This window comes from Molothrus aeneus, chromosome 3 (genome assembly GCF_037042795.1).
Source record: "Molothrus aeneus isolate 106 chromosome 3, BPBGC_Maene_1.0, whole genome shotgun sequence".
Lineage (NCBI taxonomy): Eukaryota > Metazoa > Chordata > Aves > Passeriformes > Icteridae > Molothrus > Molothrus aeneus.
This window is the reverse complement of record NC_089648.1, coordinates 92,728,147-92,872,325: the sequence shown is the minus strand read 5'-3', so window position 1 is coordinate 92,872,325 and position 144,179 is coordinate 92,728,147.

Below are 144,179 nucleotides of genomic sequence, written 5' to 3'. Positions count from 1 at the left end.
TGGCAGACAAGACTGCTCATGGCAGTAAGACAGACAACCATAATTTAAAAAAGCCTTTAGAAACATCTGTCATATAGGCATGTATATATATCTATAAGTCTATAAATAACCATGACACCAGTAGTATTTTCACATTCATTCCTTAAGGATTGTAGCTGCTGACTGCTGATGCAGAATTCTTGTTTCTATTCTGTATAAAATTAATTAGTGTTTTTAGATATCTATTTTCTCAGGGTAATTATCACATCCTACTGCTGCATATATACTTTGCACCACATGCTTCAGTTGGAGACATATGCAAAAAACAATATGGATAAATACAAAGATAATCTTTTCTTTGGCATGTGTTTCCAAATGGATATAAGCAGGGGTTTTGACATAGTATCCCCTGTAGCACTATACATTTTTGTTTTACTTCAGTTTTTCTGGAGTTCTGTCTAATTTAATGATTGTGTTCTGGAAGCTACAAAACTTTTCTGGCATGAATAACAGTGGCATTAGGTTTACACAGATGTCTCACAATGTCAGACTAAATCTTTCAATACAAATAATTATACCACTTTTGTACTGCACTTCACTTGCATCAGCTTCTCTGTTAATCTTTGCACCCTTTTTTGTTCTGGCACCATCTTTACATATTGTTCTTTCCCTCTAAAAATGTTCGTCCGAAATCAGGTGCAGCTCCTCACAACTGTAACTGATGGGCATGTTCAAATACTAGGGGTCACCTGCATCTTATAGCTGTCTTTGTTTATTGCTTCCTTGACCCTGCTGTCCTTTGTAGTGGGGCATGCTCAGCACTGTTGAACTGAACGTGAATGCTCTATATGGTATATTTCATGTTGAAAAGAGAGCCTAAAACACATTTCCAAATTTCACAATGTCAAAAAAAAACCAAACCAAACCCCACCCAATGACATTTAGAATTATGAAAATATTTTATTTTGACAAAAGTGCTCTGATTTTTGACAATTTTAAATGTTATGTTACACTATTCCATGCAAAATAAAACAAATTTTAAAAATCACTTTATAAGAAAATGCCAAAATATTTTGACAGTGTCTGAACATTTTCCCATCTTCTCTCCACAACAAAATTACCACAGAATCTACAAGATCTCCTTATTTTATGCAATTCTATTTCTCAGTGAAAAATATGCCAGCTAAACTTATTTCCAGCTGACTTCTGCCCAAAGTGAAAACTGTGAAAAGCCAAGCTCTATCAGTAAAAAACATGAAAAATTAATTTATTATATAACTTGCAAATAAGCAAGAGGAACTGCCAAAGACATCTGAAATTATTTCATACTCAAGATCTGTGTCAGAAGTCCAGGAAGAAAAAGTTGCCTTGCTACCTTGCTACCTAGGCAGAAACCCATCCTGATGCTGTCATAGAAGACATCTCTTCACATGCATATTAAACACTTTGGAGAGCATTTGCAGTCAATGTACTTCATTATGAGTTATTCACTGGACATATTGAAGCACAGATTACCACAGTGCAGGTCTTGGGACACTTGAAATTTTATCTTAGTGTTCTTTCTTCTACATTTTAGAGTCTTGGCCCAGATGTAGTGGAAATTGCATGAGGTTTTTTGCCCTGCACTGCATGGTTTCTGGTCAGCAGGGAATGAATTGGCACAACAGCAGCCAATGGACTCAGATATCAAAGTAAAAGAAGGAGTCCAGTGAATTTTGGCAGACTGTATGGCAGCTGTCCTAGCATGTGGCATCTGTACTGTTATGTGAAGCTTTCAGTTCCAGGTTTACAATCTCACATGGCTGTGCTAGAGAGCAGCAGAGACTGTGCAGATCAGGGAGCCACAAATGAGGCCAGATTCCATTGCAAAGATGTTGTACTGCAGAGGAAGTGTACAAAGACATGGAGGTCTTCTGGGAGTGCAGCCACAGCTGTTTTGCCTGTTTCTACAGCTAAGTGTGTGAAATCTCAAGCTGTTCCTCTCTTAAATCCATCACTGTTGAGTCAAGCAAGGAAGATTGAGGGGCACAATCCAGGAGTCACCAACAGGGGGTTTGCAACCACTATTTCTTCAGTGTTGTGCCATGAATATTAGTCACACCAATATTATCTTTAGTGAAATTCCACTTTCTCTTTGCAGTAATTTGAAATATCACATAGTTGTAATTTATTCACATTTTCTGGGAATTTTTAACCTCCCGTAAGGCGAGGTGTTGTCACAGGGCACTGGATCTAGAAAATTATGCTTAAGAGTGGTCTTTCTCATATCCAGGAAAGGGTCTAACTTCCCTTGGGATTCTTTACAATGGTGTAGGGCTAGGAGTGGCCTAGGTCATTGCTCCTTTCCTCATGAGGCTGAACTTTCAGCTTGTCTATGATGGTCACTTACTGCCTAACTGACTGTATTCACAAGTTTACTTTGACGAGTTAGATGGCCAGGGAAAAATAATTATTATTTTACACAAATTTATATTTTTCAAGTGTTCTCCCCTGAAGGACTTTTGGGTGCTAGTAAGCTTCATGCAGCCTGGAGTACTGAGTGCTCAGTGTAAACCCAAACCAGCTTGTTGTTTGGTCCTAGTCTGTCCTCGTTTTCAAGAGGGTGAGATTCAAACAGCCATCCAACAAACACCTTCTTTAGTGCATGCTGAGCACTTTTCAGGCTCATTAACTGCACTGAGTGGCAATCCATTCAGACTAATAAGTGCTTAGACAACTAGTGCATATATAGAAAACTAATTTCAGATGCCCTCATGCCAAACTGGATCTCACCCAGAGTTTTTCTGTAGCACACCTTCACATCTTTCAGCTTCCTGCCTTGCCTTGCTAATGCTGTGGTTCTTCATGTTTGTTGGAACAGAGCAGTCATTAAAAGACTGGTGACCTATGGTCCCAACATGTACAAAATGATTACAGCTCTTGACACTTTCTGGTTTTGATCTGTGAATAACTACAGTGAGCCTTGCTGCTGCTATAAACATCCTTACCTTATATAACAACAACAACAAAAAAGGTTTCTGCACTAGCAGACAGCTGATAGTGATCAGATGGACAAAACAGCAGCTGATATTTACCAAAATAGAATTTTTCTCCATGTGCTTTATATTTGTGTAATTATGTATTGTGTAATTAATTGTGTAATTAATATATTTCCTTGTGTTTGAAAGAAGATAGTGGATAGAACCAAAAGGCCAATAAGGTTTACATTAATTTGGATGAAGTTGAGTCAAGCAAAAGGGAGAGATGAAGACTGAGTGAAACTATCCATCAATTTCTCCATTAAACTAATGGGTGTGAAATATTTATCTATGCTTACATATACACCTTAGGTTTTGAAGTATTAGGTTTGAAAAAAGTATAATGGACAGAAGTTGGTAACTTGAGGGACCCTTCTCTGGCAGCAATTAACATCACACCAAATGGTCTCACCTCTTAAAACAGATCTATGAATAATTTAAGGATGTTTCATAATGATAGCACTTCAGAAACCAAGGAAATGAATATGCATCTCACTAAGTGTTCAGTTAAGGCTGTATTACCTCTATGTCAGTGGCCCAACTCATTCTAATAACTCAAGGAGTCGCTTACATTAGGGGTTTCCTGTAGTTATCTGGGGTAAAATTACATGATATAAGGATACAGTGACACTGACAAAATCTCCAGGTGACAAAGTAGTCTGTCCTCAATATTTGGAGAAAACAGCAATTTTTATGTGGAAGAACCCCATGGAAAGAATTACAGTATAAACTCAGCTGACCTGTGATTATTGAAGTCACAGGTAATTCAAAGATAAAGATCTTTATGGAGATATTTTATATACAATCTTCTTTTTAATTTATTAGCTGAGATATAACTGGAAGAATTAACAGAGACGCAGAATGGATGAGGTAGGAAAATATCTCTCAAGATTATCTAGTTCAGTTCTCCTCTTCAAAGCATAGTGAGCTAGTGCAGGTAATTCAAGACCATGTTCAGCTGAGGTTTGAATATCTTCATGGAGGTTCCACAGCCTCTCCAAGCAACATGTTCCAGGTGTTTGATGACCTGCACAGTAAAACAAAACAAAACAAAACCAACCAAACAAAAACACATAACAAAGTTTTTTCTTATGTTTAAGTAAGAATATTATTTTCTGCTTCCTGTAAATATTGTCCCTTGCCCCTGCCTCTGAGAAGTGCCTGGCTCCCTCTTCTTTACTATTTCCTATCAGGAACTTATATTTGTTGGTAAGATTCTCCTGAGCCTTTTCTTGTCCAGGCTAATCAGTATCAGTTCTCTCAGCCTCTCCTCATGTGTCAGATGTTCTTGTCCCTGAATGGACTGTGATGGATACCTCTGATGGACTCAGTGTGGTATGTCCATGTCTTTCTTGCACTGGAGAGCTCACTCAGAATGGCATCCAGAACTCCAGATGTGTTTCATCAGTGATAAATAGAGGATAGGAGTCACCTCCTTGACAATGTTTTCCATCATACAGTCCAGGATGCTGTAAATCCTTCTATGATAAAAAATGCATCTTTCTGGCTCATGGTTAATTCTTGTCCACTAGGACTCCTGGGATATTTTCTGTCAATCTACTTTCCATACAGTTGGCTCCAGCATATATGCTGCATGAGTTTCTTACTCCCTGGATGCGGGATTTTGCACTTCGCTTGTTGAACTACATCAACAAGAGATCAAAAATGAATTTCATGTCAATTTCTCCAGACTGTTGGGTTCTTCTGAATGGCAGCACAACCCTCTGATGTATCAGCTACTTCTTGTTTTTCTATCGTGCTTGTAAAGGGTGGACTCGTTCTCATCATCCAGGTCATTAATGAAGCTGTTGAACAGTATTGGCTCTAGTATTGACCCCTCACCACTAGTGACTGGCTTTGGATGGACTTTGTGCTGCTGATCACAGCTTTTTAAGAAAAGCTACATTTCAGACCATTTTCGGTCTGTCTTACTATCCATGTATCTAGTTTGTATTTCATAATTTTGTCAGTGGGGATGTTATGGGGACAGTGACAAAGGTCTCCCTAAAATCAGGGTAAACAGCTCCTACTAATTGCTCTTACCTCATCTATTGAACTCATCATGTCATTGTACAATAATATAAATTTGTTCATATGTAATTTACCCCTTCATAAATCCATGCTGAATATTCTAAATTACTTTATTGCCTTAAAAATATTTGGAAATATTTACAGGATTATTTGCTTTGTCACCTTTCCAGTGATTGAGGTGAATTTTACTACACTCTAGTTCCCTGGATTCTCCTTCCTACCCTTCTTGAATGTTGGAGTGATCGCTTTCTTCCAGTCCTTAGGAATTTCTCCAAATTACTATGATCTCTTGAAGATAATTGAGAGTGGCATTGCTTCCTCAGACAGATTTCTCAGCATTTGCAGGTCTATCTCATCAGGTCCCATCAATTTGTGTGCAGTTTATTGAAATGTTCATTCACCTGACTCTCCTCCACCTTGTTGTGAACTTTCCTACTGTTCTCAAGGACCTGGGATCCCTGAAGGCTGGTGTTATCTTCTGTCTGTAACTGGGGCATGGAAGCCATTTAGCACCTCAGTCTCCTATTCCTCTTCAGCATCAGTCCACATTTCCCCTAGTTTTCCTTTAGCTGTTAATGTACCTGCAGAAGCCCCTCTCTCCAGATTTTAGTCTAGGTGGGCTTTGGCTTTCCTACTTATGCATGCAGAGAATATGTCTGTATTCCTCCAGAGTCATCTCTCCCCTCTTCTACCTCTATTGCAAGGAGCTCCTCATTCATACCTGCAGCTTCCTGCTATCTTTGATTGATTTCCTGTTCATCAGGATGTGTCACTCTTGAACTTGGAGAAAATGATCCTTAATAATCCTTCCTCTACCTCTCTTGTCTCTGGGATCATAACCCATGGGATTCTTCCAAGTATGTTCCTGAATTGAGCAGGAGCATTGCCATACATATGAGACATGAATCTGAGTCCGACACAAAATGCCTTGCACAGTATTCAGAAAGTAGCAGACCATGTAGGATTTCTTTAAAAGCTAGCAACTTGAAAAGGAAGTTATTGTGAATATTCAAATACTCAAGAGAAAATATGGTATTTAAAATTATCAGAAGAATCTTAATACTTCCTCTTAAAAAAACATGTTTTCTGGTAAATATTTATACTGTAAATAGGGAATCTCAAAGGAGTCAGTTCCATGTCTTAAGTATCCTAAAATTGTGCAGCTTGGCATGTCACTTTAATGTAAATTTTATTGAAGTCAACAGTGTGAAATTTATGGAGTAAGTTTCCTATAAATTATCCCACAGATACTTTAAAAGAATGTGGGGAGGAAAAATGAATCTAATTATACTGGAGATGTTAAAATGATGCAGAAAAACTAAGAAAGGCACTGAAACGTCAACAAAGTTCCATGGGCTTAGAACCAGTTCTATAGAGGAAAATCTCAGCCTAGTTGGGAGTCCTTGGCTTGGAAGAGAATGACTAAAGATGTGACAGCAGACCATAAAATCATGAAACATATGGAAGTACTGTGTCTAGAATGCTGATTCTGCTTATTGCAATCCAAAACTTTGGGAGTACCCACTGAGATTGTTCAGGTAAAGGATGCATATTGCAAGCAATGCATAGTGAAACTGATTGGTAATGTTTTGGGCCACTGGACATTAGGACCCTCAAATAAAAGTGAAAAAGAATAGGCCTATCAATTAGTCTCCAAACATACTGGTTTGTCTCAGGGAGGCCATGGACTTCCTCATACAAGGGAAAAGACTACTTAATATTTCTCCCAGTTCTTACACCCTCCTGCAAACTTCTGCTCTTGGCCACAATGATAGGTATGAAACTAGGCCACCTCTGGCCTTTCTTTGGTCCACCATTGCATTTTTGATCTGCCATTGCACCACATTACAACTTTTATCCACAGAAATATACTTTAAATTCAGTCTGAGTTGGTAACTGCTGTTTAGGTTGTGTGAGAGCAACATTTCACATTCTATTTTGTTGTGTCTCTCTGGGACAGAGTTAACTTCCCCAAAGCAGTTCTCCAAGTGCTGCTCTTTGTATTTTATGTAGAAGGCTTGTTGATAACACACCAGTGTTTTGGCCTTGCTGAGCAGTGCTAGTGGAGCATCAGTCTCTCCCACAAAGGCCAGGGGGCTGGGAGTGGGCCAGAGGTTTGGAGGGGACATGGGACAGAAGACCCAAACTGTGTAAAGCCATATCCCATTGCATGCATGATCTTGTCTTGAGCAATTAAAGCTAAAAGAAAGGAGAAGAAGGGGGACATTTATAATTAAAATTCACTATTCAGATGTTTCTCTTCCAAACCAACTGCTATGCAAACTGGAGCTCTGCTTCTGAGGAGGTGACTAGACATCACTGCTGGTGGGAAGTAGAGAATAAATTTTTTTTCTTTGGCTATGCTTCCATGTGCCTTAGCTTTTCTTCATTAAATTATCTTTATCATGGACCACAAGTTTTTAGTCTTATTTTCTCCCCCTAAACTGCTGAGGAGGGGAACTAAGAGGGCAGCTTGGTAGGAACGTGTCTGGCAGCCAAGGTCAACCTAGGAGCTTAAGAGCAGGGCTCTAGAATTCAAGATAATGACAGTAATTGCAAGATATAAAAGGTAAAACATGGACTTGACGTTGCAAGATGGTGGAATAATTGTGGGGAATTTTGGTTGTAATTGTGATGGAGGGATGAGCGGTCAAGAGTGTGTAAATTGTCTTTCAGAACTTCTAAGGAAGACAGTAATCTTCAAGGTATGTACTGGAGAACAGGTTCTTAAATAAATATAAGGACAGCTTTTGCCTTGATAGAACAGGTGGTAAGTCTGTTGACCAAAAGAAACCTTTTTGGTCTAAGGAAGTAATGCCCCTTTAGACTTGTCTTTGGTCAGTAGTTAAGACATTTGAGAAAATTTATGTTCTAGGAAAATAAAATGAGTTAAATCTAATTTGCTTCAGCCTCAGTAAAATGCTTGATTTGATTGGTGTAAGAAAAATGATCAGGCTTCTTAAGAAAGAGAAGCTGGAAGTTAGCAGAATAACTGAAGACTCAGGCTTTCACAAAGAATATCAGATAAGCCCATACCAGTTACTGATTTCACAAGCTTAAAAAAGTGCTGTCACTTCAAATGGGAACTTGGTTAGCATTCAGGAGGAAATGGGTGACCCTGAAGAGTGAGGAAATTAAGCAGTACAGCACACAGTAGTGCAAACCAAGATTTTTTGAAGGAAACCTGAATCCCTAAATATGAAACTTGATTTGTTTAGGGAGTTATTTATTTGGTGTGCAGTCTACAAAACTTGCAATAAATCTGAGGCCTGCTCTGGTGCTCCTGAACAGCACCTTTCCCTTTTTATAGTCTTTGTTTAATCAGCACAGTCCCAAGCATGGGGAAGTGAAGCTGCTATTTGTGCTGGAGAGGCTCACACTGTGTTTTAGTGAGGGTGTCACTTCTGTGGGTCCCTGTGAAAGATCTGTGAGCTGACACTTAAGGTAGCAGACACAGAAAAATAGGTAATACCAACCACCCTTGGCTGAGTAAAGGTTAAATATTTAGTCTAAGCTAAAAATTTAGACTTTGGACAATTTAGCTATTGCATGTTTGTTCACAGTCCATAGGGAAGTGAAAATTTGCTGTTAACACCTCTACATGTCTGCTTTGCACACTGCAAATTGCACACTATTTGCCTCTTCATATACAAGATCTGTTCATTCAGCTTCTTCTGCTGTCTTCCTCCTGCATATGTGGAGGACTCATCCCTGCTCCTTTTATAACCAGAAGAGGATTTATTGCTTTGCATGCATTGTTCAACAGAACAATGCATATATTTGTTTTATTCCACTGCAAAAGTCATTCAAGAACAGGGATGAATTCATCTTTAGTCAGGCAGAGCTCAAAATCATAGCAGTGGATTTCTTATCCATTTCAGAAAGTAAGGGCTGAGGAAAAACATCAGGTCTGAATTATGGATCATGTTTCCAAGACTGAAATGATATTCCTGAGAGTAAGGTGCTGTGGGTTAACACACTTTTGGTGATGCTGCAGTCACACCTTCTCAATTTATACTGGAGTTTCTGATCTTAATACTCTTCTTAGATGTATTTTACCATTCAGCAGAGTGACCAGGTCCTAGGGATGATGGAACAAATCAGAATAAGAGAAAGACATGAGAGCTCTGTCTTTTAACACAACAGAAGCCAGTGCAGGTCTAAGGTATGCTGTTAACTCACCTTCATTTTACCCTCTTTTTGTAATTTAATTTTGTGGAAAAAGACATCAGGATCTGTGATAATATCCAACTTTCCAAGGACAAGCTGAATTCAATGAATTTGTATTGCAAACAAGGAAACCCATTGCCCCTTCTGTCCTCATTCTGGAACTCAGAGGCTGGGGCAAAATAAAAAGACCTAAAGGATTAGAGGGCCACCCTGCTGTGGGAGTGGGAGGCTCTCTGCCATGCCTCAAACGGATTTAATTCATACATTTTGGAACTTAATCAGAGCAGGATTTCCTGAACTGGTTCACTGCACTGGGCCAAACAAAGACCTTTTTCTCATACTTGTTTCTTTAAATGCAATATTATTAGTGAGAAAATATTTATTTTAGTGTTTTATCTCTGAGCCTCTTCATATGCTCCTCTTTGTCTTGATGCAGCATCTTTGGCATCACTTGCCTATTGTGCTGATAAAAATGTCACACCAACCTTCAGAAATGTACCTGCTGTCTGGAGACTGTGCCCTAAGAGTAGTTCTGATGCCACTGCACATTTTGGGTTGTTTATTAAGCCCTTAACTCACAGAACCTGATATTGTGTCAGATCATCTGCAGCTAATTGAACACACCACCTGACAAGAAGATTAAAGGAAACTTCCCGTTCTTACTGATGTTTGCTGGATGTTTTGTATCTTCACAACACTTCATGGGTAGCTCACAGGATAGTTTCTGCTGTGCATAACATCAAAGAAATTATATCCTTTTGTCGATTTCTTTGCTTTTGCTAAACTTTGAATGTTTCCCTGTCTCCGTTTCTTCCTGGAGTGTCAAAAAGACCAAGACTTTTTTGATTCTTTATGGCCTGAACTAAAATCACAAAGATCCAATTAATTACAAATTTTATAGAAAGGTATTTTGCACTAAAGCACTGTTCACAAGGAGAAGGTTTAGGAGCTCCAGAAATAGCAATTAATGCTTTTACTTCATAAGAGCTCCCTCAATTCATAGATAATTGTTCTGCAGAGAACTGGAGAAAGAATTTCTCCTTCTCTGGGGATGAAAGAAAAATAGGATTTCATATAAGCTGAGGTTTTTGTTTGTTTAGTTTTTTTTTTTTTTTTTTAACTTTTCCAGGCTGGGGGATATTTGTTTGTTTGGGTTTTTCAATCACTGCAAAAAGCAGGCATAGCCTGGCTATTGTTTGTTTATTGCATTTTCAGGTTGATGGACATTATGTACCTGCCCATCCTATCCTTCCAACCCTTGAAAATAAGGAACTGAATTTAAAATAGGCTAGCAAACAGTGGCATACCTGATTTTCAGTTTTTAGGTCTTCAAACACTTTTCTTTATGCATGCAGACTCTAGGATGGACAGTCCCATAGGTGACCACCAAAGTCAAAATCAGTACACAGCTTCCTCCTGTTGTATATATTGAAGGAGATTAACCTCTGAGATGGGTTTCATAAAGCAAGTTCAGAATATTACATGAAAGCATGAATGCTCTTAAATCACCGTTTCCTGAACTCATGCCTTCTGAATCCTGAAACTACGAGAAAATTACAGAAAAGGACAGGTAGTAAAAAACTTCTCCCTCAAAATCCAGGTCAGGGCCTTATGTTAATTCGTTATTCACCATCTTGTTTTTCTAACAATGTTCACAAAAATGGAGAAGGAGAGTGGGGAGGAGTGATTAAATAACACATCTGGCCCTGAAACATTATTTCTTAATGTTATAACTTGAAAGGGGACTACTGCAAATAGAAATTGTGGTATAGTTACTATGCAATAAATTCTACTCTTATGTCAGCACCCGCTGAGCAGGGAAGAGGGGAGGAGACTGAATTGAGCCTTCATCTCATACATACAACTTGATTATACATGAGCTTTAAATCCAGCTCTCATTCCACTTTATATTTTCATCTCCATTCAGTTTCCAGTGAAGTGTTCCTGTGTTCTTGAGAAAAAAGGAGGATGTGATTAGGTAAGAGAGTAAAGCATGCATTCAATTACAGAAAGCATTATCATCTCTTCCTTAAACTGATTAGTTATTGTTCTCTTAAGTAGCACTAACTATGCTCATGTGCTCTGCAATCCAAGCCATAAGGCATAGGCACTGGCCAAATGCCAGTGCAGCACCCGCTGACGCATTCATAGAAGACAGAGCCTGAAAAGACTCCAGTGGAGATCTTCTGAGGAGCCTAAAACTTTGATCCATGTTTTACAGGAAGCTTCTTTCTGAGGAGGTTTCTTAGTGGCCCTCATCCCTGCCAGGTCATGCTCATTCACCAGTCATTGCCACATAGGGAAGGAGCCTGTGGTGTCCTGATTAATTCATTTGATCAGCCTGAGTTTATACAGTAGAGGAGTGCAAGCACAGCTGTGATTAGGTTTATCTTGAGCTGATTTTACACGAGTTTCTGTATGCTCAATTATTTTTTTTTTCTGGACAGGTTGCTTATGACATAGCAGACACCTTTGGGATTTTGATTCAGCACTGCTGTACCGGAATGTTTCATATTTTGCATGTTTTACTGTGGTAATCAACCTTAGTAACATAAAATTGAGAGGACAAGGATAAAAAGAGCAAAGGATAATATCTAGGGGCAACCTCCTCCTGTATGTCAGTTTGGAGAGAGAGCCTTTAAACAAAGGCAGTCAGCTCTACAGGAAACCTCTTCCCCTGAAAAGAAAAAGCAGCAGTCTCAAACTTTTGGGCTTCTCAACCAGTTGCCTTTTGAGAGCCTTAGTGGATTAAAAGAATGTAAAGCAGCTGCAGCTGGGGGAGAGTGAAAGGGCACCACACTGTAGGAGTTATGGGCTGGCTGCAGTCACCTAAGGTTTCCCTCTCTCCTCAAGGAACCACCAGGAGCCCTACCAAAGCACCTTCTCTCTTCCCAGGGAGACCTGAGAGCAATATTGGGCATGGCAGGGGCAGACATTTACTGCCTTTTGAGTGTCACCATATATTTTGGCCTCAGCAGATAAGGAAGGATCTATGAACAGAGACAGGGGATTCTTCTAGTGTGTACTAGTATATAAAAATTTAGAAATGGGAAAAAAAAGAGACATAAAAGATATTAGATTAATTTCTTCCTCTGTCTGCTGTTGTGTTACTGTTTACATAATTAAATCATTGGAGTGTGCCCAATCTTGCATTCTTCAAACATATCTGATGCAAACTGGAAGCTGCCTAATATTAATTATTAGTGTTATTCATTAATTATTATTAATTATTTATTAGTAGTATTATTAACCAGTAACTGGCTAAAACAAATGGTGACACTTGGTTGAACTTATTTTAAAAACTCAAAAGTAGAATGCAATCACATGTGGGGTTTTTTTTGTATAAAAGTTTGCAGTGCTCAGAAATTTCATTGTGTGTAATTTGGAGGCATGAAATTGCCTGACAAACTAATATATACCCAGAGGTTATTTTACTGTGCAGCAAGTCCTAAAGAAGGTTAATCATGAGCAGATAGATTGTATTTTGAAATTTTGATCCAGGGCCTTTAAAAGTGAATGTTTAGCAAACACCAACACTTTCTACTTTTACAAACTTCAAAACAAATATTTTTTGTATTATTTGCACAACCATGAGGCTCATGTATCCTAAATAAAAAGATCAGTAATATTATTATTATTAAATAATACAGTCATCAAATCAGTTGATGATCTAGAAAATATCCTGTGAATATATCAACAAGATATTGAGAAAATTCATAAAAATCCAGCCTTTACTTGTCCCAATTTAATCAGTATTTATTTAGTAAGGTAATAGTGCCAGAGATATTACCTTACTAAAGAATGAACAAAGTTAGGAGAAGTGAGGGTTACACAGACAAGACTCTCTGGTTATTTATGTGAGACAGAAGCATGTAATGAGAGTTCTTTTCTGAAGTAAGCTGCCACTGAGCAGTAATGTGTCACAACATACCACAGATTAATTTCAGTTCAGTCAACCTCAGATACAATGATTAGTACAGATGATATTTAACGCTGCAATTTGCATACTGTGGATTAATGCTCAACCTGGGTGGTTACCATAAGTAAGACATTCATCTCTCTCCTACATTCCTTCATCTGCAGATATTCAGGCACAACTTAGTTCCCAGTGAGCAATACTGACTACCATGATGAGCAATAGGAAATGAAAAGTTAAATCCAAAAGCAAAGAATCATCACTAGGTTTATAAATTTAGCATTCAGATCAAGTAACTTATACAACTCTGGACTGAAAACACTGTAATTATTTCTATGTCTATGGGAAACTTATTGCTTTCATAAAACATCTAAATATATTGACAACCAGTAAATATTCATAATTTGAAAACTACTATCCAGCTTCAAGTTTTGCAGTAATTAATTTAGTTCTGACAGGGTGAGCAATATTCTTAAGTTTCTTTAAGACTTATAAAAAGGTCAGATTTGAGTCTCATATTTTTCTTGTGAAAAAACTGTGGAAATATATATTCCAAGAGAACCAAACAGATTTGTAGGCAGCATCAGGAAATGTAATGATGGCATACCAGACATATATTTGATTGAAAAATATGTTTTTCAAGCTTTTTACTTACTGGTTGCAGTGGTGGGTGTTAACTGCTAAGCATGAAAAATCTAACAGATTCTTGAACTTTGAAGATCTCAGCCTGAAGATATTTAGTATTTTAAATAGTTGTCTTAATATATTTCTTGAAGTTTGGAGAAGCTAAGGCTTTTCTGGTAACATATGTAATTCCGTGGTTTGGGGATGCAGGCATATTTTGTAGTTATGATCAGCTATTAGGGTCTATAATGTCTATCATCCTAGAAATTTTATCTTTATTTCAAAAGTGTATGTCTTTAGATACCAGGAAAACTCTGGGTCCAGATATATGGCTATCAATATTCAGAAAATCCTAAAGCCCTTTCTGTGCTGTGATGTGCTGTTATCTTTAAGAATGTCTTCTTGTTGATACTGAACACTATTACTTTTACTATTACCTCCAAAATGCTGTAGTAGCATATTTTCAGGGGTATCATACATTTCAGAAAGGTATCCTTCTAATATCATAATTTCTTTCTACAACATCTTGCTCTGGTGCAGGGAATTTCACAAGGAAAGAAAGCAGCAAACTGCTGATCTTTTGCATTCAGCTAACCTTGGATCACAATATATGATCTATTTTAGGCATTTCAGTCTACATCCAAGTTCTAAAAGGAGTCAGAGGAAACATCTTCTCTTGTGACTTTGACTCCAATGAAAGCAGTGTTTAAAATTACCTTTTTATATGTATATATATATGTGGAAGAAATCTTGATGAAGATCTGACACAATAATTTTGTGTTTATCTGACAGACCATGGACCATACTTGCTCAGTGACACCCCTGCCAGAATAGTTCCTTGAATCACCTGAATGTTTTTACTTTAGAAATAATGTGATCAAGATACACAATATGACACATGGCTCTTCTCACTGCCACTTTGCAGCATGTAACTTCATGCTTCAGTCTTCTCACTTATTGTGAAAATTCAGTGTATGCCAGCAAAACAACAGATAGGGGAAAAAAATATAGGAGCTTCTCCCTGTACAATACTATGAATGAGAAAAGCAGCAGTGAAATTTCCTGTTTATAAACCCCTTGGTGGCAGAGACTCTTCCACATTTCTTTGTATCCACTCTAATGAAGTTCTTAATACATAGAGACAGTAAGTTTAAAAGAAAAAACTCTCCATTGCCTTAAATACAGTTTTCCTTGTGAAGGATTACAGGTATTTTTTTTCAAATCCATAGCTTCTAACCATAGTTATAGGAAAAGAAAATTAATTTCAAAAGGTATAACTTTTTCATTTGATGTAGGTGCAGTAATTGTCCTTTTGCAACGACAAAAATTTGTCTTTCTACTTTCAAGATGTTGTTTCCCTTTCTCTCAAAGAGTAGAGCCCCCCTCTCATAGCAGTTGCTGTTTCAGAACATCCAATGATTACACGAAGATATGCTGTTTAAATTTGTACTCAGTGTGAACTGCAATAGCCACTACCAAGTAGATATGGATTTAAGTGAGATGTTTGGAGGACTTTATTCTGTTCACTAATGTAGTGTGGAGTAGTCACCCTCAGTCTGGGAAATAACTTGCTATTGTCACAATGTTTGCAGCTGGAATAGAGTTGACTCAACCTGTAAAAAACAAAATTGAGTTTGGAATATGCTACAGAGGTATGCTGCTGACAGTAAAGTCATGTCCGTCCCTTCCTTCCTTCCTTCCTTCCTTCCTTCCTTCCTTCCTTCCTTCCTTCCTTCCTTCCTTCCTTCCTTCCTTCCTTCCTTCCTTCCTTCCTTCCTTCCTTCCTTCCTTCCTTCCTTCCTTCCTTCCTTCCTTCCTTCCTTCCTTCCTTCCTTCCTTTTCTTCCTCCCTCCCTCCCCTGTTCTTTTGTCCCTTCTTATCCTTTCTCGCTGTGATAAGAGAATCTTAGCAGGTTTCCTAACTAGCATTTGCTTCCCAAAATATCTTCTGCTGTTCCGAAGATTGTAACCTCTCCTCCAACCCATAGATTTATTATGCTTAGGAAAAGCAGAATGCTTAGGAAAATTTGAGAGCTATTTATTTATTTGCTTCCTTATTTATTTTTGGTGCTTACATAATTACACCTGCCATGATTAGTTTTAATATCATGAATTGCAAAGATAAAAGTGTAGCATGCTTTGTGCGTATTCATTTCAATTGCAAATGCAGCATAGATCTTCCTTATGGCCTGTGCAATTTCACCAATAGAACAGCCTTTAGAGAATGCTGAAATCAGTCATCTGAAGCTTGTAGAAATGTGATTGAGTCTGGTATGAACCCTACAGGTTTTTCTTTCCTTGTTTACTTTGTTTCTGAAACCAGAGCCTCAACTACAGCAGATGGTTCCTTTGCCCTAGCATGCCCATGGTTCAGTTCTCATTTACAACATCAGGAGATAACAAAAGAGGTCTGCTATTCTGTTTGTTTGATTGTTTGTTTAATATATATCTGTTTGTTTAATATATATCTGTGCACATACTCATCTGTAGAACATTGTCTTGGTTGTATCTCAGCAGTTGTGTCCTGTCTTCCAGTGACCCTTACACTTTTGTTCAAAAGCAACCCAAATGAAACAAAATTATAATTTTAAAACCTCAGTAAACTTCTGAACTTCTCCCAAACAGCTTGGAGATCAGTTCCTAAACTTATCTTCACTAAAGATCACTCAGGAGAGAAGCTGGATGTAATCTCCCCAATTACAGAAGGCAGAGATATTTTCTGTGACATCATCACTGCATGTGACATCAATGCTTTCTCTTCTGAAAGGCTGTGATATCTATAGATCATAAATTCAGATTAACTGAGATGTTTCTTTTATGAATGGAAGTAGATAACAAAGCCCTTTGGTGCTATAGACGGATCAGAGCAATAGTTTATAAGAATAATATGTGCAAGCAGTTAAAGAATGCTTCCTTTATTTTTTCTTCTTTCCTCTATGGTTTGTTGAGTGTCCTCTGTGGAAGGTTGGTGATGAAGGCAAAGATTATTCCTTCATGTTTGTTTTCAGGTATCCTCAGGTCAAACATGGTAAAACCTTCATTGAAAAGAAAAACATACTCATAACAGCAATGTGGTTTTGAAGTTGTTTATAAAAATCAACATACATAAAACCTTAATTTCTTGCTAATGTATTTTCATGTGTTATATAAGTTAAGCAAATAAACACCACTAGAATGTTATCAGTTTTGAATAAAAGCTATTAAACATTACAATACCATAAACTAGAGTGCATTCCCCTGGACCTGTAGGTTACAGCATACTCTCAATCTCTGAGAATGATTTGTTCTTTTTTCCTTAGTATTAAGCAGGGGCTGAAAGCTGCTACAAACCCTGAAATGATAATTACCTGTTTCCTCTAAAATCAAAATTAAAACAAAGGTTTGATGTATATCTAGCTAAGAAGCTCCTACCTGAACAAGACCTAACAGCTTGCAAGGAACCCAAGAAAACAGCAGTACTCAACAGTGTTTGGCAATTACTTGAGAAATATTTTTCTCCAAAAACTTTCCTTTGCTCAGAGACATCTCATAGCTAAAAAGAAGCCAGGTGACTTTCATTCCTTATTTTGAGAGCAACTTCTGATATCTGCCTTGCTATCTAAACTTTTAACTAATTACAGAATTAGATCCATTTATTCAGCCTTAAATATGAGATTTAATATAGTGGGCATAACTTGGTTTGCTGAAACAATATCTGTTTAGTATAGCAGCTCTGTGGAATACACAACAAAACCTCTGTTGCTCACAGAGTTCAAGGAGATAATTTCTTCAGCCGGTGAGTTTTGAATCTTTAACCAGCTCTTGCCTTCATTATAGCTAGCAGAACTACCTGAGTAGTGAAAGGAAGCATAAATAATCAGCCACAAGTGACAGCAGCAGTGAAGTTCTTTACCATGGGACATGCAGCACCGAGCATTAAGTCAGGATCCCTGCTTTTGACATACAACCAGTAGCCCTAACTCTAACCTTAATTATAGCCCAGGGTTCCATCTCCTCAGAAAATATGTACATAAGATATGGGACTTAAGAAATACCTTACCTCTTCCTACTCTCAGGCCCATTATCGTTCAGCAAAGAGTGTATTTTATATTTTATATTACTTTGTTCTAAATCTTAGTGCAATTAAGTACAGGGGAGCTACCCCAGCAATGAAAAATTCATCTCATACTGCCTAGAGTTGACACAAAATTTTTTGCCTAACTCTACAGACCTACAATTTTGTCCCTTTGGATTAGCAAATCCTGACACTATTCCTAACTTTAACCTTTCCATTCTAGTCAAGAGAATCCATCTTTTCTGAAACAGTTAATACTGAAAGTGGCACCTGCCTTCTTGCCATCAGTCAGAGCCATTTAGCAGACAGCAAAAAAAGGAACTCTTCAGTTTTTAGATTTAAAAATCCAAGCCCTAACTCTTACTTTCAAGTTCATTCTATCACAAGGATCCATTGTGAGTAGTAAACCCATTAAAATACTGCTCATCATAGGCATCTACTTACATTTGAACTCTGAAATGCCATTCAGCCAAAATCTTAAATTGTTAGATCCCAAATGCTAACACTAACTGTCAGCTTGAATTTATTTAGAGGAACCCCCTCTTCTGGAAAAGTGGATATGCAATACTGTATGAAAGGGCCTTTGTATTCCTCAAAAATTCTTAGAGCCATTCAAAACACAAAAACTCTTTAGACTCCTGTGGTCTAACTCTAACCTTCTTCTCTCTAGCAAAGAAACCTAACCAGATGGTGGAAGGGAGGTAATTTACTGGCCATGACCAGCTCTTGTCCGCAGTGGTGGAGATGGTGCAATATCCAATCTTACAATGAGATCTTCTTTCTCCAGAGACCAAAATCCTGTCATCTTCACCTTCATTCCAGCCAGCCAAGCCATCTGAATAATAAAAGAAAGCATAAAGATTTACCACAAATTTTTGCCAATAGATGACCATTTCAATTTCAGTCTGTGTGGGCTCCAGAGCAGAAAAATTATTGTCAGGCTTTAGATTCCCCAACTCCTAAAATTCAAGAGCAGGAAGAACTAGGCTGACCCTATTTTCTTTTGTTGGGGACAGGCATGTCACATATACTAATTGAAGAGCTGCTAGGTTTCTCTTTTATCTCTAGACATACTGACTCTATAAAGTTATTTAAAAAATATTTTAAAGCCACCCACCCATCATTTACAGGCACATTCTGGGTTGTGGTGCCTACCCACTGGGCATTACATGCATGCTGTACTTGCGTAGTGTAGAGAGCCAGAATGTGGGTTTTGTACAAGTCCTTTGGCAAAATTCTTGATGAAAGAGGCCACTGTTGTTCTGGCATTTGCCATTGCAGAGACTTTCTTGCAGTGAGATAAGATTGCTTAGACGTTGCTATATGGTTCTGGTGTTCAATAATAGCTAAATTCATCGCTTCCCAAGATCTTCATTCTTTATCCCAATGTCTCTGATCACTCCTCTTAGGTAACAATCTATGTGAGAGAACATGAAAAAGACAGATTGAAAATCTGAATGTTAATGAGGAAGTTAGTGCAGAGGTAGCAAGAAGGACTTCTAAAATACAGCCTAGCAATCACCAGGAAGCAATTTTACTTCTTCTAATATATATTTTGCCTTCCACATGGTACTGTTGAGGGTAAAGTGATTGATGTTTCAAGTGCTTTCCATTTCTTTGATGCAAGTTGCTATGGAAACTGAAAGCATACTTATCAGATATTTGCAGTCACTTTTTGTTCAATCTAACTTTCTAGGTTCACTTTTTCTTGGAATCTTGCTGCACTTTTCAGCATCTGATGTTGTTAGCAGACCTACAACAGATCTCCTATGCTGCACTATGTACTTTCCTTTCTGTATATTTTAGCTGGATTTCTTAACTGCAGAGCTATAAACTCAACTGCTTTCAGCACTGGAGAAACTTCTGCCCATCATTGGAAGGATTTTCATGATAATGCATTAAGCAGTTCAAAGGTTGGAAAGAGACTCTGTTGTTCCTTTAAATATTTATAATATCCATTGCAGTATGTAAATGCAGTTAAACTATTAGCCTTTTGTAACAACTCTCATTGGATGTGCCATGTCAAGGCATTTGGGGCACTGCAGCCCTGTGCATACAAATATACATATTATATGGTTTTAGCCCTTCAGGACTTGGCTGCTGCTACTACCTCAGGACAATTTTTCCCTTTCCACAAATGTGACAGCTGTAATCAACAGAAGAGAGGAAGGAATCTGTTTTGCTTTCTGGTTGATTTTACTTACATTTGGGTACTTTCCTTGTTACAACTCTAGTTACAAGTTTTGAATTTTTTACTGATTCTGTTCTGTACCTGAGACAAGAAAGCATGATTTAATCACAAAGATGAAAGGGCTTGTTTATGTTGGGGCTTTTTATAATATTTGTGTGTTGTCAAGGGAGAAAATTTTCCATGCCACAAAGAAAAGCAAAATAGTAGGATTAAAAAAAAATCTAGCTTTTTAATAGGGTCTGACTTACCCCTCTGAGGCACAAACGCAGATACTTTCTTGGCATACCTATGCACATGCACGGACAATAGACCTCCAGGAGCACATGAAAAAAGAAGTGAAACTTCACTGGGAAAACACTTGTCAAATAAAAAAAAAAAGAGTGCCCATGTTAAGCATGCACGCCTATTGTTCTGGAAGAGAGAGGTGTTGGCTTTAATAGCAAAAGGTGCAGTTGCGTCTGATTTGCATTCAGGCTTTCTGGGGGGAGTGTGGATGGCTCCAGAGCAAAGACAAGTAGGAGGTTCCTTTTCCCAGTCAGGGCACTTTTCTTATATGCAATCATTCTTGTCTCTCAGTTCTTGGTTGCTTTCCTTTCATGTGAGTCCTTAAATTAGAGGATAAGTGAAGGTTGTGTTTTGGTATCTCTTCCTAAATCTATCCTGTGATGAATCAAGAGCCCCCTTCACTTTCTTGCCCATCTGTTAAAAATCTTACAGTATAGTAAGGGAAACACAAGTGTTTTACTATCTCTGTTGCTGAGACTGTCAGTTTCTTAGCAGTAAAAGCAGAAAGAAATAAACCTATTGACAATGAGGGAAGATGTAATAAAAAGTGACCTTCATCTATATTTCATTTTTTTTAAAGCTTCAAGAGAAGAGTAAAAGGCTTGCAGCTGAGTTGCCACAAACAGCCTGTAGAACTACCGAAAGAAACTTGCTTTCAGGGTGTATTTCTACTTCCAAGTTCCTAAATGATTTTATGATTTAAAAGGCATTCTTCTTTCTTATGGATTTGCATGGAGACTGCTAGAGATGGACTACACTTCTCCATCCATACCAAAAAAAAAACAAAAGAAAAAAAACCCAGGTTGCCTAATTTTTCTAAGGACTGAAGAGTAATGCCAAAATAATTTCCAGAGCAGAAAACAAGCTATCCTCTTATTTTTTACTATAAATATTGTAACATTAAAAGAGTCATTTTGGAAGAGGCAAAGCCATTAACAGAAGGAAAAACAAACCAAACCTTTTAAAATTCAATACTATTTCCATTAATTTGTGAAATATGTAAGTGCATTGTGTATTCTGCAGGACTGATGGTGAACTGTAGCCAAAGGTCATCAGGGCACTTCAGGTGAAAGGCAGCAGTGGAGAAGAAGGGCTGCAGAAAGGCTGCACTAAGCTGACTCAGTGCTTGATTTGCCATGTGCTGAGCAGCTATGAGATAATTCTTCTCCACATCTCAAAGGTCTCCCTTTTGTCCTTTACAATGGATGAAAGAATAAAAGGACTGAAGAAGTTATACTCAGTACTTGGCAACCTCACTAATTCAATCTGCATCTCAGTTCCTGCTGCTCCTTTTATCCTATTTTTTTGGGTGACTGGGTGGGTGGAGAGATCGCTCCTCCTTCAAATCTTTTTACACACAGTTACATTTCCTCTTTTGTAACACCTCCAGTAAAATAGAAGAGCAGAGACTCTGATTCTCCTATTCTCTCATAATCTTTTCTTGGGCCCTATCAACTTCCTCAAAATGGAAATGCACCACTCTTACTTACTGTACCTTCCACCCTAACAAAAATGTGGAGATGGAGACTTACGCTGTCCCGTCCTTCATGCTGGGGCAGGGATTCCCTTGCTACCTTGTTGATATTTAATGTCTGCCTTGCTGCTGCTCCAGTTATTTCTGGCTTGTTCCTAGTAGGTGTTTATTGGATAAGGCCGACAGCTGGGGTGCTGCATACAGGGAAGACATCTTGAGAGGTTCTTTGCTTGCTTTGAGAGAAGAAACATTTCACACAGTGAACAGTCATGGCCTATGTGAGCCTTAAGTATGGGAAGGGACAATTTAAAACAGAATAAATTCTAAATTTGAGTGATTTCACCCTAATTATTTTAAGGGATATACAAACCAGTAACTCTGTAAATTTTGGGTTTGTTGTTGGTTAAAAAAAAAAGGTAAAGAAAAAACCTCTTTTTCTCTGACATCATCAAGAAAACAAACAAATTTTCACAGCAAGTGATGTTAATAAGGAGGCAAGATAATTTAATTAGAAGTAACAAATCTGTGCTGAAATATCCATTTCAGTACCAAAGGATTATTAAAAGTCACCCAGATTTATTTCACCAGTCTCATTTCAGCATCAGAATATGCTGACAAAACTTTGGAAATTTAAGCATTGGCTGCTTTTCCAGATATAGCTAATTCATAAAAGATGATGGGAAGGTATATGACATTTATATGCTGAGGGTCAGTACATCACAATATTGTACTGCTGATTTTCAATGTCACTTGATTTACTCCATCATTTTTCTGTAACTTCTTTTATGTTTTGAACTCTAGAGGCAAATACTTCAAGCAAATGACCATAATTTCTTCTGTGAATTTGGTGAAGTCTAACAAACAACTTGCTTTAGGGTATATCCTCACATCAATAAAATACGTGAGCTAGCAATTTAAAAAGTGAATGTATGGGGAGCACCCTAAAAGGTGAAATAAAAAATTTAAGTATTAGTATTTTTTATTCTTTTCATGAGGCATGATAGTAAGTTTTTTTAACTAAAATTAGGTCTTTCAGGAGCAATAAAGAAATCTGAAGAGTCTACTGTCAGTAGAGGAGATACTAATGTCAGAGAGAAGTGCTAGATGAAGCTCTGCTGCTGCCAATACCTGCATAGATGTATGCCTTTTTTTGCCTCAGTCCCTTCCCAGTAGAAATGGGAAAGTTCTTTAGTGACTATCATCAAGTAGATCAATGAATAGTTTATGTAACTGTACTATAGCAAGAAGTTAACACTGATGAAGTTGAAAACCAATAGCTGAGTAACTGACAAAATATTTTAGACCAGAAAACTCCTTGGTTGATGGAACTTACTAAACAAATAAACCCACACTACAATGTGCTGTAGCTGCATTTAGCTTCAGAGGGGGATACTTGAGCCAGGAATTTGTCTTTGTTAGCTAGCAATAGGTACAAACTACTTGTCAAAGTTCAATAAAGTAATGAGTCCTTTCCCATAGCAGTAGCATTTCCCTCAAAACAGATATTATTTTTTGCTTCACCTCATAGATTTTTTACCATCCAGTGAATGGGTATATTGTTATGTTTGGTTCTGTTCTTGTCAATAGAGATGGTACTTTGGGCCAAAACAGCAATAAAGGATTCTGGTAGCTGGTATACTGGACAAATTTAGGATTGCTGTTGACAATTGAACTGAGATAGTGCAGCGAGTAAAAGCCTTTCAGGTGTCATTTTGGCAAAAAGGACTGTGGATGTGCTACTCCTTTCTATTATTTGTGGAAGTAAGTATACCCTTAAACAGTGATGAAAAGAGTTGAGGACTAGACTAAATAATTCAGAAATCTCTTAGTGCAAATGTAGCTTTTTTTCTGCATGTGCCAAAAAATATCTCATCCTAAAATGAGAAATTCTTGGAATCCATTTAAACATCTGCATTGATACAGAAAAATACTGTCTTCATTTCCATCTTCCTCAGTAGTTGTTTCTTCATGGTGTCCACAGACAAATACAGAGGTACTTTATCTTTCAAGTAGTATGTGCAGGAATTGGAGACCTATAAAATCATGGTCCTTTCATCTCTGCCTTGGTAAGAAATATTTTTGTGCCACCCCTACTGAAGGCAGTGTTTATCAAGTTTACAAAAGCTCTAGATCAGACAAATGACTAACACAGTTCTTAAATCTAACATACATTTCCACAAAGTTTGTCCCTGTCTGTAAGGGAAAGATGTAAAGCTTGCCCAGCCATGCACTCTGATGCAATCATCTAGCCTTAAATGTTATCAAGACACTATTGTGAGTAGATAGTTGTGAGTAAGTAGAGATCCACCTATTTCTGAATTATTACTGAAAATCTGATAGGGACAGAGAAAAGACTTTTCCAGAGGCCTTCAATATTATCCACTGGGCAAAATCTCATTCTTAGCACTTGTCTAAAGCAGGTACACTGGGCTCCACGCCATCTGACCATGCATTCAGGTATGGTGTGCTCTTCCAAGGACAAACGAGTTATATTGTTATACTCAGAGATTCAAGCAGCACTGCACCTCATGCAGTATTTTCTTTTGTTTTTCTAAAATATTTCCTCCAAAACATCACCTGTACGATATATAGCTGTGCTTTCACAATATATCTCCTCTTTCTGTACTGTGCTTTACTCAGGTCTGAGATAAATCTTCTGTAATTTCACAGAGAAAAATAAATAACTGAAAAATTTCTTCTCATTATATCACAGCAAATTCAGGTTTTACTTGGATGCAAAACATGTTTTCCAACTGCACTGTTGTATTCCTCATTTTTTCTTTGAAGGTACCGAATGTGGTTGGAAAAAACAGTGCCCAATCTATCAGTGTGGTGTACAGGCAGTAGCTAGACAAATAAATGTAGCTCTTTTTGAACATATATTCCATATCACTTGCTTTGCTTCTACAAAAGTAAGAAAAAATGAGGTTTTTTTCTTTCTTCTCTTTTCCCCCCCTTTAATTTGCCTAATGTATTTGGAGGGAATTAAAAATAGTTCATTGTGCAAGGAACTTAGTGTAACAATGTAAGTCCTGATTTTTGCAATGAGGTCTGATGAGACTGTGTACATACCAGCCAGTATCAGACTACTAATAGTCTTAGACTGTGAGCTATTAGTTATTGAAGAACAATGTCTATAATCAAGGAAAAAAAATCCATTTTAAGTGATAACAGCAATTCCTAACAGGATGTTGTGGCAAACATAGATTAGAGGTGTATTTTAGGACTACTGACTGAAATTCAGGTATTCGAAGATGAGTATTTACCTTTTTAACTGCTGCTTTAAATATACACATTCACTTGTGAAAAGCAAGAAATCCTCCCTGCCTCTAAGTGGGGATGGTCCAGCTTGTGAGTATCAAGTGGAAGACAAATGTACTGTTCATGTACTGTTGAATGTCCTTCAACATGTGACACCATTAAAACAAGATTAAAACATGGCAGTTTTATTAAGCAACATTAAACCACTGTGTAATATGTGGGTTATACTCTGCTACACCAACACATTGCTGAAGTAGATGTCCCTGCCTTTAAACATCTCAGACACTAGTCTGTGCTGACAGGTCCTTAAACTGCCTCAATCAAGTTGCATTTACTTTCTTGCTCTAGATTTAGTAGACAATGCTAAAGTGTCCTTGGAGGAGAAACTAATCAGGTAAAAAGCTTATTACAGTTTACATGAGAGCTTTGAGTTACTCACTTTGCCAAAATCAAATTTTTTTCTCATTTGTTGTTGTTGCTAATAAAACAAAAGGAAAATCTGAACAAAAATAGCAATTCATGTACCTGTCATTCTGCATCCCCACATCCATTATCCTGTAGTTCATTTCCCTGTTACTCTTTGCCTTCTGAAGAACACAGTAAAATACAGCTTGTTCTTCATTTTTCCTTCTGATGAGGTAGAACAAATTAAAAAATGAATAAAGAATTGTTGCAGATTTGACTGCAACACTAATAAAAGCCAGCTGCTCCTGCCTTTCATTAGTTATTTTTTGTGTATTTATTAACACCCGCCTGTTTCAGAGGTCAAATGTAATTTTACTCTGAGAATTTCAGTGCTGTGGTCTCTAATCTAATATACTCTGATAATCTTCATTTTCATGACCTTTAACAATTAGCTAGCTTTATCTATGGATTCTGAATGTATTTTACATAAAAAAAATATCGTACCACCCCCTCCATTATTTAATTATTCATAAACCGACCTCGGTACATATATGTGATTAGAAATTTTTATTGAAACCAAGGATTAGCAAAGGAAAATGTGTTCTGGACAGCAATAATGTAACTCTTGAAGTTTGTTTAAAGATATTTTTGATTGTCAATTAATTAACAATATTTTATAGACTAAAACTGCAAAATACTTGGAGGAGAAGAACAAAAACCCCATACTCCATTGAGCTTTTGACAACATGTTAAGATTCATCCAGTAAAAAAATCTTTTCTGGCATTACAAAAAAATTCTACTTTTTAGTTATTCTAAATTTTATTTATTTCTAACATTTCAAATTTTTTCACCTTTATTTTAATTGAAATCATATAATTGTGAACACAATGATTCCAGAAGATTTTTTTTCTTGTTTGAGACTATTAGGGATTTCAGATGTGGGTATAAATTCTTTCTTTTGACAGGTTCTGCCATATCAAAACATTGAACATAATAAGACAGATGGAATATAGGTGTGTCCCCATCATGCTTTTAAAATAAGTATTCACATAACACTGTTATGACAGAGCCGTTTCATTTACCCCTGCTCTAAGTTTCAGTGGTAAGTATTTGGGAATACTTGAATAGAGAGAACAACACCTAAATGTGCAATAATCTATACTGTAATGGTAATGCAAACAAGTCTGTTGGTTCTGTTTAAATTAGCATAAAATTTCTATGTTTATTCCTAGATTTGGAGTATTTGTCTTCCAAATGAAAAGCACTCCAATAGATGAAGAAGATCCTTAAAACAAAATTTCCAGTCAATTTTTCCCTATGCAGAATGGAAGAATGAGTGAAGCAGGTGTTTTGTCGAGAGAAGATGATTTGTAAATAAGTTATGTTGATGGTAAAACCCAAAAATTCCATAGTGCTAGGTACTTGTATAATCCCTCTTGCTGCAGGATTTCAAGACTAAGTTTGTAGAATAGCTGTGAAGATGTGGATTGAGGTTGGTCTAGAGGACTTCTGGAGATGCTTTCTGGCCCTGTAACTCTGCAACCCAGCTGCCCTAGGAATTTGCCAGCAACCCACTAGTGCACAGCCAAGTCCTGACTGCTCAGCTCTGTGATGCACATCCAGCAGTCCATGGGCTCTCCAACACCAAAATCCTTGCTACTGTCACCACAGTATCTGTCCCACAAAATAACCAGTGAGAAGAGAAAACCCATTTTGAACGGTGACTCTATCTCAGTGACAAAAGTAGCAGCACAGAATTTGGAAGGCATGGTGGTAATTGACAGATAGAGGCAGCTGCTGGAAGCAATCCACTAAAGTTAGTATAAAGGCAAAAGACTGAACACTGTGTTGCCAGGAGTTAGAGCATGATTTGATTAGATGTGTTTTTCCAATAATTACACCTTGTCTGTACACCTCTATGGATCACAAGAACTGTAGGACAAACTGCCTTGTTTTTCCTATTGTTTGCTAAGCTTCAATTAGTCTCCTGGCTCCTAGCATAGTAGAATTTGAATCAGAATTTCTTCTTTATATCCATCCCTGTTAATATAGGATTAGTATGATGACTATGAGTATAAATTAAGAAGAAAAATAAAAAAAAGACATTGCTGGAATGTATAGGCATTTCTCTCAATTTACTTTAATTAAATAATCATTGGAATAAAGTGTTGCCATAAATTATCAGAAATTCAGGTACCTAGAATCCATGCTGTTTCTTCTGAAAGGAATTCTGTTTATATATATAAATTTTTTTGAATTTTTTTTTGTGAAAAGATATTATCAACTTTCTTCTGCATTGTTTTTCCCCCTGTTATGTGTTGCTCCTTTCCCATCAGGTTTGGCTACATAAAAGATATCCCCATGCATATAAGCATTAGATTTGGTTCTTTACAGGCAAATGCCTAGAAGCATACAGTTAGGGATTTGTTTATTGACTCATTTTTAGAGAAGAGAAAAAAACATTAATTAATTTTTCTAAATTTAAGCCAGATTAAAATATGAGAAGGGAGGCAGATTTTAATGCAAGTCTGTTTTTGCAGCAGTGAATTATCTTTGTTCCCTAACTTGGGTTGACCAATTCCAGACAAATGTGTCAGGTATGATAAAAGCTTAATAAAGGTGAGAAATGAAGGGTCTCCACATTCTGGTTTCAAGCAATATTGACCATGTCACAAACAACTGATACTCCTTTTTTTCCCAAGCATAGGAGTAGTGCAGCAATCATGCTTTCCTTACCTGATGGAAATCTTGGCTGAGACATTGCAGGAGCAAGTCACAGCACTTTGGACAGGGACTGGTTAAAAAGAAGTTGACAGAAAATTGGTCATTCCTTTTGCACAGAAATTATTAATTCCACTGTACCAGTCCTTGAGTCCACTCCCAAGTCCTTTCAAATAATTCCTGTGTCCCTTGCCACCTAGCTAAGTGGGGAAAAAACAACATTTAATTAAAGCCAGTATTAAAAACAAGAAATGAGACTGCTGTTGTAAATTTTTCCCTAGGGCCCAGTAGTATGTGTTTGTGTGAAGAAAAAAGAGTAGAAATTAAGCTAATAATAATAAAACTTAGCCTTTGCCTCTCTCTAAAGTGCTATTAAGTCTGAGAAATCTTCATGCTGCTGCTGTGAGTTACAAAAGCAATAGATAGCACAGTGTTGAGAAAGGGTTAGTTTTCTCTCCATGCTGACAAAAAACTGTGAGGAGTACATCTGCACCTCTGTCCCCTGTGTTGCTTTGCTTCTAGTGTGCTGGAAAAAGCTGCTGAGAAGAGAACTTGCAAGAACTTATTTCTTCTGCTTTTTATGGCAGCATTCAGCACTAAAAGGATAAATATGCTTAACTGATATATAAGTTCAAAAGCAGTATTGAAAAATTCAGAAACCCCCTGCGAACAATACCTTTTAATTTTTTATCTAGCACTAGGAATATTTATATGAAAAGACTAAAATATTTCTGCTTCTTAAGCATTTATCTAATCCTGCTGTGCTGTCCTCATCTGTTACAGTTTTCAGCTGTTCATTTGAGATCAATGTTTCCCTTTTCCTTTTGGTGAAAGGCAGTGGCAGGACTGGAGTGAGAAAAGCTGGAACTTTGTACTTTAGGCTGTGTGAAGAGGTTTTGAGTGTTGCAGAATGAGTGGAAACAGTTAGTATTAGTTTTAATGAGTTTATTCTATTTATTCTGGAAGAGCTATAGGAGCACAGCACAGCTCTGGTGATTAGCAGCAAACTTCACAGCTAATGGTGTTGGAGGTCAGCCTTCCCAGGTCTCTGCTTTTCTCTGCAAATTCAAGAAGTCTGCATGATACCAACTGGTACTGGACATCAACACTGTCACTCCTTAAAGAAGGGGAGCCCCTGTCACTTGAGTTTGGTGTCTGCTATGCAGGATGTACAGATGAAGTAAAATCCACTTAAGTGAGTGTTTTTCCTTCATTTAACTCATTGAACTCATGTCTCATGTTTTGTTTCTGGAGCCATGCTAAATACAGACACTCAAGAATGACTTCAGCAGAATGCTTTTGGTTGGATAACTTGGAGATTTCGGACTAATGCTTTTGAGAGATAATCAGGTCTGCCTTTCATGTATAGTCCTGTATTTAACTGATGACCAAATTTAACTTGAGAAGAAATATTATCTTGATAAGGTTAGCAGAGATGCTTTTAAGGGAGGATGTTTGTTTTATAGTAGTTTTCTATAGTACAACAAATTACAGTCTATCTGAAAATGATTTCTGATGCATTTCCAGATTGCATGCCCAAAAACGCTGCTGATCATGCTCTACTATCACATTGTCCTCGTGGCTGCTGCTATTGTGCTTTACTGTTGGCTTTATATTTGCTCTAAGCTGTTCTCAGATACAGTGTGGATATTTGCTGAATGTTTTGGAGCTACCTACACCTTTTTCCCCCACTTTTCTGTGAAGTACAACTCTATACTTAAAAATACATGTACCAAACATAAAACTTGGACATCTTGAAGTTGTTTGTAATGCATTTCTGTCTTCCAAATCTCCAAGTAGATTTAAATATTCCAGTGTTTTAATTCTATGCCTTTCTGTTACTTACATTTTGTTTTCCACTTTCTTCAGACTTCTTTTTGTATATGATCACTGTGTCTCCCAGTGTGGTGTCTATGGCATTAGTAAGAACATAAGAACTGCAGGGAGAAGGATTTCAATGTGTGGGATGAAAGTTACAGCACAAAATGCTTTTAGTCAACATGCCAATTTTGGCATTTTATTGTGGTTCATGGGGTTTGTCCACACACTGCAACAAGCAAGTCTTTTTTCCCCCTTTGTCTTGATTTTCCTTTGAGTGTGTAGAGCATGGTAATAATTCATTGATGTAAAATAAAGAGGTTTCTATCTCATACATCAAGAAGTATTTTGCTAAACTTTAGCAGATGTTGCAGCTGAAACATGTTTGTGTATATGGACTGGCTTTAAACAAACTGACTGGTACTGAGGATGACAACCTGTGACATCCTGGATGCAGACATCTAAAAAGAGAGATGGGCTCAAAGACAACATGATGTCTGTGAGGAAAAGTGAAATTAATGTATAGAAACCTCACATTTTCACATTGGATGACTGCCCTGTGAAATTGGCTCTGCACACAAGTTTAGATGGATTTCAGATTGCACTGAACTACACAGCTGTTCTGTTATGGACAAAAGAGCAAATCAATTTAAGGCTATTCAAGTCTACAAAAGTGATATATGTACCTTCTGTGTTGTATTGTGGATATTATGACTGTTGGTCACGGGTGTATTTTTGCTTTTTTAGAAAATACATGCCCACAGTGGGAAAACAAACAGTACAATGCCTGGAGAACAGCAAATCAAGGTTGGATGGACAATGTTAAGGGAATGACCAAAAAGATATTGTTTGGTTGGAGGAAGAAGATGACTTTTCAGGCTAGAAACTTCATCAGGTGTTGAAGTCTGTGACTGAGAAACAACTCCTGAGAGATTTCCCAGTGGCAGAATTACACAGAAGACCAGGTAGGACTTAATTTTAATTCTTTTTTTAAATCATTAGAATTAAAATCATTAGATTCCTCTGGTGTTTTGATTTGAAGTGTCAAGGCATATAGACAGTGATTCAAATATAACTACGAATAAATTTTCTTCAGAAGTTTGGCATACAGAAATGAGTCAAATGGCAAGATACTTTTTATAACTAACTGACTATAAAGCTGTGTGTGGATTTTAACCACAAAACACAGAGGTCAGAGGTTCTATATCTCATTCTGTTCTGCCCCCACAGTTACACACCTTGTAGTTTTTTTACATTTTTTTTACTTGATTTGACCTCTTGTACCTCTTGATGGTGACTGAGTTTTTCCTCTTTAGTATTTAATTAAAAAGTTCATAAATGAATGAAGACTTCTAAACCTGTAGTAGCTGCCTGTGCAGCACCAGAGCATGGAACATGGAGGCAATATTTCCTTTTGACTTACTATGAAATGGAGGATATGAAAACAGCACCCAGAGTGATGAAGGGGGACAAACATCCGCTTGCTGGAGGCTACCCAGTGGTAGGTAAGACCCAGCTTGGTGTGTTCCTTAAGCAAATAACCTGTGCTGTGTGGGGTGGGGTGTACCAGCTTGGTTGGCACGTCACATTACAGCAGCTGGTCTGCTCCCACTTTCTCTGGCACCGATCTCGTGCTGCTGCAATGAACTCTGGAAGTACACAGAGCATTGAGTTTCATCTCAAATTGCCTGATGTCTCCAGAAAAACATTTCAAGTGTCTTATTATGTTTCAATATGATTATTTCAAGTGGATTTACATGGTGACTTCCCCACAGAACTGCTGTGGTACCAAACCTGGCAGTGTTAAGGGCTCCATTTACGGTAGAAATACTAGAGTTGTACATAGGTGGGATCTTTAGAAAATGTCCTGGTTCAAGCCAGGGTTAATTTTTGCTGTAGACAGGAGGGGGCATGGCCAGGACACAGTTATGCTATTCCACCTCACATGATTGCTGGGGGCAGGGGAAAGTGGCTCTTTTCCAGGGAAAAAGTGTTCAGTAGGTGGAGGGAGACATCCGGTATTGTCTGTTATAATCTGTGTTTTTCTGCATCAATAATTATACTTTTCTTATACTCTCTGTCATTGCTATTTTTGCCAATTAGGGTTTGTTTGTGTTCTCATTCATATTTCCAGCAAATTTTTCTTATCTCTATCATGATCTTTGCCTTTTGCTCTTCCAATAGGAGGGGTGGGGGAGCGGCATGTGGTTTTAGTGGGAGTACTAAATTGAGGAAGACCATTCCTAAACCATGAAAAGCATAATAAAATTATATGCTGTGCTTCAATATTACATGAAGCTACACGACTTCTAGTTGTGTTTCTTGCATGCAACAAAGTTGCAGGTCTACTTTTAAGTTTCATTCATAAACCCCTGTGGTGTCTGCAGCATGATCATTTCAAAACAGCTGGTGGCATCCATCTACTCAAGAATCTGTTGTTGCATATGGTGGATTTGTGGATAGGAAGTTTCTGAAGATGTTAGATCTGACAAGTCTGGAAAACACAGGGTGAGATTTCCCTGTGGCGATTCCCAATCATTCTTCCCGTCACTCTTTCACTTATTTCTTGGTTCAGCATAACTTTCCCCAAACAAACAACAGACCCTATCAAAAGTTTCTAACTACTCTTTTCATGAACAGGCAGTAATTGCTCTTAAACCTGCAAATGTGGTTGGTGGCATTAGAAGAAAAGATTTACAGTATTAATTTTGAACACAGGAGTAATTTCTCCATTGACATTCCTACTTTCTTTTGGTTATGGTAAAACATTTAATGTAGCAGATGTCTTACCTCTTCGGGGCTTTTGGGAGCCATGCCCCATTTTTGGCAGGTGTAATACTCCCTCCTGGTGGTCTGTCACTGTCTCTGGGTGTGGCATAGATTACAGATAAGAATGGCAGGGCTTTGCACTGAGGAAAGCAATATAAAAGGCAGCTGGGTGAAGTTGTGAGGGAAGTGAGAATGTCTTTGCTCCTGCGGAGATGGCAGCCATGGTGTGACAGATCCGTGTTTACTTTTCACCAGTGAACAATGAATGAAAATGCTATGGCTTTCCTCACTTTGTCTGTCAACTACTACCTTTTTGTGAAAATACCAAAAATTTTCTATTTTCATTTCATGTTTTATCAAAAGAAATTATATCAGATTTAAAAAATAAAATTAAATTTAAAAAACTGAAATACCAGAAAACCAAGAGAATTTGCAAATGGAAACTGGGGAACTGCAAGAATTCTCTCAAATTCTGGATATTTGTGCCCTTATTTCAGTAACCATGCAAGCTTTCTGAGAAAATGGATAAGAAAGGGTGTCAGGGTGCTGCGTGGGGTAGCTCCCCCAGAGGAGCTGGGAAGCTGGGGCTGAGGGTGGGAGCAGGGCAGAGGAGACCACACATGAGAAGCCCTCATGGGCACCCTCTTCTGAAATACACTGATTGGTGTTTTTTTCTTTCTTTCCCTGTAAGAACTGGGAGCTTCTTCTGTGGCCACAGCATTTTCCCATGACTGTCCCATGGGGACTCCCTGATTAGCTCCAATGCCATGCATGGGTGGGAAAATACATGTAATGGGCTTCAGAAGGAGTATTGCTTGCTCGTTTTGCTTCAGCAAACTGGGGATGGTTTCCTAAAGGCATAGAATTAAATATGTGGTTCTTCTGTAGGTTAGGAAAAAAAAAAAGAGATTGCAAATGGATGAACTTCATACTAAAAGATTTTTTTAATTAAAAACCTGCAAAAACCTTTTTGTACCCTACTCCTTTATGAAATCAAGACTACTTTGCTTTGGAGAGGGGAGGGGAGAGAAGAGGAACTGAGAAGAGTGGAGGGGAAAGGAGTAGAGTGGAGGGGGGAAGAAGAGAGGAGGAGAGGAGAGGAGAGGAGAGGAGAGGAGAGGAGAGGTCCATTGATGAAAACTCCATCAGTTTAACTTCAGTATCCTATGCGGTATCCTAAATATCAAGCTCTTTAGTAATATAATCCTTTGGTCCTTGTCCTATCCTCAGTGAACAAGCACTGTATTTCCCTGATTTATTGGCAGGCTTTTATACAGTTGACCCTTTTGTGAAAGAAAAACCATATGAATATTTCCTTTACCATGATATCCACATAGCACCTTACTGAATTTTTGTCTGTTTTCATAAGCCTATCTTATGAAACAATTTTTTTTTCTGTTAGTAAGAAAAGGAGTGCTTATAAAGATTTGGGAAAAAAATTCTGTGAAAATAGCTGCTAGCTAATTCCTAACCTAGCTTTTAAGAGCTGTTCTTCTCCTCCACCCTGTTTTTCCTTTGAAATGAAAGTGGTAATCATCTGTATAGGAGGGAAAGGGAAGGAAAAGTGTGGGAAGAACAAATATGTGTAAATGAGATTTAAAGCAGAAGGCAAATGCCCTTTTATGCCAATAGATTTACTATAAAAAATAGATCCCAGAAGTAATGGAAGCACTTGACTAACTGATTTTAGCTGATAGTCTGAAGAAAAAGAAATCATAATAGCTAAGTTATGCAGCTGAATTTAATGAGATTTGCATAAAGCTAAATATTATCAAAAGGAGTTCATACTGGTAACAGTACAATTAAAAAAAAGCAAACAAAAAAAAAGTTTCCCTAAAGAAAACTGAAAAATTACGCAAATTTAACATTTTTTAAACACATGGGTTATCCTTTTCATATTTCATATAGCAGAAGGAAAGAATTTTTCCCATAAGAATATTTGTGTCAATACCTTCTACCATCTATTTCAATATTTAGTATGGGAATTAACTGATATCTATATATAAAAATATATATATATATATATATATATCCCTATTTATGTGGACTATAAGTGGTCCTACAGTGCTGTTATGTCTACTGCTCTCAAATGTTTATTCAAGAAGTGCTGCCTTGCAGCAGAGATGATAGCATATGTCTTCCACGTTCACGTCTGTGATGCAGGGTTCTATAACAGGAATGTGATGACACACATTTTGCTACCAGAAACGGAAGTGAAACCTTTTCTTCCTTCAGAAGTTCTGTATAGTTATTTTTAAAAATCTGTAGAATTTAGGTGATTGATGTTTTGCTCCAAGATGCTAAATAAGGAACAGGAAAAGAGGACTACTATTTCTGGGTAATCACTGGGAAAGAACGTGTTAATTTATAACTGCTGTATAGCACATCAGCACTTGAAATTCTTGCTCAGGTGTTACTGTTGCCATTTTTCACATATCTTTAATGGAGTTATAGACATTTATAAGATAGAACAGTAGCATAACAAAAGTAATTTTATATACCTGAAATTCATTTACACTGGTCAGTTGATGCATTTAAAATAGGGATATGAGGTGGCAGACAACTGTAGCCAGTGATTTTTGTACTAAAGCTGCAAGATATCAGGAGAGTGAAAGACCAAAATTGTTTTAGTTTTACAAGCAAGTCAGAGTAATTTTTGTTTTATTGAGTATAGTTGAGGGAAAAATTCCTTATAATGAAATATTCACTTCAGGCTGTTTCTGTTCAATCATATACTGATTGTTTAAGCAAAATTATAACTTCTTCAGCAGAAAAATGTAAGCTATTTTGTGAAATTAAATATTTTTTTATATGCATTGATTGGGGATAACTTAAATTATTTCATGTTTCAGCAGATGGGTCCTTCATCTTCAAGAAACATTGAACCACCCATTACTAGTCTTGGTTGTGTATAACCAATTGCAGACCTAGTCAGTTTTCAGTGGAAAGAAAGAATAGATGGGCATTTTCAAAAGCCAGCACTATTTTTAGAGAGTGTTGTGGTTCCTGAGTAATTTAAACACTCCTGAAAGTCTTTACTGACATAGAAATTATTTTTCACTCTGAACAATAACTTTTCCCTGTATAAATGAGGCCTATTAGCCCTATAAAGGCCCCTCTGCAGAGACAGAAATAAGGACCTTGCAACACTGAGGGAAGGAGAATGGCCTCTGCAAAAGAACAAAAATGTTCCAGATGAGGACATGGTTTAGTGCTGGACTTGGCAGTGTTGGATTAACAGTTGGACTTGGTGATCTTAGAGGCCTTTTCCAACACAAGTAATTCTAGGACAGTGAGACCCTTGACTGCTAACATGACTTTTGTTGGTATTTGTTTCCGTCTAGAGTTTCATTATTGCTGTTTGGATCATGCTTTTATTGTGAAGGAACTAGAGTGAATTCCTGGAAGTCACTGGCAGTGGGCTAAAAAGTAATAGACCGTTTACAGGGAACTTCTTCATAAAAGTTACCATGGAATTTGAGCATATTAAGTTTCTTTTCTGCTTCCTCTACTCAAAATTACTCTGTTATTGATAGTTCCTTCTCTTCCCCACCAAGGGAAAGCTATTCTAGTTTTACTTCTGCTGTCTGCAAACAGGAACTCAGTTTTGTTTCTTTCAAAACAGTCCTTTCCTATTGGTCTGCTAGTTTAACAAGGACTCACTTTGTTCCTATGAGATTGACTCTATCAGAAACTCACTCACATCTGTTCTCTACAATCTTTAGAAAGTATTCTGAGCCATTTTATTTAAAAATTAAGCCAATTAATGTAGAACTTTGTAGCTCACATGTGATTCTGGCCGACAGATTTCTTGAATGAATAAGCAAATGCTGACAATATTATTTAAATGATATAAACTTATTTTTCTTTTTTTTTAAATAAAGTGATATTCATTTTATATCTAGACCAAAGACTTTGACAAAGTTTAAAAATAGATAACTCACTGCTTAAGTCAAAGGAAGACTTTTAAACTGAAATCATAAGTAATGATTGAGTCACACATGCAACAAGTAATAGAGATATTTTCAATATGGAAGTGTGATCAAGTCAAACAGAGTTTAAAATAAATACTGCTCCAGTACAGCAAGGAGAACAGAACAAGTGAGCATTGCAGTTCTTTTTGCTTGTGCTCTGTGTGCATGGAGCCTTTTTTTTTCCCACTAGAATATCCTTGGGAAATCTAACTATCATCACAAACTGTTCTTATAAATATATATGGAATTTGGCTGCTAGGGACCTCATCTTAAGTGGACACTATTATGGCATGGTTTTTTTCAGCAATCTTTCTTCCAGTGTAATGGAACTTATACAGGGGTACATTATCTCACCCAAATTTGCTAGCATATCCCCTCTACATTTTTTTGGGTCATTTCTTCTTCTCTGTTGAGCACACAATTGATATCCTAGGAAAAAATCACTCCTTGAGGACCAGCTTAAGGTCACTGATGATGAGTGGACAAGTGGAGTGGAGTGGAGTGACACTGGAGAAGTGATAGAATGTGATTGACCAGGGTGATCAATCTTAAAGTGTGAGGGGGGGGGGAAATGTCTCTATGTATTTGGGTAAAATGCAGACCATCCTGAACTCCAAGTCAAAATTCCTGCAGGGTGTACTGGAAATCATGACAGCTTCAAAGTATCCAATAACAACGATTAAACTGCACTGAATATTTATTCATGTATAAGAGCCCTAGCCACAAAAAATAATGAAGATAGGAGAAGAACCAAAACAGATAAGCAGGGCTGATGTGCTGAAAAAATACTGTTACAAATGAACTGCTCAGGAGTTGGTGCCTTGCCATATCTCCAGGATCAACAAATCACTGACATTTTAGCAAGGAGTGAAGTTTTTTTCCCATCTTGTGGTTGCTCCATATGGAAAAATGTTGTCGCTACAGCTGTATATTGGTTTAAAAGGTGGATGTAGAAGATTTAAAACTCTTTCTGATTTAAGGGACATGAACTCAGCTTGTTTCTATATGATTCTTCCCTCTCGTGCTGGTTTTAAATTTTGAAGAGCACAGGGGATTTCTCCATACACTCACCCAGTGCTGGGAGGAAGTATTCAATATTGGCTGGGGTTGTAATGACAACTCAGGAAACTGAGATTTGTTAGCTCAAATATGTTTTAGCTGTCAGGCTGTGTGCTTGGTAGTCTCTATTCAGTGGCCACAGTTGTTCCAAAAGGCAGCATGTGTCTGTTACCTCCCAGGATCCATCCGTCCAGTGCCCTTGGGTGAATTAAGGTTGCTTAGCAGAGGTAGCTGGGTCCTTCCTTGCCTCACTGGATAAGGAAGCCAAGTGTTATGCAGAGAATATGGGTGATGGCAGACATGGTAAAAACTAGAAAGGTTAAAGAAGATGAATGTAAGCTTGGGAAATTGCCTCCTGTCTCTGCCTCTGCCACAAAGTTAGTATATGAGAAAGGGCAAATTAGTTAAGCAGAAATCTTCAGAACTGGACATTGAAAGTGCATTATCAAGGGATCCAACTTTTGATACCTGAAGCTTCTTTTAAATAATTGCTGAGCAATCACAGCTGCAGGCAGCGTTGCTTGGAGATGTGCTTTGAATATATAAATTGCTATGAAGATTTTTTCTGCATCTTAAAGACCCAAAAGTATTTCTAACCTGCTACTGCAAAGCTAATAGTGACTAGAATCTCCTTGCTTGTTCAGTGGCTGTAAAAACTAGAAAAATAAAGTTTAATCTTGAACCATCTCCTTTTTGCATCAAAATACATGCCTACAAGAAGATAGGTGATATTGTATTCATTATTTCATTAGAAGTGCTGACAGACCTAATGACTAATGCTGATTAAAGAGTTAAAAAGATTGGATAAGGATAGTCAGGAGCTCTTTAGAAATCATCTTTCAAGCAAGTGTCAAAAAAAGTTTGCTAAGGCAGTCACATAATTTACATTTCTCGGCTTTTGAATAATTTGGTTCAGACACATCCTACATTCTTTTCATTTTTTTATCTTCTGGGTAAGATACTAGCTGAAGTCAAAAAGATTTGGCTTCTGTTTAGAAACTTTGTCTTAATAATGACTTAAATTGCAAAGGCTACAAAATGTATTTTACTTTGGTTCATGGAATCAGTGCATGAGGGTGGTGGGAAGTGACCTCTAGACGTGGTCTGGTCCAGCTGCCCTGCCCAAAACTCAGCCAACCCAGACTACATAAAGCCAGCAGGGTTTCTAGTGTCTCCAAGCATGGAGGCTCAACAGCCCCTCTGTACACCATGTTGCAGGGTTTGTCTGTACTCATGGCAAAGCATGTTTTCTGCTGTGTTTGACTGTAACTTCCTGTAATTCAGTTTGGGCTTGTGTTCTTTGCATTTTCACAAGGCTCTGCTGGGAATGGTGTAACACTCACCAGCCTTGCCCATGTTTTGCATTGGGCAGGGTAGGAAGGCAGACAGGGGTGAGGTGAGAGAGGCAAAACCTAGATGGGCTTTCCCATAACTTGCTGTGCAGATCCCATCCATCAATGCAGCACCATCACGGGGTTCCAGCCATTTGAAGGGACATAAGACATGACATGCAATATCTGCCCTCCTTTCTTTATTGTGTCTTAAGCTATTTTATGAAGCCAATTGTGGGTAGGTCTTTGTTACTGAGATCCCAAAAGAGCCCTGTGGCCTCCCCTCTCACCACCCCCATCCTATACTCTCCTCTCCCCAGACTCCCAGATGGCTCATCAGCCCTCCCAATATCCATTAATTCCCACTTCTCTCTCACATAAAGGATGCTCACCATCCTGCATATCTGATAGCAGAATAAAGTCATATTAACTTGGTAAGGGACATGCCATCAGCATGCTTGTCAGAGGGTTAGGGTTTTGTGCTAAACTGTGCTTTAAAACATGCTTTCTATTAGAATAATTTGCTTCTCAGTAACAGGTCCACTTAATGACTTGTTCTTGCAAGACATGAAAAAGGCTTTTGAAATGCAGCTAAGAAAGCTTTTGACTGAGGCTCCCCGGTCTCAATGCCAACTGTCAGATTTGGATGCAATTAATCAACTGTAAAGGCAAGACATAGAAACTCTTGAGGCCAACTGCAGCTTCATCATTACAGGATATAATACAGCATGTATTATGTGTGACCATACAGTATGTTTATGTGGGAAACATCCTTCTCCTAGAATTATCCTTCTACATTGTTATGTGGGAAACATCCATCCTCCTAGAATTATCCTTCTACATTGTTGCAGAAGGATATGGCATATACACTGCTGGAAGTAGCTAAGAGCTCTGACATGCATTGGAAAAGATATTTCATTACATTACCCTCCAGAAAATTTCACCTGGGCTAATTTACTCAGACAAACTGAAAGTAAGAGAATTTTTTTATATGATAATTCCCTATTTATTTTTCTATCTCCCTCAGCAGAATCATAAGAAGCTTGAAATTAATCTGGCAGCTTTTCTTTTCCAGGGCTCTGCCATCTAATGAAGGAAGCAGAAGCTGTTTTGAGCAATGCAGGTGATCATTTGCGCAACTCAAAATGCAAATAATATTTGATATTTTATTGAGTGCCCATGGTAGTGCTTGCTTGTATGGACAAAATCCATTGCTAAATTTGTCTTGAATTTGTCCGTCCAAGCTGGTGAAAAAAAGACCAGTCAACCCCAGTCAATTAGAAACAAAAAGAAAGGACCAAGTTAGCACACATTTTCTATTGCAATAAAATTACACTCATATTCTAATGACCTGATGATAGGTCCAATATTAGAGCAGTCAGATTTTATCTTCTACTTAAAACCTTTATAGAAGCAGAAGCAAAACTTGTGGCAAAATTTTGATAAAGCAGAAAACCTGATATAGGGTCATAGGAAAAACAAGATGAAGAGACACAAAATATCTGCAGTTCAACCTCCCACTCCAAACAGCAGCAGGTTTGAGATCAGAAGTTGCTCAGTGATTCATCTAGTCAGCCCTTGAAAACTGCCTAGGATGGAAACTACACAAGCTTTCTGAATGATATTTCCAGTACAAAATCAAACAGGTGGAAAATAAAATGTGTTTCTGAATGGAAAATAAGGAAATACTATATGGCTAACTTTGTGCTGTTATCAGACAAGGTTGCTATAACTACATGCTATGCCTTTCAGAAATAGGTGTGCATACTGAGGCACTCCAGATAAGATCCACAAACAGACTTGTCCAGATATCACACTTAATTTATAAGAAACTCCCCTTTCTCTAGAAGACTTATACAAGGCTAAAATCCTACAGCCATGCATGTGAAATTGGCACCCTATTAGCAGAGTGGAGAATCTCCACAGCTGTCTGCCCCGCAGGGTTCCCAGGAAAGGCAGCCCTCCAAAGTCCCTAAAGGGGCTTTATCTGGGAAAGATAATATAAGCAAGTATAGCAGATCACAGCAGTTATGCCCAGAGCAGGAAGTACAGCAGCCTTTCAAACATTTCATTATTAGAGGTAAATTGATCAACATTCACTGTAGTTAAAATTGTTTCCAACTGAAGAATCCAAACCCTTACTTTTCATGGTTCAGCCTTGATTTGATATTAGATCTGTGTAACCTAGGTTCAAGCCTTTATTCATTTTGGCATGCTGGCCCCATTTTATGAAGGAAATATAGCATTTGAAGGGCAGGAGGTAAAGTCAGTAAGAAGTAATATGATCCTGTCACACAGGACACTCCCCTGGAAGAGAACTGACCATAATTCCTGTCACTGCCTCCCATACTACTTTATGCAGGGCTTTTGCCAGTGATCCATCACCCTCACAGTAAAATAGGGATGTTCAGACGGGACCTCCTGTGTCTCAGTTTGTGAGTTTGTGCCCGTTGTCTCTGGTTCTGTCACTGGGTATCACTAGAGTCTTCCTCTGTCTTCTGTACACCCTGCCTTCTGATACTCATGTACATTGATAAAACTCCCCTGAGCCTACTCCTCTCCACACTGAGCATCCACAGGTCTCTGGACCCTCTCCTGGACTCTGCAGTCTCTCCAGATCTCTTTTGTACTGGGCTGACAGGAACTGGTCACAGCACTCCAAGTGTGTCTCATCAGTGCTGAGTAGAAGGCAAAGATAAAACAAAGATAAACTCCCTTGACCCACTGGTAACTCCTAATGTGGCCTAACAAATGATTCAGGTTCTTCGATAGACAATCCTTGCTGTCATAATTTTAAAATCTTGGTGAATTTTCATGAGAAGGTTAAGATGTTAACCATGGAAGCAGATGCTTCTAGTGTTTTTTATTACTGAATAAGTTACCTAGATAATCTGTAGAGGAGAATTTGCAGGGAAAACATGAATCCTGTAACAGCCTGCCCTGTGTAGGATTTGCTTTAGTGCAGCTTGATTCAAAGAGTACATTTCAGAACAACTGGCTTGTTGTTGGTTGAATACTTTTAATATATCTCTTCAAGTGCAAATGAAATCTGAAAAAGATTAGTGTGACTAATGTTCCTTGAATTACTTCAGAGACAGATGTTTTAGATCCCAATTCTGCAAATGTTTTTCCTTAAGTATAACTTGACACTTCTGAGGACTGTTCATTTTAGTGATTATTCTATACCAAAGCTTTCAGCTGGGGATAACTTGACCTATAATAAAGCAGTCTCTGATCTTTGTTTCAGTCCCTATTTCAGTAAATAGGGAGGACAGAATTGAGCTGCATATTCTATTGTTACTGAAGTTGCCTTTTTTTTTTTAGAAGAGCTGTAATAATGATTTTTAAACTAATTTTCTTTATCTATGCAATGGTTCTATACCTTTGTTCCTTCTCGCTTCAATAAATTTGAATCTTAAACTCTCCATGAAATAGCCAATTTGAAAAATGGAGAAGAGTAAGTCTCAGTGATGGGATGAGTGAACCTTCTTGCTCCTTGATTTTCCTTGAATTTGGATCTTTATCAGATTTTCATGAGTTGTGAAACTAAATGGTAGTCCTAAATTTTCCTTCAGATTATCGGTGTGAATTAAATTGCCTCAGAGGTTGTGGACATTGATTTGAGAGGACATGGTTTGATTAGGACACCATGAGAAATGGTAATATAATATTTTACCCTAAAAAGCCTCAGCATTACTTTGTTTTTTGGTCAGGGCCCTGATGCTGAAGCATGACTGGAAAATGGTATTTTTCTGCATATGAAAATTTGCAACATAATACTTATAAAGGAAAACCATTTTGGAGAAATGTTACTTAGGCTTACAGAGTACTCCTTTTCCTTAACAAAATATCACTTTTTGAAATCAATTTCTCCATGAAATCCTATTTTAACAACAGAAATGGGCCATATTTATGTGTGTAGAATTTGCAACCCAGTTCAAACAAAGCAAATTTGCTCAGCTTCCTCTTGGTGCTCCTTCAGTACAGAGACTTGCAGGCTCCAGCTTTCCTTGGAGTCCCCTTAGAAGTGATTGCCAAACTACTGTCAGTTTAAGAACATGCAGAGATTCATATGCTAGTTCTGAGGTCCCCTGGGATTCTGCTAATTGTACTCATTCCTTGCCTACACAATAGAATGCATTTATAATCATTGTAACCTGCGAAAACACTAATTTATTAGTGCTGAACATGGCTTGTTTCACATTAAGATAAAGTAACTAAAACTAAAGTCAGGGAGAGACTTTATTCTAAAGGCCCAATGAGCTGAGACCCCTGGATATAATTATGTATTCCAGACACCTCCAATTATCTTTAAATGCTGTAGATTCTCTCATGATTTGTTCAGAAATTCATACTACTTCTGTGGAACTCCACTGATTTAATATTCACTCTATTCTATAGGGGTTTTTACTGAAAAAAATGGGGTATGATTTTTTTGCAATTCATTTACCTATGGGAATTTTCCATGTGTTGGAATATATGCATTATAAAAACTATGTTCACACTTGAGTCTGACTGAACTGATCAGATAATTGTTAGTTGAAAACAGGTAGCTGTTTTCTTAGTATTCAAACACTAAACACATAATTTTCCCCCACACAGGGCTGAATGACAAGATGTATAAAGATGTTCTGTTCTATTTCTACAGATAATTTTGTTTTCCAAACCAAACTGGAACAATATCTCCCCTTCCCTTCTGACTTTCTTGTGTAAAGAAACAAAAGGAACAGAAGCTCAGCCTGTAGCAGTTCATTAGCCCACATCAGCAATTAGTACAGGCAAGATGCAGTACTTGTATTTGTTCAGCAACTCCTTTATGCACATTGTGACACAGAGCTTCCTTCATTTTATAGCCAGGTTGCAATTTACAGAGTTCACAATCCAGGTGCCAAAGTAAAGTGTAGGAGTACTTGCATCCATCCATCATCAGTTAGTTGACATTTTAGAGTTACTGCAGTTTGCAAATGACCTTTGGGGTATTAGAAATGTCTTTGCAGTCACCACTGTGCTGTCAGCTTGCTGCAGCCTAAAAATTCTACTGCCTTAAAAGTTTATCCCAAAAGGCATTACCACTTCGAGGAAATAAATTAATTGAAATTTATATTAATCTTCCCCCCTCCCCACCCCTCATATTTCCTTGTAGCTCCCTATTGAAAGTAGAAGGTGAATGAAACTTTTGAAGGAGATAAATTTTACCATAGCACTGAATGTCAGTTTTAAAAAAAAAAGTTTAAGGGTTTGAGTCATTCACAATGCATTTCCACAATCTAAACATTCCAGTGCTTCTCAGAAAGAAAACAAAAAACTTTAAGAACCTGGTCTCTCGTGAGCAAGTTCTCTAGAACAGGTCTTGTGTTTTGTTGAAAAAAGCAGGTTTTTGTGTTATGGGGAAAAAAAATATAATGTCCCTGAATCATCAGTCCCACAAGATGACCTTTGCATAGAAAGTATACAGAAAAGTTTATCACATAATGTGATGATAAAGGAAATAATGTAATCTGCCCACTAAGACAAAGCATCAGCAGAGTGGTGAGTGAATATCTTCCGTCTTTGTTTTTTCCTTTTCCTCTCATTTTTATAGTTTCATTATAAAAAACATCCCTTTGGTGGAATTTCATTAATAGTCTAGAGAAACTGAACCCCTGTTTCAGGCCAGTTTTACTAAATGTCAGTAAGGGTGGTATGTTTTCTTTTCCTCTTGACAAAGAGGGTGGTAGGAAATGCATTACATGCAGGATACAGGAAGGGATACAGAATATGGGAGCTCCAAGTAAAATTTTGCCAATGATAAGGTTAAGAGGCTTATTGCTGTAGTAGTCCACCAGCTAGGGGCTATCCTTGAGTTATGAGTTATTAAAATGATTTTTTATTTCTACAGTGACCTGGTTGCGCATAGCAGCCACTGATTTTTGCAATCACCTCCCTTGAGTTTGCCATCTTAATTCTTTGTCTCTTTTTCTTAATTCACAGTGACCAGAAAGTATTTTTTCAATTTCACTAACTGAAGAATGGAAAAATGTTGTGTTGGATTCAAGTTAATTTATCAATCCTACCCAAACTCTTTCCTTTTTTTTTGTCATTGACCTTCAAAAATCCATAATTTATATAGTTCAGTAGAACTCATCTAGGAGATGGGATTTAGGGGTGCATGATACTATGAGCATGCCTATAAGTTTTTCCTTGAGAAAATATTTAGGAACTCTGGTTACTATGAATTTCTTTTAGAAGACTTGTACAAATGAAGAGTTGAGAGTTTCAGAAGTTTTTGAAGCATTGTTAATTTGATACACCTTCTGCTTATTCTCACTTTCATTGAGCAAAATTAATACTTTGTCTTAATATGTGATTTTTGCAGTTATTTTTCTTATGGCTGTATTTAAGTTAGAAGTTTGGATCTTATTCTGCATTTAATCACTGACTGCAGTGTTACTCTTACAAGTAAAGGTAAAGTAGTGAACTAAAATACTGCAGTAAGAGAAATTATGTTGTAGTACAATTACTAAACTATGCATATGTTTTAGTTAAAATTAAAATACTTATGGTCATTTTAATATGGGTTGTTCCCTTAAATGCTTTTTAAAACAAACCTGTGTCAAACTGGCTTTTAAAGAACAAAAGTTTCCTTTTCATGACGTGAGAAAAATCATTCAACATAATCTTTCACTGGCATAATTTATTGCTTTTTGGTTTAAGTTTGTTGCTTATTGTGTTTTGGTTTGGTTTGGTTGAATTTGTTGTTTTTTTTTTTAATCTACATTGTACCTCAATATGGAAAAGAATAAAACAAAAAGAGTGTATAAGAATAATGTTACTGTTCATATGTTACTTTTAAAAATCTAATTACTTTCTGTCTCTTCTTCTCTCTTTCTGTCAGGCTGTGGAAGTAAAATTTTTGCCTCATGCCCAAACCTAAGTGTAATTTAGGGTGGGAGAGAGAGGCAAGATACAAGGGCACATATCTTGGATCAGTGAGGAGGAAGGAAATCTAGGAAATAGTTAATCCTGTCCCAAACTGGTGTCTGTATTCTGATGTGTGGACACCTTCTCTGAGTGCCTGCCTTTCACCTTCTGTACCTGAGCCATCTAGACACTTCTGACAGTCTGTTTGAATGTTCTTCCCCCTGTGGCTTCAAGAAGAGAGGGGAAAGATGAAAGGCAGAGGGATTGGGCCAGTGCCTTTCTCTGTTGTGCTTTCACAGTATTTCTTTTCTACAGGACCCTGTTGTGATGATTCAGGAGTGTCAGTTTTGGGTCTGGCAATGGGAGCAGAAGTGCACATCTTTACCTACATTCCCTTTTGTGTGTCTTGTTGCTGGCTTCCCAGCCTTCTGTACTGCAGTCTCTGCAGTATTAACTCCTGATGTTAATCCCCAGGTTTGGTACCCTGATATGGCTGAGGCACATGAGCAAACAAGCACAGGACAGGACAGATTGTCTGTCCTCTCCTGAGAGTCTCAGTGACTTTGAGAGTACCAGAGTAATCCCTTTTTATAGCTGATATGATGGTAAGTAGGAAAATGGAGTATATTTAGAATTAGTTTTGTTGTTTTTTTTCTTGAGCTGTTCCTTAAACTCTTCACAAAATTTACAGAAGTGTAAATTTTTGATTAAGCTGATTTTTTTTATGGTCTTCATGTGTAGCTGTGGTGGCATACATCTTGACATGATAGGCAATCTCATCTAGCTGTCTAGAAATTGTCTAAACTGACCACTGACATTTTTAATTGCTTGCAAACATCCATAATTGTTTCTTCATTAGCTGAAGAGAAATGCCAAAATCACTCCAGGAAGAGAATCTCTATTTGGCCAAGGAACTCAAAAGCTGATGTTGAACAATATTTCTGTCTTCTGTAAATTTTGATGAAGACAGAATGTTCTCCACTGAAAATGCTGATGGCCCTATAATTTTGAAATTCCGGAATATTTTTTAAACAAAATCAAATGTTGAGAGCTGTAATTATTCCATGGCAAAAGCAGAATGTGGATATACATATCACAGTAAATTTGGCATTAAGTATATCCTTATGAACATTCTAGAAATGGAAAAGATTGGGTTTTTTTCAAAAATTAAGGGATAGAAATGGGTAGAGCTGCAAAAATAAACTTTCTTTAATTGATGGGCTTACAAATTTATGGACCTGCAGTAGGTCAATCGCACTGGGATCTCCTTTTATGTATACTTAATTCAATGTACACTAACTAATGTAGGTAATAACTATAATAGTGCTTAAAATTGTTCAAATTTTTACATGACTATATGTGTAAAACCTTGTGGCAACAGAAGTCTGATTTTTTCCATTCATAGCATTTAAATAATTTAACTTTGCTCAACAAGGTCAAGTTTTAATGTGCAGTGGACATCCATGAAGCCCTGGAGACTTGTAGACCTTGAGATCATGACCTGTTTGTAAAACCTTTCCAGGGTTTTAAATAGATATTTATAAGAGCACTTATCTGAAAACATTTATGAATGTGATATCATAAATGTTTTTTCATGGAAAGAAATACTGACAAGTAATTATATGCAGCAGCTTTCATTTAAATGGCTTCAAGACTTTTTAGAGCAAATTGGCCAAATCAATAGTTTCAAGATGTAAGACTGTAGCAATAACACTATTTCTGCCTGATAGAATAGTTTTATTTTGTTTAGCTGAGGTATGCAAGTCAGGTAGCCTGATAACAAAATCTTAGGTTTGCATTTATTTCACTTTTAGTTTTCAGCCTTGATAATGTCATGTGGTGGTGTATTTGAACACTGCAAATGGCTTTAGTGGTTTTACAAGGTCAGAGTAAGCCAGTTAGGTACATGGTCATATTTGTAATCATGTTATTATATCTCAGATTATACAAGGCATGGGTGCAAAAAGGGTCAAATAATCTAATGCACTATTACAGCACTTAAAAATGTCCTCTCTAAACTATTCAACTCTAGGTCTTTTATTATGTCTTTGGTTTGTGAATATTCATTGTAATATGATGTTTTAAGAGAACTTTCAGAGTTCTTCCATCTCTGTTGTGAATAGTGATGAAAATGATCTGAATTTAGATTGAACAGTGGTGTGTTTACTTTAATTTATAATCTCATATCTGTGTAAATGGATTTTGCCACAGTTTCTAGTTGTCACTTGCATATATAGTGGCAAGTCACTGCTGCAGCAGGGTCTTTTTGTCCTTGAATCATAAGGAAAGGAAATAATATTATAGGTACATAGTGAGGTCTGAAATCTACATTTCTGCTGAACTGTATGGATCACTTATTTGAATACAACTAAAAGTATTTAATCTATGGCTTAGGAAAGTCCAGGTTTCTTACAGCACTTTCCACTGTGTTTAAAGCACGTCCTCTGTATTTTTTTAGTATGAAAGATTAACTGAAAAAAATAAGCTTCAGAAGGAACGTGTGTTATTGAAGTTGTTTATGTGTCTGTCTGTGGCTGCCCACACAAATACTGGAAGTTGTTCATCAACACTTTACCACCTGTATTCGTTTTCTGCTTCAGCAGTGACTAATCTATTGAAATTTGACTTGAATGTGTCACATTGTTCATGGATGTTTTCTCTTTATGATGTTCAGTATTTGGTATACATCTTTCACATTCATACCTACTTATTATTACTTTCTTTGAAAAATTCTAAGCTTCTGTTCGGCAGAACATTTAGGCTATTAATGTAATAAAAATCAATGTCAGACCATACATAAGGCCAGGTGAAATTTAAAGAAAACTTATTTCTCTCATTGATGCTCACAGGTTTTAATCCCCCTCTCACACCATGTTCTTAGGCCCTATGACAAATATTTGTGTATCAATACCCGATGGAGGGACTAAAGAAGACTAAGCCAAACTCTTTTCAGTGGTACCCAGTGATGGAACCAGAGGAAACATGCACAGTTTGAATAAGAGGAAATTCCATTTAGACATAGGAAGAAGCTTTTTTCTTTCTCTTACTGTGAGGGTAACTAAGCACACTGGCACTAGTTGTCCAGGGACGTAGTGAAGCCTTCAGCCTTGAAGAATGGCTAGGAAAGCTAAAGCCCTGATAGAATTAAATGTGGCCAGGGACATGAAGGGCAGCAAGAAAAGCTTCTATAGGTATATTGGTGATAAAAGGAAAACTATACAAAATATAGGAGCTCTCCAGAAGGAAATGTGAGACCTGGTTGCCCAGGATATGTAGAAGACTGAGATACTCAATGTTTATTTTACCTCAGTCTTCATCAACAAGTCCTCCAGTCACACTGCCCCTGTCATAGAAGGCAGAGGCAAGGACTATGAGAATTAACAGTCCAGGTTTCGCCTGAGCTTTGACAAAAAGGATTTGTAGTCCTTTGATGTCAGTTTCTGTTTTCTGTACACTCATTCTGTTAAGATCCCTAAAAATTTGCAATTATATCTGTAAAATGTGGAGTTTAGTTATTCATTCTGAAAAATTTAGAGAAAGTTTGGCAAATGGACTGAGGTACTTTCATGTCCCTATATAAACTATAAGTTTAAACTCTAAGTAGTAATGATTTGCTTTGATTTTATATCATCGTAAAGTTGAATCCCAGTATTTTTAAAAAATTTTAATACTCATTAATGTATTCATTTGTTGTCTGCTTCCTCACCACCGTACAGATTTTCTGTCAGGATTTTTCAGAATTACACCAGCAAAAATATTGACCATGTTATGACTGTCATTGGAAAGAAGTTGGTTGAAAAATATCCGAGAAGTTTATGTTGCCTTTCTGCTATGGGGCAGCTGTTGTACCATGTAGGCCCATATAATCTGTGGTAGATGCAATTCCCCAGGAGAAAGACTTTATGAGCCCTGCTTATTCTGAAAAAAATGAGGCAGGTGTTATATATGTGGGTCTTCTTTGGGAGATGCAAATCCTCTGTTCCCAAAATATTATTTCTTCAGTACAGCAAGAGAGGAAAGATGCTTTTAAAAACTAATATACGACCAATGTTGTACAAGGAGAATCAAAATATTGTATATAAAAATGGATGGTGAATTTGTAATCTACAGGAATTTAGTCTGAAGTATTTTTAAAAGGCATAGTTCAATTTTTTATAAGCTGTATGTCCCTTTTAAAAGATGTTCACTCAAGTCATAAGAGCATATGGCATTGTATCTACACCTGCTGGGGTCACCAGCAGGGGCGAGTGTTTCTTCATCCTCTGCAGAGACTTCTCCCACTTGAATTAACAAAGTGTCTAATGGAATGTGACAAACTGTTGTCACTGGACCTGTGCTCAAGGAGGGCAGGGTGCTGTGTCCCTGCATGGCAAAGTTGCTGCTCTGTGCTGCTGACAGCAGACAACTAGTGAGTATGGAACCTTCTGTGTTGGATCACAAGGTCTTTGGTCGCTGTTTCCTTCAAGGCTGACATGTTGGGTCTTTTCCCTTTTCCCCAGACTGTCTTTCTTGTTTCACAATTTCTCATCTTTTTGCTAAGGTGTTTGTGTCCTTATGTCTCCTGGCTTCCAGTTCTAGTTTTTGTCTCCTGGACATTTACAGATTTCCACTTCCCTAATCTGTTTTAGTCTTCTGTTATAGATTCTTGCCCTGTTCCTGACTACCATTGGACTCATTCTTACCAAGAAGTCTTGCTCTCTCTCCCTCCCTTCTTCAGCTCAGCTTCCACTACCTCCTCCCCACATTCAGTGCAAATGCTATTTTGTTTTTGATTCCACCATCATCTTTATTTTCAGTCTTTCTCCTTCTTCTTAATCTTTCTGGAAAAGTTTATTTTCTCCTTTTAATTTTTTCCTTTGACATTTCTGCTTAGGTGACATCATACTAAAAGCCAGTGTAAGAAACATTGTGCAATAGGCTGAGGCTACACTGGGGATATAACAAAATAAATTACTTCTGTTTCAAATTTCATGTCTCCCAATTTCTGTTCCAGCAAAGCCTACAGCAGCCCTCAGCAATCCAGGGCTGCAATGGCAGAGAAGATCTCAAGGACCTTGAGTTTTCAGAGTGACAAATCTATCTGGAACCTTCACCGACAGCTGGTGCTTATGAAGAGCGAAAGGGAGAGGTGAAATGAATCTGCAATTTGGACAGTCTACTGGAGTTTTATAAAGAAATCATCTTAAACTACCTACAAATGGCAGGTGAAATTTTGCCTCAGTTCAAGTTTGGATAAGTTTGCTGAAAATGAGGCTTTGGAAATAGGGGTCAAAATGAATACTAATGTTATGAAGTCCAGCTACATAGTCAGCATTAAGCATTGATATAGTGCTGAAAGAGATAAGCTGAGATAAGAGATAAGCTTACAAGCTCTGATTTAAGAGCTTGTAGGAACAGACAAATGTATAATCAAAAAGAGGATATGAGTAAGAATTGAGATGTGTTAAGTAACTGCAATTCTTAGTAAAATAAGTTTGTGCAAGGAGTACTGGAACAATACTGGAATCTGATTTGAAAAAGAAAAAATGCTTTCTAATTGATAGAAGTGTGCATCTAAAAATGATATTTTATTCAGTCTTTATGAAGAGATATGTGATCATATCATATATATTTGGGTAACCATCTCTAAATTATTCAAGGGACAGGAGAGGGGAGTTAAAACAAATAAAGAAAAAACAGGCAATATGAAGATATGTAAATTGGGTTGTAGGAGCATGACTGAAAATGGAAGAGAAAAATGAAAGCTGGTTGTTGTAATGAGAACATTTTCCTCTTAAACTTGTTATCGCAACTTATCGTAAGTGAATATTAGGGGGAGAGGATTTTTATAATACATAATGTTCCTGTTCTATTGAAAAGACCCTATTAAAAAAATCTAGAATTTCCTCAAAGGGAAAAAATTAAATAGTAAAATTCAATCATTTCCTGATCTTGTACTGATGTTTCAAGGCTGGATGCATTCAGCATTCTTCTCTTTTCATATATGCATACATATGTCCCCAGAGACAATTTCAAGTTACACAGTCAGTTAATGATGCAGCTTCTTATAGGAAGACCTTCTTTTAAAGTTGTTTTATTTTGTATTCATTGAGGTCACCATGTGTCTCTCATCTTTGCAAGCAGCTCTCATTCATGTCATAGGCAGTTTAACGAGCTTAAGCTCCAGTAGCATCTTCTGGTCCCAAATGCCTCCTGACAGAGCACAGTGTACACAAAGCTACCAAGCTCTGCTGCATATGAAATTAGCAACAAACATCCCAGTTGAGAACTCTATAGAAAGAGATAATAATTGCAGATATACAGTAACAGTGGAAATCTGATGAAGGAAGTGGGCACGTGGACTCATACAGTACCATCTCCTTAATGGTCTGTTCATGTTTTAGACAGTCCTGCTTTTCTCAAAGCAAAGAAGTGAAAATATAGCTGAATCAATAGATATAAATAAATTTGGGGCTCCTAAAGTGTCTTCTTGCACATTTCTTTGCAGGCAGGGGACATAACCTATCAGGTTTATTGAGTATTTGTGACATATGGCGTTTCCTTCACTACAAAGTACACAAAAAATGAGAAAGTAATCCTTCTTTTGTTATACTACTTTCCTGTGCACTTTACAGGATCAACAGAACTGTTAACTTTAATGGGAGTCTTTAGTATGCAAGTGTTATTAGTTTGAAACCAGGGTGAAGGGTATTACAGATTTTTTCTGAATATTAGTCAGAGATGGATGGAAAGATCCTGCAGAGCAGATTGCCTGTCCATTTATTTTCTCAGGCTCTGGGATAATGGCATTTTTCAAGGCTTTGTGAGATTTCTAATATTTGTTAGATGTGTTTGGTGTCTTTGCATCCAAAATAACTTACATTTAAAAGTATGTTTCACTGCAAAATCAATTGGTTGGGAATGAGGAAGTGTCTGAAAGGCTCTTTTACTCACTTTTACCCACCTGCCTTCCATTCTGGTTATGCATCTGGAGACAAGGTCAGTACCAGACACAAAGTTCATGGCTACCTATAGTGGAAAATTAAAATTAAATGTCCCTTGGAAGGACAGTATTGGGACCCTTTGAAGGGTTTTCAGCTTTGTTGACTATAGATTTTTTGTTTCTTCTTCAAGGCAGCTTGGGCCATCTGTCATAGCAGCACTTGCTGTTGAGCAGCCAGGCTGCCTCTTGCCTGCACAGCCTCACACACAACAGGGCTTGCTGCAACTGCTGCTAGGGGAGCATAAAGCAATGCTGTGTGTTTGGGGAAGGGGGAGGTGGCTCCCCCCATAGCATTTGTCATTTCTTCCCACATTCTTGTTCACATCCCGTGGTGGGGGGAGTCTGTCCTGGCCCTCTGTTATGGGTCACTTTCTGCTGCAGAAGTAGCCTGGAGAACACAGGCAGCTAAGTCAGACTTTGGGGATAAGATACCATCAAAGATCAGATCAGCTGGAATGGGGGATTGAAGGTTCATGAGAGATGTTAGAGAGCTCACCCATACTCCCTCACACGCTTTCCTTTTCACACCTTACTCTTCATCTCACTGCCAAAATCCTGCTGACCTTTTTGAGCCCTTTGCTTTTGCGCAGATCTTCTTATCCCTTTAAAACAAATAGACAAATCCAAACCTTTTTGGCCTCTTGAAGTTCTTCTTTCTACTAATAGCCTATGAGATTAACTGTACTTTAAAATTAATCAGGTTTGTGTAGTGCATGATGATCTGGTTTAGTCCTTTTTAAAAGCAAAGCAAATTCAAACAGAGCCAGGAGCAAAAAGTCGGTTCTTTCACAGTGGGCCACTAACTGAGAGTTAGTTTTATATTTCTGTGTGCTCAGCATGAAATATCCAGGAACAGATCTGTGGAAGTCTTGAGCTCACAACTGCAGCTGAATTCACTTTAAATTGTGCTTTGAGCATACAGAGTCCTGTGAAATGCTAAGTGTTCAGGAGGATGATGGCTTAATGCTATTAAATTAAGTGCCCCGCATTAGTGAATGTTTTTGACAGTTTTGGCTTTCACTTAATTGGGCCTTAGTTCCCAGGGAGTAAAATGAAGATAAGGCCAGGTAACTGGGAGTGCCATCAAACTCAAATAATTAAGGCTTCTAAAGCACAGGATTTATGATGGAGAAGATAGAAATAAACCTATGCTGAGAGCAACAATTTAGTGCTCAAACTGGTGTTTCTTTCAGAAGGGTAAACTATTATTTCTCCATTCAAAACTAATCCTTCTTTTTGTGATGTTGAAGATGTTTTCTTGCCTGAGCTCCAGGAAGTCTATTAAAATCTTCTTTATTGGACCCTGCTTAGACCAGACACTTGATATAGTTGGTTCAAGTTTGGAAAAAAATTAAATGGAATGGGAAGCGTGATTCAATGGTAAGTGTCAGAGGATGCCATCTGTAGCTGCCAGAAATGGATTGGACTAGGTTGTCTTTAAGGTGATTTCTAGCCCAAGGCATTCTGTGATTCTGTGAAATGTTATCATTTTGCCTTACATACACATACATGTGTTAATGCAATTATTGAAGATTACACAACCTGTGTGCCTGTAAGTTTATAACTGCACCACTCCTAATCCCTCTTTACACTTAGGCTAGGATCTTAGCAGTGGTGGGATCTGAACACTCACAAATGTTTTATACAGGTAAAATTCTCTGTGGAGAAGCAAGGAGTTTGAATCCAGACTCTTGCCAAACTGCACATCTGTCTCCCCTGACCTTGTGCTGGGGTAAGTTCCAGGTTGTGTGCAGTACATGGTCTCAGCAGATGGAGACTTTGACTCCTCATTCTCTAAGTATAAAATATTTGCTTGTTGTGGTCTACCAACACCCCTAGGCCTGATATGAGTATTTTCATACTCACACAAGAAACGGCTTTCAGTCATTGGATTGTAATCAGTATATTGACAGTGACTCTAGAATTTACACTCATCTAATTTTCACCCACTTAATTGTCAGCTTTATTTCTCAGAAGGCTGCCATTCGATAGGCACTGTAAGATATACAAGCTTGACAGTCCAGAGATATAAAATGATAGGATCTTCACTGCTGTGTTTTATTTCTGAAAGAGAAGTTAAACTTCTTGTCATGAATTACAGTTGCCAGACCTACATACAGTAGGCACTGCTAAAATTTTATGGCCTTGAAGCTGTCACTCAGCAGTTTTGCTAATGTTAACAGCCATTCACAACTGGATAATAAAACACAATATACTCAGAAAAACTATGACATTTTGGGCAAATCTTGGCACCTGATATGAGAACTTTTTATATTGAATATCTTGCTTGCTGTCGGTGGTTCTTCAGAAACTTGTAGAACTAATTTTGCTATCAAGAAATTATTCCTGTCAACACATAATTATTTGTAAATCATTGATACTGACAAAGAGGAGGACATGTATGTAAATAATATAATATATGAATAATAATATAATAATACAATATAACAGTTGCTAGCTGGGGTGGGGAGGGATGAACATTGCTGACCTTTAGTACTTTAAAATTGTAAATGCATCTAGGATAGTCAGTTCCTGAGTCATAGCAATTACCCATATCTTTCACCTGAAGCAGAAGATATTGTATTCTGCTTCTTTATCAAAGAAATAATGAAAAATGTTGAACAAATATTACTTTGTAAAGAGATGTGTGATCAACTACCTATTTAAAAATACATGGCATGCTGGATAAATTGCAGAATTTTGAAAAGGGTACAACTAGACCATGAAACCTGTAATTCTTTTGAGGCAGATAACATGTAGTCCCTGATTAGCATTTAAGCTTTTTTTTTGAGGCAAAAAAAGAGTGTCTTATGAAAGAACACACTCCCCATGCAGTGTTTTCTGATTTCATCCTTTTTTCCAGGTGACTTGCATTGTAAACATGATTTTAAATAAAGGAAGGGAACTATGACCATAGCTTAAAAACTTTTTTCTTACAAGCAACTCCAGCATGGTTTAATGCACAGCTGCTTTGCAAAAAAACCTTCTGAATTAATTTGTAAAGCCTTAGGGTAGCTGTGCTGTACTTTAAAAACAACTTTGAAGGAACAGAGTTTGTCTACTAGAGCCAGGAGTGAAGTGTTATTGGAAAACCATGTTGCAGTCCAATGGAAATTATGATGTTTCCCATGCCTAAACTTCATTCAGTCCAGGAAAATGAGTATTTCAAATAGTCCAGCTGAAGGGGAAAAACTCAAGTAATGCTGTCCTCCTAGCTTGGAATTAACCTCTAATGGGCAATACTCATGCAATAGTCTCACCTAAGACAGGTCTGGAAGGAGAATAATCACACTGACTGAGCACTGAATTCCAGCTAAGTGAGTTTAAGTCAATATGCCTTGTTCACCTGGACTCACCTGACTGAGAACCTACATACAGCTTGTCCATGTGCCATAAACACCACCTGCATATAATTGGAAGTTGACGGTGTTTTCAGAATTGTATCTCCATTTTTTTTTTTAAGAGTAAAACAATATAGTTTGGGTCTTGGACAGTCTTAAAGATTGTTTTCCAGTGCTTCTATTATAGAATTATTTTGCTTCTAGTGAACAAAATGGACAGACTGTTGGAGCCTGACTTCCTTTTCAGAGCAACCTCATCACTGTACCTGCTTCAGGAAGCCTGTACTACCCACATAGACTGTAAAAAAAGTGTGATTAATTGAGCATGGGGATTTTATCAGTTAGTGGCTTGTGCTATATGTACTATAAGCCCACAATCTTATGTTCTTGGAAAGTGTAGTGGGACATGTGTAATATGTTTTTCTGAAATTGCTTACCCTCACCTTCTGAGGGATGCTACCCCTTACATTCCCAGCTTGCTTTAATTTCAAAGGCAGTTAGTCGCTGGTAACCACTAGGTAACCAGACTAGGTATGAGTTGTAGACCATGCATGAAAGTGCTTCACTTGATCTCTGCTGTTGTATTAAAGCCTGCAGAGAGCAATTTTCTGAGACAGCTAATCTCACCAAATTTTCTGAAGGAGAACCAGCCTATTTCAGACTGTATTTATAAGCAGATCAAAGTTCTGGTCAGACAAAACACAGTGGCACATGACAAAAGTCACTTCATCAAGTGGATCACCAAGCAGTTGCTGTGGCTTCTGGGAAGTTTTAGAGTGTCAGGTCATGTGTGTTCAAATAATCTAAACCACAGATCATAAAAGCATAGGGAGCCACCAAATTTTAAAAACCTTTGGCTAGCTACCCAGAGACATGAAAAGCCTGGCAAGTGGTGGTTCCAGCCTCAAAGAAGAAAAGAATCTACAGAAAGTAAATGCATGTTCTTTATAATAAATGATGTAAGAAGTGCATAGATCCTCAGTAGGGTTCTCTGTCCTGGTGGAGAAGGAGGAAACTACAAACGGAGGCAATGTAATTCTTCGCCCTGTTCTGAGCTAAGTACAACACACAGATGTTGTTGATTTTCATTCAAGAATTGGTAAAAACATTTCTCATTCTAGAAATTCAGGTTTTACTGCAATTAGCAGGAAGATATCTTTATTTTATTAGGGACATATGCAACTTAATAATATTTTTTTGAAAATCTTTTTATTCCTTATCGTCTCCACTCTTCCAGTCCTATGCACTCCAGTGCAAAAAGTAACCAAAGAAACCAAAAACAACCATAGAAAAGAAAATGTGGTTTTATTTTATAGATTCTCCTTCCTTCCTTCCTTCCTTCCTTCCTTCCTTCCTTCCTTCCTTCCTTCCTTCCTTCCTTCCTTCCTTCCTTCCTTCCTTCCTTCCTTCCTTCCTTCCTTCCGCCACTTCCGCCACTTCCGCCACTTCCGCCACTTCCGCCACTTCCGCCACTTCCGCCACTTCCGCCACTTCCGCCACTTCCGCCACTTCCTTCCGCCACTTCTGCCACTTCCCTCCTTCTTTCCCTCCTTCCCTTGAAACAACAAAAAACTTTGAGAAATGAAGCAGACATTAGGATGAAATGTAATAGCATTAATTAAAAGCTTAGAAAGAAGGAATATCTGTTTTATAGCACAAGTTTTTGAAATTGAAATTGACAAATAAGCAGCACTAGGCATACTTGTCAGAAGATGGTGACAACCCACTAATGTGGGCATGGAAAACTCAGTGTCAGGTTCTGCAAACAGTGATAAAACATGTATAGTTGAAGGTGAATAGTTTTTGAGGTTGCGTATTACCCAAAATCAGAGTTCAATCAGTTCTTGTAGGTATCAAAAAAACTGAGTTAATCTCCTTTGTTTGCTTTCTATCACAACAGTATGTAGGACTTGTTTTGCAAAGCTTGTGCAGTTTTGCAATATCATATTCAAGGAAGATAACTCAGATTAGAATACATTCAAAAAAAGAGCTTTTAAATGGAACATACCACTGAACATCCTATTTCATAAATACAATGTGGTAAATGCTTGCTTGCAAACAGTCAAGTCACTCTGGTTTACTAAATTAGAACTCATCAGATGAGTTATAGCGTGGATTAAGACTGCATCTTCAGAATGCTGAATGCTCAGCATGGCAAAACAAAGTTTTTCTTGAGTCTCATAATGAAGATAAGTCTGGGAGTGGATGAATTCTGGTTTAAGTTTCTATTTTGTAATGGAAATTTATCAAGATTTTAGCTGAAATGGCAGCTTTTTGTGTTTGTAGGAGTGGGTCCTTAAGATTCATTTAGCCAAATTTAATAATGAATCAACATTTGAAAGTGAAAGCAAAAGAACCCTATTGCTTCAGGATTTAAATTTTATATATTTATATATATATAATTTAAGGTATATATTATGTGTATATTTTAAATTTAAATTATATATACCTATGCAGGTATTTTTTTATATATCTCATTTAAATCTTAAAGCAGTAGGTATTTAACATATGAAGTATATGATACATAAAGTCTGAATTCTTTGTGATTTTACATGTTTTTTCACCTGAAACCAGGACAGTGCTTTTTGGGAACTTTTGAGGAATGTCTCTTTTTATATGGAATGACAGTTGATATTGGTATTTTATGTGATGTTGTATGAGTATCCAGCAGCTGGTTAGCAGAAGTTGGTATTTTTTGTAAAACTCAGTTATGAGAGTCACTGTTGTAGAACAGCTGAAGGAAGCTCTTGCTGTGGATGAATGAACCTGATGCAACAGGAATATGGGATAAAACAACGTTGTCCGTATTATAAATTGTATTAAATCAACTACAGCCTTGTCTGAAGAACTCGTGGTTTCCTACACCACTTGTGGGGCTTTGATTAAAACAAATATTTCATCCTTTTTTTCACATTTAAAGAGTCCAGTGCAGGCATGGGAAAAATGTACTGGTTGGACACATTCCAGATTCTAAAAAACGCAAGAACTGATACTCATCATGCTTCTTTCAAGGTAATTGTAACTCAATCACATTAATCAAGACTGAAGTCCTGGGTTTTACCCAGGAATAAAATTTCTAGTCGTTTTTATTAGTACCGACACCATCCATGGTGTGGTCAGTATTTTAAGAAGTAGTATCAGAGTAAACAGCTAAGATGTCTCCCCTGTTAAAATCTGTATGACACAGAGTAAAAAAATGCTTTCTTTTCAGTACAAGAATTGTCAGTGCTGATGGACTCAGCATTTGCTCAGATCTGAGTCAATATTTAAGTTCTTAAATAAATGAGCCTACTCATCTTCAGAACTGCCATAAGTGAACCTGATGCATACTTCTGTTGAGAGCCACAAGGGACCTGGATAGTTGATGCTGAAAACTGAGTTGTGAGAAGAGTGGCTGGTGCTTTTACAAATGAGAAGTTGATCCAAAAATCAGTTTTATTTGCATGAACAAGCTTCAGAACTTCAGCCTCATATGCTTTTTCTGAACCTTGATAAATAGGGATGTGTCATGCAGGTGAAAGGCTGAGAGTAGATGAGTAGGATTAATGCTAGTTTAATCTCAGTTGCCCTCTGCAGCCACTCTCTGCCTACCTTGCTGTCCTAGTTCACCAGCTGCACAGGTGTCAGTAGTGTATTTTTTACTGAGTTTTGGTTTCCTCACTTGCTCCAGTTCTGTTTATTGATATTTTCAGATGAGTCCTACTTGCACACCACCTGCCACAGTTACACCCATGGTTAACGGGTGACTCATGCTTTTTGTCCAACCCTGGAAGAAAGGAGGGGATCTGAGAGATCCAGTAGGGAAGGCAAGGTGAAAGGGGGACACTGTGGCATGGGACACCATTGGTTGCAAGGGCAAGCATCTGGGAGCAGTGCAGGCAGTTTCCTTCTAAAGACCTATGTGATCACCATGAGTATGGGGAGGAGTTAATGTTTTGTTTTTAGCACAGTGTCTTCAGATGCAAAGACCCCATAACAAACTTCCCTTTATAATCTGCTAAACATGAAATATTTTCCTTTCTGAGTATATGTGTTTGCTCATGTGTATGTTTCCAGAGCTTGCAGCCTCTGGAAAGTATCAGTAAGTGTAATTAGGCATCACAGTACTGTCACTGTAAACCACAGACTTGCTAATATTATTTTTTCATTACACTTCTGGAAATTAACTTTGGTTCATTTTATTTTAAAAGGGCAGTGGTGGAGACAACATCTGAGTCCCTTGGCTTTCGCTGGAATTAGTATGGCATTCCACACTAACACCTCTGGAGAAGTTTTGTATTAAGTTCTTGACTTGAATATCATGCAGCCCAACACTGTGGGTACTGTTAGGAAGACTAAGACTATGCCATGACACTGAACCTCCTCAGAAAATGCCAGCAGTGAGGGCTGGCATCATAAATGGCCCGGAATTATAACAATCTGAATTATTCCATTGCTGTGAAAGGTAAGGTTAACTCACATCTGTACAAAATTTTGGCTTGTATTGCAGACAAGTCTCACTGTGATTAACCTCTTTCAGAGAGCAGGGAACAAAACTGGAGTCTGCTTGGGGTTTTGGGTTGTTTGTCTGGGGTTTCTTTACAGATTTTTTTTATTGTTTTCTTACCAGTGATTTTAAACTCCAGCTACTAACCTTTAATGATGAATAGCACCTTGTAACAGTTACAGATGAAAAGCCAGGACATTGTTCAGGTATTACAGAGCATGTTGATAACCTTAAACACTTCAGAAAGGAGCATTGTGAGAGAATCTTCCTGCTGGCATGTGTAAAGGCGCATTTTCTGATTCAGGGAGAGATGCTCCCTGCAGATATGATTCTTTTACTCCAGCTGCAAAAAATGCAGCATCCTGCTTGCTTGGGGCACGGTCAACACTGCTGGTGATGGAAGAGGAAGAAGGTGCCCCCATGGGTAGTTTATAGTCTAATAATCTGCTGCAGTGTCCATTATAACAGATGACTCAGAGAACAGTGCTCATTTCATCCTGAGGAGGCTCAGAGAAAAAGAAACCTGGGTGTGACCTGCACCTTCCATTGCAGATCTAATTAGTCAGTCACTACTCTATGCCCAAAGTACAAGGGACTTCACAGTCTCTCTACATAGCACCATGTGGAGCAGGCAGTATTGTTTGTAGGATATTGTATTTGGCACACAACAGGGGTGCAAGACAAACTGATAGACAACCTGAGTATAGGCACAGACATAAAGCTCAGTGTGATTCATTGTGGTTATTTGGGGGTTATGAAATGTGCTATGGCTGCATAAAGCACTCTGCATGCTCTGCTGAGGGTAAGCAGGTCATCTGTTACTCTGAAGAGAAATTTTTATCCCTTCAAACTCTCATCCTTTTATTGTGGCGTTTCCTGAACACTGTTTGTGTTGCATGCTTCCTTTATTGTCCCCACTTTACCCACTCCTCTGGGACATGTTGTATGTGGAACCAGTTATGACTGCTATAATCTCTAAAGTCTTTGAGTTTTGCAAGACTCAGGTATCATTAAAGGCATCCTTTCGCTGGCCTCCTGCCATGCTTTTCAAGGAAGCACAAAGGTGAGAAAGGTTGGTACTTCAGTACAGATAATAGCTAAATGTGTCTGAAAAGAATGGAAGGTTTTGTGCCTCTGCACAATGGTTATGTCTTTTCTGCGACAGCGTGGCAGTGCTCTTGCATTCTGATATCCCAGGAGCCTGCAGCAGGCAAGCTTCTCTATTTTATTTATAAACTGTTTTTGAATCCAAGATAGCTGAAATCACAGGTTCTGCTTCCTGGAGTTTAAATGATTTCCGGTTGCCACGCCATCATATTTCTCAGTGTCCTCATTTGCTTGCTGCTTTATCCTTAGAGCACAATCTAGACCTTTGTCTGCTTCAACAATATTAGTTCTGACACTACCTAACTTTATTTAGGGGTCATAATTATGATGGTTCCTTCAGTTAAATCAGCCAAAAACCTCAGACCTTGCCAGAATACATATGGCCAGACCATCTTTGTTATAATGTGCATTTCCTGAGGTTTCCTTGGATTCCTTGAGTCAGGATAATTAGTGGTTTTTATCAACTGAATCTCCAGTCTGTTTTGTGGTTCAGATAAAGGACTAAAAATATTCTATTTGTTTTAATGTTTACAGAACTGTTATTTGAATCTGTTTCTATTTGGCTGCATTTTATTATCACACTTGTGACACACAGTTAGCTGTGCCTTTTATAAAGCTTTGAGTATAGGAACAGTATTGAATGTTCATTAAAATGTTTGTTTCTAGGGACACATACTGCCAACAGTTCTCAACTGTGAATCCCTGCATTTCTGTTTTCCTTGGCGAGTGCTATCCTTCTCTCTTAAATTAAGAATAGGCCATGTCCTAAAATGAGGCCAAAAGACACTAAACATTATTAGTGAACAATTCTTGCTCTTCCTTTTCATCTGATGGAAACATCTCTGACATAGGCAGCCACAAAACCTTGATTTTTTAGTGCCTTCAGCTACCAGTCTTTAACTTAGTACTTTTTCCTGCTGAACATTTTTTTTTCCACTAGGAAAAAACCATGCTAAGGTATGAATTTTGGATTAATAAAAGACCTCAGTTAAGCCTACCTCCATTGAGAGCTAAATCCTCTACAACAAAGATAAAAAGGTCAGGCCTTTGTGCAGCATGGGTGAAACTGTATCCCCTACCTACGTCATATTACAGGAGTTAATAGTTTTGTGAAATTTTATGCTCCCTATAGGTCTCCTCAGCTTGCAGTGGTCAGCTGACACATGTGAAGACTAATTCATGTCCCCTTGTCAGATTGTCTTTGGCACAGGGCTAAAAATTAGCTAAAAATAGTCAAGGCCTGCAGGGATCCTAACCTGGACAGGGTAGTTGTGTCTGTGTTTTCCTCTTGGAGAGATCACATGGAGCTAGAAAACTAGCTTGGAATCTTAGCTAGATTTTAGGTGAATATCAACAAGACTAAAGAGCTAACTAAGCCAGTACTCAGGGTAATGACTAAAGCAAAGGTATGGGTTTGTAAATCAGTTAATTGCCAGACAGCTTCTTCCTCTTTAGGGTTGCTTTTAAAGGACTTCGCACATTAAATGAATTCTGCATAGTTGTCTGTGCGTCCTAAGTCTTTCCACTGCAACTGGAAGGACTGGCCCTATGTTTCCTCATTCCCAGCAGTCTCCATCTCTGTGTTTGCATGGAACCTCTGTTTTTTTCTGCCTGGCTCTGTCCTGGGAGCCCCCCTGCTCTTGGCATGCTCAGTAGTTTCCATGATAGACAAACTCCTGCACTCTGTTCAGGGGGATAAACTTGATTCAAAATAGCTGCCAGGACAAGGCTTCCTCCCTGCTATCCTGCACCATGAAGAAAACACAGTACAGGACTTAGCAAGTGATGAACAAATTAACCAAACACCATGCACAACAAACTCTGGACCCAATCTGGAAGATTTGCATAGGTTAAAAAAACTGATCAGCTTTACAAGTTGCATTAGGTGACAGGATGAGACTTACCTCCTCTTAAAGTGGTATCTGTCTTGAGAAATGAAATATTCATCTTTACCTGCACTGAAGCTTTGTACAGAGGACAGAAAAGAAAAAAAAACCTCCAAGCAGTAAACTAATATGCAATTTTCCTCTGTGTTATTAAAGTAACTTAAAAGCACACCAGTGATAAAATGTATTATCTACTTGTTGCTTATTAGACAGGTGATTTGCTTTTGGAGAGATAAAAAGTGCATTCTCTTTAAGGGTGTTTCACGGCTGCAGTCCTCAATCTGTCTGTGTCATACTGCAGTGGTCCCAGACTAACCATGTCCTGGCAAAAAAAAAAAAGAAAAAAAAAAAAAAAGGATAGAAAATAGGAGAAAAAAGGAAAAAAAAAAGTATACATCCCATACTGGTCAGCAATTCACAGTTCTTGTTAGCTAACAAGATTACCAATGTTTGTTATAAAATCTTAAATGACACCATCCAGCATAAAACAGGTTTCTGTTCTCAAGGAAAATGCAGGGTAGATTGTGTAATGCTGTTTTTCTCTCTCTTCTCTAATGCTTGTAATTGATTTCAATTTGAAAAGAAGATGTGAATATTTTGAAAATAGTAAATCCTCATCAAAATTACTATTGACAAAAGGCTTCAGAAAGTGAAAAACCACAATCCAGAAGGTACAGACTGCATGGTGTCAAAGGTTTAGAGAAAACTAGATAATGATTTTTTCCAGACCATTGAAGACTTTTTTTCCTTTCTTTTTGCTAAGTAATAGCTTATTAGAGATGCACTAAAGCACTGAAGCATCACACAACTAATCATATTGACTGACAAGGCAAAGTATATGCTTGACAACTACCATTCAGTAAATACAATTCAAAGTTAAATTATATGTTTTGAAAAAACAGCATTTCCTTCAGGACTTTTTAATCCATTCAACTTTCTGTCACAAAATATCACTGATGCTAAGAATTTACTAGGCATGAAAAATGATGAAGCATTTATGTGGATGGAGAGAACATCCATGCTCACATTAGACTGGACAAAGATTATTATTATTATTTTTTTATTAGGAATGTGTTATATGATCATCTTGTTAAATTGGTAAGGATGGATCGGACTGTGAACTCTTGTTCAGAGAGCAAACCAGTCATGAATTTTATGGAGTAGAGGAGAACAAAAACCTCAGCTGTCCTGCTGCTATTTGCTGTAGGATTTCTTGCACACAGGATTTCTTCTTTTCAAGCACGTAGCATTAGTTGAGTTTAAGGGAAAGGTGATGCATTACTTGCAAACCATTTCAGTAAGCATAAAGTCATAAGTATTGCACCTTGACTTTCATTCCTCTCTTGACAGGTTCTATTATTAAGATTTGTAATTTTCTTTTCCTCTTCTGTTCCCGTCCTCCAATTTTCCTTCATTAATTTCTCTTGGCGATATCTGTGAAGCTATTTTGAAATATATTCAGGTTTTTCTTGCCTGTCTTATGTGAAATTGTTGTTCCTTGTATTCTTTGTTTTATCATTTCCTCAAATATTGTGGGTTTTTTCTAATTCTAAGCCTACCTGCTGCTGTTGCTTATTTTTTCAAAATGTCTGAAACTTTTACTGATTTCATATTTTCTGGTCCTAGACTAGTTCTCCTTTTTCTCAGAAAACTGATATGGTTTTGGATTTTTTTTTTTTGTCACTGCTCTAGGCAAAGACTTTATTCAAACACTAGTTTTGAAAGGATTTAGCAGAGGAGAAATTGAACAGAACATCCTTAATTTTCCTAAGTCTAATGATATATCATCTTCTTTCTTCATTGTTATTCTCATGTGGCATCCTTGCATTGACAGTGGTAATAGCACTTGTTAGTACACAATGTTCCTGTAAGCTTATTATGGTTAATAAGCTGCAGTTTTATGGTTAACATATTGAGTGTCTCTATAGCTCCTGTGGGTTATTCGAGATTCTTCTTTCATGCACACAAAGACTTGGGGATGCCTGTCTGTTTTCCTGGTAGAGAATTTTTTTTCCTTCTGTTATCTTTCTCAGAATCTGTACAAAATTTTCATTTGAGGGATGAGTTTTGTCTACTGTACTTGGTCTTTGAAACTGCAGTAATGCCAGGTAAAGGTGCCCCAAAACAGTGAGCTGGAATACTGGGATTTGGTGTCAAAATCAGGAAAGAATCCCAACTGATTAAAATATCTTGTAGTGGTTTTAGTTTGTCTTTCCAGGCTCTGTCATTTCACCTTGATTTCACTACAAAACTGAAGAGGAACATAAACTTGATATACAAGTAATTGCTGCATCAGAGGATGTTGTAGATGGCAAAAATAAGATGGGATTCTCATTTAGTATCATACAAATTTTTGATAATGCAGTCACTAATGGCTATTAAAAAGTGTGTGTGAATCAGGACACCACACTTTTGTGTGTTTCTCTTCAGGTAATCCTTGTGCTACTGGAAGTCTTTACCTTGAGGAGTATTGCTCTTTACTTCTGCCTGCTTCATTTCTATCCCAGCAACTAGTCACACTCAATAGCAGGAGTCTGGATGTATGAGTCTTTGCAGTAACAGTTGTTAGAGCATATTTGAATGCTTTCAGGCTGACCTTCCTTCTGGCCTTTTTCCTTAATCAATGCTTTTCCTCCTTTCCTGGTTATTCTTTGTCTGAATTTAGACAAAATAACTATTTTGAGAGTGGGATAAAAACGGCTCAAAGAGATGTGTTTTTACTGAACAGAAATTTTAAGGTTTGTGTCAGTAATCAAGTGACTATGAATTAGAAAACCCTGGTACTTAGGTGGGAGGGTATCATGTATATTTGCCTTCATTAAAGAACATTCAGATGCTTTTGTATATCTGAAGATATATGTTCTGCTTCAGGCAGCTCAGACAGCTTCTGAATCTGCTAGGGAAAAATATTGTCTAGCAAAAATGGCTGTATTCCTCCTTTTGCAAAAACTTTTCTCCTTCCATTCTTAGGCCAGTATAATTTTCTAGTAGCCATCTTCTAGTTTTAGACTATTTTGACATATGTGGAATTATATAATTTCATTTATTACCATATATCAAGTAATCAGAGAGTGTTTTCAGAAGGCTGAGGAGTTGCAATTTTAGAAAAATTATACATGACCATTGTAAAAGTATCCCCAATATTATTCACAGGCTACCTAATCCCTAAAATACCAGAATAAATGATACTGATACACAAGATGCTGGGAATCACAAAGGGTGCGACAGGTGACCCAGAGACATATTGAGAATCTGATCTTTAAGGGCAGAAAGCAGCCACTCAATTATATTCAGTACTTACAGAACACAGTATCACCTTCTAACTTGGAGACCAAATGAACAGAAAATTAAGTGTAATCTGGAAAAAATAAAAAGTCAATTTTCAAAATAATGCAAGGAAGTTGCCAGAGAGATTTTACCAACTAAGCTGCATGTTGCATGATGATATGATTGAGAGATAACAAAATATAGAATGCTTGTGGAAAACAGTTTAAAACAATGGTTTGGCCAACCAACTCTATCCATTGTCTATTCAACATGAAGTATTGAACCAGTAATTTTTGTGATTCACAATGCACTTATAGACCCACATCTGAAGCAGCATGTAATTATTTTTTTTTATGGGAATAGTTGAGCTACTGAAGTGACCCTCTGAAGAAATATCAAATATATCTGTTAGAAGCTCCCCTGAAACTTATGTTTCTTTGTGAAGACTACCACCCAAAAAACCCTGATCATGTAGAGGCATTGAAGGTGGTTTGACTTTTAATTAGGTACTGAAATTGAGTTTTTTACTTCCAACTCTATTAAATCATTATCATATTTGTTTATAGAAGACAATTGTCCTAGTTTTATAGCTGAAGAGAATTCTTTGGACTGAAGACAGTTGGTCTGTATAAGGGCATTGGACAAGGTGACCATTAAAGATTCTTTCTGATCCAAACTATTCTACAATTCTGTGATATCCCAATCTCAGTGGGTGCACTTGCTGACATATGCAGAGAACACTGAAAAGTCTGCATGTTCCACAACGTTATGACACAAGGAATTTTTCTTGCCCAGTTTGATTCCAGCTTGATGTGGTATGCTCAAAGTAAAGCATCTTACCAAACATGGTGTGTGGATTTAGCGTTGATCCTTGAGCTGTGTTGCACTGTGTGTCATGGGAGTATCAGATCAGGAGGAAAAGACATAGTCTGATTTTAACATCTCAAATGTTTTGTTAAAATGCAGATCAAAGGGAGCTTGAAATACGGGAACTGAATGAGCAGAAAGTCATTAGTGATTTTTATGGAGCTGTGTCAAGTTGCAGTTGTACTATGTGTGAATGAAAAGGATCTGCCTGGGGTTATGGACAGAGAGTGAATTAACACATGGAGCAGAGTTTTTCTTTATACCACTGGATGATTTCTATAGTGCTCAAGAGGATGAATTGAGCAAAGAGCAGTCTCTCACCTATGCTGTATCTGTTTGGCGTTCAGCAAACTGGACAATGTCTGTTTAAGGCAGGTGAAAAAATGATTGGGAATTTTGGCTCCTTCAATTTCCATGCACACTGATCTGCTGAGGTTAGGATAAGCCCTGGAGAAGACCCAGCCAAAACTGTGCTTGCAGTATCTCATAAAGTAACTAACTTAAAGCAAGTTAGTCTTGCTGCTGCAGAACATGGGGTTTTAAATAATTTACTTGAGTATACATTGATGTTTTGTATTAGGGAAAGAAGTGTTGTCTCTCTCTTAATCAGTCAAAATGGTGGAGCATTTCCTAGGGAAAGGCTGATTTTTAAAGGGTGGCTACCAGTTAGTCTTGCAGTTCATTTGACAGTGAGGTCCATTGCAGGCAGATTTCTGTCTCTGCAGTACTAAACATCATCTTCCAAAAGAAGGGTATTTACATGTATCTCAAGTCTTTATTTCCTTGGTTTCATGCTTCTCTAGACTAATTTGATTAATTTCTGCAGTGTGTTAGGTTAAACTCACTGACAGGAATAATTTTCAGTGTGGTCTTCATCTCTGTGTTCTCAAAGAAGACTGCAATTTTCTTCTCAAAACTTGGCTCTGTTGCATCTGAAACACCCCCCTCCGACTTTAGGCACAGTTTTAGTAAGATTTGATAGATTTCACTAATGACAAAAAGATGCCAGTGGCTAGCTCCAATAATAAAAGAAAGCTTTCTGTGAGTGTTTCTAAGTGAACTTCTAGTCAAGGTTATATGTAATGCAAGGTCATCATTCCTTGTGGGTTTTTTCTGAGGATGGAAAGGAAAAAAAAAAAAGATTTTTTTTGATGATGACCTGAAGAATGAAGGGGCAGTCTCAACAGTCTCAAGTGATCTGTGACAGCAGAATGACGAAGTACTCAGAAGAAAGTCAGTGTCAGTGATGAACTTGGAACCAAAAAGGTAATGCTTGAAGTAGAAATCCTCTATAAGAAGAAGATAAAACTAAACTGATCTAAAGCTATCAGGACTGAGCCCTAGCAAGGATATCCATGATGTTTTGTTAACATTTGTGGGTAACCACAGAAGATAACATATGTTGTGGGGATTTTTAATCCAGCTTTATGATTTTCGGCTTTTTTTTCAGATGTGAAAAATAATAATAGTTAAAAATTTAAGACCCATTAACCTCTGTAAATAAGAATGTGCAAAAGATCCACTTTAGTGTAACTAAAAGGTTCCTGCTGCTCAGTTTGTATGTATGTACGCTTCTCTGTGTCTGCATGTGTTTCTCTTGGAAAATTATGAGAAAATATTAATGTAATCTAGAGTGCGATTTCTCAGTTTAAGCATAAGGTAAAATTTTAATTTTTTATATATATTTATGGGATGAACAGGTAAGAGATGCAAAACAAGTAGTAGGAAAAAATATCCTACATTCCTAGACAGTAGACTTTTTCCTTTTTTGTTTTTAATTCATATACCACCTCTCTCAGTTCTGTGGTAATTGTTGTTTTTCCTTGCCATTTTTACTGCATTTTAATCTGCAAACACTTTCACCAATGCCCGAAAAACTATTAGAAATTTAAAGTGTTAGATTTGTTGTGTGTACCGCACAGGGATCAAAAAAATCAAAATCTATGAAGAAAACAGGCACAGCTGACATGTTCAAACAGACCCTTGTCTTATGATGGCTCATGGAACTGCGTACTGATGTGCTGTGGTTTCTGTTGAGAATTCAGTTCTGTGTGAATACATGAAAACAATTCTTGTTGCTACTGAGGAGAAGTAGACTTAACAGGACTAATTTTAAATTTAGCTCCAACAACAAACAGGATACATAACGCTGTATCAGCACAATGGCAAAGTCCCAGGGCAGCGAGCGGGTGAATCTACATGTTTGATCACTTCTGATTAATTTCTTGAGACACTGTGTAGCCACATTTATCTTCACAGAGAAAAGTAAGGCACGACTTCCCAAGATTATTTCTGGGTTTCACATTCTCTGAACCTCAGAGAAGGGAGGGACAATTCTTATCTCATTTGCTGTGCCTGTGTTTGTGCAAAGAGAAGTGCAGTGTGGAGATTGTTTACCCAAAGTCATGGTGATTTGTTTCCATGACCTATCAGGGCCAAGTGTGTGTGTGTCGGGACTGTCAGCTGACATTCATGAGATTCTGTGCAGTTGTGTGCAGAATTGAGTGCTTGGCAGATTCAGTTTAGATGTGATGTAATATATAGAATAATATAGTATAATAAAGTAATTAATTAGCCTTCTGATAAGATGGAGTCAGATGCATCATTCTCCCCCCCTCGCTGGGGGCAAAAATATCATCAATGAGACTCTTATAGGTAGAGTAGCTAAATAGGCAGGTTTGGGACCTTGCTCATGGTCCTTCATATTCTTTATTTACTCTCAAGAAATAAAGCTGGCTTCTTATCCTTGAAGATATCTGGAGAAATGCAGCTGCCCATGTAGGGAGGTCAGTGGTAGAAGGGGAACCATGGGATATTGTACCACTGCCCCAGGGAAGCCATGGAATGAAGACAGGTAAAAAAACCACTCGTCACCTTGGTGTCAAAAGACCTTGTTTTAGTAGAAAAATCTACCCTGTCCTGGGCAAAGTTTTTGAACATAAATTAGTAGAAAGTTATATATAAATTAAGAAAATATCACAAACAATTGTTAAATGTCTTACAAGTATTATTTTGATTAATTTTGGATGAAAAAATATTGGTTAGACACCTATTCAAGAATTACATTGGATTATTTTTATAAATATATTAATCTGAATAAACTGTAACCTTGCCCTCACCTCTGTCTTCTTTAATTTCATATTGGAAGCTATGTGAAAAAGATTATAAAGGTTTTATTTAAAACTAACATTACTTTTAATCTGTGGTAGGGCACCTTTTCTTAATAGTCATACTAACCATTTTCTAGTTTACCCTAGAGTAATCTCTAACTGTCAATCCACCTTTTCTTTCTCAATCAGGACATGCCATGCTAATATTTATAGCTACATCTGTAACCTTTCTTATCAATATACTTTTCGATGCTTGCCTGATTTTATATAGTGTATATAAAACATATATTCATCAATAAAGGAATTATGAGCAGATATTAATTGCAGTTTTTAAGCAAATTCATCACAACTTTTGCTGTGAATAAATTTTTATATACAAAAGTTTTTTATTTTCAGTATTTTGAAGGAAAATTTTATAAATTTAATAATTGTCCACAATGAAAAGAAAATAATCTGACAATAAAAAAAGTATTTGGATTAACCTATTTATTTTTCTTTCTCAGTCCTTTTTAGCACTGCTTAAATTCTGCATAAAATGTGTTTCAGTCAGCGCAAGCCACTCTTCTCTTTGTTCAACAACCAAACTGAAACATCCTCTATTCCCTCAACTCTGCCTGTTTGCAAATTCCAGCTTTTTATGTCAGCTTTACTTCATCAGTTCATACATTTCAAGGCCAACAGAGATCACTAGATCACTCAGACTGTGCTAAATATAACCCCAGCAATTGCACCAGCAGTACAATTTCACCTAGTTAAGCTCTGTAGTAAGCCAGATAACTGGTAATGGGCTCAAGCTTGTCCTAGAACATCTGTCAGTCTTGATTTGAGGATTTCAACAACTGGGGAAATATCATCATTTTACTTGATGGCTCTGATAGTTAATCACCACTGCAATTAAAAAATTGCCTCATTATAAGTTTGAATATGTCTAGCTGCAAGCTCCAGCCATTGATTCTTGTTATGCCTTTCTCCACTAGATTAAATAGCCCTTTGGTATCCAACATTTCTCTCTGTTGTGCATAAAGTGTGCAGTTTTAGGTCAGTCAATGCCAGAATAATACAGTAAGCTTCAAAAGATGTCACATTTGAGAACAGTTAGCCACTGATGTTTGGATGCTCTCTTTACTATCTAGGTTCTGCAAAATCTACTCACAAAAGAAAACCTGGCTGTATTATTTGACATCTAGTCAGAAACACCATCGCTGAGAACACAATTATATATTTTCTTAACCTTGCTTTCTAAGGAAAATGGGCTTTTAAAATCATACTATTTCTGTTTCTTTATCTTCTCCCCTCATTTCCCTGAGAACTTAGGAGCTGACTGAATAAACCCAGCCATATGTGATGGTTCAGTAGTGATCACAAAGCTTTTGTGCTCCTTTAGTTTCTTATGGAAGGCAGAAGGAGGAGAGAGATTTCTGTTTAGCTTGCTGCTGTCCCCTCTTCCCTCACCCAGCAGAGGAAGAGCTGCTGTTAAACTCGAGTTGGTGCCAACCAGCCCATCAGGATCTGAGTGGTTCCATTTTAGATGTGACCAGGAGCAGGATGCCTTCCCCAGCCAGGAGCTGTGGGAGCAGTTTAAATGGTGATGAGGAGAAAGGTTGGTAGGGCATGGTGGCAGGAGACATGGGAGGAGATACTGCAGAAGACAGCAATTACAAGGGAAAATGCTGGAATTCCTGAACTGGAGTGGGTTGGAAGGGACTAGAGGGTCATAGGAGGTTTCCTGGAGGAACCCATTTTTCTTTAGTTTGTGACTCAGATTGTCACAACAAAATACATCTGTAAAAAGTCAGTGTGCTGGCTCTGAATGTGTCAGCAAACCCCACAATATATTTGTCACGATCACAACAAAGTCTTTTCATAATATTCTGCAGCTTCTTATTCTAAAAGGAGAATCAGATTATTTATATTTGTAGTTTATAGCCATAAGATAAATTTTTGATGTCCACTTGGTATGCAGCATGGCTGGAATTAATTTTTTAAAACTATTTTCACAGCTTTAATCCTGGCTTTGTGGCAGAAAAAAATATCATTTGTCTTGTGCTGTCATCTTCACAAACTACTTTTTAGACCCAAGACATAACTTTGCAAATCAAAAAATCATGCTTCTAGCTCTCTTTTTTTTTACCTTTTCAATATCTTTTCTCTTCTGTCAGGCTTATTTTACAGTTTTCCTTCACAAATAAAACATGTGAAAGGAAAATAACCTTTCAGAACTAATTAATAAAGAAGATATCTTGGTGGATGAAAATACATTTTAATTTAATTTACTGTGCAATTTACTCGTTGGAACTGTTACAAATTCTTATTCAGAGTTTTCAGTAAAGGGTTAGCCCAAAAGTTATGTTAAGGTATAAAAAGAGGTGAGTCCTGAGTTCTTGAAAGAAACTTATAATTACCTAATTTTACTTCCAATTCAAAGCAGTTTTCTTTCCAAAGCTTTCTCTACTGCATACATCTCATACTGAAAAAACAGCTGAAGACTTTAAACCTAAAAAAAAGTTGCTTTACTGAGGGACTGCCCTTCTGTGGGAAGAGCCCACTTCACAGCATCATCTGCTATATGTAAGAGAAAGCTAAATAAGAATGGGAACTGAGACCTGGACTCCTGGCAGAATTGCTACATTAACTTCAAGAGCAAACCTCATACTTCAGAGCAGTATTCTTGGGGATTCTGAAAAGACATCATTTCTCAAGTAGGCTTCAGGTTTTCTCTTTCTCTTTGATTCTCTAGGACCCTCATCATTCATGTCACATATTGTTCTTCAGTCTGATCCCTCAGAAAAACAGTGAACACTTAAAAACTATTTTTCAAGAGACTATGAAATAAATTTGAAAGTAAAATTCAGATTTGAACCTTTACTGTTAAAAGTAATACATTTTTCAATTGCCAAAACCTATAGAGGATTCCTGCAATTTTTAAGGAAAATTGAATAGGAAAAACAGCCCCCTATCCTTAATATTGTGCATATCCTTATTCAGACATTTTTGAGACCTCAGAACCCTAAGATGTTCAGAGGCAGGTGAGACGCATTTTAAACTGGTTTCTATTCCCCTTAATCAACATTAATTTCACTACCAGCTGCATCAAACTGACTATTACAGACCAATCTAAATATTTCTTTTAATAATCAGTAGAAACATTTCTCTTAACGTCATTGGTGCTTGGTCTAGTCTCTAATTCAAATACCTCCTAATTACAGACCTTCATTGCCACAGCTAACATGAAATAATGTGTCCCATGCTAATCCTCATTACCCAGCTTTCTCAGCCCTTGCAATGAATAACAAATGGACTAAACTTCAGTTTTGCATTTCTGAAGCAGCCTCTTTTTAACCTGAGAACAGTCAAACAATTACACAGTTTTAAATAATTCTAAGATTGTTCCTTTATTTTTGTAAACCACTCTGTCATCTTTTTGTGCTGTGTTTAGCTTAGTCAGTACCTGGATTTCAAAAGCACCTCATTCAAGCTTCTTAGATCATTAAAATTTACATTAAATTTCTTTGCATCAGTTGCCTCTGATTGCAGCCAAAGGAGTACTAGGGATAATGGAGCATGGCAGAGCCAAACTACATGATGGCTGATCAAGGTGCTTAGTTTAAAAAGGATATAAAACCTCCAATAAAACAAAGAGGAATTAAAATGTGACAGTGGATGAAGTAATATCATTAAGAAGAAAATGAAAGATCAATGAGGAAGACAGTGCTAATATTGATAACAGTAAAAACTGTGTTGCAATCCAATTAGTACCTAATGAAAGATGGGACAGAGAGTGGTCAGTTTAACACACCAGTGTATAAAGCATTTATAAAACAATTGCAAGACTATAGGCAAACAAATGAAAGAATTAACAGGAGATGTGGACAAGGTGAAATTCAGCACATGATGGAGTTACAGAAAGAGGCCTGGAAAGCAATGACTGAAACAGAACTGTGAATTGTGTGCTGCTCATGGAAAATGAAATAGTGAGTTACCTATACTCCTCTATTACCTTTAATTGGCAGTACAAAACTGGAAGCATTTCCACAGTTAAAACAGAACCCCCCCTAAAAAAGCATAAGTGGGGGAAGAATGAAGACTTCTCTTGCAGTAGTGAATGATTGGATTCTGCTGTTGAATGCCACTAACAGACCTGGCTAATTTTTCTGCAGAGACAAATGCTGTTAGAAATTCTATCCCTATGAGAAACATTAACTTCTGAAACATTTGTTAGGCAATACCTATTATTCCTAATATTAAGGTCTAACACTTTTGGTTCTAACAAGATTTTTCTTTTTTTCATTAATTGGGTCATAATGTAAGAAAAGGTAACCCTGTCCTGGGCCTGCTTTAGCTAACTGATTCATCTATAATCTAACTATAAGCAAAAAATTTGGATCAACATTCTGCAAGTTGATTGTTTAATTTTGCTGAAAATATAAACAGGAGGATTAGTTCTGTCCAGATTTAAATTTCCATAGGGAATTTAAAAAAAAAAAAGTAAGAAAGGACCCAGAATTTGAGTGCACAAGAGGTCCAGGGTTTCCCAAAGTCAATGGTGTTTATACTACTAAGAAACTTTGTCTCAAGGGAAGAGTTTTCAGGGGAGAGCTCCAGAGGAATAAGGAAGGATATTAAAAATAATTGGAGCATATTTTGAGAATGAGAAAGTCTGTGAACTATGACAGAAGACTGCCGAGTTGTCAATGAACATAGACATAAGATGAAATCACCAGAAGATGATTCAGAGAAAGGGAGGAAGGGCAGAGGAAGGGAAGGAGAGAAGTGAGGATACAGACTGTAATGAGGAAACATGGATAAGTTTGTTGGAGAAGTGTCAATATGGCTCCTACAAAATACTTCACAAATCTGTCAGTTGTTTGAGTTAATCACAGGCAATGTGATCAAGCAGAATCTGGGTGGCATCTCTTCTCTGAGTAGTGGCTTGAAAAGCTTCTCAAAGAAACTTTGGTGCTACTGGGACTAGAGGGATGATCACTACATAGATAAGTAGCCCATTAAAAATTAAGAGATGGAATTGATGGTCAGCTTTCTCAGTGCAGCAAAATGTACAGAAGCACCAAGCTATCTGGGGTATGAAAAATGACAACCTATTGCAGAGTCACATTGTGATGCTGACTGACTGACAAATAAAATGACAGGTGGAACTCAGCACAGATATATTCAAGATCTGGAGAGAAGAAAATTATGCCTTTTAAACAGGCAGTTATTGTACCTGTTCTGTCTGTCACCATTCCAGAAAGAGATCATAGAATTGCAACACGTTTTTGTTAAAGGTTCTGCAGAGCCAGCCAAACCCAGCAGATGTGCAGGTCTGGCCAGCAGCAAATTACTGGCACATACAGCTATGGTCCTGTGACTAATCCCCTTCCTTTTCCTCATCTTTGGCCCTTTCCCTAAACATTTTTAAACAAATATTTTACACAGTCCCACAAACCCTTTCTGGAAACTCATCAGAAACTTCACACAAGTTCCCTGAAATATTCCCTAACTCTCATATTTCCATTCCTTATCAGTTACACTGCTCAGGGCAATTTTTAAGGCTGTGCCAAAGCAGTTCCCTTGATGGTCATAAAACAGTGACCAGAAAGCTCTGGTCTTCATTACTGTCCCCATGATCACCTCTTCCTATTGCAGTGTATTAGGGAAAGTATCATTATATTCTTCCATTTGTTGTATACTTTTTCCTCTATATCTCATGGCAATTATTTTAGGAGACATGACACAAGGATAGAATGACATTTTCTTGAACCTATTATAGATAATTTATGTAATTCTGTGGAAAATGAAGATTCACTTGGCTAAACTGACAGTGAAAAATTTCTCTTGTTAGCAGCTTCCAAAGGAATTTATGCATTAAGTTAGCCTCTTAGTAGCCAAGATCAATGTGTAACTGGCATAGATTTTGTCCAGAGTGATCAGAATACTTTCATATTCAAGAACACTGCAATTTTAGGTGTGGAATACTTTATTATATTTATATAATATATAAAGGCCTGGAGAAGGCAGAAGAAAATAAATATATTTCTTTTCAAAAACCAAAATCACAGAATCATAGAACGATTTGGATTTGAAGGGGCCTTTAAAGGCCATCTAGTCCAATCCCACTGCAGTGAATAGTCAATTCAACTAAAAAGGCATGCAAAGACCAGCTGACCAGAGAAAAAGGATTCTTGCTGAATTTCCTTGTTAAGCAATCAAGATGAAATCCCAAATAAATCTCTCTTGTGAATCCCTGTTACTCTATATACAAATATGCTGCTTTTGATGTACTTGCACACTCTCTAAACATATTAACTTCCTTCATTGAATTGACTACAGAATTTGGCAATTTTGCTTGCTCGTTGGGCTTTTCCCAATGTTTGATTAGAATGTAAAAGAGTTGTCAACCCAGTGTAAAAAAAAAAAAAATACTCTTAGTACAGCACTTTTAACATGCTGAATTTTAAATTTCACTCGAAGCTTGTAACTTACTGCTAAAATGTCTTTGGAAAATTTCAGTAATATCTAATACCTTGTCATTTTAATGTAAATTCTTTCAGCAGTCCAGTTCTGAACTGGATTTGATTTAATTCAGTTGTTCCCTAAAATTCAGTAAAAATAAGTGCATTGATACTAGCAGTGGATGTTGACTTTTGATTTAGAAAGCAAAGCAGAAAAATTGTGGCATTTAATGAAGGGTGTCTTTTTTGTGACAAAATAAAGTCTCTCTTTTACGTAAACTCTTAACTATAATACTGAATTATTTGCTGAATACCCCTTATTAAAATCAGGTTTTGGGTAATCTGTAACTGAAATGGAATAATATCATCCAAAAGTTGATGTTGCCCCAAAAGCCAGACCTTCCTCATAAATCAGCAATAGATTGGACCTCTTTCTGAAATAAAATTATTTTTCTATCAGGACTGGTCAACATGAACAAAACAGAGTCAACAATAACATGATCAGTTCAACAGGTTAAAAGCAGCAAAAGCTGATTGCATAATTAAACTGGTAATTATAAAGCTGACAGAAAAAAAGCAATAAGGGGAGCTCAAAAGGATCTCACACCAAGCTTTTCTATTGTACCACAAGAGGTTTATAGTAATTTGTGGAAGTTATTTTTCATCATAAGATTAATTCATTCATAAATGAATGAATAATAAAAATCAATTAATTGACCCCTTTACTGATATTGTGTTTAAAAGAAAGTATCTCAGAAGCAAAGTGGGATTGTGGCAATAAATGTAGATTTGTAGGAAGACAACTGTCGATATATTCACATCTACTTTAGTCTTTGCTACTCCCTGAGATCCTTTTTTGCTTTCAATCAAATATGTTTCTTTTGTGATTTTTGCACAAAATCAACACAAAGCTTGTACACTGTGCACACTGCAAAGACTCATGTCTGCATCCACAGGTGTTCACTGCCCGTAGAATATAGAGAAAAATTGTATCTCTAATTTCATATCTAAAACTTACAGAAAAGCATGTATGAAAGAGACTAAGGTATAAAAAAGTATTAAAGAGAGTGTTCCTCTCTGGTGGTTGGAGAACAAACTTTCTGGACACCTAATTGAGGGTCTAGCTGGAGTTTATGTAACGTGAGGTAATACCATGAAATGCCACATCTTTACAGTAACCATAGGTGCATATCATATTTGAGGGTCAGTCATCTTCCAATTGTAATGTGAAACCACTTGAAAGTTATCTGTAGACCTAAGAAATAAACTTTATTCCTAAAAGAAGAATAAATGTGACTACTCCCAACATTTGTTACCTAAATATTGCACCAGACACAATAATGGAATGTCTCTTGCTCTTTTATTCACAGGTTTGTTTTTTTGGTTTTTTGGTGTTTTTTTTTTTTTTTTGTTGGTTTTTTTTTGTTGTTGTTGTTGTTTTTTTTTTTTTTTCTTGCAGGAATAAAGCTAGTAAAATCACAGCAAAACCTAGAATTTTCAGGCAAAAGTTGGTGTTTGTTTTCATGTACCCTCAAATCTCAGTATGATAAGAACATCTCTGCATAGATATTTACATCTTTGGATGGAAGGCAGCTGGGAACATTCCAGACATTCTGAGACTTGAGACTTGCATTAGTGAAAGGAGGCTCCTTTTTGAATGCTAACAAGTTTTTCATGGTAGCTGTTTATGCAATTTATTTAAGACAAGTTGCACTGAAAGGAGAGACCACTGCCCATTTCACCCACTGAATTTGTTCTGTATGACTTTTACTTGATCTGGGATTGGAATTGGGATTGTAGTTCTAAAAAACTACATAAAACATTACAAGGTAAAGCAAATTAATAGTATGTTTTATTATTTTCTAATTAAAAATTAATTGCTATGAGAGCAAGAGCATTGTTTACATGATTGACAGAGCTTGGAAGAAGAAGCAGCCCAAAATTACCACCAGACTGATAATTAAAATGGCTGGTGATAAGGACATTTATCATTATTTTGAGAGGTTTTAGTGGATGTCATGAGAATTATCATAGAGCTGTGTCATACTGACAAACGCGAGACTTTGACCTCCACAGAATCTGTGCATGTTTTTTTTATTTCACAGCAGTTCATTCTCTTCTCCCACTGTTCTAGTTATATTTCTCATACCCTTGCTGTGATATCTTTTTCACCTTGAATAAAATACAAGGGTTTTCTGCCTGCATTCAGAATACCCCTTTGCATAACAAACCTGCATGCAGCCCTTCTTGTTCCTTTGCACTACAATAAATAGCTTTTTCTCCTTGTTTTGGCTTATACCTTCATCTTTTGATCTTATCTGTTATGTTTAGGATGGAGTTCATTACTAACAATTCCAGACCAAGAGCCTTTAATAGATTTTTGAAACTTCTTAAAAATGCTCACAGAAGTTTAACTCATGTATTCTTGTGTTGTCATTTTGGTTTTATTATATTCTGGGAAGAGAGGAGGAGAATTTGATGCCTATTATGTACTTGTAATTATTTCTTATTGAAAAGAAAACAAAAAAAATCTCATCAGGAGAGATTACTAAGAACAACTATAACAATGACTGTTCATTTAATAATAATTATCTTTCATAGTTATGCCATTTTTTAATGATCTGATGTAAAAGTTTGACATTAGTACACTTTCAGTTCAATGTCTTGATTATTTTGGTGTTAATAAAATCTTAATTTTTAGACAAATATCATTAAATATTTTCCTCAAATCTGACCCATATACATCAATTGCCTCTCATTAAAATTGCTGCTAAGTAATCTGCACCTTAAGAATGACAGGTTTATTCCTTTAGACTCATATAAAAGACCTTTTGAGGCTAACAGAATGCTCACCTACGTTTTTCTGTTCATTTTCTGATTAGCAAAGCCTATAGGAATCATGCACAACATGGGTGTGGAAACACAAATATTTAATCCAGCAATACCAGTGTATTCTCTATACAAATGTCTTCCTGTCATTCTATTCTATGAAACAGAGGACTGGAGAAAACAAATTATTACGGCTAGCTCCTGATAATCACCTTATACAGCACTTCCCACTGGAGCTCCTTAGGAAATCACTAATTGAAATCAATGGGGCTTTTGAAGGTGTAAGAAATTAGTCAGGAGGAGCAAGGACTTTGCAGGTTATGCTTTCGCTTCTCTGAAATGATACTGTTTCCTGGTAGCTCACCTGAATAATTTACTTATGGAAACGTTTCCTTCTTCTGAAAATGTGAAGTCGTTCTGTCTTTCTTGTGATGCCATAGTTATTACCTTTCCTATTCTGATTTTTATATTCCTATGAATTTTCACATTCTTATTTAATTTCTTTCTGCCTCTGTCTTTTGCATTAAATTTTGGTATCAAGACAATAGCTATTTTCAGTGTTCATTAGTATAGTAGTCCTTGAATCTATTCCTGTTTAAGGAATATTAACTGGAAAAAGACAGGAATATTCCTGTCTTTATCAATATTAAGACTAATATTGATAAAGAAATTGCTTCATGAAGCACTTGAGCTGAACTTTTTCACCTTGAGTAAGAAGTATGTTTTTTATGCAAAATACTGACCTATTTAATTGTTTTGCCTTGTCAGTAACTGCAGCAGCTGTTGTTGGCCTGTCTTAAGAGTCCTTTCTCTATTCAAATTTGGGTTTAGATCTTCCACTACACACGTGGCTCTTATGTGATTAATATGCAAAAGAACAGGTTTGGTTGCACATCTTGAATACTGTAAAGAGTATGAAACATGAATATTTTTGACACAGAAGTCATAGTTGAATCTTTAGTTTGAAAATTGATAGGTTTTAGAAGCTGAGATCTGTCTTTACTCCTGTAATCTCTTCTGCAGGAGTTGCAGGGTCAGGAGGGGAAGAGGAATTCTTATTCATGGAAGAATCTCAATTTCTTTGGAGCAAAGCCTGGGAGGACAGCTATAAACACAACTGCAAAACTTAAGCAGTAATTCCGCAGCCTAGAAAAAACATGTGGATGGTAAAACTATAATCTTGCAAAAGGAGGGAAGCAGAGCTTGTGAAAACAGTTTATAGATCTCTAAGGCATTATGTTTTCACCTGGAGATGAGTGTCCTGTGTCCTGAGAGACATATGTGCCTTGTCCTAGAGAATAGTGTGCAAGAGCCATAATTTCACTTAAGCTATGATGATGACTAGGTACATGATGAAAGGGATGATTTGATAGTGCTTTATTAGCATGCTAATTTGGTCATAAATCATCTGCTAGGTTTTGTACAGCTGTCATAGATGGCAAAAAATCTCTCTAGTTTTAGTGTCTTGATACCAAAAATGCTGTATTAGCTGCAGTCTTCTCGTGGCTTTCTTAACAACCTGAAAAAGCATTATGAAAAGTTTAACTGTGGTTTTTTAATATCTATCAAAGAGTCATAGAATCATAGAATGATTTGGGTTTGAAGAGACTTCAAAGGTCTCTTCTGTTTCCAGCCCCCCTCCCATGGGCAATGACAATTTCCTCTAGGTATCATTAAAAATGAGTTCCATCCCTCTATTCAAGAGAACTATAAAAATTAACAAACTCTTTCAAAAGGAAAATTAATGTAGAAAGAGCACCTTCTGGCCAGGAAGAAACTGTTTGTCAGACAACTCAAGGTGTTTGGCACTCCATGCACTACAGTACCTCTGAAGCATAGGCAATCTCATGACTGAAGATAGCACTTTGTCGAAGACGTCTACTTGATGAACATTTCAATGTGCATTTATGACAATCATTTTTACATTTGTCCCATTTTTTTCTTGTCCTTACTAGCTATTTCTTTTTCTAAACTATCTCCTTAACTGGAGTATGTTTTAGTTCAAATTCTCTAAAGAAAATCTTGATTCAGATGTTGCTCAAACAGCTTATCTGCCTCTGCCTTTAGACTGTGATCTGTCAGCACCAGCACACACTAGAATTGCACCTGATTATTGGAGAACACTTGGTTTTATTGTGATAATGCCTTCCTAATTGCCCTTATCAGGACAGGGCATAGAGAATTCCCACTCCACTTGTAACCTGAAGATCTTATTATGCTCTCTTCAGTCAAATGTAATTTTGTTTTCACTGCCTTTCTCAAATCACATAAATGAGAAAGAAAGTTCCCTTTTCATTTTATTTGATGCTTTGCCCTCTGCTTCTTGAGGTAGACCATGTGTTAAAGAAAAATTAAACTATCATTAGGCTTGTGGGGAAGCTGCTGAAGAGGATAAAAGCTCCTTTTCACCTTCCCATACTTGAAGGAGATTTGTAAGAGAGATTGGGACAGACTTTTTAGCAGAGCAGTGATAGGACAAGGGGTAATGTTTTTAAAATAAAGGATGGTAGATTAGGTATAAGAATTTTTTTTCTTGTGATCAGGGTGGTGAAACACTGGAACATGTTGCCCAGAGAGTTGGTAGATGTCTGTGTTGGTTCTGGCTGGAGTACAGTTAATTTTCTTTGGAGTGGCTTAAATGGGGCTGTGTTTTGTACTTTTGCTGAACACAGAATTGATAATATGTAGGGGGTTTTTGTTATTGCTGAGCAGGGCTTGCACAGAGCTGAGGCCTGCTCTGCTTTCCTGCAGCCACACTGGCAAGGAAGTTGGGGGTGCCTGGGAGACTGGGAAGGGACGCAGCTGGGACAGGTGACCCAAACTGGCCAAAGGGATATTCCAGACCATGTGACATCATGCTCAGTACAGAAAGTGGGGGAAGAAGGAATGGGGGACATTTGTACTGATGGCATTTGTCTTCCCAAATCACCATCATAGGTGACAGGGCCCTGGAGGTGGCTGAACCCTTGCCTGCCCATTGAATTACTGAATTACCTCCTTGTTTTGCTTTCCTTTGTAGTTTTTGCTTTCCCTATTAAAATATCTTTATCCCAACCCACGAGTTTTCTCTCTTTTACCCTTCCAACTCTCCCTGATTCTGTGGGTAGGGGAGTGAGCAAGAGACTGCTGGCTGGGGTTAAACCACAGCAATGTCCCATCCCTGGGAGCATTCAGAGCCAGATTGGATGGTGCTCTGAGCAACTTGATTTAGCAGAAAATGTCCCTGCTCCTTGCAGGGAGCTTGGATTAGATGACCCTTAAAGGTCTCTTTCAACAGAAACCATTGTGTGATCCTATTACTTCTTTTCTTTAACCCATGTGGAGGGTGTCTGACTCCCTGCCCTACCACCAGGAATCCCAGTTGCTGGAGATGGCATTGGTTCTTCACAAACAGCACTTTGACCTTTTAGGTCAGTGCTGGCAATGTGCTCCAGCTTGAAGGAGGGAGGGCACGGGAAGGCCCTTTGAAACGGAAAGCAAGCTGAAGCTTAACTCCATGGCATTAAATATCTCTTGATACAAATTTTAACAGTATTGCCAAAAAGATTGCTTTCCACAGCAATTTTGAAAGGACTAGGGTCACTGGGGAAGGGGTACCTTCAGAAAAACAGAAAAAATTTGTGTAATTTTCAGCTGTTATAAATTTCAGCTTATTTAATTTGAAGCAACTTCGAATTTTTTTCCTACAGAACAAAAAAAATTAGCTTGGGATTAATATAGAGCAAATTAATTTACATCTTTTACTGTTTTGCTTTAGTTGTGGAGGAAAGCAAATATTCTTTTGCCTCTTGAGAACTTAGTTCTATTCTACAGTATCCAACTTCCTCATGTAAGGTAGAAATTGGATTCAACAGTAGTAATTGAAAATGATGATGTGAATTTGGAGAGTCTTGCAATCTTACTTTGAAACTTTTAAATACCAACAATTTAGGAGTCATCAAAAGCTGACAATCAAAATTCTCTTTGCTTCATGTGGCCTATGTTGCACCTCTAACATTTTTAAAGATAAAAGATAAAAGTATGAGTGAACTTGAAAATATTTGAAAACTAATGTGACATCAACTTTCTAAATGTCAGCAGGGTGAAGACAGTGAATTTCTTCCTACTTCTCTGGAAATTTTAAAGGAGAGAATAAAACAGATTGAGGAATGGTGACCCACTGTTCTGTGTACTGAACACTTCAGAGATACATTGTGTGGTATCACAATCCAGAAAGAGGAATGATGGTTTTGCAGTGAACAGAAATTGTAAAAATATACAGCAGAGATGGAATATGTCTTCAATCCAGTGTGATAATTTATACATAATTTCATAATGCACATTTAAAAAACTTCTGTATGAAAATCTCCATCTCAAAAGTAAACATCATCTAATATATCAGTTCAAATAGCTATGTGGATTTTTGTCTTTTATGAGGGCTATTAGGGGAAAGATCTGCACCTCAGAGACAAGTGTACATGTTTCTGGAAAAATTTTGTGAAAGGGGGTAAGACCAGCACATGAAAAACAAGATGACGGTTTCCAGATCTCTATTTATAATTTTTATCTAGTGAAGCCACTTCAGGCTTCATCCACTTGCTCCTTTCCAGCCCTTTCTCTCCAAGACATCTTTTACTCAATGATGTACAGCACAAGGAGTTCTTCCAACAGTTTCCCACACAATATCTTCTCTCAAAGCTGGAATCTCCATTGCAGTTCCTGCATTTCCATCCCCAAATGCTTTATTCTCTGTATTTTTCCTGACCACCTTTCCTTCCCCACCACTGAGGCTCCCCCCTCTCTGCTAGGGCAGTGCTCAGACCTGGCAGCTGGCTCATGGGTGTTTTTCTTTCTCTGGTAAGGGCTGTCTGTGTGGTTTAGAGGTGTTGTTATCCAACAAGGCATCAGCAAGTGTGGTCAGCTGTGGCCAGCAAGTGCTGACACCAACAGTGCTGCTTTGTGGTTAGGAGATTTGGAGCTTATGCTGACCTAGAAGAGTTGTAGGTCTGCTCCAGGTAAGCTGGCAACTGTACTCTGTCATCCTGCTTTAGCAGGCAGGCTGTGATCTAAGAGACAGAGGAGGGGTTGGGAATTATTTCCATGCTTCCCTTTTTTTGATTAATGCCCACCAGCACCTTCCTAAATCAATACTTTTCTAGTGATTTAAGCCTGTCAAGTGTGTGGCTCTTGAAAATTGTGGAAGAACAGAGCAATATCATCAAATTTAGCGTGAGGCCTCACAGACTCACATACAGACAGACTTGGATTAAAAAGGTATTTTTCCAAAAACATTGTTTTTTGTATAAATGAACTATTGAATCACTTGAAAACTTAACCAGTCTTATCTTAGCCAACTATTTATTTTGCAGGGTGATGTCAGAGAGAATTAACTAGAACCATATATGCCTGTGTAAATGTCATTAATAGTGCTTCTGCTAAAATGTTTGTTTCAATCTGTTACTGGGCCTATGGAAATCCTAGTTTAAAAGGATGTTGATAAAATTATTTGGAATTAATTATTTCAAATGAAACAGAATTGATAATTTTGGGAGGGATTAAATATTATGTACAACAGCATCAAGATTTTCTCTATAGGGTGTTTTTCAAAGCTATATTTATTATTCAGAAAAATCAAAGACAGAAGACAGGATCAAAGTAGTACTTCAGAATAACACAGAAGGAGGGCAGTGGGAAGAGAATCAAGTATTCTGACCTACTTCAAGGTCCCTGGGCTCTCTTTATATTTTGGTTGAACACATTAACAAAACAATATCACATTTCTAACACCCAACATATTTTGGGGTAATTTATATCAATGTTCATACTTGTTGAGACTGATTTTCTGAAACTATATATGCATGTAGAGCTGTTATAGTCACGGAAACACAGGATAATTTGGGATGTCAGGGGGTCATCTCTCCAGCCTCCTGCTCAAAGCAGGGCTTTGATGTTTTATGAGGTTGCTTTTACGTTCAGTTTCCATAAGGGACGATCTTAACAACAAAAAACAAAATTCTGGCCTAATAATGCTGAAATCATATCTATATTGTTTTATGTCTGTTGTGAATAAGCCTGTGGATATGAGACAGTCATGGAAGTATTTTCTTTTGCACTGATATCATTATTGCAAACAGTATTGCTGATTAATTAATTACAGTCAGTGCCAGCCAATATTCAGGATCCAGTATATAAATGCATACTTACACTGTCTTGAAAATAATATTGGTGTTACCATTTGCTGACTGTGATATTTGTGGGCATTATCCCTATTATAGTTGTATTATCTGTAAGCATATTGTTATTCCTTGCATCTCACACAAAATAAAAAATTAATTAATGTTGTTGTTCAGAAAAAAAAGGGAAAAAAGCCTCTGTAAATTATGCTAAAATCTGCAGAACTAAGAGAACTTTTCTGTAAGTTTGAACTTCCCTAGGCTTATGGGAAGGATACAATTTTATGGTTGTTTTAGAAAGCTATGAAGAAAATCATCCTTCCTTTTTCAAATTTACCTGTATGATGGAAGTACAAGTCATGCATTATTCTGTTTGGGCCCTGTTGATCCTACAGAAATTAGTTTTTCTTTTCAGTCTTGGCAAGAGATTTTCTGATAGCTGACAAAAAAAAAGATGAATTTTTTTAATGTGAGAAGAGGACAAAAATAAATCTATTACAATAGCTGCATTTGATAAGGTCTTGTTTTCTCTGTGCTGATATACATATAATTCCCTCTCACAGCTTTTTCAAATACAGCTATCAATATTCTCTTGATCTGACCATAATACTTTTGCACCTTGAATCCTTGCATTGATCCCATTGTTTTGTTGTTGACTGCGGGATATTCCTAAGTTCTACTGAAAGTCTTATTGATAATTTGAATTTTTCAGTCTTATCTCAAGTCCCTGGTCTTTTGTATTTTTCCATGGATGGAAAACTTCCTTTTATGCAAGGTGCTGGCCTGGCTGAACTTGCAGCTCTTCTGTTTCCCTGAAAACCTAGGCATAAAAAGAAGCAGATGAGAGACTCAGTCCTTACTTTGGCCTTTCCACTTCTTTTCACAAAGTACAAGTACTTTGGCAAGAGGTTTGGGTCTGTATCTTGTCATGCTTTAAGATCCATACAAATTTTAAGATAAAAAAGAGCGTATATACTCATTATAGGATTCAAATGGGGCAAAAGGTACTTTAATATTATTTGATTTTAAACCTGGTTTTGTGGTAAACCGTTTCCTTCTCACTATGGAATATGGAAGTTCTGACAATTCCATTCAGCTCTTATGGAAACAGGAGAATTTGTCTGGGGTGTTTTGATTGGTTGGTTGGGTTTTGATTTTGGTTTTTCTTGGGTTGGTTTGGTTTTTTAATGGGGAAAATTCAACCTCTTGTCATCAAGAGAAGCATTTTGTACTTTGAGCTCTAAAAGCAAGAAATATCTAGGCTGGAAATACTCTATATAATTTTTATAGATCATTTTATTTTGTTCATTAAACATAAACATCTTCATTTTTATTCATGCCAATGACTGTTAGAAGGTGTTGTCATGCAGCTTGAGCCATGTCCTGTTTTCTTTTTAGGGGAAAGGACAAGGTATCAAGGTCCCAAACTGGGAAGACAAGGTAATAAAAAAATTGTCTGATATAAACGTTCCTAGAATAGGAGTTGCTTCTTGTTTAACCAGATTTAATGAAATTTCCAGGGAGCTGTCCCTGCAATATATTCTTGACTCTATTTCTTTGATCAGTCCCTTACCAAAAAAAGCATACAGCTATGACATTCAACACTGCGACAAAAACCGCCCAAACTGGGGCATGAACTATTAAGTCTATTTTCACCTGTTGAAACTGCTGCTTTTTTCTTTTGTTGGCAATCTTCCAAGCTCAATAATGATTAGTGACTTAGTGTGTAGCAAACATTTGTGATGTACAAACTTTTTTCAGCTGTTTCCAAATCTAAAATTAATGCAATCACCAAGAGGCTTGCAACTCCAGGATGGCTAATTTGATTTCTACATCCACAGACTTGACTGTCAGATATGAAACAGCCAAAGTCACTGAATCCTTGAGCAGATGACCATCCAAGTCTCACCCCAGTGCTTGAGCTGCCAACGTTCTATGTCCACGACATCAGTACAATGGAATGGTTGCATTGCTGTTACTGTTAACAGCATTTTAGCCCTTGTTGTGCCTCACACTTCACAGCTGCAGGCATTGAGAGAACAGATAAGCATCAAGAACTTCATCTCAGTGCCCTTTTCATGCCCCCTTTCCATTTCCTATATTTTGGAAACTTCTCAAAAATGTCCCATAGGTCTCAGTATGCTCCTGCTCCAGGTCAGGAGGTTCTTGAATCCTTCACTCCCTTTTCTGTTTTAGCTGTCTCCAGTGATCCTTCCACAGCTGGCATTTTTCTGTTCACCCCCTTACTTGCGTGTATCACTGCAAAAACTACCCCTGGAGAATCTGCAGGCATCACCAGTGCTCCTTCTGTCCACTTGACATTAAGAACACAGAAAAGTCTAGATTTGAAAGGAGAGTTGGAACTGTTCTTTTCAACAGTGTTTATGCAGTCTGTCTCCCAGTTCCCCTTTTCAATTTGCCTGATGTATAAACATTGCCTCTAATTTTGAAATTTATAAGATGAGATGTTGGAAAAAACCATTAATACTGTTTGGTTTCAGCTTCTTGACCAAGTGAATAATGTCTTTTCTTCTAATGCTGTGGAGTGAAACACAAAAACAGACTGGATAGGCAAGCCACTTTATTTCATGAGGAAGTCTGGGTGGAGAAATGACAACAATGCATTATTTGTCCTTCAGATTTTAGGCAGATGCCAAAAAAAAATCATTCTGGTGCTACAGGCTTTTTACTCCATTTTATATAACTAAGAGTGAGATCTTGCATCTCTGACTTGTTCAGCAGACTTATGAGCAGGTGTGATACTTTTCCCAAAACTTGTGTTTATTTAAGTGAGAGGAGCAAAAGCTGACATATTTCTCCTACAAATTTTTGTAGCATTTTGTTTCTACATCTCTCCTTATGTGAAATTAAAGGCAAAATGTTTTATTGGAGTGTAGGAGTTATATATTTGACATACTTCCATATTGTGTGTGCTGCATTTCTGTATGGCATATAAGAAAATGCAATGCAATCTTCATGTCAAAAATATTCTATTAAGCCTTGAGGCACTTGTGGGGGACATTAAATGACCCTGGTGTACATATGCATTTTATTTCTGGCTAAGTGACAATGAAAACACCATGTATTTCATACAGAGACTCATAAGACCTATATAAGTAATTTTTGATGTGTCCCTACTGTATTTTTTTTTTCGGTCATGTAAGGAGCACTGATATAACTCATTGCCAAGTATCCTCTCTTTTTTTCTACTCTTATTGAGTTTTTCATTGTCATTATTAAGAATTTTCATTCCATAAATGGAAAAAATGCATCTACCAGGAATATCAATAATACATTGTGGGTCAAGGACATTTTAGTCAGTACTATAAACCATGATGTGCAAAATTTCTTTGCTCTTTACCATACAATTTTAATAAGGGGAGTTGTGGGTATTTTCTTACTAGGTTCTTTTTGTTTATCATCTAACACATTTTGCAAGCTTCAAGAGACTTATTTTTTATTAAATAAAAGCAGAGGTTCTTAAAGAATCATGTGACTTCAAAGCAAGGACTTAATATAAAATATTTACTTTTTTCAAGGCTCACTGTAAACATACAAGAGGCAGAAATATCTATTTTTCCAGTAAAAGACTTTCTGCTATGGAAAAGCATAGAAAGTTGACCAAAATTGAAATGTCTTTGTTTATATTCAGATTATTGCATCAACAGATAATTACAATAGCTATAAGGAGATCAGTGACATGAGTAACTATGATTTGGTACCCTAATGAGGTTTTGTTATCTTCAAAAATACTCCTATAATATCTTCTAATACCATTATGTCTCATGATATCATGATAATAGAATCATAGAATCCTCAAATGGTTTGGGTTGAAAGGGGTTGAAACCTTAAAGATCATTCAGTTCTAACCCCCGTGCCATGGGCAGGGACACCTTCTGCTGACCAGGTTGCTCAGAGCCCCATCCCATCTGGCTTTAAACATTTGCAGGGATGGGATATCCACAGCTTCTCTGGGCAACCTGTTCTAGTGCCTCACCACCCTCAATGAAGAAGTTTTTCTTAATACCTAATCTAAACCCACTCTTTCAATTTGAACCTGTTCCCCCTTATCCTGTCACTACACGTTCTTGTAAATGGTCTTGCCCCCTTTTCCTGTAAGTTCCCTCCAGGCACTGATGTCTTTAGGGAAATACCTAAGAGATGCCATTATCAGCTTGCATGTATGACTGTACAAAGACATCAAGGCACCTGCTGAGGCCTCTGACAGAACTCAGTGGACATCCTCATGGAATACAGGAGAACTTGACAGAAAAATGTATTTACTGAATGAAGCAGAAGGCTAATTTAGTCCAGTACCCAGGGATGATCTTTTGATTTCTAGCAGTCTGAAGCCCAAGCAGTTGCTGAACTTCATACATCATGTGGCATTCTTATCTTCCAGGCATTTTTTCTTCCATGAATATTTCAAAGGTTTTTTGAACCCATATTAACTGGCAGCATCTCCTGCACGCATAACTGTGCACTATTAGTAAGAACTTGCAGTAACTATATTTCATACATTTTATTTCTGGTTGGGAAGATAATAACTGACTGTTCCTTATTGCCTATACCTGTGTCACTCATAATTGTTTTATTCCCCTTTATTTTCTTTTTTTCCCTATCAGAGAGTCATTGTTGAGTATTTCACTGTTTGTCTCTATATTATCCCAGCTGCCCTTCCTGGTTTAATTTACAGTTTTACTATACACATTCTGAGATGCATAGACCAGCAATGCATAGAGTATTTAGGATGTTGTGGGCCTTACACAGTCTAAAGGTAGTGTTTTCACTCATTTCTTCCCAGCTTCTACATCTTGTTTGCACTGCTTGCTCTGATCAGCACTGAATTGGCATTTTCATCAAAATACTTCATCCTCAAGAGTCCGTTCTTGAGCTGGACCAACTAGTGCAAAACCTGTCTTTAGTCTGCAAAATCAAGATTGTTTCTTCACTGTGCACATTATTTATCTATACAGACTACAGTACTAGCATAGAAATAGAGTTTAGTTTCACTTCCCAGCCCCTTTTTATCAAAGGATGTATCAATTTTTTCTCATTTATCTCGTTGTATTCTTCTATTTTCACCTCAACAAGAGGTTGTTGAGGGAGGAAAAGAGAGTGCCATGTGAAACCTTGCAGGTGACAGGTAGGGTGGCATTGTCTCCAGATGCAATACTGCATATTGCAGAATGACCAGAATCTTACAGGTGAGTCTAATGCAAGCACAACACAACACAATGCACTTCAGCAACCTACCAAATGAGAGAGGTATGAAAAAAATCAATGTCATTTCCATCCATCAGAATTAACTCTTCTAAGGATCTCATAAAGCATGCAAAACAGGGAATTACCATTTTGCTATGAAACAATCACTTGTCTTGCTAATCCTCGAGGGAGAGATAGCAAGCAACTCCAGAAAGACAGGTATAAGAAAGCTTCAACTATATGAGATACTAAAAATCCTAGACTAGAGAGGAATATTAGTCTTAAAGCACATTGTAATCTTCCTCCCTGCTCTTGACAGCCCTTCCCCTGGTGATAAATACCCTGTCTCACTCGCTTATCTATAGGAGATAATCTCTTTCTCACCTCTTCCTGCTATTGATCTCTGCTAGTCCTACCCCCCTGCATAATACAGCTACCTTTTCCCTTTAGTGGATGATCTAACATTGCTTTGTTAAATTCAAAGCAGTTTTTCTCAGCTTATAAGTGATTTTGAAATTTTTGTTTTCAGGGCGTTTGAAACCCAAAGCTTGTCTATTATTCTCTAAATTGACCAGTAAGTTCAGTTCAGACCTTCTCCCACAGACCCTTACCACCCTACAGTCTTGAAGGCAATCTGTTAATTAGTCTCCTTCCAAATGGGTGATTGCTTCAGAAGGCACTAACCTTCGAGTGCCCCATCTCCAGGCTCCCGTTAATATTCAAAGTAAGGAGCACTGATTGCTAAAAAACCCACAAAGGTCATTAGGCAAATCAGTTATGGGTACTAACTAATTGCACTGCATAGTTTCAAGGGTACAGGCAGATGTGTGTGTGTGCATGCACTTCTTCCTCATCTATTTTTATAAGAAACAATTTTAAAGGAAACATCCAAACTTTCTGTCAAATTTTTTTTGTGTCTTAAGATAACATAGTAATTATTCTCCTTTCTGAAGGATTTCTCTTAGCTATGGCTGAGTTTTACTTGCTTAAAGGGGCACTTATTTCTGTATGAACAGGAACCTGGCTGCATGGATACTCCCTGCAGACTGTGTGACAAAGGTTCCTTTTTTTTCAGGGACTATTATTTCTTTTCCTTCTTTTGCTTGATATTTTTGCATCTTAATGAAACACAGTGTTCAAAACAAACTAATCTTATTTCCAGCACACCTCTCCCTGCTACTAATACCATAGATTAATTTTAGCATACACTATTAGAAGATATGCTCAGAGAACTTGTGTTCCTTAGGATCAGTGCCAGAAGGCAGGAAATGGGCCTCTGAGACATGTTTAACTTCACAGAATTTTCAATTTCACCAGCTTTGACGGCCTTTTGTTTACATGATTTCACAAAGAAATCCACCTCAGAGTGACATTTTCTGGCTGGGAATATTGAAATGTTTCCTGTGTAGACTGACATTTTGAAAGCTGAGGAATGGCTTGTAAGTATCAGAAGAAATCAAACAGTATAGCAAGCTCAGGTAGGAACTCTCCAATGCCGTCTGGTGATAAATCAAATTTAATTTTTAGCCCACATATCAAACTTCAGGTCACTGTTAGTGCTCAATCTATGACAAATATAGTTTTGTCCTTCCTTTTCACTCTTCAGACTGGCAGGGCAAAACAAAACCAAGCACTGCCAAGAGCATAGGAGAAAGGACAGAAAATTGCACACTTGAAAAAGTGTTCAGATTGTAGCAACACTGAGGTGATAAAAACATGGAAAAATGAAAAAAGTTTAAAAGATTTTGTTATAAGTTATCTGGTATTTCTAAGAGAATCTGAAAAATTACTACAAAAAACCAGAAAATTCAGCTCCTCAACAAACCCTTTTAGGGAATTTTTTATGCTAAGATAAAGTAAATCTCTGTGAAGGAAATAGAGAAATTAGGTCTGAATTAAGGTGGAGATCCAAAAAGTGGAAAAGCTTGGCTGGAAAGAACAGTCACACTTTTAGGCAGAAACTGGAAACAACAGAACAGTAGAAATAAACAGTCTCCTGTCAAGTAAGATAGTGAGCAATCATGTCCTTTGAAATATTGGAGTGAAAATGGATATTGTAAAAGGTTTGCTCAGTTATGTGCGAGAAACAGAAGAGCACAGAGTTGGCAATATTGCTGGAAGAAACAGCTTTTTTTTTTTTTTGCTATTTGAGATATTTGAAAACTCTGGAAATGTCACAAGTGTGCAGAGGATGGCAAATCGGGCCATGTTAGCACTTCAGAACTTAACTGTGCTAACTTAAATTTCAATAACAGTCTGCTTCCCCAAATATAAATTTCTCAAGCTTTAGCAACCATTATCATTAGCTATTCACAGCACTCAGTCCTCAATAGTCATATCCTAAATTAGCTGTGAGTTGACAGCACCCGGGACTTATGTCTTCAGTTAGCCTTGATGACTAACTTAGTGCTCCTAGTTGGTCCTTGGTTGTCTGAGCTGGTGAAACATATCACTGTGGCAGACGTCTCCAAGCGCTGTGCTGAACCACACATATGCTGTCACGGGGTTTTTTCTCTGCAGGCAAGCAAATGTTTGGCTTAGGAGTGCAAAACAGCTATCTTGTTGCTAGTTACTGTTGGAAAGAAGCAATGGTTATTAGAGGAAGACAAAAGCTTCTTGATCTTGTTAGGGGGAGTATTCAAGGGAGTAAACATCTGAGGAAAGAGTTGCTCCTTGAGGTACAACAGACTAGAGTTCAACTGAGACTGGTGAATGAGAAGATGATCTAAATAAATGTCACTAGATTGCCTAGCACAAATATTGTAGGTATACATGTAAAAGGAGGTACATCCAGAATGTGCCACACAGGAATCACTGATATCCTTTCTAACTTTCACTGTTTTACCAAGGCCTGAAGAGAACAGACTACCTGGGCCAGTTGTTCTGTCAGGGAAAAGAATAAATGAAGCATGACATAGGAGTTTTTTTTTAATTTTCAAAGGTTCATTCTTCTGGTGATAAAGTTAAATGCTTCAGTGAGTTCAACTTAGAAGATATAAATTATGCATGTATTGATTGCAAAGTAGCTGATATAAGCAGGTTTTAGGCATTTCATTTGGCTGACCCACGTCAAGGTATATCTGAAAGTGTGCTTGCTGTAAATGCCAGTAATTTCTCTTGATCCCCCTTTCTGGAAGCTATTACAGTTTTTGGAGCCCCTCATCTGACATTAGCTTTAACTTCTATCATTCCAAAAATGTCTTTTTTGTTGAACAAATGGATTTGCAGAGCAAAGGGATATTTGTAATTATTTTTGTTTATTTGCCTGTGTGAACTGCTTTTCTCTATTTTCTATATGTTGAAATTTTAGTGCATTAAAATAAGCTCATTTTTGCATCTATGACATCTAGGAATACTTAGTGGGAAGATTTCAATCCCTTGTTCATGCTGAATAGTGCTAAAAGACAATAAATCTAGTTCAAAACTGTCAATTAGTGAAAGTGACAACTCACAGAAGTGCAGATCTTCATTATTTGTTTTGGACATTAATAAATTTGGGGCTTTTTGAGAGGGATTAAGCTGATCTGATTGTAGGATTTATCTTGGGAAAATGTTCCTTGTCATGTTCTTCAGAAGTTTTTTGCTTTTTCACTTCCCTAGGTGCTTGTTAGCATATATAACATGAGAAATAGAGAGGCATTCCTCATTTAAAAGCTGTTTTGCAAATTGAGGAACCGTAATCCTTTCTCTGGACATTCCTGGTAAACCTTTCTACTCATCCCTCCAGTTCCATGATGTGCCTTTGTTTTGATCGTTCATAAGGTTTTTGTGAGGTGTCTGCACCAAGGAGTTCCACTGAGGAAGAATGAATCTTTCTGCTTCATTCTCCATTTCTTGCCTAATAATTCCTACCTTTGTTTTTTCAGTTTTGATTATCATTTAGCTCACATTTTCAGTTAATCATCTCCAAAGACTCCTAGATCTTCCTCCAAAGTGGTGAAATTTAATTTGCAGCCAATTATTATGTCTATTTATTTAGGGATTTTTTCACTTCATTTTTCATCTTTTGCATTTTCAACACTGAATGAATCTGTCATTTTATTGCCAGTCGGACAGGATTATAAGATCATCAAGCAAAATCTTATACAGTTCAAATTTTTATTATCCTGAATTATTGTCTTTTATCATAAAACTTTTTCATGACATTATTTCATTTTCTTTCTTCATAGTTGTTAAGGATAACTTTTAAAATGTAGGCTGCAGAGTGAATTTCTTGGACTTCATCTTGGTAGCCACCCACAAAGATGACAATTTGCAATAAATATATGTGTAGCCTTTATCATCTGGGTTCCTACCAGTGAAAGAACCTTTGAGAGACTATTCCTTTCTTATATCCATGTACCTTAAAGAGAATCTGGGGAAGACTTTTCTTAAAAATAGAAATTGCATGCAGTTGTATACTCCCTGAAGTAACCTTATTCATGCATTGATGGACTTTAACAGATTTATGCACTTGAGTCCCTGGTCCAAACATTTTGTTTAATCCTTTAAAGGCTATAATAATTACACATGTACACACATTCAAATATTTTTTACTTACCCTGTTTTTTTCAAATTTCAAGCTTAAACTATCCTGTCAGTCACAGGACACCTCCAAAAGTTCATTTTAAAGTCTGGTGGTATGTTTGTCACCTTCTATCCTTTGGCAAAGGCTGCATATCACAGCTAGGTTTTCAGCAATGTAACATTTCAATTACTTCAAAATAGTCTTATCTAAGCATTTTTCTTCCCCAAGTTTTCTTCTTTTCATACTTCAGCTTGAGTCTACTTCTCATGCCCACAAAAGTAAGACCTTCCTGCATTTCTGGGAAGAAAATAGTGGTACATTTATTTTGGTTTTCAACAGTTCTCCTTCCTCCCTCCCTCCCTTCCTCCCTCCCTTCCTCCTTTCCTTTTGATCCAACTCATAGTTCTTTAGTAATTTTCCTTTTTTTTAGCAGCAGGTATGAAATCACAACACAGTTATTTCACATTCAGCTTCACAAAATTGATGTTCCTTTGTGTTTCTTCCTCTACTGATATTAATCAGCTTCTATACTGCCTGCAAACATTTTAACTTACTATTTGGATTGTCTCAAAGGTGAGAGGCTCGAAATACCCTGCAGTTGGTTGCAATATTTTCAGATTCTTGTTGATTTCTTTATCATATTTACATTGCCAAGAATTTAATTTTAGTAAGAAGCTGCAGGTTTTAACAACACAGCTGTTAAGAATGGTAATTGCTAGAAATTGGGGGTGAAAAGAAATGTTTTCCATCTATTTAAATATAAAACAAACTTTTTTCAAAATCTATCATTTGATAGATTCCCACTCCCAATTAATTTGTTCATCAGTCATCAAAATATTTAAGGCTGTCTAAATTGTTAAAACCAAAAAGATATGGGAAACCGACCTCTTTTAAATCCTCTGTGTTTTCAGATTTAGAGACCTTGTGTCAAATTACATTCTCTCTTCAAACAGTAGTCCTTGGTGGTATGAGCTGTTCTGTTTTTGTGGTGCTCAGATGAGAGGCAACGTCCATGTGACAGCACTTACAAATGCAAACCATGTATTTCAAGTCCACATGGCATTTCCAGAATTTAGGAACATGGTGTCTCAATATTAATTTTTCTTCTCAGACCAACAACATCAGAGAAAAATTTGAATTCTCCCCTAAAGACATGTGTGACTTTCAGTAGAAGAAAAGACTTAGAAACAAATCTGAAGCAAGCCATTGCTTATTTTTGTCTGCTTTTCATCAAGATCAGATTCTGATTGATTGTAAAGCCCTCAGCACACATTTGACTTGAAATTTACTCTGGTAAAGAGAAGTTAGTGATTTTTCTTTTTTAATTTTCTTCATGGTGTATTTTTGTTTCAGTTACTGCATTTTCTCCTCCTCATCTCGTATAACCAAACCTCCTCCAAAGTCATGCATTCATTGCTTGAGTCCTGTAAACCAGTAATTTTGTACTTTGTGTTGATATGTTTGAGAGTAAGAGTGGTGTTTAATACTTGATTCACAGGGCTTGATTAGTATTTCCCAACTTACATCAAACCTCCTTTGTCTATTTTATATTCAGAATTGACTACATTACTGACTCAAGCCTCATCTGTAGGCGTTAGCTATTCCAATGGAAACATTGTACTCTGAGAGAGGCCCATTAAAATGAGCATTGTGTTAAATGCTCCAGGTGGCAGCAAACTGGCAAAAGAAACGATGGCAAGGTATATCAAGAAGGCAGAAAAGTGAAATTCTATGGAACCAGTTGGCAAGAGGCCTTGACTATTTTTCTAAAATATTTTTCTAAAATATTTTTCTAGTATTGTAACTCTAATTCTAAATTTTCTGTTCCCAATGTAAATGGAGAATACTATTACACCTTGACAAATTCCCTGTACTGAATGTCTTTTTTGATTTAAAATTTGAGGGAATGGGGGGCGGGGGGGGGGGGGGTGTTTACTTGTGGTATTTTTCATGAATTATAGCTACTTTTCATTCGTTGTCAAAAATAATTTTTCAGTCTCAGACTGAAAGATCTGGGGTTTTCAAATCAAGGTGCTGTGTGTGGATGTTTCTGACCTGCTCAACTTGAATTCTCTTCTTTCTGTGAGTTTGCCTGGACTAGTGAGGTGCAATGAATAACACAGGTAATGGCACAGCAGCCAGAATGTAGTCCACAGTGAGAGACCAGTCTAAAGGATCCAGAGAAATTGAGTTCTTTGCATTTTCTTTGAGCATTGCAGCAGGAAAAACTGATGTAACTTAATTTTAAGATATCTTGAAACAATTTTTTTTTTTTTTTTTTTGCCCAACAGAAATATCTAGACATGTTTTGGATCAACCTTGAAGCAACCTTGGAGTTATACTGTTTCATGGACTTATTTGGTTATGTCCAGATATTTTACCCTTGCAAGTGTTTCAATGAGAAATGAAAAATGCTGTGGGGTGCTTTTTGGAATTACATTTGATGGTTCTTTTGCTCCACATCTTTGATTATTTGACACAAAGGTTAGCAAAATGCCTTTTAGAGAGGCAGTAAACTTGCAGGAAGAGGTAGGAATGGAATATAAGTACAGATTTGCTATTGTTTAATTTATAGCTTTTGCATAGATTATTTATTTATGATCAGCTGAATATCAGCATTACCCATACTCCAGTGAGCTGAGGCGATGCAGAACACTGTAAGCAAATCCCAGGCAGGAGATGGCTGCTCTTCAGAGGTTCCCAGATGGTGTGGGAGGGGACTGGATGAAGCTGAATCCCCAAGGGCTAATTCTGCCAGACCATAAAGGCTCATAATTTCTCACAAGTGTACATCCCATCCCAGGCCTCATGGTGCTTGTGAGAGGCACAGGAACTCTTGAGCTATTACTCTTCAGGTGCTACTCTCTTTGGCAAGATGAATAATAGGAATTTTATTATTTGATTTACATATGAAGTCACACTCTATGAAAGAGGTTGGCACAAGGAGTGCCAATCCTGATCCAAGAAGGGGAGGAACTTAATCTGTTTCTTGTGGGAGTGGATTTTGGACAGGTTCTGTTGGCTGAAAGGTGATGCAAATGAGTATGTCATTCTCTTCTCACTGACTTCTGACAGTTTTTTTAATCCTAATAGTCATTACTTCCTTACCATATCCTGCTCCCTTTTCTTTTCTCTAAAAAAAAAACAAACAAGCAAAACCAGAAAAAAACCCAGCACCCTCCAAAGCAAAACAAAAAATCACAACCAAATGAAACATTGCTAAAATCCTTTATGCTAAAATGGTGAACCTCTGAACAAAATGGTAAGTCCATTGAGTTCTTATATCCCTTTCCTATAAACTGACTGTTCTCTATTTCTGTTTATTTTTACATTAATAGAAACCTATTATTTCATTTTAATTTTTTGAATGATAACAAGACTCAATGTGCTTTTAGCTTCAAACAGAGGTAGAGAAGAGTTTTTGTTTTCCAAAAAACTTGTACTGGACATAGAAGATCTATCTATCTATCTATCTATCTATCTATCTATCTATCTATCTATCTATCTATCTATCTATCTATCCATCTATGATCTATCTATATCTAGATATATCTATATCTATATCTAATCTATCTAATCTATATTTATATCTATATATCACAATGCACAATTTGCTGTGTTATCATATTTAAGTGTCTCTATTAGTTTATGATATTTATTGTGGTGAAAGTATTATTACCTCATTTTAAAAACACTTCTACATGTTATATATATTTGAAATCATTTGAGTTCTTCACTTTGAAGAGGTGCCTGGCCAGTGTCAGGGGTATAAATTGTCCATTTTACAGCTGGGGAAGGTGAGGAATGCTAGTGCAAACTCCAATTGCAGAGCTGAATGTAGAGAGGACTGGGAATATACAAATAAGAAAAGAAGTGCTATGCACATAAGAAATGAAAGCGAGGCAAAGATCAGTTTGGACCCAGAAAATTTCTTTCTTTGTTAAATGGATATGAAAGTCCTAAAGTCTTTTTTCATATTTGTGAATATAGAAAAGTGATAAGGTGCCACCCTTTGAAAGTTTTTGTTTTATAAAGAGATTTGCAAGATTTAGTTCTTACAGCAGGTATTTGAAGATTTATAAATTCACTGTGATCTTAATAATGTCATAAATATAGAAGCAATAAAATATGCAAATAAATTACTTTTAAAGCAATTGAACAGAGTATCCCCCATTTAAAAAGAATTTATGACCCATTTCAACTGTAAGTATGCAAATTAAATGGCTTGGGTTATGAAAAGATATATCTAAGTGATTACTTCTTGCTTTCTGCAAGCTGACATCCTTAAAATCTCTCGGCCAATGTAATTTTTCAGGCTACTATTAAGAGGATGAAAGGCATAGCAAACTCACAGCAAGTTTTTGTTTTGTTAGAGTTCCTTTTTTTTGTAAGCAATGCTAATATTCCTGCATGACTTCCATTTAAAAACAGGATCTTTCTGTAACAGATTTAGTGTGACAGTTGAGGAAGGAACCTAGCAGAAATGATAAATGTAAACTGGGCTCAACATGCACTCAATTTAAAATGACAGCCAACAGTGTAAGCACTTCCCACAGTGCACGTGGATCATAAATCTTTACTTGTCAAAATAAACCATGCCCAGCTTACATGTTCTCTTGTGAGAGGAGAGGGCCTGAGAAGTAATACTATAAACTGTAGTTCAGAACAGCTTATTTTAAGAGCATAAGTGTATCACAGGTAAGTCCCTTTGGGGAATTTCCAGCTGGGAAGGTGTCCATTCTAAAGTAAGGCAGGTGCCCACCATCCAAGCAAGAAGAGCTATACTGTGCCACCATGATTCAGTCCTTAATTTAATATTTGTCTTGGGTTTTTTTTCCTTCTTGTCTCTCTCTTTTATTATAAAGAACAGTGAATCTTATGAAATCAATCAACAGACACTAAACTAATCTACCAAAGAAACAGCCAGTCCTCTTCATATAAGAGCTGACATGGGAATTTTTAGGAGCAGATTCTTAAAAACTCTGCACCTTTTTCATGTATTCTGATTGAGCCTTTTGTGCAAGCTTTGCAGGCTTGGAACAATATGTATAAAAATAATCTCCTATCTTGGTTTTGGGTTCTCAATAGTACACCCAACCTCTGCACACAACTTGTTCTCTCAGCGCTCCCTATCACATGCAATTCCTCTGCACCTCTGACTAACGCAGCTTTTCCTGCTGCCAGGGTTGGCTGAAAAGACCCGTACACCTACTCTCACACTCCATCCATACTTAGGCCTGGCAAGAAATGTGAAGTTCTCCAAGAACCATAAGGAGATGCTGAAACTTGCCTGAGAATGAGATTGTTGCCTTATGGCATCAGTCAGAACATTTTTTGAGGGGGTGTGGATTGCAAAGGAGGGGTGTGAGCAGTGTCAAAGCTAGACATAGAAATAAAATGGGAAGTAAAAGTCATGCAGTACTAATCAGCAATCCATTCAGCTTCACGAAACAACAAGAAGCTAAGTCCAGCATGCTGCCTGAGGGACCCAGAAGGGGTTAGTTAACAAAACACTTCCAAGAGCTACAAGGGTCTGTGTTTTGTGAAGCCACAGATTCCTTCTTTAAAACACTTACTGTTTATTTTGCTCAATGGCTCTGACAATCCCAGAGGCCTCTTAAAACTAAAGAACTGGAAGAGAAACTAATTGCTCACTGAACAGACCCTGTTCATGCTGGGTTGTGACTTACACCACAGCAAATAAAACACAATTCTTCCTGGAATACTCAGGCCCCTGCTCAGTGAGGACAAGAGCAGCAGCACACAGAGGTGATGAGTGCCAGCTGTAATTTTGTTCTGCATAAAGCAAATTTTGTATCTGGAGCATACAAACCCTTCCAGCGCAAAATGTATTTTTCTGCAAAGCAGAGAGGAATACATGTTTTTAAATAGGGAGGAAGAAAAAGTGTGAAGAGAAAATTTAGATTTATTTCACTTACAGTAGAGCAGAATTCCACTGCTAAGTGTAGATTTCCGTGAGCTTGTACGGAACTTTACAACTTCCTTTAGCAGAAAAGGCCTATGAAGGACTCTAATCTCTTCTCTATATATCTTAATTCCTTTAAATCATGTAATGGCTTTGTGCCTGAAAAAAAGATGTGTGCAGCTTATTCCTGAGTTATCAATAGTAGTAATTTTTTTATCCGATGGGAACTTTTAGCAAGTCCTGAAATAATTACAAGATAAAACCTTCACAATTCTGTATGAGTATTTGATTAATTACACCACTCTGACTAAAATAAAAACCAAACCAAAATAAAACAAGAGAAGTGCTTTGTCTCATTATGAGTTTCAATCGCAAAGAGAATACATTTGCTGAAATTTCAAATCCTAAAACCTGAATTTTTTGTCACTGGGGGAAAACATAATCATATTACTACTTAAGTATTTACACAGATGTTTTTCTCCTGTTCCTAAATAAAGGTACCCCATGATGTCCACAGAATATCTAAAAATCTAAATATATAGCTTTGGCTATTTAAGTTTAGATGCACGTTTCAGAACATTAGTGATATTGTGTAGCAATATCCTTGAGAACAAGGATTAGGATGTTTATGTTCTCACTTTCAATCTCCTAGTTCACACTTCAGGGTTGCAGTGAATGCAAACTGCCTCCCTTGTGGATAAGAGAAGTTAATCCCTAATACCTCTGGAAATTCATACATATGATAGGTACTTTCTAAAACTGCTACTAAAAATATCTATGCAAAGCTCCAGGTGATGAAGTCATTGCATGTGCCGAGTTCTCCCAGTTTGTAAATATTATATATTCACAGTGACTCGGTTCCCTAGGACACATTGCCCAGTAAAGCTCATCAAACGAAGTTGAATTTGGAGCCAAAATGTGGCACTGGAACTTACTCCACACTTCCACTGATTTCAAGAGGAAATTTGGATATTGGACCTTGACGTGTAAACTTGCCTTTCCTTTTGTCCTTATCAATAATGGTAGCACCTTTTTGTTACATTTAAGATAGATATTAGATAGATACATTAGATAGATACATTTAAGATATAAATAATATCAGTTAGCTCACTGACTGCTTGACTAGGCCACCCAATCAGGATAGTGTTTCTCTACTAGTATTGCTGTCTATAATTAATAATGTGGGATTTCTTGACCACAAACAATAGACTTTTAAGAATTGTCTTCAGTGACTATCCTGAATTACTTGCATGGTATCCTTTATCACTATATTTTCTCTCCAAATCTTCTATACATCTTTCATCAGGATTAGGAGCATCAGTGAATTAACTTTTCTCTTTCTCAAATGGTATTTAACACAGAAAGAATAAAAAATTGAATTTTGGACTATTTTAAAACACTCATCTGTTCTCTTTGCTTTTTTCTTTTGTATTTCTGCAGATATGTTCAGTCTTGTGTTGGGTTTTTTCTTACTTTTTTTTTTTTCTTTTTTCTTTTTTTTTTTTTATTAAAATATAGCTTCCAGGCCAAAAAGAACAGATATTGAATTCCTGTAGTAAGCTATTAGCTTTCAGGATAAATTAAGTGTTGAATTACAATATGAAAAGAGCAGAATAATTAAATGAGAATAATACATTAACACTTCTATGTTTCTTCTCCAGACCTTGCAGAACAATTATGTTTCCTAAATCATAGGGGATCATGGACATACTATTAAAGGAATAATTCTTCTCCATTTGTTCCAGCATCTATTTGCAGATGTAATAATTTGTACAGGGTACATAGAGGTCTTTATTACACCTACAGGACTATTTTCATCCCAGGCCATTTGAATTTTACCAGTAGTAATGCAAAAAACTTACTTCCTCTTTCTTGATGAACATCTGTACTCTTGAGAGACGCTTAATAACATTTCTGCTTTTGATTCTGCCTTTTGACATCTCATCCCAATGACATCCCAATGACATCCCAAAGTTAAAGCATGTGGACATTACTACTTTAATATGCAAGTTTTCTACTTTGAATGGTCTAAGAGAAAGTACACTGGTTTGTTAAACATGTAACAATTATGTGAACAATTTCTTGCATAAAAATGAACAAAGAGAATGCAGAAATATATGATGGCTTGTAACAGTAACCACATTGCACAGCCTCAGAGGTCCTACTGTGTTTTTCATGTGTAAAAGTAATGACAAACAGAGCCTCTTCCTTAGTTCTCCCCTAAAATGATACTAAACTGTGTGAGGGACTGAGCTGGAGAACACGACCGTAATGTTCCCCATCTGTAGTGAAAAGAATCACACTTCCTCTTCCCTGCTGGTCTATAAGAGGGATCCCCAAAGCAGCCTGGGTAGAAGATGCTGTTGCCATACTACTTTAAGAGCTACAGAACTTTAATGAAATTGTCTTAATTCTAATGTCGTCTGCCAGCAAAGGAGTTGAGCCTTACTGACCTAATATGTCCCAAACAAGGCCATTTCCAGCATCAATGAGGTGAGGAAGGCACTTTCTGATAGGAAGGATCTCACGGATTCCTGAGACTCAGCTAGCTTCAGTATCTAAATTAAACCAAACCAGTCTCAAACTGAGTAGGTCAGTGCATTAATATCCTTCCAGAGCATGTGAATGTTGTCACACATAAAAGTACATTCGGGTTTCCATGGTACCTTGTTAAGGTGAGAGCTAAGTTGCTACAGCCAATTAATGAGTGAATCAAATGATTCTCTAATGGCTAAACTATGGTAGCACATGCTCAGTTTTAGGAAGTCCCATTTTCACCCGGGGCTGGGGCATGCTAAGCAGACGCAGTCATGGACTCAGCTGATGGTCACAAATAATTCCAAAATGTTGCCACTGCAACTCAGAAATGTTTAATTTTGTTTGGACCTTATCCTTGATCTCTCTACACCAAAGCATTATTCAGACTGATTCTTTCAGCTTGTCTCCAGCTCTGGTTTCTTAATAGCTCTCAGCAGAAGAGAAAAAAATTATGTGATGAGAAGAAACATTTTCTCGGTGGAAGCACACGAAGTAAGAAAGACATCAATCACTACCACTTTCTCTTCTTTACCTGGGAGTCATTTCTTCATTTGTACACACTTATAGAGTTGAATGTTGCTGCAGGCAATGGGCAGTGTGAGCCCTGATTGTGATGCTCCACCCACTGACTGCACAGCAACAAACCAAAAGAAAGTCCTTCATCTTGCTCTTTCCTACTCTCATGCTATGGCACATTGTCACCCCTCTGTAAACCATGAAAGAGATCGTGGAAGGAGAACAAGGCACAGTCTTGAAAGAATCTCTTCCCACTTTCTTGTGTTTCAAAGGATACATGATTTTTCTTCGAAATAAAGAAATGTAACTGCAACTCTCTCTAATACTTCTTCCCTGCTTCCCTCAGGAGGGGAAGAAGGAGAAATTAAAGCTTTAGATATTATTTTGACTGCAGTTTAAAACAGCTTCAGTGTAATTGGTTCAAACTATTGCTGCAAGAAAACACACACGTTAGTCAAATAACATTGTAAACTTGAATATGCCTAAACTGCCTAAACTTATATATATGTGCTACTGCCAGGACTCTGCAGCTCATGCTGGTGAGACATTTCTGGGGTCAGGAGCAATGGGAGCCAAGTCTCCACAATGTATAAAAGAAGCCCTTAGGGAGTGCTGGTAACAAGCAATGCTGCCAGCAAGGGCATGGTGTGGCAGCTTGGGCAGCAGTTCACGTGGAAGAGTGTGCAGGAAGGATGCTGGAGCCCTGCCAGCTCAGTCAGAGAGCAATGACATCCACCCCAGGGAAAGCCATGGCCTCTCTGAGCTCTGCATGTTTCCTGAATGACACAGCTGCCCAGGGACAGCTCTGGGGGCAACTTGCTGACACTCAGGTGTCAGCTGCAGGGAGTGCTTAAGGGATCAGGAGCACAAGCAATGCCCTCCTCTATTCTTCATCTTGCAGGGAATGATGAGAGAAGAAACAGGAAGAGACAGCAGATATCTGCCAGGGATACCTGACTTTCAGTCTGGTGTCTCTGGCAGAATTTAGGGAGGTTTTTTGACAGTGGGTTGGTCAGTTTACAGGCCACCAGGGCTGCTGGATCAGATGGGGTACACCTGTCTCAAAGGTGGTCTAAAGTGGCAGTGCAGTGCCTGAGGCCCCGCGTGCTCCAGCCTCATTTCACTATGCTAAGGTGTGTAGAGCAGGGACCAACCATTCCTTTGTGCTTGTACAGCTCCATGGTTGGACCCTGAGGTGCTACAGTGGACAAGGTTAACAGATGGACTGTGGCAAGGGTATTTCTTTCTTGCCTATAAAATATTCCATACTGATAAACTTTGAAGCCATCAGATAATGGAACCAGGAAAAAATATGTCTCCTCGTAATTCTCCTCTTTTTCCAGGATGTCCTGGTATAGCTGTAGGATATTATAAATTTGGGATCACAATTTTGTAGTGTAAGAAAAATAGGTCTCCAAATAGTCTTTGGGTAGGTGGAAGTGGCAAAGAAGGGGCATTGATCAGCTCAGTGCCATTGTATCAAGCTTTCTTGGTCCCATGTTGAAACACTGCATCTGAAATGAAATGAAAAGCCTATGGAGACTATCCTTAACAAACCACAAATTTAAAAATTGCCTTTATTGTGTCTTCAGTCTTTAAAGTGCAATGGATACAGTGTTTTTCAGATTATTTTAAGGTGTGCTGGTCTAATATATATGCTAAATGTACTGTTTAAGAGGTGATTCTTATCCCATATTTAATCCCTTATGCTTCTGTCACAGCCATTGATGTGATTTGGTTTACTGTGCCTGTAGTCAGAACAAGTTTAGTTTAGTGAATTGCAAATATATACAGTTATGGCAAGATAGAATTTCCCTGATGTATATTATCCTGTTTGTCCACTGTGTGTGTTTGTACACTGTGAGTGTACTTTCCTGTTGCCAGAAGAGGTGCAACATTTACCTTCTGTAAATATCCACTTCATAATTATGTTTTTGGGTTTTGGTGTTCTCCAGCTAGGAAGTTGTGAAATACTTGGCATACTATGTCATTTTTATTTCCTATAAAATATGGAAGGGATTTTACTGGGAAAGTGAGCTGACCCCAGTGCAGTAAATTTGATTGCACAACTGCTAATATATTCTCTATTACTTCAGTTTTGAGTGTCTACTGAGAGGAGGCTTTTAAAAACATTGACCATGCAGAAGGCTTGATACATTTTTGATGTGTATGACTGGAAAGATCATATGGCCAACAAGTTAATTTCCTTAGATCAACTCAGAAGTGACAGGCAAATGCACTAAAGTACTCCTTCCTTCCTGCTGATTGAGTTCTTGTCTGATACCTGGTACCATATATTCTTTGTATATCTTTATATTCATATTTTACCCACTATATCCTATAAATACCAAACCAGTATGTCCCTCAAACGAGTCTTTTCCAAATTCATCTCAAGTCTCCTTATACACCCTCTCCATAAGTCAGCTGATGGCCTCTGTATGGTATCTGCCAAGAATGTGACAGCAGTGAAGCCTGCAGTCAATCTTTAGGGTTCTTTGGCTTAAGGATCCCCACAGAAAACTGAGTGACTCTTGGTAGTGGAGGAGACTTTTGCAGTCTCAAGCAATGAGTTAATCAAATGGCTTTAAATTAACAGAGCTTTGGCAGAGTTGTGGAAGAGAGTAACCCATCCTTCTGTGGAGCTGGCAGAGAGCAGAGATCAGAGCATCCATGTCCCAGACCAGCTCAGTAGCAGGAACAGGATGGTCCTGTGCTGTGAGTGGCTACCAAAAAGAGTTCACTACCGTCCCTGAAAGACTGTGCTTATAAAGTTAAATAAAGCAGTGCTAGAGGTGGCTTTCAATGAAGTCGTATAGACTGCCTGCATCCACACTGCACTGCAGTGGTTCTGAGTCTCCTCATTGCCTCTGTATGATGCTCTTCTGGCACTATGATCCTGTTTGTTGTCTGTGCACATATTTTAGGGTGTTTTTTGGTTTTTTTTTTGATTCAGTCTCTGAAATAATGCTGAAGCTATGTCCAGGCTGTCAAACTGGTTTATAGTGATTGTTTTCATAGCATGAAACTGGAGGTATTTGGGTTGTGCTGGAGGACTGTGGAAAGATGCATATCTGTCTTGTTTACACTGCCTTTGCAATGGTCTGTGGCACACACTGGCCTTAAACTGGACCTAGAGATTGCTTCAGAGTGTGCTAGTTTAGTCTAAGCTATTCCTCTGAGTGACACCCAACACTAAGGTAACAGTGTGCACCAGTCAAGCAGTAGGGATGAATGAAGGTGCTTCTCCCACACTCTATTTTATTTAGCTGTATAGTCAGAGGAGTCCAACTATCGGTGATATTTTTGCCCAAAGTCCAGGAAGAAATGATGACGAGGACTCCATCTTATTAGAAGGCTAATTAATTACTTTAATTTAAACTATATTATTCTATACTATATTGCATTATATCTAAACTGAATCTGCCAAGCACTCAACTGCACTCCACTGCACAATATCTTATCACTGTCAGCCAACAGTCCCGACACACAGATACGCACATGGATTCAATTGGCCAATGAATCAAAACACTCACATTAGAATCCAATTATCAATTTCCTTCAGGTAAAATATGCATTCCACTTGTGAACAACACAGGAGCAGTAAATGAGATAAGAACTGTTTTTTCTTTCTATGAGGTTCAGAGAATGTGAATCCCAGAAATATCCTTGGGAAATTGTGCCTTGCTTTACTTTGTGAAGAGAAATGTGGCTACATCCAGCTGCTGAGTTGTTGCCCAGAGGTCACACTGGAATTCCTGTGCTCAGCTGCTAATGGCTGTGGTGCACAGGTCCTGCTGGCACTGTGTGCTGTTTTGTTTGCCACTGGCTTGCTGATAGTCTGCAGCTGCTTTATGTGGTTCTTAATTTTTATTCCAGTTTGGTAATAACAAGCAGTGCACACAAACCACACTTCACAGAAGTAAGATATATTTGGCATAATTTCCTTCTTCTCAAATAGCCTGTTTCCCCAGAATGGGGTCATCCTAGTGAGGCAGATTCAAACATTTGCTTAATGCATAAAGATGCCCTTACTGTTTGTTTCAATTCAGTTTTATTTCTATCTTTAAACAGACTTTTCTATAGTAATGCGCCAAAATGCTACAAAACCTACACACTCATGAGTGTACCCTTAGCTTGAATCAGCCCCTGTGCTCTCCAGCAGATATCTTAGGAGTTTTATTCACCTTCATTCTATCTTCCTATAAGGAGTTTCTTCTTTCTGCCCTTCTTCCTTGTCTGCATGCCTCCAATTTTGTATACCATCCAACAATTCTTTTAAAAATGCATACCTCACATTTCCTATAAACACAAGTTTCCTCTGAGATTAACCTATTTTTGAACAAGGCATCAATTCATCTGAAGACTTTATGAATTCTTGTTGCCTTTTCAAATTAAATGAAAAAATATTTACAACATTTTCTGATAAGGAGACATGGCATATTCCTGTTTCATCCTGATTCAAATATTTGCTGTGTTGTGATTGAGCCTCATGGTTCCATTAGGTTTTCTGAATACTCTATACAAGTTCTGCCAACAAATTTTCTTGTACAGCATCTAACTTCTGTGGGAGTTCTTGTGAAATTTGTATTGCTCAAACAAACAAAAAAAATTAATTATCTGTACCCTTAGAATGCTTGCCTAAATCAGCATGGCACCCAAAAAACTAAGCTTGCCAGTTTCTGCTCGCACATTTTGGTCTTCCAATAGATATGAAGATTTTTGTCCCTGGTTCTCAATTTTTTAAGAAGTTGGGGACAAAAGCGAGAAAATAGAGGGAATTCCCCTCTGAGTACATGTAATTTTCCAGATAATAGCAGAGGGTTGACATTTTTCATAATCACTGTACCTTGCACAGACATTAAAACTTTGAATGGCTCCATGCAGTGCAAAAAATTGTACCCCAGTCTTGCTCCTATGCTCCAAATTTCAGTTAAAAGCTTTTATATGGAGCCCATGCAACCCTATGATCAAAGCTGAAAAGGCAAACCCTTCATCACATATGATTTAAAAGAATATTAGAATTTAATATCCATTGATTCAGAAGTCCTTTGTAAATTACTGGTTTAGGGTAAAAACCAGATTTTCCCTTAAATCCGTATTTGTGCAAAATCAAGATCAAAAAGAATGTAATGAAATGCTTTGGAATTTCACATAATTTAGGAATACTTAAGCAGCCTCTCCATTGAACAGTGACCTTCTATTATTCTGTATTTCAGGCTCAGGGAGCCCTTCTATTCATGTGTTGACTACTAAAAGTATTATTTATTGTGAATTTTTCATGTTTTAAGTATTATGTATTTGCTATGTTCTTGCTAGCTACTGAAGGATCTTTTGGTGGGGATTTTGGTGTTAGTGGTGAGGGAAGGGGATTGTTTATTTTACCAGATGAGCTTCTAAAAGTAGTCTGTTGTATTACAATTGATAACTGCCATAATTATACAAATGGGTGGTGAAATTAATAAGAGTTTTCATTTTCTTAAAGAATAAGAACATTACTAAAACATGCACACCTGAAAGGATGAAGACAGCCTGCTAGGAGGTTTACTTTCAGTAAACAAGAGATTCAAGCAAAAAAAATTAGTTTTCATTCTTAGTGGGCATATTTTTTCTCATCATTTTCATAGTAAAGGCAACATGAAGTCAGCAAAGAGAGATCTGAGAATTGGTAAAGCCAGGAAAATGCTTTTTAGGGATTTTTGACTCAGAGGCAGACTTTATTAGGCCAATTATAATTAGAATTGTATGAGTGCTTGAGGCATGCCAGTTTGCTCCCATGCCTTGTCCCTGCTCTGTGTGAAAGAGGATCACTGTCTGTCCCAGCACCCTGGAGCAACGGTGGGAAAGAGATCATGGCCAGCAATTCTGCTTGCCCTAACAGAGGAAGGGTGGGCTACAACTCTGTCTTATACAAGACCAGCTGTGGATTCAAACTGTCAGACAGTCTTGTCATCCAAAATATGTCGAAGCTGCCACATTCACATCAACTTTCCCAGTGAGTCAGAGCTTATCTGCCATCCCCCACTGACGGTCAGAGTCTGACTTGCAGCAGGCTGTGTGTTAAAGTCACCATAAAATCCCATGCAAGTCTTTCACCAGCCATAGTGCCACACCTGACAGAACAAGCTTTGAATAAGGATTTTTATTTTCAAACTTATAATAATGTCCATGAAACTAGGTCAACAGAAATCATTGCATTTCTAGAAAGAGCACTGCTTATTACCACTAATCACAAAAATGAATCATCTGCAAGCTGCCTGCACTTACAACTGTCTTGCTTAGTTTATTGGATGGCACAGTGCCTGCTCATGTGTTGTTTAGACGTATTATAGGGAATAGGTGTCAGAAAAAATGATTTTACCAGGATAATTTAAATAGAACAACAACTGTTATCTTGTTAGCAATAATTTCCCTTTTGGTGACACAAGAAGAAAGCATAATTCTCCCATGAAGCTTTCCAGCCTGCTGGCACCTGCTCCCTGTTGCAGCATCATGAAGTTTAGTCAGTCAGGCTCCTGAACTGCTGTCTCTGAGATAGGGCCCATTCTTGCCAGGGATACCAGAACATCAAGAACATGTTTTCATCTTACTCAAATTGCAACTCTTGCTTTGATATAAAAGACCAGCAAAGTACAGAAAAGGAAATGTTTCCTAGCCAGCAGTTTGGGGTTTTTTCCTCTTCTGTCTCTTGCTGGAGCTAATTCTCCCCAAAGTACTTCATCTTTTCAGATGGACAAAATGTTCTGAACTTTTTGCATTAAAGTTTTTGGATCTTCTGTAAAACCCATTTAGAAGGGGATTTCTAAAGAAGCCTGAGCAGACTCATGCCTCTGGTTTTAAGCACTCTGAATCAGTTATGAGGGGTACACTGATTGTCTCCTTCCAAAGGGGAGGGGTCAAATAATTGCAGGAATTTGAGTTTAATTATCCCTTTCTGTCTGTTTTCTTTTTTTTTTCCTATTCAAATAAGTCAGAACTGTAAACATGAAAATAAACAATTCTTGCTCAGCTTCTCATCATAGTGTAACACAGTTCAAACCACTTCTCAACTCCCACTCAGCATTCAGAAAACAGAGCATCTCACACAGAGCACCTGCCATCTTGCAGAATAGTGCCATATGTGATTATCTACAAGATTTATGTAGAGATGTAACACCAAACTTAAGACAGAGAGGAACGTTTCCTCCTACTGGGGGCTCTGGTTAGACACTGCATAAAAACTGTGCAGGTACCTCCATGATCCCTTTTTTGTCTTGCCTCTTATTTTGATTATTGAGAAAGCATAAGTAAGAACTGTCAGAAAAAGTAAGACTGCAATAAGGTTAAAAATACCTCAGCAGGGATACGAATTATTGCAGTGTGCTACCACTGTTTTGTTTTTGCCTTCATAATCCAATAATATGTCTTGAAAATGTCATTTGTTTAGTCATTTTAAGCATGTTCTGATTTGAAAACCAAAAAGTGGATTTTTATTTTCTGTATCTCAGAAAATAGGTTGAAAATATTTTAGCAAATTAGTTTCCATTTCAGTTAGCAAATTTGTCTGTCAAGTACTCAGGCATCCAAGTTTGTGATCAAAGCCCATCTAATTGAGTTTTGTAAATTTTTAAAGAAGATCCAGAGAGAGGGAAGTATGTATTTGTTTCATAAACTGCAGGAGCATATGTTCTAAACTATATGTATTTAAAGAGCTGAGTGAAATACAGGCATATTCATGACATTTTCCTATGAAACATTTAATTTGTTGTCATTATGTTGGAGAAAAAAAATACCAACTACATTTTTTTTAACAGTAGCTGCCACCAAAACTGACTTCTAAGGAGAATTCATTACAGCTTTTCCTCACATTTATTCTAAAGAAAGTTAAGGAAAAAATGATGCTATAGTTAGGGGGAATAATAAGGATGAATAGTACTATTCATAATAATCTTCATATCTATCATGCATTGGCATAGGAACAATAGACATCTAATATTTTCAGCTACTTTCTTTATTCTCTCATTCCTCATTGTGTATGGGACATGTCATTGTTTTGAGTTTTTACATCTCAGCTGGCTATGATGACTAGCTAAATACTGGTAGTACTAATCTGAAAAATTTTAGAGTTCTGGAAGTCAGATGCATCATCCAACTGACCAACTGGAGAATCCTTTGGAGTGCGGTTGTATAAAAACCACAGAAGGCTTGTTAATTAAAATAATTTAAAAATAGAAGATAGGTACAGTTTTTGCTGTAATCCCAAAGCTGAAGTAATTTATCAGCTGGAAGACATGTTAACAGGGACCTGAGTTAATTGACTGAAATGAACAAGACTTCATATGCATCTTGAAATTTTAGCATAATTCTCTAGTGTTATCCATCTTGGTGACAGAGAAGAACTTTCCTGATGTGCTGCTGCTAATAAATACTATTTAATTCATCTAAAGTTATTGCTGGTGGAATACTTTGTTTCTAAATTTAAAAAGCTTAAGCAGATGTCCAAAGCACAAAGGAATACCTGCTTATATATTCTCAAATGAGAAGTACCAAATGTACAGCTACACAGATTCCATAGCTCAGGGAGAGGAAAACAGTATAAATGGATCTTAGGAAGAATGGAAAAGTAACGTGTCTCCTGACCTGAAAACAGAACAATGTTTTTGATTTTGATGACAATTTTAATGATATTTGTGTTAACACTACTTTAACTCTGCTTGAGACTTGTCCAGGCTCAACTCCCATAAGCATACAAGAGCACAGGGCCTGTAAGAGAAAGAGAATTAACAAAATGGAAATCTGTAAACTAAATCAGTGCCAAATTGCACTGGTAGGTGGCAACATGAATCCAGTCTTGCGTATTACAGAGGAGGTGAGAAAGGCAGCACAGTTTCTTTAATCTCACGCTTTCTCTTCCTGCTCGTAGGAAGATCCCAAGTGGTTTTTTCACAAAAAGACATCCAACTCTTCCCAACTGATTTCTATATTTTTTTCTAGGGAATGAGGCAAGTGGGAGGAAAGAATACAGCATTGTTCTGTATGGACTAATTTTTTTCAGAAAAACTGTTTTACCTCATAAAACATAGCATCTTCAAGTCTAAAACAGTTTGTGGAAATATACCAGTCTAGAGCCAGAGGTACCCCAGCATCCACAGGAAGGAAATAAATTTTCAGAGGAGGTGAATTATCACCCCAAGTGATAAGGGGCAAGTTTCAATGGGAAATTTATATGCTGCAATGCTCAGTGCTACAGTTGTTGATGGTCTGGTGCCAGTCCCAGGTGTAGAGCAGCTGCAGGAGTTGCATTTGCACCATTGACTCAGGCAAATATGCTTTCCTTGTACTGAATGTAGTGAACACAGGGAGCTGGGGAGGCTGAGGAGGTGAGAGTAAGGCACTAAAGGTGCTGGGAAGGCATGTTTCTGAAGGCATGCAATTCTTTAGGACACAAGTAAAGTTTCTCACCTATTTTTCTCCCTTTTTTTTTTTTTTTAATTAACCCATTTAACCTCCATGCGGATACAAGAAGAGTAGACTTCCTGAGTTAGAGTTTATATAACTTGAAACAATTTCAAATAGATGATCTTCAGCAATAAAAAACTACATCTATGTGTTGTATAGTCTCTGGGTTGCCACCAGGTACCCTATCCACTCTATCACTCCCCTTCCTCAACTGGATAAAGAAGAAATCCTGATGAGAATTTGGCCATGATCATGGCCTGAGCCATCTAAACCCAATACAATCTACCATGCCAAAACTAAAAGAGGAAAGAGAGGGGCAGGTTAAAAATAATTTTAAAAAAGGAACAAAATGAAAGAAACAAACAAAACCCTAAACAAATAACAAAACCAAAGAAACAAAAAACTACAAGCAATGCATCAAACCTGGGGAGGGCAACAATCATTGATTTGACCATCTGCTCTGACTGGTGAAAGGCTGAGGGCCTGGAAAAGATGAGTGGCTGAAGCTCTGCCTTCCAGCAGAATTTGCCTTGTGTTTATTCAATGCTCTGCGCCACTGTGCTGTATTCCACTCTGCTGGCATGGTTGAGGAATGGAAAGGAGGAGGTGAGTCATCAGTGACACGCATAGAAAGTGTGCAGTGAGGAATGGCTGTGCCACAGAGTAAATGCGCTCCTCTGTGCTCCCCACACACCGGAGCCCCAGCTGCCCACAGCACCCAGCTCACCTCCCCAGTCCTGCCTTAGCTCAGGCAATCACCTGTCTTGTGTTGGTTTGGAGCCAGGGGATGGCCGAGGGCACAATCATGGGCACCAGGACAGTTGGACACACAGCACTGCCTGGCCAAGCAGACACATCCACTGACAACATCTGCCTGAAAATGAACAAGCCAGGTTTGGATGGGGCTTTGAGCAACCTGGTATAGGGGAAGGTGTTCCTGCCCTTGGCAGGGGTCTGGAGTAAGGGGACCTCTAAGATCCTTTCCAACACAAACCACTTTTTTATTTTTATGATCCTACAAGCATTTCTCATTCTAAAGGTGTCTGTATCAATCAGATCCTGAGCTCTGAGGCGACGTGAGGAGTGGATGCATATTAGGAATTTTTTTTCACTTCTACATCAGCAGTTTGGCATTAGAATTTGAGTTTTAACTGGTGAATAACCTGCCAATCACATTTACAAAATATACAGGAGGTACTTTTAAATTTTTACATTCTTGAAGCATTTGTGATCTTTTTCATGTATCTTTTAGCCTATCTCTCTCTTATTACTTGAATAAAAGAAGTGGGAGGATGAAAAAGAGAACAGCAAGGGCTTGAGAATCTTGTTATAAAGATACAGAACATCATCTGTAGGTGGTGATATAAAAAATTACAAGAAATGTTCCTCTCTGTTACTGTATATAGATATGCCTGGTCAAAGTCTGCCACTACAAACACCAGGATATAACCACATTGCTGAACGTCATTATCCCGCTTTCTCCAGTAGCTTAATTAGGAAGTCTGACGTCAAATTCCTTAAGTCTTTCTGAGTGTTTTTGGCTTTCTCAAGAATTAATTTATCAATCACTCTTGCAATCACATGCTCATTCCAGCTAAAATTGCACTAGAAAGTCGTTGTCTGAGTTACTTTATCTGTACTTTAACTCCTCTCTCTTGGAGTCAGTTGGATGTCAATCTGAATTGTGATCTGGTGTTTGTTTTAAAAGCAGCCTCCTGGATGGTTTTGGTTTTATTCTTCACTCTGGTTTTTCAGACCACTAAAAAATTTCCTCATCCCCTTTCTCATTTTGGGGAATTTTTGTCTTGCCTTTTTTTCTTTTTTTTTTTTTTTTTTTTTGCCTCACCAGTTTGGTGACATTCTATTTTCAGAAATAATTTAGTCAGAAGTAAGAACTCAACCCTTCAAACAGCATTTCATCAGGTAAGTGTCTGAAAAAAATTATTAAAACATGCTACCAGTGCTGAAATATTCATCTATCAGTTCATATAAAAGAAAGTTTTTTCTGTCACTTTAGAGAAAATAGGACTGTCTGAAAAGACATTTTTTGCAATGAGGTATTGATTTTGAGGAAGTTTTTGCAATAGAGATGTTTATGAGATCCAAGGCAGTCTGGTCACTTCTAATGGCAGCTTGGAATAGAGATCTGAAATGAAAACCTGGTATTGATCTGAAAAAGATGTCTTCAGTAGGGTACCATTTTTGAAACCAAAAAGATAGCGTATTGTTCCAGTGCAAAACACAAACCCATTTCCAAACCTTAAGAGTTCATAAAATTGCCAAAGTTAGTTGTTAATGACTTACATGTCAAGAGGGACTTGTGGATATGAAGATTAGATGGGTTTTTACTCATTTTTTCCTAACAGAATGTTCTCTCTGAAGAGGGGAATCCCTGAATGGCAGTGTTGAAGCAGTGGTGCCATCTTTGTCACAGTGTTTACAGAAAATGGCTGATGCATTGTCCTTGTTCTCAAGACAATGGCACTTTGAAGGCAGTGGAAGATTACTCCATCCACTAAAAGCATCCTGAAGTTCAAGGCTGGCTATGAGCCCGGGCAGACCACACTGCTCCCAGGAAAGCAGACTGTTGGGGCATCAGCACAGCCACTGCTTCCCACTCCTCCCGTTTCCGACCCCTGGGAAGCCAGGCTGGCTGCTGCCACTGCCCCTGCAAACACAGGCTGTGTGCAAAACAGGCTGTCCTTGGAGCAGGGTGGGACACAGGATGGGGGCACACTCTCTCAGCAGCACCAGCAATTGCTGTGTCTGCATCTCTGCAAGTGTCTGAAAAGAACAGGACCAGCGAGCTAGATTTCTCAGGGCTCTCACATTCTCTCTGGCTCCCCCAGCTTTTCCTGTGTCAGGAGCAGGAGCGTCAGGGCTTTGTTTTAGGTCTTTTGGTGCTTTCCTGAGAAGCCATTTCTTGAGCCCCCGCTCAGATAAAGACCTAACATCATCATTAGGGGACAAAAATAGTGTGGTGGGCTGACCCCAGCTAGCAGCTAAGCCTCCACCCAGTTTTTTGTTCATGCCTCCACAGTAGAAAGGCGGAGAGAATCACAGGAAAGTGTGGAAAACTCTTAAGTTGAGATAAAAATAATTTGATAAGTGAAGAAAAATAACAAAAACAAAATCAAGTGATGCAAAGGCAATCTCTCACCAGCTCTGACCAGGACACTGGTGCCCAGCCAGTCTCAGAGCAAGGGTTACTTCCCTGGGCTGTAATCCTTAGCACAGTGCTACAGCTGATGGAACATTTCTTTGGTCAGTTCAGGTCATGTGTCCTGCCTGAATCTCCTCCCAAATACTTGTGCATCCTCAGCCTACAACAGCTAAACCACTGATGTGCTATCAACACTGCTCTGGCCACAAATCTTGAAACACATCACCCCATGGGCTGCTTACCCCAAGGTATTTCCTTCTCAGCACTCCTAGGAGCAGCATTGGGAATTTTCAGGGAGGTATTTATCAAGTAGTTAGTAAGTAGAAAAAAATATAGTTTAGGGTAAAAGCTTAAAATGGGGTTAAAATAAAGTTGAAATATGTTATGGTTTAGATTCACGTTTCAATGTGGTTTTTAAAGCATATAGCAATACAGAGTCCCTTCTATGGTTCAGAATATCACAAAGCATTTCTGTAAATATTTTTCCTTTTTTAAATTGGGATGCACTGAAATATACTTTTGCGAGCAGTTGGGAATTGGACTAGCAAGAACCAAAATTTATGAACTTAATTTTGTGTTCAAAATATTCAAGTTTCTGTGTTTGCATATATTTATTTTGTTTCCTTTACTGATATGGCAGACTTTTTTTCCTATTTCTTCTGAGATGAAAATATTCTCACTAATGAAGATCCATTTGCTTTTATTTTGCATGCAGTAATTTTCAATTTTTCTTTATATATTTTTGGTCAATATGATAAAATATTTGAAAAACTTATTTTTCTTCTCAGTCCTGAGATTTTTTGGTGTGTGTTTTTCTTGGGGTTTACATCTTTCTTCAAAACCCTGAAAGATGTATGGTGGACATACATCATAGCAAATAAATGAGTAAACTCTTTGCATCAGGCACTTAACATCACAACAACCCACTCACTTGTCTCTTGAAAAATTCACCAATAAGATCACTGACATTGTTAATTGTTATTTCCTTTTCCCAGTAAATGTTTAAGAAGGGTGCTGAAAAAAGAATTCTGACTTTTCTTACATAAAGGAAAGGGTTTAAAAAACTCCTAAGCCGCCAAGAGACATTAGCCCCTGAATTTGAAGCCTGTGTAGGTGGCATTACTCTCAAAGTAAGGTTTTTGTTCTTCAAAATGTGTTTTAACAGGAGGTCTCTTTGGGGACTGTTTTAAGGCAATGAAACCAAGTAAAGCCTTGACAGCAAATTCACTAAGTATGGATGGGCACATCCCAGGGACGAAGGCAATTCTTTCTGTTTAGTCCATCTTTTGAAGCTCTCTCTTCTCCTAATCTTCTGGCAATACTCTAGCTGTCGCCTTTGAGTAAATCTTGCAAAGATTTTTTTCCCGTAGTAGAAATAAAACCTCGTGTTCCTTAGGAGTGGAGAAATGTATGCAGGTAGGCAGCCAGGCAATCTCCCTGGCTGTGCTGTGTCGTGCCTCAGTTGAGGGATGCTGCGTGCTCAGCGACTGTCAGTGCAGCTTCTCCTGGGAGCTTTAAATTGCTCTCTTGAAATCTGGTTGCACGGGCTCGTTGTCTTCTGAGTATGCAAACTGAAACAAGGCACATCCTAGCAGAGCTAAGCTCAGTCACTCTTAGCTTCAAATCCTAACAGTTTTGTGGGGCAGACTTAGTTAAACAGAAAGGCCACTTAGGAGAATTTGTAAAAATTTTATCCATTAGAAAAATTTGGATCCTTCCAAATATTTAAATGTATGGTAAAACTTTGCCTGAATTACCCTCTGCTTTATCCAGGCTCTGAAACCTCATCCCATGTACTTTCATATCTTACCAGGACACAGCTCTGTAGAAATCCCTTGGGGAAAATCCAGTTTCTTATAAGGTCTGTTTGAATCCTTGGAATTTTTTCATATGTTTTTAAGGACTTCAGCAGAAAAGGTATTTTGCCTCTCTTCTTATATGTAATAAATATCTATTCTGAGGATGATTAATCTACTAATGAAGTTTCAACTGTCTTACTTTAATAAGCATTAATAACACAGGTTTGTGTTGTCACTAGATATCTAAGATACTTTATTATTTGTCATACAGTCCAATCAAGCTACTTTTAGTCATCATGAACAACTGACTTAGCTGTGGAATAAAGTATACTTGTAAAAATGTGATGGTGTGTCAGCATAGAAGCATGAGGACAATGTACTGAGACATAACTTTTTCATGCTTTAAAGCAAAGCTAAGATACTACCTATAGCATCTACAATATGGAACAAAGCATGCTTATTTATTATGTAAATTCTTCCAATTTAAAGTGTTTCTTGAGAATGGCTGTTATGAAAAATGCACTAGAAGAAGAAAATGAGCAAAAGGGGTCACAGTTTTTTTCACAGCACTAGGAGAAGACATGTAAAGGAAAAAGGTGGAAGTTTCATTTTGGATGACATGACTGACAACAGGAACAAATCTGTGTGAACTCTCCTGTTTCTGGCAGTCACTGGCAGCTGTGAGACCTAAAAGAGTGCCTCCTCTTAATATTTGATGTAAAGGGCTTCAAAATTACTAGATTCTTGATAAGTGCTCTTTGTCATGTGAAAACACAAAGTTAATCAAAATTGCAATTCTAGTGCTGGTGGATTTGCTGAATTAGTTTAAAAAACAACCAAACAAAACACAACTGTTGGCTACTTTTTTATTTTCTGACAATGGGCTGTATGAGTGAAATTCACTGTATGAGTGAAATGAAGGTGACAATAGTCGTGATTGTCCCCTTCATCATATAATGGATTATGAACAACTAGCTGGGGGATTTTTACTGCCTTTTTTTCTCTTTTTTTGCCCCCAAGTGCCTTCCAGAACTTTCCTAAATAGGGAAGATGAGAATTTAAAATGTCTCTGTAAATAAAAATCTTTCTATATGCTCCCTACTACAGATTTATTTCCCTTTTCATTTTTATTCCGATGCTTATTTGACCACTCTGTTCTTGCTCTGTGTGATGTTACTCAGTTACCAGTGAGACCTGCTGCATCAGTGAAATGGAGTAAACAAAAAAACCCCAGTCCTGTTCCTACAAAGAAAAAATTTCATCTGCAAACCATCAGATCTCTGAAGACTGTATAAATCTATACAAGTGACTCTGGAGTGGTGCTTTTGCATGTACAATACAATTACCACACCAGCTTGTCACATTTCATTTACTATTACTGGGATTCAATATTTAGACTGTGGCAGTGCTTAGTCTGCAGAGGCATTCTGCTAACACAGGGTAGAACAATACTGCAAAAAAAAAAAAAAAAAAACAAGTAAGGGGAAAAAATCAGCTATCTTATAAATGCAGATGACACATAGCAAATGGAAGTCTGGAACAGTATTAATTTTGTTAGGAATTAAAGCAATATTCTATGTCTTAAACATGGATTTCACCTCAGCTATTCTATTTGCCAGAATCGTTTGGTACAACTTGAGAGCAATTTGCTGTACAAATAAATGCTTTATCATATTCTTTTTCATATACCTTTAGGACTTAACATATCTCTGTTAAAATGTCCCTTGCTGTGTCTTCTTTTATAGGTCTCTGGTCAGGCTGGCCAGCTTATGTGACTGTCAGTACTCATGTGCTGTAAGCATGGCTGGGTCCCCACTGCTTCTGCACAGTAGATTCGGGTTTGGGATGACCCCAGGCTTTTAGGCATATCTAGCCAGCCTCCAGGAACATGGGTGCTGCTGATGCTCCTTTTTAAAACGAAAATCTTCTGTAGTTTGTTCACATTAGCATCCTGAACTTCATGTGGGTTTTCCTTTAATTTTATAAATAATATATGGACAAGCACTGTCATGTTTCAAGCAACATTGTACTAGGTTGATTTTTTTGTCCTTAACAACTAGATTTATTTCCCTATATATTCTTCTCCAAATGTTCATATTATAGTCATTAGATCATCATTATAGAAAATTACAACCCCCTAACTACAACTTCACCATCAGCCCCTCAGTGTTAGATACGGACTTACTGAGGGCTCACAAAGTGACTTTTCTGAAATTTTTTTAATGCAGCAAAGCTCTAGTAATTTGCAAAAAATTATCAGGTCTGAACAAGGGGTAATAGTTTTAAACAGAGAGAGAGTAAGTTTAGATTAGAGATTAGGAAGAAATTACTTTGGAGGTGGTGAGGCACTGGAACAGGTTGCCCAGAGAAGATTTGGACACCCCATTTCTGGAATTGTTTAAGACCATGTTGGATGGGGCTTTGTGCAATCTGGTCTAGTGCAAGGGTGTCCCTGACAACAGCAGAGGGACTGGAACAAGATGATCCTTTAAGTCCTTTCCAATGTAAACATATATACATATGTTTACATCCAATGTAAACATATATAACATTCTATAATTCTATGATTTATTTTTTATAAAAGACTTAGAGAAAAATAAAGAGACACATGTCTAGAAAAGTCTTCAATGTCTAGAAAATTCAGTGTTGGGCAGGTGAGGTTTTTATTATTATTGTGGAATGGAAGCATATTTTTCAAGATCTCCATTTTTACACGGAGAATTATGTAAGTTTAACATCTATTAGAAATGGAAAAATGTGATTTCTCCTAAAATACACCAAGATCCTTTCTATGTGGTTCATAGGTTTGTAACTATTATCATTAATACTATTCATGGAATAAAGGTATAATTCATGGCATAATATTTTTGGAAATATTATTCACAGAATATGAACAACTGGTGTGCAATTGTTTTTGCTCATTCAAGGAAAAATGCCTTTCTGATTAGATCCCAAACTGTGTCACACATTTGCATAATGGTGCATTACATGGCCACATTAGAGACTTGCTGAAAATAACCAGAAGGCAGTGTCTTACTTGCTCTAACACTTGGTTCATTAGCAGGCTTATAATTTTAAGGCTAAGCTAGAGAGATACATGCAAATATTCACTATTCTTAATTCACTTGCCAAACTGTCCTTTTCCCATCTTGTTTAAAATCTGGCAAAGTTGTACAGAAAAAAACTAGGGGACTTTCTTGATAGCAAGCTGATCATGAGTCAGCAAAGTGTCCTTGCAGCCAAAGCCAGGAGCACTGTGGGCTGCATGAGGAGGGAAGCATTGCCATCAGGTGGAGGAAGGTGAGCTTCCCCCTCTACTCTGAACCGGTGAAACACGCGCTGAGTCCAGTTCTGGGCTCTCCAGCAGGAGAGAGACATGCACAAACTGGAGCAAGTCAGTGAAGGGCTGGTAAAATCATGGAGGTTTGGAGCAGGAGGAGGCTGGGGCCACTGGAACTCTTGCCCACCTATGGCACCGTGACTCTCTGTTAAGGTGGAATCAATCTGTTTGGACACAATACTGGGAATGCTCTCACACTCATGGTTTGTGCTGCACCTGTCCTGTCCTTTTTTCTCATCCTTCTGATATTTCCACAACTCAGATCATATTCACTGAAGTTACAAAAACTAATTGAGCATGGAGAACAGTATTTTAACAGGGATGCTCCATGTCCTTTCTTGAGTATTGCATCTAAAGAACAGAAGATCTCTGATTCAGTTCTCTGGGATTAGAAGATGCCTTCTAGCAAGGAAAAGCTTTTTTCACAGAGAATATAATATACATTGTGTCTCCGCCCTCATAAATTCCTAGATATTCTTCTTAGATTTTGGAAAATTATTTATATACTATACCATGTATAACTCCTTTTGACTTCTGTTTAACATCATCAGTGTTGTTCCTGATGCCAAATTACATAGGCTACATGTGTCACATTTTTCTTTGGACCTCTTCTTGGGCCCTTCAAGAACTACAATGTGTAGTATGACTTTCTGACTTGGGAAGGGAGTTATTTTACTTTATTTTATTTTATTGGATTTTGCTGCAGCATTTAGGAGGAGATTTGGTTAATGTAGTACATCCAGATAATGGCTGAAGGCTGTATGGATGTTTGGTGGTGATAAACTTCCTGCAGTTGTGCTGCAGGACTGTATAGGGAGATAATAAGACAAGAGGCAATGGGCACAAACTGATACACAGGAACTTCCACCGGAGCATGAGGAAGAACTTCTTAACTGTGAAAGTGACTGAGCACTGGAACAGGTTGCCCAGAGAAGTTGTGGAGTCTTCTCCTCTGGAGATATCTTGATACAGTAAGGTTCTCTAGGGAACCCTTAATTGAGCACGCAGATTGGACCAGAAAACCTTACCCACAGAAACCCACTGCAGCTCCTGATGCCTACTGGAAATAGTTCCTTATCCTTTGTGAATAGTTCCCAATCCTTTGTGTGCCCCAAACTTTGCCTAGCACTGCCCAGAGATTGCGAGCTGGCTTGGACCAAAACTGTGATAATGCAGGAGAACAAGCCTTCTGGAAATCAGTAATTTCAAGTCCAGTTTCACTCCCCAGTCTTGTTTTTATTGCCAGCATAGATGTTATCTCAACTAATGAGTATCAGGAAAAGGGTTTTTTTAAAAGCAGATATTTCAATGTTCTTCCACATTAAAAGGGACTAAAGACTTTACCCACTGCATCCTAAAGGCACTGCAGGTTTGGGAATGACTTGTAACTCTTGTGAGCTTCAGATTAATTCTGTATTCAAGCTATAAACTGGAACTGTATCAGGTTGGTTTTCAGCTGCACCCCAGTGGTGCAGGTAGAACATGGATGTTGACTGTTGTTGCAATAAAAATTGTTTTTTCATCATTTACCAAGATGTGTTTCATAATATAAGAATGCAGAGACATAATTATGGAAAATTAGTTACATCTGAATACAAGTTTCAAATCAAAACAAGCAAAACAGATCTAAGCTCAAAATTGGTGACTGGAGCTATTTGTAATTTAAAGGGTACTGGCAGTACTTATTCCAGCTGAATTTAATTTTCCTCTAAAATTGCTCCACTGAGTTTATAGATTGACTTTCTACCAAAACCTGACACCATGTCCACACATCTTACTTTATAGATTTTCCTTTCAAATTGTTGTTTCTGAGTAGATTTAGTTGTTGAGTGTCTGATGGACAAGTTTTGCTTCTTTTTTTAAGTCATTTTAATTTCCTTTTTAACATTTTGAAATATCATGACATACATTGATAAAAAGGACGTTAGAAGACAGACAAGACTGATTTAAATAAAAAGGGAAAGAAAAATAAGTACTTATCTATTGCACCTAACTAAACTAAATTGCTTTTTCATGTTGATTAGCAGCTTTGGAATTCAGATGAAAGAAATTAAGAAATCTCATTGTTTATATTTACAATGACAGCTTTATTTTGAAACCTAAAGGACCAAATTTGCAGTTGTCTTAGTCATGCCCTCAAAATGAGTCTATCACTTTTTTAGTATTTTGATTATATTTTGATATTCCTGGGCTTGAAACTCTGCTCTGGGAACAGTAGTTCAGCCTGTGCCTTCCTACCAATAAATTGATCCTTGTACTGGACATGAGGTAGTTATGACTGTGATCACCTCATTACTCTGTGTAAGTATTAGCTTCTTTTCTTGCAAAGAGACATATTTTCTCCCTCTGTAGTTTCAGTAAGATGGAGCAAAAAGCTCAGACTGCTGAGTCCTAGCATGGCTGTCCAAATACTGAACTTGAAGATATTTCTCTTCTGCTTTGAGTTCTGTCAAGCAGTCAAAACACCTACAGCAAAATCACATCCCAGACTTTTGTTGTTGCATAAAGGGGTTGAGTTCAGATAAGAGTAAGGGAATAACAGACAAGAAAAAGTGATAAGAATTCTACAGGCTTTAATTTCCTTTCAACTTTTTATTTCTTGTCCAAACTGTTGCTAAATTTAAAATTCATTAAAATCTAACCTAGAGTAAAGGACTCATAGGTCTGCCTACATTGTATTGCTTGAATCTTCAAAAACTGATCTGGAACAAGCATTCTAATAAAGAAGCATAATTTATATTGTCAGGGGAAGGATCAAGAATATGTGTAATGAAGACAGGTCCAACCCTTGTGAAGCTCTTGTGAAAAAAAAAATGGATGCCAGACTTCCAGAATTCTTTCAAAATATTCAGAAGGGTATTTACTTTAGAAAGAGATAGGGGGGAAGTCAGGGAGACATTTCAGACTCTGTTGGTTACTGCTCTCCCCCAGAGACTGTCTCTGTGACTGTATTTAAGTTGCTGGGTTATAGCCAGACTGGCAGAGGATGCCTAACTTGTCAAAATCCTGACTGTCTGGCTCTTCAAGATCTATACAGCTCTAGTTGCCAGTGTTTAGGAAAGGTGAATCCAAACCAAGCTAGGTATAGAGGCAGGCTATTATGATACTTGTGTAAATAGGGAGTATAAGAAAAAATAGTAGAAGAGCTTGAATTATTCAACCAAAGAAAAGAAAAACTGAACAGATATGCTTATCATCTGTCAGCATACTGAGGAGGACAGATAAACACCAGAAAAGGAAAAGAGCTACTTAAGGACAGTTTTGCCACAAGTACATATATATGTTTAAATGAGCCATGAATAGATTTAAGTGGGAAGTTCAACTGACATTCCTAATTACCAGAATATTGTAATACAAAAAATCCTTTCACTTTGAGAAGCTGCAAAAAAATTAAAGTGTTTTAGAATGGAGTTTGATCAGTTTATGAAAAGGATTATGCAATGTAGTTGCCTGCAAATCCATCTTTAGGCACTGGCAACAGTAAGCAGTTACTTAGCTTATCAGATTTCTTTACAGGTGTTAGGGAGAAGAAAATTTGGCTCCAGAACTAAGCCCTTAATGCATACTGTCTTGGCTTTTGGCTTTTCATACCCTTAAATACTACAAGCTTCCTGACAAGCAGAAGCAACAATCTAAATACCTATCACCAGTTTTGCTCTCAGAAGTGTCTGACAAGGCCTTCAGGGTGGGCCAGTATCATATCACAGCATCTCCAACATACACCCCAGGCTTCTCTTCCCTCACTCCCATGATTTCAGCACACAACTCAAAAATGTATGCACAGTCTTGCCACAGCAGACCTCAGAGGGTTGAGATCAATGGTTGAGATCAATGGCTACTTAAGTCTGCCTAAAAGCAGCTCTGTGCATGTGTGTGTGCATCTCCCCTTCAGCTTCCCTTTGTGTTGTCTCTGTGCTGATGAGTGACAACTCTTCACTTCTCCAGCAAACAGGATTATCAGCCTGAGTGACACAATCATGAGATCCAGAGAGGGCCAAATTGAGCTGTGGCTGCCTGTGCGCATGCCTACAAGCGACAGTCTCATTGTGAAACTAGATCATATTAATTTGGTAAAAGAGATTGCTGTCAAAGATTGAAGATATTCCTGTCCCCATTCCAAATCATGTATATTTTGCATGACTTCAACCCAGTCTCATGCTACGTAGCAACTCAGGCATCACCTCAAGGAGTGTGCCACCATCGCGTCTTGATAGCATAAGATGTTTTTTCAGTCATTGATTTCCAAATAGTTTGGGAAAAAATTAATTGCCTGTGAATTTCTCTTCTCCTATAGTATGAATTTAAACCTATTTTGTATTGTTTTGGTTTTTAGGAAAATTCCCTAACAATACTGAAGTATTCCAATATGAATGACCTTGAGGAGAAGCCAGACGAGGAGTGGTTGAGGGCACTGGGTCTGTTCAGCCTGGAGGAGACTGAGGGGAGACCTCACTGCAGTTACAGCTTCCTTGTGAGGGGAAGAGGAGGGGCAGGCACTGATCTCTGCTCTGTGGTGACAGTGACAGGACCCAAGGGAATGGCCTGAAGCTGTGTCAGGGGAGGTTTAGGTTGGATATCAGGAAATGTTTATTCACCCAGAGGGTGGTTGGGCACTGGAACAGGCTCCCCAGGGAAGGGGTCCCAGCATCAGCCTGAGAGAGCTCAAGAAGCATTTGGACAATGCTCACAGGCACGTAGTGTTACTCTTGGGGATGATCCTGTACAGGGCAGGAACTGGACTCAATGATCTGTATTGCTCCTGTCCAACTCAGAATATTGTCCTGTCCAACATTCTGAGATTCTGTAATATGGCAATAATTGAAATGTGAGTAGAATAGTAAAGAATGTAGTAGTAATAAAATAAGGAGTAGTGAAAAGTACTTCTTTTGGTAGAAAAACTTGCTCCTTCGTCATTAGCTTTTGGTCAGTTTATACTGCCCTGGCTGTTGGGCAGCTGCACAGTGAATCAAACTGGGGTCTGAGCAGGATTAGTAACAACATGGTAAAGTGTGAGTGCATTTGCTGAACTGTTTCACTGTGTGGCTGCACAAAACTGGTGTAGGAACAAGTGAAGGAAGGAATAATAGCTGCTTAAACAAGAAAGAATTAGTTGTTAAGCTACAGCTTAAGGTGTAACTGAATTGTTCAGTATGAAAATTATCTGGGGGCTGAGAGAGAAGTAGAACAGTAGACAGTTTGCAGAAAAATCCTCATTTATGGGGAAAAGGGTGTAATAGAGGCTGGTTAAGTTGGCAGCAAATGAACAAAAAGAGTGCTGTAGAGGGTGAGTAAAGAAAATGCTAATGAAAGATTAAATTATTGCCAGAAAATAGAATACATCAGCATACACAATATTTATGACACAGGTAAGTTATTATCATTCTAGAAAACAGAATGAAAAAGTAGCAACTGAAGGATGCCTTGAGTATTCCAGATGCAGCTACTGTGAGTAGAAATTGAGTAGTATCTCATGTATGGATAATCGGCCTCAATACATTTCACAGAGAAGTACATTTACTGTTAATCAAATAATGAATGTCTCTGGCATTCAATCTTATCTATTTCTTCACCTGAGAGAATTATTTACAAAGTACAGGCTGGTATTTCACACAGAAACTGAAGATGACAGGAGTCATCTTCAGTACCACACTTGGCATGAGCAAGATGCAACACTTCTTAAAAGTACTTATTCAAGGAGCCAGGAAAGAGTTATCAGATTCACTGTCCCTTAAAAATAACAATTTTGTGAATAGTACTTAAAATCATCCTTTATAAAACAGTCACTTCTTTTGGGTAAACAGTTCTGTGAGACTAACTGCATGTAATTCACCAGTAGATACATAATTATAACTATACATCCCACGACGACTTCATGTGTGGTAAATGTCATGCAGGAAATGAACAAAGAAATAGAATCATATTAGAAATGAAGTGTAACTACAGTGTCTTAAAATCACTTTCTCAAATCATGACTCCCTGGTCTGTACATTACAGGAGTTTGACAGTCCGGGTTATAACTTGGAAAATTATCTCTACGCCTCTGTTTTATGTAAATTACATCCTCTTCTGGGCTCAGTAGTTTGGCACATTTTTTCACCCTGAGTAGGTTGGAGTTTGTTAGTTTTTCCTGCTTAAACTGGAGATTTAAAGGCTGGAGATTTTTATGAGTACTCCAGTAGTACATTAGGCTTTTTTTTCCCCTGCTTATTTTAAAATTACTTTTTATAACAAAGATAGTAGTGAAATAGGTCTCTTAACTGTGCAAGGGCTCATCAGGACTAGAATATCTTATCAAATAATTTCTGAAAATCTGGTACATTCTCAAGAACAATGAAGCAGCATGAACCAGCACCCTATCTAAGCACCTAGTTGTTTATAGCATTTAGAGGCATTAACCACTTGGTGCACTGGATTTTAATCCATATCACACATTCTGGCTTTGAACTATGGAGAATGCTTTAAATATGTACATCTTAATGTAATCAGCACTTCAGGAAACACGTTAAGCTAGGTAGCCAGGTCCTAAAGGGTAGTCCATTTAAAAATAGTGTTAAGCTTGTGGGGTTACATTTTTAGAAGAGATTTGTAGCCTAGGGATATTGCCTATTGCCTATTTGTAGCCTAGGGAAAGCCTAAGAAAACACAAATTAGGAGTTAAAATAAAAGACTTAACACTGTTAAAGTGTTATGTTATTAATTTGCTAGTCCTTCGTAACCAATCTTCCCAGAGAGAGGCTGGTTTGGAGCTGCACTGCAGCAGACACTGCAGAGCTAAGAGCTCTTAATAAAGATGTAACAGAGAGAGAGATGTGCTGTACCAAGAATGGAACACACTTTACATACTCTTCCACTAAATCCTGGCAGGGATAAACTTTGAGAGCTTTGTAGAAGTGTAAGAACTACTTGAAAATGTGGCAATGTCTCCAGTAGTAAATAAAGCAGGCCAAGGGCTGGTCTCTGTCCAGGGGGCCACCTGGTGCAGCATATCCACAGGAGTGAGTTCTCTTACATCCCAAAACAAAGAGGCAATATCCATACCATCTTTAGGATGTGGTCACCTGCTCATTGTAAACCTAAGACACCATGTAGGAGAAATGCCACTTGGCCTAGGGCAAAGCCATAGAGCATGATCAGAATTTAATGATGTGAGCAACTACATGGCAACACACTGACAGATCCCCTGGCCCCAATGGTTTATTGGTACAGACTTAACCAAGGACTACAGTGGAGCAGATGCCTAGAAACTGTAGAATTACAGACAGAAAAGAGGGCATCTGAAGGAGTAGATGTGTTTAGGTTTTGTTTGAATAAGCCATTTCCTCACTGAGGTTCATAGGGTAGGCATAGGTTTAAGATTTGAAAACAAAAACAAACCAGGGTTCAAATCTTAGATGTTGTTCAAGAGACCTTAGAAAAATAACTAAGACCCAAGTGTCCAAGGATACATTTTCCTTTTTAATGGGAAAGATTGATTTTGTGAAGTGTTAATGACATTTAAAGTGAGAGATGACTGCTGCATTTTCTTTCTTGGCTGCAACTGTATATCTGCTGAGATATATGGTGTATAATTGGCAAATACCTTCTAAAAGCAAGGTGATAAACAAATATATGTGAATCACCAACCCACAAGCAATCTATCAACAGAATAGTGATGTACTGGATCATTTTTCAAATCCTACTGTATTTTACAGGCATCAAATGATCATGACAGCTTAAGGGTAAAAAAAGGTTTGTCCAAGGCTGTGACCAATTTCAAATGTGTTTTTTCCTTCAAAGGTTGTCTTTTCAATTTTCATTTTACATCCTTATTATAATATTACTGTCTATTAATGTAAATGATTAGTCTGTGGAAATATCTTTCTATAAATGGAATCTTGAAATCTATTCTCCAACAAATATTTATGTAGTTCAGTGGAAGTGAGTTAGAGGTGATGGTTTGCTCATGTGATGTTCCTAAAGAACTTGATCAGACCTTGGAACAGATTATTAAAATTCTGCATGGAATACTTAAGAGCAAATCTAAGAAATGTTAAACAACTTATTTTTACAGTAGCCAACATTAGTTTGTGTTTACAGTTTTGCAGATCCTACTGAACTGCATTACTAAGTTGTTACAGGGGCAGAGTTCAAAGGCAGACATTTTGGGAAAGGCAAACACTCTGTGGTTACAGAATAAGAAATAAATCTCTAGTGCCTTTTATTGAAAAAAAAGAGAGATCAGAACACTTAAAAATTTTGTGTGTTTACCTACAATTTTATATGTTTAAAACTTTGCTGGAAAAAATTAAATCTGAAAGTGGCATGAACTTCTGTTACAGTTGAATTTGTCATGATGGTGAAGTGGGTGCTTGTGCCTTATGCCAGAATGAAATCCAGACTGCTGTGTTTGGCTACCCATAGAAAAGTTGTGTCTGAAAGGTGGTAATTCAGACTTCTTTGCACTGCCCCAGAGATTAATTCTATTGCTTTAACCCAATTCCTGCCTTTTAAGAAAAGTTCAGATGTCTTCTAGTGCTGAATACCTTAGTGGTTCTAATATAGATCTACTAAAAACCATGATCATCAATGAATTTCATATAGCTTCCAAAATGAGTCTGTTCTGTTATCTGGATCAATTTCAAATGTGGTTGATGGGTAGAAATAAATATCTCAGTATATTCACCTCTTCGTGAGCATGTGCTATGGGTTGTTTATCGAGGAGGCTTTTTTGTAGTGCTGCACTTGAGCTATTGAGAAGGACAACACTACTCAAATTGGCATAGCATCTGTTGGGTTGTGCAAAACCCTACATATTTTTATTTTTGTCATAGAGCTGCCAGCAAAATGTTGGTTTTATTTGCATATAAAAACCTGACAAGCGTGGTTTCAGGAAGTGGTCATGTTTTTAGTGTTGATTTGTATCCTTCTCTCTGTATGAACTGTGTGACGGTGAAGAGGTTACTGAACACACCTAAATTAAAAAATACTTATCCTATATATATATATATATATATATATATATATATATATATATATATATATATATATATCACAAAAAACATAAAGGCTGTGGTCAGGTCCTCTAGGATAAAACACTATGTTTCCAAAGAGTGAGAGTGAGGCCACCTCCACAAGAAGGGGGCAAATTCCTGGGAGATATTTTAGCAGCACATACTTTTTTGGTATGTTTGATATGTTTGGAATGTTTGGCCTGTTCACCAGCTGTCCAGCACATGTAAGAGAGTGCAAAGCAGATGATGCATTTTAACTTATAAATTGGACTGAGCAGCTACAGCCCATTCTGAAATTTGACTTGACCACTTCACCACTTTTATAACTAATAGGTACTTCAAATGTCTTGAGTGTGGAAAGAAAGAGTTTATTTCTAGAATATTTGATTTATTTCTGCTTACTGTACTTTTAATGTAATTGGTAGTATCTAGTGAATAAAATGAGACTGTTTTAGCAATATTTTATTTCAAATTTATCTCCAACATAAATAATTCAATCCAGCATGCTAAATTTGGATTGTTTCCAATTGATATTCTGGAAAGATACAATAAGATTTGTAAGCAGCAGATTTCCAGCTATGAAAAATTACTAATTATTAAAATGCTATATTTACATTTTGCCAGGTATTGAATTGTTATCAACAATACAGAATTACAGATTTTTTTATTTATCATTTTAAGATCAATACTATCAAGGAATGAAGAACATTTATTTGCTTTCCAAAGCATTAAAGAATTTGAAAACCTGTCACTGGAAGGCAGAATGCAAGCTTTTCTTCATACACATCTTTATTTCTTTATGAATGAAAGCAGTTCTCAAATTTTCTTTTAAGAGAAAGTTATTAGTAACAGTTTCTTATGTACATTATTCAAAATAGTGTTATTCCTAACATGCAAGCAAGTTCATTATTTGGAAACATATGTAACATGCATTTCATTTGGTACAAGGACTGGTGACATTCCAGCGTTCCAGAATGGAAGGTGATTCCTTTCTCAAGTGTTATAGACTGAGCTTTACAGATGGTTTCCTCTCCAAAAGCTGTTGTAGGCACAGCAAATCCCTCAGTCACCCTGAGTCACTTGTTTGTCAGGCCAGTAATCTCCCTTTCCCTCCGTGCTAAGGATCACCATGTGACACAGGAATGCTCCAAGTGTCAATCTGCAAGTCTGATTTGCTCAGTCTATATTTGATTTCAGTCTTGGTGTGGTTTTACCCTGTTGAATCTCCTCAGGTCTCTTGATATCACAGGAATGACTCCCAATCACACCAGATTATGCCAGTAAATAAAAAAAAAGTTCAGTCAGCTTCTTCTCACAGTGAACACACTATGAACCTAGGATTAATCTGGTATAACTCACTTTTCATTTACAAGAATGGCCTGATTATTAATATGTGTTTTTCATACATAAATGTATGTGAGACATCTAAGAGTCAGTGGTGTAGATCATTTTCCTATCAATTTCCTAATCCTGCTTCTTTTCCATTACTATTCCTATACCACTTGCAAACTGCTAACCTGTAAATATTATTGTTGTCTCTTTAATCTTTCTTGTACAATATTAATACTTTTTTCAATAATTGAGATTTATCTGATGTTCTAGTACTCATTATAAATTAGCAGCAGAGATCTTTTCAGATTACTGGATGGTCCAACACTTTCAGGTATTTGGGGCCAGTTTTTAATATTGATCTTCAGAAGATGTTTCTCACTGTTCTTTACAGAAAATATTCTATCATTGTCAGATGGAGAAGAATTTAATATGGGGGTTTGGGTCTCCACTAAAAATTTGAACAGGCATCAAAAGTAGGCATAAGGATTGACTCTGTCTGTGGAGCTGATTGTAGCAGGTTCTGGTTTGGATGCAGCAGACTGGCTTCCACCAGCCTCTTGGACTCTATGGGTGGAGGCTCTCCAGGAGCCTGAGTGCTGCTTTCTTCCACAAATGTTTAATACAAGAGAGTGCCACCAGACATTCTTCCTCTTCTGCATGTCTCTTAGAGCCAGATGTCTGCTGTTCTCTAGGAGTCTTAGTCTGTTTTCTGTAGCCAGGTTCATTTTTCTGTCCCTGGAATATCTGCACAGCAGTTGCACTGAGAAAAAGCAAGAGGAAGTAGCAGTATTAATACATTTCAAAATTATGACTTAATAGACCTAATAAAGACCTGGTGGGATGATTCATCTAGCAGGAACATTAATATAAACAGCAGAATTTGTTCAGGGCAAGTAGACAGAGAAAAGGACGTAGGTATTTCCTTATATGTTAATGTATACATAGGCATCTCTTGCTCTGAGGTTATTAATAAAGAGGCTCAAAAGTTGTCTCATAATTTCTGAGTACAATTTAAAGGACAAAAAGTGTTGGTACCCTGATGGGAGTCAATGGTCGGACAGATATCCAGGAAATCACATGATGAGCCTTTTGTAAGCAGAATTATCCAAACTGCAGTACTCAGTCCCATCAGCATTGATTTCAAAAATCTGCACATTGGAAGGAATGCCCTCAGGCAGTTGGCTAATTTTTGAGACGTTTTAGTGGAAATTTTCTGTGTAGAAGCTGGAAAATGCAAAGAGAGATGACATTTTCCAAATATGATTCTCTAATTTGGTAGAACATAAAGGAAAAAGCAAAAGTTAAAAGCAACTCGGGCACTTCTTGAGCAACGATGAGGCAGCAGAATTCATGACAAACAGGAAGAGATGCAATGTGCTTCAGCAGAGCAGATTATAGGAATTCAGAGAGCTAGTAAGTGAGATCCTGTGGGAGACAATTCTGAGAGAGAGTTGAGTGAAGTAGGCAGATCTTTAAAGGAACTATGTTAAATGCAAGTTTATGCAAAACTATGCAAAAGAAAACTATGCAGAATTGCAAGTTATGACAGTGCGGAGGAAGGGAAGGAGCTGTAGATCACTTACCAAGGAAAAGAATTTAAAGAAAGATGAATGGATGAACATGTGAGACCAAAGAGAGAAAATCAAAAGCAGAGAGTGAAACCATGTGGTGCATAGGTGATGCATGCTTCTCAGCATGTTGTTGCACCAACAGGCAGAGGCAGCTAAAGAAAGACTTAGCCCACTTCTCTGCAGAGTGAAGAACATTTGCAAACAATGCCTGGAAAGCTGATAGATTCAGCTCCTTTTTTGTTTCACTCCAAAGGTCAGTTACAAGCAGGTGGTATCATGACAAAAAGGGCAAGAACTTAAAAGAGGGAAGAAAACACTTCAAGTTATGCAAGCAAATGAGCTATTTTGTGATCAGCCAGTCCAAAATTATATTCTGAAAATCCAGAAGATAAAAGGTATTTAAAAAGTAACAGAAGAATGAGGTTAAAATTATAATACATGGAGTTAATTTTATTTCCTGTAGAAATAGTGGAAAAAAATAACATGTTAGTTATGAACATTTAGAAAATACTATATATGGAGTAAGGACTGGTCAATAAAATCCATGTCAAGCCAAAATAGACTCAATCTGTCATAGGACATGCTTCATGTGTCTTCACAAAAACAGTGGATACCACGTCTTGATTTTAGTGAGTCTCTGGACACTGTCTCCTAGAACACTCTTGTAAGTAAGCTGGGAACATATGGTCTTTATGAAAAGGCTGCTAAGGAAAGAAATCAAACTATGGCAATATATTGAGTGGGGTTTTTTCAGGAATAATCTGTGCTTGTTCCAGAATTAGTTGATATTTTCTTCAATGACTTGGCTGATGGAAAAGTGCGGGTGCCTTATATATTTGCAAATGATACCTAGTTAGGAGGGAATGCACGTAGCAGATTAAAACTCAAAACACTCATGACAATTTAGAGAAGAGATGCGAGGCAAACCAGGAAGTAATTCAATAGGAAAAAGCCAGTGGATCTGTACTTGGACAAAAATAGCCATCTATCCAAGCACTGGACAAGAGTCCTCATGTGGTTGTTGTGTGTTTGTTTCAGAAAAGGAGTGAGGAGCTCATAAAAAATTAGGAGATGAGCATGAGTTGGTAAAACTTGCATCTCTAAAGAGCCACTTGCCATTTACATTGTGGTGGTAATTCTGGAAGAAGTCAGTTTCTGTGGGCTCCCTGCCTGCCCTGGTTTGACCCCACCTGCCTTGCAGTTTGGTGCTGGGCATTGGTGAGATCCTGTGATGCCTCAGACTGCAAATATCCTCATGAGCAACCCATGCACTATCTCCTTTTGTTTCTGATCTAATAACTCCTGAACTTTTTAAATTGAAATCTGTCAATTCTTGGGAAGATATGCTATTCCAATATTTATGCAGTAGCTTGGTCCTGTCTAGGAGTGGTAGCATCCTGTAATTGTCCTACTGGGTAGCAATGTCACTAGTGTCTATTGCAAAGAGGGCCTTAGAACTGGATTCAGATTTGCTGATAAGCAAATGGCCTTTTAAAAAAAGTGTATCATTTCACTATTAGAACTACTTAAACTTTTCATAAGGAGTTAACTCTTTTTTTTCTGTTTAAGGTTTGTCCTTGAGTAGTTGTTTACCATCACTTTCCATAGTGATATCCATTATCCAGACCTGCCCATTAAGTAGTTTCTGGAAGCAGATTTTGGTTCAAAGTCCATTTCCAGGCATTTCAATCCCCCAAATGCCACTATGGCTGAATGTTATTTTCAGGGAGAGGGGGGGACAATTAAAAATAATGTCAGGGCACCATCCAGTAACAGAAAGCAGGCTGCTCCAAACTCCAGCAAAGTCTTTCACCAGATAGATACACCCTAAAAATATGAGAAATTTTGAATGATGCTGCCACTGCCATTCCCCATCTATAGCATAGTAGCAGAAGTGAGATCAGCTTTCAGAGTATTGCTAATATCTGGAGTGTTAATGCTCCACACCAGGTTGCACCATGTTCTGTTTGTGAACTATAATGTACAACAAATGTTTTCAGGAAAGTTTTGAAGGTATTTATGACTTAGGCTGGAATAATTTTGGATTTCCTTTCTTTCTCTCAAAAAGATGGTTGAGTTGAGGCACAGCTAAACAAGTCCACCTCTAAAGGGGAAATATGAAAGTGCTATAATGGGAGACAGCACTTCTGCTATGTGACCAAGTCACTGTATAATGCATTACCTTATCCACCCCCAACCTTAAAAGTCAGAAATGGATTTAGCTTCTAAGTTCTAACAAATTAGGGCCTTAAAAATGGATTTAACATTAATAAATCACATTAAATTCTCCATTTCAAGTCCTCAAGACAACATGATGCCTTTGGGAAAAAAGATATATTTTATACGAAAATGGAGAAATATGTTTTCTAGCAGACTACTCCACTAAATTTGTCTTATTATTTTAATTTTAAATCTGGAGGCATTTAGAAGCTTCTTAAGAGGTTGGGATGTTAAATTAATCAGAGATGACAGATTGGTGGGCAGATGAGAACAAGCGCTATCATGAATTGGTGTCATGTGACCCTGAAATTTAAGGTACTGTCAAATTGTGCTGTTAGTATATCTGAAAGACATTTATAAACCAGAATTTTCAAAGGAAGTAGATGTTTGAATACCATTTTCTTCCTGATTTTGATGTTTTCTTTTAGAAGGAGAACAGAAACATTCAGTAATTTTATGAAAGACTTTGAGGAAATCTATACATTTTTCATTACTGTGGAAATCTATTTATTGCTTCAGCAGGTGTTCAAAAGCAGCACATCCACCAAAACCTTCATGACCTCCAAAAGTCTGCAACCTGCCAGGCTGGTCCTCTGAGATGAAGTCCATACAATGAACCTGCCACCTAGGGCCAACATAGGGATTTGTGCAATGGACTTGAATCTTACATTTTTTTTTTTTTCCCTAGTGTCTTTCTGCACATTTTTCAAACTAGAAGAATGGTTAAATTGATATGGTGTATGGGATTGAACTAACTTGCTGAAGGAAAAAAGCTACACTAAGATATTTTTTACATATTGAAACAGGTTAAAATAGCCAAACCCAATAAGAAGTAGTAATATGTTAAAGATGAATAAGAACTTGAGTTATAAATTTTATTAAATAGGCAAACATAATTGTTTTGTTTTCTGGTTTAGGAGGACAGATGGAATGTAAAACAGGGCAGGTGAAGAAGGATGGAACACAAATTTGTAACAATACCTTAAAAGTCAGATTTTAACCTGTAAGTATAAGCCATGCGATATAAATAAATGATAGCTGTGTGGCACATTTGAGCTAGATATTGGATATAAAATAGCAATCAAATGTCTGGAGAGCAGCTGCTTGCCTATCTATAAGACATCTGGCTCTTTTCCTCAGCTCAGGAAGAACTTGCTGCTACAGCCAACTGTTGTGTTTCAGAGACCTGTTTTATTTTCCAGCATAAAATGTAAGTGCAATGTGACACAAAGCAATTTTCCCTTTTGAATTGCTTAGAATTTTTATGTTCTTTTTGTGTGGATTTATACTGCATAAACCTCTGCTTCTTTTGCCACCCTTTCCTGTTGCCCTTCCTATATACCCCAATCTACCAGTCAGGCATGATCATTACAACTGGCATAATTTCCCTGTCTTTAAAAGGCCCTCTACTTTGCCTTCATGGTGTTTTTATTATTTAACACAGGCTGGAGAAAGATCACGTTAAATGCTGCTTTATGAGACAAATACAGCTTGCTGAATCTGTGGAGAGAGGAGGCTGCAGCTACTCTTGCGTGCACTGCACTGCCTGTCAGTGCTGTCTCCTGGTGCTCCTCACAGCCTCCAGCTATAGGGCAGCTTTCTTTATGTCTTTGCTGATTGCTCTCCCTCCAGAGGAATGCTGAAGTGTCCAGAAAGACAACACAGAGGTGTTCTTTCTCTGAGAGACACATGGTACAACAAACCTACAGTTTACAAGTTAAAATCTTTATTTTTCAAGAAATATAGAAAATTTGATTTACTTTTTAATATGAGGTAAATGTTATTAAATTCTGTCTCTTGAAAACCACTGAGCTGGCTGGAAAGTCAAAAAGCCTTCCACTTCTATTTTCTACTTTTCTCTTCATGTTTTCAAATGTTTCCTGAAGCACTCACTGACAGAAAATGAAGCTGAACCTAAAGATCACTCTGTTCAGCTTGTTTGTTCCAGGGTGGCTGGTGAATATTTAGGTAAACTTTTCTTGTGAACTTTTAGGAGCTGAGGTGTAATCTGGCATTCTATTTATCCATGTAGAAATCAAACAATCCAACCAGGTTTTTCATTTGTCCTTCCTTCCTTCCTTCCTTCCTTCCTTCCTTCCTTCCTTCCTTCCTTCCTTCCTTCCTTCCTTCCTTCCTTCCTTCCTTCCTTCCTTCCTTCCTTCCTTCCTTCCTTCCTTTCCTTGTGGGAACTCATCCACTGATGATTTTTTAACCTAAGTCATGATCCTTAATATGGCCTTTTACACTTGCTGTCAACTTCTGGTTTATGAGTTATGATTTAACTACAACACAGATAAGCAGACTGTACTCTTTCAAAGCAGTATCTTGAGGGCATTCCAAAGAACATGCACCAAATTCCCTTCTAGCATTGATAAAATGAAGACCTTAGAAAATTCACTCCTAAATTATCACTTTAAATTTCCCATTAAGTTATAATAGCAAATTAATTCAGAGAACGAGATAACAGATTATATAAGGAGTTACTCAACTATTTTATGTTAGCCTATAAGTGTTCCTTGAGAGTAAGAGAGAAGCTATAGCTATAGCAGAAAAAATTTCTCCTTTCACAGCATTTGGTCTGAAGCCTGTTTATTTTGGAAACTTTCTCCTTGATTGTGGTGCAGTGGGAGGAGTTTTCACAGTGGGCAATTAATTTTAATCAAAACCATCATGTATTTTGGCAAAAAAGTGTGTGTTTGAGTAGGTTGGAAGGAAGGGTGAATCCTTTTGTCCTTTAAAAATACATAATCTGATTTGGCAGGGCACATTTGTGGTGTCTCTGTGGTAGATTTTCTATTAAATTTTTTTAAATACTCCCATCCCTGAGAAAAAAAGCTACAGGAGTTGGTTTGAGACCTTCATTAAAGGCTACACCAAAGCATGTTTTATATGAAAAATGGCTTTGCTACTGAGAATGATTGGTATGTCAAGATTTTCATTTCAGCCAACATTTTTGTTATTAGAAGCAGCTTCTGTTGTCTACAGAGGGGTTTTGTTCAGAAAGATATAATGCAAGATATGAAAAAAGCATCCTTCCAGTGTTCTTATCTACTATGCAATACTTCTATTGTAAGCATAGATAATAACAATTCTAATATTTTTTTCATTTCCTTGGGTGCTGCTTCTTACTCACATCTTATAATGGTACTCTCGATTTTACTGCTGCTTCTCTGTGAGCTAGAAAAATAATCAAAGAGCTTGTTTTTCAGTGTGTTTATTGAAACCTTAGAACTGGATGCCTTAAAGGTGATCTTTTAAATCCCTTTTGCCTTTTTGTATCTCCTGTGTAAAATACAAAGACTATCACATTAAAATGTGTTTTCCTTATTGTTTTCTGCATCATTAAATCTTGACAGGCCCATTTCTCTTCCATTTCCTTTTGAAAGAACACCAGTTTCTGAAGAGTGGAAGGAGGGAGGACTGAAGTAGGTCAGAGCCTTTGGTGACATAACCATGACAGTCCTTTCAAACTATTCAACAGCCAGATCATCCATAGATTGGAAGGAAAATGAGAATCCAATTAAAGCCAAAATAAACAGTCTGACACTTTGTTCAATATGTTTCTGTGGTTTCTGTTGTGTTTTGTTGTTTATATCTTGTCCCACCCTTGCCCTTCTGGAAACTTTATTATCTTTTTTGTGTACTGATAAGCAAGTTTTAAAATTCTCTCAAATCAGTACAACTCTGCAGTGTTCAACTCTATAGGACCATAAGTTTCTTTGGATAGCTGAAACAAATTTCTCTGTACCTTTGAAGACATATATCATATTTTATTACTACTGTGACTATTTTTACAAAACCCTTGCTTCCTGAGCAGCAACCACATTCCCAGGGACTGTTTGCATATGCCAGCAATAGATAAAGTTAACACATCTGAAGCAACTAAGGAATGGCAGTAATGCACTGGATGGTGCTTGCTCTCTCATTTCTATTTTTGGTTGTTTTTTTTTGTACAAGTTGTCCTATCCTATCCTGAAGAAAACAAACAAACAAAACCTGACTAAAACAGAAAATGAAAGTGAATGATGCTTGTTGGGAGATAAAACATCTGATTGTTTTATGTTGTCACTGACAATAGGCTGACAAGGTAGTGATCATCACTAATTCATCACAGCCATTAGAAGGGAAGCACCACACTTCCTCATCTGGTCTCATGAACTCAGGATCTACTGAGAAACTATTACATGGTAGCCAACAGCAACAAGTGATTTTCTTAATGCAAGTATTAATTTTCTTAATACTTTTTTGGCCTTGTCCAGTGTAAAATGTACAAAGTACAGTCCAGTCAACAGCAGCCAAAATACCTGGAGCATCTTGAAACCCAGCAATAGTTTGGACATGGTTAGACAAGGCATCCTAGAAGCAAAGGATACACAACATTTATTGAAGGAGAAGCTGGGATAGCCTTGCCCAGAGTGTCTCCTCTCAGGTCAATGTTAAACACAGCAGGAAAGTGCATAGAGACCAACTAGAAATATTCTACACACCAGCTGAGTGAGCTGGATACTGTGTCCTTAAGGGTGTCCGGGGGTGTGTTTTAAATATTCCTGTACCCTATCTCTAACCAACAAGATCCTGTAATTTCCAGCCACTTCCGTGCTTGCCTGTTGCTGAAAGTCAACAGTAAATACAGCTGGCAAACACAGAAGTTGAAGCAGTTAAAGGATGTGTCATATTTCACTGGAAGTTTATTATAATTTGCAGTTGAACTTGATTACTTAAAGGTCATCTCACTTCTGTACATAATTAGTTTTCCTTGCTCCCAATTTTACTTATACAATTGTCAAACTAAAATAATTAAGGAGGAATTACATATGGGGAAAGAAATTGTTTTCATGCACCAAAGAGCACAGAATTATTAAACAGTTGAGGTTGGAAGGGACCTCTGGAGCTCATCAGGTCCAACCCCCTTCTCAAGCAGGTTCACTTAGAGCAGGTTGCCCAGCACCATGACCAGATGGCTTTTGAATATCTCCAAGGATGGAGACTCTAAAACCTCTCTGGGCAACTTGTGCCAGTGATCAGTGACTCCCAGAGAGCAAGAGGGTTTCCCCTTTTTCAGATGAAACCTCCTATTGCAGTTTGCACGCATTGCCTCTTGTCCTGTCAATTAAAGATAATGTAATGTCCTGCAGTGAATCAAGGAGATGGAAGCTAATTCATATATTTAATTGTAGTGTCCAGCTAAAGTATGTAGTGATGCCTAAAGATGAGAGACTGTCAAAATCTGTTCATTTCTGGCAAAGAAATGAAATTGCATGATGAAACCTCCTCAGAAGTGTCATCCTCTTGTAGATGCAGATTTGGTGTTGGACAAGTCTTTAACTTGAAAACTGTGAAATATTACCTTCAGTCAGCTTGACAAGCGTCATTCTTCCAACATTTAGTCTTCAAACCTACAAATCCCAGCAGCAAGTACACCATAAATCTTCAAAAGTGAGCAGTAGGTACGACTTGCTTCTTTTAATTCTCTTTCTACCTTTGCTGAGATGCTGTCCTTTACTTTTCTGCTACAGCTACTTAATTTTCCTCCCTAGCATTACTAGTTGCCCAGATTTTAATATAAGGATTATTCATCAATTTTTTTCTCTCTCTTGAACAGTGAAAAATAGCCATGTCACAGTGATGCAGCACTAACTCCAGACACCAATCCTTTTGATGCCATGGCTGAGTCACTGCAGGTAGAATGCTGCTGGTGGTTGTGTCACAGGGGGCACGGGTGACATGGGAGGCCCAGGATGGCTGCCTGGGCTGGCAGGGGCTGATGCCCATGGCAATGGGCACTGGCTGCTTCTCCTTTGCTCCTTCTCCTGTCTAATACATCTGTGTGCCTGGACAGGGGTGAAGCCAGACCATGTCACTCTTCCATCCTCTACCTCTTCTGACGCTCCATTGGAGAATACTGCAAGTTTCTGAAATGATATTGACCTAAGGATAATAAAACACAGTTCCAGTCTGTACACTATCAGGGTTCTAGATACACCTGGAAAATCTTCATAATCCTGGAAGATTAAAGGGATTAAAGGGAGCTCCACCCTATTCTCCCTCTCTGTATGCATCCTGGTCTTACAAGGAGCTGGAAGCTCCCCAGAGCCATGGATAAATGAGGCCACTTCATTTATCCACCTTCTCTGAGTAAAACTTGCTGTAAAGTTTCTGATTCATAAACCCATTGGCTGTTTTTCGTTTGTGCTGTCGTTTTACTGGAAAACTTTTGAGCTTTTTCCTTTTGCATAGCAATTGCCTAAGCCTAAGTTTTTAAAGAAAAGATCCCCAACTGGCAGGCTTTTCTACACAGACCAGGTCCTCAAGGGACCTTTCAATAACTTTCACCCCAATTTCTATTTTCCTTTTAATCATATCTTTCCAGTTGGATAGAGAAACTTGTTACCTGACAGCAAGATTGCTTTTTTTACCCCATAAGGTCAGAGTCTCTTGCCATTCCCTTTTGTTTCATGCTCTTTGTTTACTGAGAAAGGGCAGGTTAGGGACTCTGACCTGAGTAACTCAAGATTGTTTTTGGAAAATCTGCTGAAGACAGAAAATAGGCAGGCTATTTTGTTCTTCTTTTATTAATCCAGACCAGAAATTACTTTCTTATATGAGGAAACACTGTAGTGGAACTGGAGATCACTTAGAATAAAGTTGTATCATGTGGAACTTTCCTTCCCTTTGTTAAAGAAAGGCATTCAATAAATAGCATAAGGTAGGTAAAATAACTGGAAAATGATGCTGTAACAGAGGCAACACTTTCTTGAAGATCTAAGGTATGGCACAGTGATTTGCCCTAATTGTTGTTGTACTTTTATCATCCTTAATTGTTTTTATGCTATTCCAATTTCATCTGGGGACTTCTAACCAAGGTTAGGGTTTCAAAACTTTTTATATACAAAATGTATAAAATAAGATTGTCCCTTCTCACTCATTGCAAGTGCACATGGGAATTCAACACAGTACTGACATTAATGATAATATCACAGAAAGATGTTCACAGTGGTCCTTATAACCAACCCCTATCATAGCACTCTGCAGTCTTAAATTTAGCAGAAGAAATTGGCTCCAAAGAATAAACAGTCTTTATCCAAGCCTGTCACTGCACTAAATTAACCAAGCTACCTCTCTTTAAACACAGAGGTCTTGGCCTGCTTTCTTTGGCAAGATACTGCCACAAGTAACATGGAG